The following is a 110,932-nucleotide window of genomic DNA, read 5'->3' as shown; positions in this document are numbered from 1 at the left end:
GAAGGATGCAGCCAGAAGTTTAAATACATCTAGCTGAATAATATAACAGCAGAAAAAAAAATACTGGGGAAAAAAACAGCTTTAAAATCACTGAGTCCAACCATTAACCCAAATCTACCCAGCCCAGAGGCACTGGGGAGCACCAAACCCCAGCATCAGGCAGGACTCCAGGGTCATCCAGCCCCTTTGAGGTTGTGATGTTCAATTCAGTGTTTTACACAGCCTGTGATTCTTCTGGAGCTTCAGCCATCCCAGTTAAATCATCATTTCCCAGGACATGCAAGTGAGGTGGAGAAGCATCACTGGGAGCTGGTGTGTCCCACCGGTGAGGTGACCCAGGGGATGAGCCACCCGTGGCTTCACTGAATTATTCTGACAACCCCAAGTTAAGAGAAGCACAGCAAGTGACCTGAGGAGTTGCAGCAGTGCCTGCACCCTGGTTTTGTCCTGGTGTGGGGAAATGGGGGGGTGCAAGGCCACCCAGCCCACCCCAGTCCTCATCCTCCTGTGTGCTCACCTGCTGGGTGCTCCTCGGCTGAGCCCTCTTCCCCTGTGCTGCTGGCTGTCACCTCTGCAAGAGAAAGGTGAGAGAGATTTAATGCTTCTCTTGAGGGCTCTGGATGATGTGGGAGAGAAAAAGGGAATAAACAGCAAAAGGATATGAAACTTCAAAACTAGTATTAGAAAAAAAAAAAATCAAAACGTTTATAAATTGCACTAAGGTGTTACAGGATCCCAGACTGGGCTGGGATGGAAGGGACCTTAAAGCTCACCCAGTGCCACCCCTGCCGTGGGCAGGGACACCTCCCACAGCCCAGGGTGCTCCAAGCCACATCCAACCTTCAACACTGCCAGGGATGGGGCAGCACCCCCACCCCGGGAAACCAGGGGCTCAGCACCCTCACCCCGAAGATTTTCTTCCCAAGATGTCATCTCAATCTCCCCCTTTTCCACAGAACCAGTGGAGCTGGATGGGACCTCTGGAGATCACCTAGTCCAGGGTAAACCAGGATCACCAAGAGCACATTACACAGGACTGCAGCCAGGACACCGCTGGATGTGGCCACAAGGACACAAGAGGAGCTCAGAGTTCATTTATTGCCTATCAGGAGTCCAAGATCCTCCTCCTCTGGGCTGCTTTCCATCTGCCTTTGTTGAACCTCATTAGGTTCCTCCCTGCCCAACTTTCCAGCTTTTCCAGGTCATGCTGGATGGCAGCACATCCTCCTGGTGTGACAGCCACTCCTCTCAGGCTTGTACCATCAGTGAAATCACTTTGGAAACTGTTCCCCCTTGTCCTACCACTCCCTGCCCTTGTAAAAAAACCTCTCCCAGCTTTATAGAATCACAGAATAATTTGGGTTGGAAGGGACCTCTCAGGGCCATCCAGTCCAACCCTCCTGCAGTATCAGGGACACCCTCACCCAGATCAGGGTGCTCAGAGCATCCTCAAACCTCACCTTGAATATTTCCAGGGATGAGACCTCAACCACCTCCCTGGGCAACCTCTGCCATGGTCCCACCACCCTCATGGTACAGAATTTATTCCTGGCACCCAACCCAACAGATTTGTCCTGTGGGTGCCCAGCAGTCATAAAATGGTCATTTCCATGCTGAAGGATGGGCATTTCTCTTAACAAATCCCCCTTCCTCCCATGACCATACCTTTTTCATCTGAAGAAAGGGACTCTGCTCCGCTGGAAAACAAAAGGAAAATTCCATGAGTGGATCCAGCAGCCTTTCCCTGTGCCCCCACCACCCTGCACCCTGCTGCCATCACCCCCTGCCTTTGGGAGGTCCCCAGGTAACTTAAGGGGGGAAGCTGAGGGTTAAAAATATGCTTTTTGACAGCCCTGGTGTTCACCCTTGACGTGCCAGGGATTCCTGGGTCCTTGGCTCTGGGGTTTGTGTGCCAGACACTCACTGGGTTTGGTGGTGATCCAACCCATGCAGGAGCAGATAAACAGTGGCAGATAAACACAGGGGCTCAGATGACTCCAAACTGAGTCCAGCACCAGTTTGTGGCCCGTGGCAAATCCAAACCAACCTTCAGCCTCCATTGAAAAAGGGAAATGGGCTGGTTTTATCAGGTAGAGATAAAGATCAAGGCTTGAAAGCATCCTGGGGAGCTCCAGAATCATCTCCCTGCAGCACCACCACACACAAAAAAAGGACAAAAAAAAAAAAACCACCACAAAAGGTGCTGCCAAGGAAGGGACTCACCAGTCACCACAAACCAGCAGGTGACATCCAGCTCTCCATCACTTTGGTGGCACAAGGAAAAATATCCCAGGCCCTCTGTGCCCTGGGAGTGTGGAGACATCATCCCAGGAGCCAGAGCTGCTGCCAAGCCAGGATGGCTCAAACACAGAAATAAACAATGAAAAGGTGGTGATGGAAGAGGCTGAGAAAAGAAAACTCCCAGCACATGGCCAGGGTGAAGAGATGCTAAAAAATAAAAAATAAAATAAATAGGGGGAGCTGGGTGAAGCCTGGGAAGGTGGGGGACACCCCCAGGCAGTAAGAATTTGCTGGCCAAGGGCAGGCAGGAGTTGGGTGAGGGTTTCACCCTGGGCACGAGTTACACAACGGGCTTTGAGCTGCCAAACTGTATCTTAAAAAAAAAAAAAAAAAAAAAAAAAAAAAAGATTTGGATGAAGCTGCCTGGATATACCCCCGAGACAGTGCCTGAGCCAAGCACCGTTTGTGCAACCAAGTGCTGGCTTGCTAAATAGGGTTTGCCTGCAGCAGGCTTGGCCCCTTGCAGCTGCATTTCCCTCATCCTAAATTTAAAAAAAAAAAAAATTAAAAAAAAAATAAATAATACGCTGGAGAGGAGAAAAACAAGGAGGGAAAAAAAAAATCCAACAAGCCCTGTTCGGTGTAAGGAATTACTGCCCACGATGAACTAAAAAGGGGAGAAAAGGCACTGCCAGCCCCGATCCCCCCAAAAAAAACAGAGCTGGGGGGGTGCGATCTTGCTTTCCAACCCCCAAAAACCAAAGCGGGGCGGGGAGGGGTGGGGAAGGGGGAAAGAGAGAAAGAAGGTTCGGTTCTAAAGAGCTGTCAGGTGCCCCCCCCGGGGAACCAACAACACCGGAGGGACTGCGCGGAGCGGAGCCGCGGGGGGAAGCGGAGCCGCAGCGGAGCCCGGGAGGGGGGGAAGCGGAGCGGGGCAGAGGGGTGGGGGAAGCGGAGCGGGAGCGGAGCCAGAGCGGAGTCGGGGGGGGGAGGGGGAAGCGGAGCGAGAGCAGGAGCGGAGCGGGGCCGAGGGGGGGGGAAGAGGAGCGGGAGCGGATCCAGGGAGGGGGGGGACGCGGAGCGGGAGCGGATCCAGGGAGGGGGGGACGCGGAGCGGGAGCGGAGCCGGGGGGGAAAGCGGAGTGGCAGCGGAGCGGGGCCGAGGGGGGGGAAGCGGAGCGGGAGCGGAGCCGGAGCGGAGCCCGGGGGGCGGGGAAGCGGAGCGGAGCTGGCGGGGAGCGGAGCCGCGGATGGAAGCGGAGCGGGAACGCGCGGAGCGGAGCCGCGGATGGAAGCGGAGCGGGAACGCGCGGAGCGGGGCCGTGGGGAGGGAGGTAGCGGAGCCGCCGGGGCAGCGGAGCCGTGGATGAAGGCAGAGCGGGAACGCGCGGAGCGGAGCCGCGGAGGGAGGCGGAGCGGGAACGGAGCGGGCCGGGCCGGAGCGGAGCCCCGGGCGGAGCGGGGGGCCGTCGGGGCGGGAAAGCTGCTGGCTCGGCCTCGGCTTTGTTTGGCGTCGGGGAGGATGCGGAGCAGAGCCCTGGCCGGGGTTTAGGGAGCGGGGGGAAAGTCCCTGCTGCAGGTGCAAACCCAGCCCCCCGCCCCCAAAGCGCTGCGGGTGTTGCTGGGGAGGGAGGAATGGGGTGTGGGTTGGGATCCTTCGCTGGGGGCCAGGGATGAGGGGTAATGGCGATTGGAAGGGGGGAGGTGGAAATAAGGGGGGATGGAGGAGACAGGAGGATGCTGGGGGATGAGGAGGGGGGATGGGGCGAGGCTGGAAGAATGCGGGGGGGAAGGGGACAGAGCTGGAAGGATGGGGGGAGTGATGGGGAGGATGCTGGGGGGGGCAGGTGGGCATCGAGAGGGGCTGGGGGGCATCGAGAAGGGTTGGGGGGAGGATGCAGGGAAAGGGATTATAGGGGTGGGAGTGGCCGGGGGATGGCGGGCAGGCCCCGGGGATGCTGGGGAGGGTCCCGGGAGGTGGAGGGGGGGGTCAGGCGGTACCCCCAGTGCCCCCCAGCCCCGCTCACCTGTCGGGTTCCAGCCCGCGGCCCGACATCGCGGCGGGATCGGCGTGACCCGGCGGGAAGCACCGCCCCGAAAGAGAAGGGGGGGGAAACCATGAGAGGGGGAGGTTCCGATGGAGCTCCCGCCCCTGCTGCCGGTTCCACCCCCACCAAGCCCCGTGTAGAACCAACCGGGTTCCCTTGCTCAGCTGGGGGGGGTCAGCGATAGAGCGATATCCGCGATATGTCCCCTGGGGGTGTCTGGGTGTTAGGGACACTGCTAAAACCCCTCCTAGGGATTTACTCCATAGATACGTGTGTGTAGGGGTAGCACATACACCCTAAAAAGACTGCCTATAGGTAGGTGTTGTTATATACACTAAACAAAACAACACAAAAAAACCCAAAAAAACAACAACAACAAAAAAAAAAACCACCAAAAAAAAAGGGTTTCCTGGCTACTGTCTTATGGGAGTAATTTTTAAAAAATAAAATAAAATAAAAGGAAATGGAAGCTTCTCCAGGGCAGGGAAAGGTCCCTGGCAGAGCTTGGCCAGAGCTGCCCTGGGGATTTCCAGACTTCCAGCCAAGACAAACTCTTGCAGAGCTTTGCACACCTCAGCCCAGCATCATCCTCCTCCCCTTGTGCCAACCCTAAAGCATCTCCTGGGAACAGGCAGGGTCCAGACTCTCCCTTTGCCTCTCTGCCTGCCCAGGCAGCAGGAAAAAACCTAAAAACCAGATAAGCTCTGTAAACAAAGCCAAGTCTGTAAGTAAACACAGCCTCTACCTGCTGCTCCAGGTGCTTTTGGAGTCTTTGGCACCCACCTCCTGGTATGACCCAGCTGGAGGTGGCACTTGGGTGCTGCTCCTCACCCAGCACAGCCCCCAGCAGCCAAACAACTCCAGAAAAATCCATTTCCCCAGGAAAATCAATGCACAGAGCTGGCAGGAATAAGGCATGGGGCTCAGGCTGGAAAAGGTGTTGGTAAAACTGGGATTGAAAGCTGACTAAGTGGGAAAAAAAATAAATCTGTTAATGGGAGAGGCTGGAAAAGTGACATAAAGGGTCCTCTTGGATAAAGAGAAGAGAAGAGAAGAGAAGAGAAGAGAAGAGAAGAGAAGAGAAGAGAAGAGAAGAGAAGAGAAGAGAAGAGAAGAGAAGAGAAGAGAAGAGAAGAGAGAGAAGAGAAGAGAAGAGAAGAGAAGAGAAGAGAAGAGAAGGGGAAAGGAAAAGGGGAAAGGAAAAGGGGAAAGGAAAAGGGGAAAGGAAAAGGGAAAGGAAAAGGGGAAAGGAAAAGGGGAAAGGAAAGGGAAAAGAAAAGGAAAGAGGAAAGGAAAGGAAAAGGGGAAAGGAAAGGGAAAGAGAAAAGGGAAGCGGGAAAGGGAAAAGGAAAAGGGAAAAAGAAATACAAGGAAAAAATCATGGAACAACAACAGGAGCTTGAAAGTGAAAGTAAGGACCCACAGCAGGGCACTCTGGAGAGTGAATAAGGAAAAAATAGAACAAAAGGAAAGAGAAATATGAAACAGAGGTTGGGGGTGTGACACAGAGGGCTTGGGCTGGTGGTTTTGTCTGTCCCAGCCCCAGCCCTGACCTAAAGGTCCTGAACCATTCTTTTTTCCTGTTTTTTTGTGGTGTTTTGTTTTGGTTTTTTTCCCAGCTCACCTGACACTGCAATATAAAAATATTCCTGTGCAATAAACATCCTGAGAGTGGCACCAACACAAAGGTTACAGAAATTATCCCTGGGCTGACCCAGCCCCAGGGCATTCTGTTTGCAGAGTCAACAGCTTTATCACTTGGTCCAAAACCCTCAAATTTAGTCTTTTTCCTGATCCAGCTCCCAGCAAATACTGGTCCAGTGTTGCACCAGCCACCCCCCACCAGTTTAAACTTGAGAAGTGCTGGAGCAAAGCTTGAATTTTGTCACCCAAAGGCAAAAACATCTCTGAAGGAGAGGGACAGACCCCAGAGAGGGATAAACCCCAGAGAGGGACAGACCCCAGAGAGGGATTCCCAGGTGGCTTTGGCAGCAGGCAGGTGAATTCCCCATCCCCTGGGGAGGGGGATGTTGATGGTTTGGACACCTTGGACCCATCTTCTGGGTGGTGCCATTCCCTGTGGCAGCCCTGCCAGCCCAGTGTCCCACAGAGAACCAAGAGGAAAGGGCCTCAAGCTGCCCAGGTGAGCCCTTAGGTTGAAAACTGGGAAAAAATCCTTCCTGGAAAGAGTTGTCAGGTTGGATCTGATGGTCTGAAAGGTTTTTTCAACCCGATTTCCAATTCTCTAAGAGGAGGAGGCTCCCTGAGGGGTGGTTCGGGCAGGAGGTCCTGGGGCTGGTGGGTTTGTCCTCAAGGCCCAGCAGCATCCCAGAGGTGAATCCCAGCCCTGACTTCCAGCCATGAATCCCATCCCTGCCTCCCATCCCTGACTCCCACCCCTGACTCCTAGCCATGAATCCCATCCCTGACTCCCATCCCTGACTCCCATTCCTATCTCCCAACCCTGTCTCCCATCCCTGCCTCCTATCACTGAATCCTAGCCATGAATCCCATCCCTGACTCCCATTCGCGAATCCCATTCCCGAATCCCATCCCTGCCGGCAGGGAGCAGAACCCGCCTGCAGATGGCAGCAGCTCCTCGGTTTCGGGATGCTCCGCGATCCCCGCTCCTTGGGAAGGGGGAGAAAAGGTTCTGCTCCTAAAAATGAAATCAAAAGATTAATTTAAGGTTTCCTTGCGGGGGCTGCAGCTAAATCAAGAAGGGGGATTTTAATCACATCCCAAAGACACCAAAATCTCGGTGGAAATTCCTCGGATTTCCTCCTGCATCGCTCCGGGCCGTTCCCAACCCGCTCCGGGGAAGCAGAAAGCTCCAAGTGCAGCTTTTATTCCCTTCCCGACACCTGGGTTCCCATTCCAGATCCTCTCCAGGCACCCAAACCCTCCAGCCCCAAACACCCCGGCATTTGACAAACCCATCTCACACTCCTGGCTTGGTTTGGGGTTTTTTTTTTTGGCTGCTTGACTTTCATATTTTGCCTCAGTTAAAAATATTTAAATTAAAACCCCACAATTTTTCTTTTTTTCTTCTCTCTTGGCACATTTCCCACCTTTTTATCCCGACTTTCAGACCTGTCACATCCCTCAGATACAACCAACACCTCCACATCCCCCTCCCCAAATCCTCAGCATCCCCAGCCCTCCTCTTGCCCTTCTCCCAGGAGCTGCTGCATCACTGCAGGATGAGTCCCTGCATGCTTCCCTCCTCCCAGGAAAACAACCAGAAGGTTTTGGGGTTTTTTTTCCCCTTTATTTTTATTTTTTTTTTATCAAGATACCACCCTGCTGCTCCAGCAATGTCCTGGTTTGGGGTGGCTCTTGGCTTTCTCCCCAGAAAAAAAAAAATCCTCCATGGAAAAAAAAATCTGCATTGGGCACCCTGGAAAACTCAGGCTGGTGCTGAGAAAACTGGGAGGGGGGAAATATGGAATTTAATAAAATTAAATAAATAAAATTAAAGTGTCTTCAGAGAGAGATGGGAAGAGAAGAAGGTTTTCAGCAGAGAGCTGCTGCCCCCTCCCCTTGCCTGGGGTGTTACCTGCTCTTAGTGATTAGGATGGGCTGCCCAAAACCTGGGACCACCTGAAACTGGGTAATTAAACAGGGAAAACTGTCTGAAAACTGGGATCACCTGAAACTGGGTAATTAAACACTGGCCCAGGCTGCCCAGCAACTGGGACCACCTGAAACTGGGTAATTCAAGAGTGCCCAGGGAGGGGGTGGAATCCCCACCCTCAGCACAGGTGGGCAAATGGTTGGACTTGGGGATTTTCAAGGATTTTGGGGTTTTTTCCCAGCCTAGAAAATCCCACAGTCCTCTGAAATTCCCCCCTAGGGTGGCAGCAAAGCAGCTGGGATGTGGTCAGGATGCCCTGAGCTGGGATGTGGGATGAACACCCTGGGCTGCCCCTTGGTTCCAAGCTGAGGGATGTGGTTTCACCTCCTGATGCTCAGGATGCTCCAAAGCATGCAGGAAAGGTCTGGAACATCTCCTTTGTGTGCCTCCTGATCCATGTGAGGTGTGTGGGTGGCAGGGAAAAAAAGAAAAAGAGAGAGAAAAAGGAGTGGGAAAGAATCCCTTGCTATATTTAACCCCAAATAATAGGGAGAGGCTGAGTTTTGGGGCTAAGTTGTAAATAAGAGTGAGATAAAATCATGTCAGAAATGGGTGGCAGCCTCTCAAGAGGTGCTGTGACTAACCAGGGCCATGGCCTGGAAAATGTTGCCCCCTGTAAAGAAATAATAATAAAAAAATACATTAAAAATAGATTTTTTTTTTGGTTGCTCCAGCAGATTGTCCTTTATTGCCTTTTTATTTTGTTAATACATTTTGGTTGCTGGGACACCCAGATCAGTCACTTTCCCAGGGGTCTCACTGCCATCAAGGGAGCTTGGAATAAACCAGGAGCTGAGGGATGCTGTGGGATCAAGGTGATCATCCTGGCATCATTCTTTATCAATTCCTATCAGAAAAAAAAGAGCCATTTTAATAATTTATATTTATATTTAAAAGAACCTCGTTATCCAAGGTTATCCCTGTATCCAGGGTCCTGTTGGATGGAGATCCAGACATTATTTGCCCTAAAAACCTCAGCCCAAACTCAGGGGCTGAATTTTCCTTTCCCCAAAGGCAAAGCTTTCAAGTCCTCCTTTGCAAGGGGAGAACTCTCACCCTCTCCACTCTTCCTAATGCTGATTTTTAAGAAAAGGACTAAAAATCAGATATTTTAACAGTAATTTTAACATCTCTGTTTAAAAAACATATTTTTAAACAGGATTTTAACTTCCCCACAGAGCCTGGGAAGCTGGCAGCAGAGATGACACCCAGCTCGTGGCCCTGCAGCCTTTCCACCTCTTTATTTATTGACTTATTTTTATTTATTCAGTGGAAGAGCATCCCAAAGTGTTAACAAAAGACCTGACCCAGCTTGGGAAGGACCCAGCTCCATTCAGGCTGCCTCAGCCTCTCTCCCTTTCTCTGCTTTTTAAGAGTGGAACAGCAAAGCTTTGCTGGCAGGGGACATTTCTGAGCCATGAGGTAATGGCTTTTGGGGTGGGTTTTTTTCCATTATGGATTTGTTTGGGGTTTTTTATTTGTTTGTTTGTTGTTGGGTTTGGGTTTTGGGGTTTTTTTGGGTTTTTTTTTACACATGCAGAGTCCTCTTCTGATTTCTGAAGCATTCCTGGAGTTACAGATGTGCTCAAAAAACCATGGGGCAATTGATCTCAGCTCCCTGTGTTTGACCCAAGCTCTCCCCCAGCATCTTTGTTATGGTTTTTCTTACAGAAATACCTATTTTTCACTCTTTATACAGCTGCCACTCCAACAGGAGCTTCCACCCCTTTAGATAAAAGCAAATCCCCACCTCCAGCCACAGCATCACCCACCCAAACCATCCCCCTCCTCCCAGATCCTCAGCCACATCTCTCCCCATCCAAATCCCTCCATCTCTTCACCCAGATTCCCTCCACCAACCCCTGGGATTCTTCCTGCTACAAAAAGAAATTACTTAAAGGAATTATTCCCAATTAATTTTCCCATATTTGAAGTGGCAAAACCCCCCAAAAAAAGCCATATAAGAGGAAAGAAAAAGCAGCTGTGAGGAGTCATGGTGCAGGGAGCATTTCAGGTAGCAGGGATCCATGCCTGGGGTTACACAAATGCCAATGACACTATAAAAATATTATATATATATATATATATTTTTATTTATTTATTGCCAGGTCAGCACTTTGGCACCGTTTGGAAGATCTGGAAGTCAAACATTTAATGCTCTCCTGTTCCAAGGGGATCGATGGATTTCTGCAGAGGTCATTTGCAGGATCAATAATTGTCCATCCCCAACAAAACTGGGGAAAAAAAAATAATAATCAACTTCTAAAGCTCCTTCCCAGAAACTGCTCAATGGCCCCAGAGTTTGCCTGAGGCCAGGCAGCCCAAATGGTGAAAAAGAGGAGATTTTTGGGATGGGGGAGGAGGATACAGAGGCTAAAGATGAATTATTCACCCTGGTGCTGCCCCAGGGCTCTGGGGACAGAAAAAACACAGAATTTTTGAGGTTGGAAGAAACCTCCAAGCTCACCCAGCTTTGAGCAACACCACAACCAACTCCTAAGCCCTGTCCTTATGGACCATGCTCCTCACAAGCTTGGGGACAGCACTGGGACCAAACTGGGCCACCAGAAAGGTCCTGATGGAAACAGAGCCGTTTGGGTGGGATCTTCCCATCTTCTGTGTTTGGGTTGGCTGCAGGGGGGAAAAGCTTCTCCTTTACTCATAGTCTGCTTTAGCATTCAAAAATATAAATTAATCAATATTTTTATGCATTGATTAAAATGTTAGCTGTAAATTAATATGTATTTTAATGACAGAAAACTCCTCCAGGTGTCCAACCAACTAACCCACCCGCTCCTTTCCTGCCTGGGACACTCAGCCCTGGCTTTTCCTCTCCCACTTTCAAGGTTTTTTCCTAGAAAAATGTTTCTTTTCTTCCCCCTCTTTGTCCCTGAGGTTTTTCCCCCAGCTGGGACCTTTCCCTGCTCCACCTGAGAGCTGGGATTGGGGTAGGAAGGAGCTGAGGAGATGCTTTGCCCTGGGCTGGAGGTCACCAGGGGCTTAGGGGGGGGGTTGAGATCTCAGGAGGCCTCAGCTGCAAAAGCTCAGGTGATGGGGGCATGATGGACATCAAATTAAAAAAAAAAATCGTGGATGTGACCTGATGATTTTCCAGGCTGCTCCTAACAAAGACCTGGGAGCAGCTCCTCCTGAATTTCATTTCTCTCCCAGCAAGGAGAGAGGTTGTGGAGCTGCAGAAAACATCTCAGTGCTGCTCCTAGAAACAACCCTTTGCTCCACTGCTGCACTCCCAGCAAAACCACCAAGGCTGGAATCCCAGGAGCCAGTCACCTGGGAAAGGAAAAGCTTTGGGTTCTCTGGAGGAAACCTCCAGGAGCAGCTCAGGGCTGCCTGGGAGGGGGGGGGATGGACATTTGCCACACTCCAGCAGCTGATGGCACCAATTTGCCAGAAGCTTTTGGTGCTCTGGATGGGTACTCGAGGCTCAAAGTGTTGAATTTGAGCTTAAATAGAGATTTGAGATTAAACAGAGCCACTTAAACTGGCTGCAGGATTCCTGGGGACAACCACGAGGCAGACTGGGGAGGTTTGAAGCCCAAATTCCCCTTTCTGCTTTGCTGTGCCAAGCCTGAGCATCAGCTCTGAAACACAGAACCTTCCCAGCAGGCAGAGGCTGTTCTGGGGACTCCCTGGGGACCCCAGCACATCCCCCCAGTGTGTATCCCCCTCCCCAGCACTGCCTGGCCCCCAGCAGCTCTTTCCCAGTTGGGGGAAATCTGCTCCCTCCACTCTGAGCATCCCACGGGAGCCTCCACCCCCTTCATCCTCACCTCCAGGGAGTCAGAAACCTCCTCACCCTCCCTGCTGGATCACAGCTGGGTGTTGATCACCTTGTTGGGGGGAGGAGTGAGGGCTGCTCCCCCCCCTGGGGGCTTTGCTGGATCCTGGTTGTTGCTGCATCCCCAGCCAGGCCAGCCCAGTGGGATAGGACCCTTTGGGGGGAGTCCAACCATCCCAAGGAGCCAGCAGGCATTCCTATCCTCCCCCTAGCCTTCAGAACAGGGGTCACACTCCCCAAAACTCCCCCTCCCTCATCCCCATCACTGGCTGCAGCTGCCCAGGGCCTCATTGCTCCCATGGCTGACACCAATTACTCCTGCTCAACCAATTAACCCTGCCTGCCCACCCCATCCCACACCCCACCCCAGACTCTCCACACATTCCCACAAACCCAACCAGCAGCTGGTCCAGCTCCACTGACACCCCCTGAACCCCCCAACGCCCCAGAGGATGCAGCATCTCCTCCTGCAGCTGCCCCAGGATGGCCACAAGCATCCCCGCCCCCCAAACCCCTCACCCCTTGAATCCATCACTCCTGCATTATCCCAAGCCAGAGATGTGGCTGGAAGAGCTGAGGCTGCTGGAGTGAGTGGAGCTGCATCCCAGGATTTAAATCCTTATTTCTCCTTGGTGTGGCAGCTCCTGCTCCCCTCCTCCAGCTGGGCTCTTCCTGGGCAGTGCCCATCCTGCAGCCAGGATGTTTCCTCTAATGAGCTATCAACAGGCTTTAATATTTCATAGAGCTCTGCTGGAGGAGCTGCAGCTTATCAGAAATGTTGTTAAAACTCAGAGCTTTATTACTGGAGGCTTGGCCTTCTCCCTGCTCTCTGCTCTTCTTTCACCATCCAAAAAAAAAACCCATCACCTGGGTTATTTATTACCAAAAAGCTGGAGGAATCCCACAGGCACAGGGTGCTCAGCACCCCTGATCCTATGGGCTGGGACACATCCCTAAGGGCCAGGACCAGGGTCCCCAGAGCCACCTCTGTGTGGGGTGCCTGAATCCAGGCAGGTGGCTCCTAAAAATACCAGAGCCTGATGCTGTGCCCCTCTTCTCCCCCCTCCTGCCTGAAGCTCTTCTTTCCCCCTCTTCCAGTGTCCATCCAGTGAGGAAGCACACACAGAATAAACCCCTGGAGAGAAAAGAAGTGCTGCTTCCCCTTGTTCACCCACTCCCTCCTTCCCTTCAGGTGTCTGACTCCCCCCAAATGCTGCCAGGAATCTTTTCTGTCCCATCTTTGCTCCTGAGCACCCCAAAACCTGGACCAGGCAGGAGTGCATCACCCAAACGTTGGGATGGCAGCAAGAGCACCATCAAGATCAGCAACCAACCCACCAGAGATGGAGTAAACAGGAGCCATGGTGGGTTAGTGCTGCATAGCAGATTTGCCATGGGGACCTCACAGGAAGCCAAGACAAAAAGGACTCACTGGTCAGGATTTTTTTTTTTTTGCCAGGTTTTATATTAATAAGTTTTTCCATGACTTTGTGAGACCTTCTGCTCCTCTCCCCCCCTGCCTGAGAGGTTTTGTAATCAGCAAAGAACACAGCCAAGTGTGGGGGGTGAGTTAAAGGGTCCCCAGAGTGCTGGCAGTGGTCACTGCTGGGTGACACAGAGACCCCTGGCCTGGCCAACAGGTGACAAGCTGTGAAACCTTAATGGTATGAATGGAAACCAACAAAACAAGAGCTCACCTTCACTTGTGCCTTGCAGGGAGCCAGCCTGTCCCTGGCTGCTCTGAGTTTCTCCTTTTTAAAAGGAAAAATCAGTGGTAAGCTCTGTGCCTGGCATTTGCCCTCCCACAGGTGAGTCAGGGCTCCAGTGTCACTTGTCCCCACGGCCTGCTCATCACCACAGCCTTAGGTTCATCCCCCTGGCCTTGGGTACCACGCATCCTGCATCCTCAGGTAACATCCTACATCCTTGGGTACCACTCATCCTGCATCCTCGGGTAACACTCATCCTGCATCCTCAGCTCCATCCCCATCTCCTCGGGTACCGATAACCCCTTCCCAGGGATCCTGTCCCCACCTAGGGGACGATCCATTTCCGTTCAGCTCCCGGCTGGGGTGACAGTGACACCCGCTGGGGTGACAGGGACACCCGGTGGGGTGACAGGGACAACCGGTGGGGTGGCTGCCTGGCCGGCTGCCCCGTCCCGCCCCATCAGCCCCTGAACCTCCGCCAAACAACCCCATCAATTTTTCATCAGGGCTAAAACTCGGCCCGACGGGGATAAAAACCGCCTCGGGGAGCTCCGCCGGCTCCGCGGAAGGTGCGCAGGGAGGCGCGGGAGGGACGGGCGCGGGGGTTCCGCGGAGGATGGCTGGGGGGGGGGCTGGGACCGTCGTCCTGCGGGCGGGATGGTTGCGGGGGGAGCGGGATGGGGCCGGGGACCCTGGGAGGGATAAGGGGGGGGGCAGCGGGACGCCCTTGGCTTCCGCGGGCGCGGTGGCTGGCGCGGAGGCTGGCGGCTCTCTTCGTCCTCCTGGCGCTGGTGGCCGCGGGATGCGCCCTCCGACGCCGGGCTTGGTCCCCACCCCGACGGGGACCCCCGACCCCCCGGCGACCCCTGAACCCCCGGGGACCCCCGACCCCCCGCCGCTGCCCCCCGCTGGCCCCCGGCCCCATCGCCCCCCCCGGGGCCGCGCTGCTGGAAGCGGGGGGTTCGAGGGGCTCCCACCCACCCCCCCCGGAACTGCCGCCGCTGCCTCGCTACGAGGAGGTGAAGCATCTGCCCAGCTACGAGGAGGCACAAGGAGAACCCCCCCGGGCCCCCGGGAATGGGCCTGGGGACCGGGGGGTCTGAGGGTGAGAGCCTGGCCCGCTGAGCACCCACGGATGGGGAGAAAGGGAGGGGGGCAGCGGGCAGGGGGGACCTGGGGGGACACGGAGGTCACCAGAGGGAAGGGATGCTGGGGACATCGGGGGAGGGACAAAGAGGTGACAGCTGGATGCTTGGGGACATCGGGGATGCTGAGGACACCAAGGGAGGGACACAGTGGTCACGAGTGGACAGGATGCTGGGGACACCAGGGGGGACACACAGTGGTCACGAGTGGACAGTGTGCTGGGGACAATAGGAGGTGGGACACTGGGGACACCAGGGAGGGACACAGAGGTGACAACTGGATGCTTGGGGACACCAGGGAGGTGGGATGGTGGGGACACCAGGGGAGGGACACAGTGACCACCAGTGGACAGGATGCTGGGGACAATAGGAGGTGGGACACTGGGGACACCAGTGGACAGGATGCTGGGGACACCAAGGGAGGGACACAGAGGTGACAGCTGGATGGGATGCTTGGGGACATTGGGAAGGTGGGGTGCTGCGACCCACAGGGATGGGATATTAGGGACACCAGGGAAGGGCCCCAACTGTCACCACTGGATGAGATGCCAGGGACAGCAGGGAAATGGGATGCTGGGGACAGCAGAGGGACAATCAGTGGTTCCCAGGAGGGATGTGATGCCAAGCACAGAGGTCTCTGGGAGGGACAAACCTGGAGGGACATTGTGGACACACCTGGGGTAACACTGTCCCCCCCTCAGGGCCCCGGGGGGGGGATGGTGTGCTGGACACCAGGCTCTGTGGAAGGGAGGTGCAGGGTCCCCAAAGCTTACTAATAAAACATTAGCAGAGTTTTTCTCCCTCAGAGGTGACCTGGGATCAGTTCTGAGCTGGGAAATTAATTCATGGCCCAATCCTGCAGCCCTTGGTGCCATCCCACTGCCAGGTCTTCTGCCCACCAAGCCCTCCAGAAAAAGGGGTCCTTGGCTCTGGGAGTGGTAGGTGAAGGGCTCCCAACCAGAGGGAGTGGGAGATACCTCCCCTTCCTGTCAAGAGTTTTAGGTGCCAGAGAACAATTCCTCAGGCTGGGGCTTTGGCTGGAGAAGGTATCAATAGGGGCATCTGAATCTTGGAATATTCCTTGCTGGGGCTTGTGACCATTGTTACATCACATCTATCTAAAAACGTGAAGATGTTCCCAGCAAATCCTTGTATCCAGCTGAAGGGGCAATTCTGGTTTTCCTGGAATTGAGATCAGGCCTTTTTTGTACACTGCAGGGGCCAGGGGTTGCTGGAGAAGGAGGAGGAAGAGGAGGAAGAGGAGGAAGAAGAGCCTGAGACTGTGGTAACCCAAAAAACCAGACCCCATCCTGCCATCTTTTCTCACCTGGGATTTCTTGGGTTACATCCACAGGAATCCTGGTGCAAAGCTGGATTAGGGCCATGGGCAGGAGACTTCACCTGGTAATAATCAACAACAACACTGCCCACAACTTTTATCAATGTTTATTGGGGTCTGCAAACCTTGGGAGAGAGAGAATTCAGCTGCCCTGAGTGCATCCTGGATTTCAACCTTCCAGAATCCCAAACCCCAGCTCTGCAGTGCCACCAAATCCCTCACCTGGAGCTGGAGAAGCCCCAAACAGAATCCAAACTCCCAAGCAAACTCCAACCTCACCTCTCACCTCCCTCAAAGATGCTTCCAGGATCCAACTTCTGGCCTCCTGCACATCCACTGCTGGGCTGGGAAGCTTGGAGAGGGGGACACTGGTTTTCCTCCAGTATAAAATGGTTCTGGATAAACTGGGAACTGAGGTTTTCCCATCAGCTGATCCAAAGCTTCAATCCTGTTCCAGTTTCCAAGGAGAAAACCTGACCAACTCTCTTCAGGACCAGAAGGCAAAAGCTGTTTTTTCCTTTTTTTTCCTCCCCACTACTAAAAACATAAAGCTAGGGGTAAAAATGAAGAAGGTTTCTTGAACAATCTGCATTACCTGGAATCATTGGGAGCCAAAATGGGAAGTTAAAATAGGATGGAAAGCAAGATGACAGCAGTACTTCCAAATATTATTTTTTTTGGCCAAATATTATTTTTTTTTTGGTCAATGCACAAAGACTGGGCTGGGAAAACAGCTGTGGCCAAAGGCAGGGCAGGCACTGACTGACCCCAACACTTTATTTAGGTTTTTCCCCCATTACACTGCTAGAAGGGGGGGAAACCTTCATATTTTGATGCCATTTCCAAGCCTATTTCCAAGCAGAGCCCAGAGCAATGTTTGGAAGTTTAAAAGCCAAAGTTGCTACCTAATGCACACAAGATTTTTTCAGTTTATTGCTTTTCTAGCTCAATTACAGCTTTGAAACACTTGCCTCAGCTTTTGCCTCACTTAAAAACACCTTTTCCACATATCCAGTTGAATCTCCCTTCTTAAAACCAGAGAGAACCTCCTGTGGTCAAGGGCATGAACATCCCTGGGACAGCTCTATCCTTCTGGTATTTCTTTATTCCTGAACAGATGTCACTAAATGTCCTTTCAAAAACAATTGGAAAAGGGTCCAGGCAAATGCAATGTAAAACTTTAAAACCCCCCTGACAAATTAGTTCAAAAATATCTTGGATTTTTTCCCCTGAAACTGCAGATGTGGTATGTAAAAACCCTGCAACAAGTAAGCCATGGGAGAATGTTTTCTTCTGAGAATATTCAAGAATATCTCCAAGGTAGGAACTCTACCAGGTTACCTGATAAAAATAAACATAACTTTTCCTAAACCTGGGGTTTTTTTATTCTTTCTTTCTCTATTTAACATGAACAAACTCAGCACAGCTCAGGACTGGAGGCAAGTGAGAAAAAAAAATAGATCTGATCATCTTTGTGCTGCCACTAAGACTGGTCCTCAAAACTTGCTTACACTGCATGGCAGGTCTGAGCCAGGCTTCATAAATTTCACATGAAACACTTGCCATTAGGGGTATTTTTGAGTTCATTCTGGAACTAGCAAGTGCTTTCTGCAAGGGAAGGGAAGGGGAAGGTGTTCAATGCACAAGGAGACTGTGGAGTTTCCAAATGAGCTCCATCAAAAATGTTTTATTGAGCAGCCAGGTAAAAGCAATGGAAATCACCCAGTGCATCAGCTTTAGATACATCCTTGTTTGGTTTTAGGAAGAAATTTATGAACTTTGGAAAAAAAAAAAAAAGTGCCCTGGAATGATTTACAAATCTGAGGAATATTGAATGTTTTGATGGGAACATGTGAAAGATATGAACCAAATAATTATTCAATGCCAATTTTTTTTTTTTTTCATAGAATGGGCTGGGTTGGAAGGGACCTCAGAGCTCATCAAGTCCAACCCTTGATCCACTCCCCCCGTGGTTCCCAGCCCATGGCACTCAGTGCCACATCCAGGCTCTTTGGAAAGATCTCCAGACACGGAGAATCCACTACTTCCCTGGGCAGCCCATTCCAATGCCTTATCACCCTCTCCAGAAAGAAATTCTTTCTCAGCTCCAACCTAAACCTCCCCTGGCACAACTTGAGACCCTTTGTGCCCTCTTGTCTTGCTGAGAGTTGCCTGGGAAGAGCCCAACCCCCCCCTGGCTCCAACCTCCTTTCAGGGAGTTGGAGAGAGTGATGAGGTCTCCCCTGAGCCTCCTCTTCTCTAGCCTCAACACCCCCAGCTCCCTCAGCCCTTCCTCACAGCAATTCTGCTGGATCCCTTCACAGCCTCCTTGCTCTTCTCTGCACCTGCTCCAGCACCTCAAGCTCCTTCCTGAACTTCCTGAGGGGCCCAGAACTGGACACAGGACTCAAGCTGTGGCCTCACCAGGGCTGAGCACAGGGGCAGAATCCCTTCCCTGGACCTGCTGGCCACGCTCTTCCTGAGCCAGCCCAGGATGCCATTGGCCTTCTTGGCCACCTGGGCACACTGCTGCCTCCTCTTCAGCTTCCTGGCAATCCAGACTCTCAGCTCCCTTTCTGCCACTCTGTGCCCAGCCTGGAGCTCCCCATGGGGTTGTTGTGTTGAACCTCATCCCATTGGGATCATCCTAACTCTCCAGTCTGTCCAGGTCCCTCTGCAGAGCCCTCCTGCCTTCCAGCTGATCCACACTCCCCCCCAGCTTGGTGTCATCTGTGAATTTGCTGATGATGGACTCAATCCCCTCATCTAAATCATCACTGAAGATATTGAACAGCACTGGGCCCAACACTGATCCCTGGGGGACACCACTAGTGACCGGCCGCCATTTTGATGCAGCCCCGTTCAGCACCACTCTCTGGGCCCATTCCAGCCAGTTCCTAACCCAGCACAGGGTGCTCCTGTCCAAGCTGGGGGCTGACAGCTTCTTCAGGAGGATGCTGTGGGAGACGGTGTCAAACGTCAATTATGAATTAACCTTCTGCACAGAACTCCCAACATCTGCAGCCACAAAGATATGAATCAAATAATTATTCAATGCCAATGATGAATTAATCTTCTGCACAGAACTCCCAACATCTGCAGCCACTTTCAGCTGTAAGACAAAGCAAAACAGATCCTGATGAAACCCATGTCAAAAAAATATTTTCAGCTCAAGTGCTTGAGGCAGAAGAAGCTCTTCCAAAATGATTTTGCAACTCTAACCTTAAGGAGGGTCTCAATATTGATGTCAGTTCCAATGTTAGATGCTACCAAACCCACTGGTTGTTAATTCAGCTTCCAAAGCCCATTCCACACAATGTATATTGTCTCAGAAAATACTTTTATTGCTGCAGTTTGTTACAGTGGCAATCCTGAATGGCTGAAGTAATCTGAAATAATCTATTCAAGAACTTGCAGGTACATACACACTGGCAGGAAAAGGTCTTGGCTTCACTGTGAGTGAAAGGGTCTTTTGCTCCTTATGGGTGTAAGCTCCTTTTTTAAGTTTTCAGCACTCACATTTTGATAAATTTGGTTTAGGGCAATTTAAATACAACTTTTCAGAGGTCTCTGAGGCTGCAGAAATACCCAAACTACTCAACTAGGTGCTCAAACAGGGCAATGGGTACTTAATTACAAGCCAGCCAAAGTTAAGTGATTTTAATGGCAATGAAAATGTAAAAAAGAGTAATAGAAAGGCAGCTGATTTCCCTCTTTTCTCACATGTGTATTATGGACTACAATGTGTTTACTCACTGGAGTCAGAACATAAACCCCAGATGAGAAGAGAAGTCTCAAAATGAGACTGTAGTAAAGAAATAATTCTGCCTGTCAGCCAGCAGTAAACAAGAACAACAGTTCTCACTCCTGAGGCTTTTTTATTTATGCTTGTCAAAAAAAACCCCAAAAAACCACAGTATAAAATGTTCAAGAAGCACTTTTTAAGATGCCCAAAAGGACAGTTACTGCTGCACAGTCACACTGGCTCTCACTGAGGGACCAGATGCTCCTCGTTCTCTTTCTTGAGCAATTTCCAGCTCTGTTTTGGCTTTGATTTTATTCCAATCAATTTCCATCTGTAAGAATAGAAAAAGAAGTGCACAGAAATCAACAAACATTATATGGAGAGGTTTAACAGATAGCTGCTCATTAACAGGGCAATTCCAAGTTACAAAGTGGCCACATCACTTATTATTAATCAATGTAAGATCATTAATGATAATAATTATAGTTATAATAAGTAATCAATGTAAGATCATTAGTTGTAATAATAAATCAATATTTTTAATTACTGACAACTTGCAATAACTGAATGCATGAAGGCACAGCTGGGTTCTACCAAACTGAGCTTTCCACCTTTAACATAAAGCAGGTTATATTTCATATAAAAGAATATAAATGTATATATATTACATAGTATATGTTATATTATATAAATGCTTACTTTATATTGCACTATATTACATTTTATTATATTTCATTTCATACTAGAAAATATTTTTATATACTTTAATACTAATACTCCACATCTGGCAACACAAAAACCCAACACTAAACCACAAAAATTATATGGATCAATTTGCATCTCATTTTAATGAAATGGCATCTGTATCCCATTACCAAGAACACAGCCCTTTACCAGCAGGACACGTGCTGATGGCTTTTTACTGCACCTAAAGCCCCCCAGGGAAACTGGCAGCATGTTATCAGTAGTTATCTGATATCACAGAAATCAGATTTCTGCCTGAAATTCATCTCCTGCATCAAGAAATGTTTTAGCCTTTTCCTGGCATCTCTCCAGCCACAGAAAATTGTCATTTTCTGGCTGTGTTCTTTCAGGACAACTTCAGACAGGAGATAAGAGTGGTACAGGGGGGCACAATCATTGCCTTTCTTCCCCAGATAAATGCTTGCTAAGAAAGAATGGATCATGGTGCATGGGATGACTCCAAAGACACATCCAAAAATTGAGTTTCACTGCTGGAGAAGTCAGAATGTCAAAGTTGGGATAGGGAAAAGAAAAAAAATAAATCTGAAGTGCTGCAGAGGGAATTTTCAGAGGAGCTGTTACTCTGTTCACTGAATCCTGAAGGGAAGATGCTGGGGGAGGCAAGATGTAAGCACAGTGCCCTCACATCCTGTGAAAAGGTTAATTCCCCAGTTCAGGATGCATGGACTGGCTCCAGGTGCTTTGGATCTGATGACTGAATTATTGTTATTATTATTATTATTATTATTATTATTATTATTATTATTATTATTATTATTATTATATTGTTTTAGGTTATTATTATTTTAGATTAATATTATTATTTTAGATTATTACACATTATTTAGATTCCTTATCTGATTACAGAGTAATGTTCTCAGCTTTGAGAAAAGAGATTAAAAGCTCCTTAATTAAACCTGAAGGAGTTTGGTTGGGGAGAGGGAAACTGAGGCCCATTTTTTCCCCTGAGAAGGGAACAGCAGCCCAAAATCTTCCTTTTTCTCTGTGATTCCCTTAACATTTCCTTCTGACTTTGCTATACGAGTCCTAGAGGCTGCATTAAGAATTTAATTACTACTGTAGCCAACAATTAAAATCTTCTTCATCAACCAGGACCCCTCCTATCTGCAGATCAAGACCTTCAGGAGGTGGATGCAGAAAAGGACTTCTTTACCCCAGGAACCTTCTGTTTTTAGCCCAGGAACCTTCTGGGGAATCCAGCACATCAACTTCTAGCTCAGGAACTGTAGAAGTTGCTTTCAGTCTTTTCAGTTCTATGAAAATCTAATAAATGCAAACAGGCTCCTGATGATGGGGAGGGTTTCCAGAAGTTTGGTGAAACTGTCTATTTAGCTGTTTGGCAGAATGAGTTGTAGTTCACCCTCTACATAAATCTGGATCCCTTTGATGTTTGTTATTGTTGCCATCCATAAAATCACCTTGAAGACATTTAGGAATGTCTTCATTCCTAAAATGAAGGCATTTTGAAGGAAGGAAGGATGTTGAAGACATTTAGGAAGTACACATTCAATCATACTGAGGTCTGGCTCCCTGTTCAGGGAAAACAACTGTGCCTCCAGTTGTATAACCCCTGGCAGCTGCTAAATGTATAGATTCTATATCTGTGCCTTACATCAAAACCTCACAGGCCAAGCAGCCCCACATCAAGCTATCAATTTGTCCTTTGGTGCCCAACCTCAAGATTTGTGTCCACATTTGAAGCAAAGAAGGAAAATGTAAGAGCAATTCCCCAGCTGGTTACAAAGAGCAGGCTGACCTAAAGCTGTAGATTATTTCTAAGGAATACTTACACCTTCTGCATACTGCAAAAAACTTTTGTTGGTTTCCTTTTTACTAAAATCTTCTAGGAACTTCTGTCTGTAAGCCAGGACTGTGTCAACGTGGGTCTTGTGCTTTACTGCTAGCTCTAGGGCCCTGGAATAAAAGAGAAATGGGCTTTATAAAATGCTAGGGCATGATAATCACCATGGTTTTTGCAAAACTAGACACTGGGAAGTGTTTGAGCTGCAGGCAAAATCCCTCATCTATAGAGCCAGGAGGTTTTACCCCAGTATCAGTCACAGGAGATCCAAGAGAGCCAGAGAAGGAGACCATCTGCTTTGTGATGCTTGGTGTGAAGAATATCCAACATTATTTCTGTTGACAACCTCTGGAGTTTGATAATAGGGTGTATTTATTTGAAGGAAATAAACCAGAATGGAGAGTTAAGAAAAAAGTAAAGGGACAAAATAATTAAAAAATAAAAAAAAAATAAAAGTAACAATTTTAAGTAACTTCACTATAGTCAGGAGTTGCTTCTGAACAGTGTGATAATCCTGTGATGTTATCCATATGGTGATTTATGAATATTCTGTAGATGGGAAAGATGGATCACTGGATTAGTTTGACTTATTACTCTCACATCTGTTTTCTTCTTAATAACAAAAGCAACACTGGTGTTTTGTAGATGCAGTTTTTAGCTGATACATCTTAGGCAACATAATAAAAAACCCACAGATAAGCAGAGAGGAAAAACCAACTTTTTGCCCACAGTGACACAAATAGAACAGGAGGGGAATTAGTAGTAAATGGCCTCAGAAGGTTCTGTCAGAAAACGTGGGTTGTGTTTAAAGGAGAAATTCCTGCTTTGTTTTCTCAGGCCTAATTCATATGTCATCCACCTACACAGTGCTGGGAGCCTGAATGGCCACGTGTCTATTTTTAGCTGCAAGACATTTCAAAACAGCTTTGAGTTCTTTGAGGGTCACAGAGAGTTTGAGGTATTGCTGAGGACAATTCTGCCTTAGCAATAATGAAAAAGCAGAATGTTATTTCAAAATTATTCCAAGCATGTTTTTTTGGACTTTTATCACAGAATACATGTGTCTTCTAAAAATGAGAGGGGAAAAAAAAACAACCCGAAAGTTGCTTCATCGGTTGCTGTCAGGATGTGATTAACTTCATCTTTTTATAGCTCAGGGCAACTCCAGATATGAAATTAGTCAGCTAAATGTCTGCAATAAAACAACTAATCTAAATTTAGAGGCTACCTCAGTGAGACTGCTCATAAACAGAATGTGCTTAAAGCAATCAGAGAATCACAGAGCATCAGGTTGGGTGGGAGCTCAGGGATCATCTGCTCCAACCCTTCTGATATTATTGTTTATCTGAGATGTCTCCAAGCACCCCAAGCTGAGACTTCAGACTTTCCAAAATGGGGGAATCCACCCCTGCCCCTTTCCCAATCCTACCTTTCCCAATTGAAGAGGTTAATGTTGATTTGGATGGCTTGATAAACCAGGCCTGTTTGAAGGAGCAGCGTTTCAGCTTCTTGGGTGTTCCCATTGAACAGCAGGATCTGAGCCATCCTGGACTCTTTTGATGGAAGCTCTTTGATGGAATTGATAAACTGAACCTTGTCAATCTGCTCAGGAGATGGTAGAATGGTTTATATAGAGGCAAATGAATGAATAAAATCAGTTTTGTTACGATTTAACTGGAAAGGAAAAGCATTTTCTCACCTCACCAATGGAGGCGTAGGCGATTTCTGCTGTGGCCATGTCTCTGTTGGCAACAGCCATGGCAGCCAAACATGCCCACAGAGTTTGATCCTGAAATTTAAAGCAGAATAAAACTCCTTAAACCTCATTAGCAGGCTACAGGTGACTTCCCAAAGGAAGCACCCCAAGTCCTGAAATGTTGTTAAGATAACACATTTCTCAGGATGCCATTCGTGGCCTGCATCTCTTACCAGAAAGGCACAACTACTTCTACTTAATTATTTCTCTGAACTCCTTAATTATTTCTCTGAACTCCTTAATTATCAAAATGTTGAGGTTGTGACCAGCAGAGACTGACAGTGTGGCTGATCATTAGTTTGCAGTGTCTCAGTCAGTAATGAACTCTGGCCATCACTTTATCAGCATCTCAGCAGTCTCCCTGTCACTGCTTGTGGAACTCTGCTGGAAACCAAAGCACTGGTTGGGGTTAAAAAAAAAAACAAAAAAACATAAAACCAAACTATTTTAATCTGGATCATCTCCACCTGGCTCCAGAAATAACTGTACTGGAACCATGATGCTGACATTCACACTGATTACACAGTCAGCACAAGCCTACCACAAATGAAAGAGAAAAGGGAAAAAGAAATCACTGGAGAACATAAGCCTGCTGAAATATAAATATATACATTAGAGCTCAGAAGTTCTGACTCCTTTGTGGTCATTTCAGGACATTTTATCTTTAGAATTAAGAATTAGAAAAACTTAGTAGCAATAATAACACCACCACTAATAATAATAACAGCACCAATTATTATTCTTGTTATTACAACATCCTTGTTTTCTTTTTCATGGCTTTTGTATTATTTTCACCCAACCTTAAAGGAACCCCCAAACTCAGAAAAACATTTAGGAAAATCCTGATTATTTTGATATCTTCCCTGTTCAACTTTGATTGCATTAGTGACACAGTTTCACTACTAAAGCCTGACAGTCATATGAAAGCACTGATGTCTTTTTTTAGCAGTAAGCAAGGGAAAGGAAGGAGGGTTTGGGGGAGATTTTTTTTTTTGGGTTCTGTTTTGGGTTTTTTGGGTGTCTGTTCTAAAGGCTGCCAGACTCACCTTATCAGTTGATGTTGCCTAAATACATACAAAAGCAAGCAAAGGAAAAAAACAAGACACAAACAAAACAAGTGAAATAAAATATGAAAAATATCTGCATGTGGACATGTAGATAATCTTATCAGTTTTATTAGAGGCCCAGCCCTGAAAACTTCAGCTTATTAATAACTTCTGTGAGTACCTGTGTTCAGTTTGGACTTTTGTGTGAGTAAAAAGGATTTTTATTAGGTATAATAAAACCCCAAATTATGTATTTCATATAATTACCAAAAAATGACTAATTTTTCAAGACCAGCCCCCAAATCCTCAGCAACAAAACAGAGCCAAAAAGAGTTGTAACATCTGATGTGCCACTGTAATTATTAACTTAAGGCTTGAAAAGATAAATATTAGGGTGAAAGTATAGCTGAATATTCCAAATATTTAGCACTTACCTTGACAAAGCGACACAATCTGACAGCATCTTCCCATTTGGAACTACCAACATACTCATGGAGAATCCCAGGATAAGGTGAAATATTGAGGTGAATAAGTGAACCATCTGCTCTTCTAATTGTTATTTGATTTCCTACAAAATGTACAATCTGGGGATTTTTGCTAAATTCACTGGGTAGAGAAAGAAAGGTTAAGTTAATACTCACTTCTTCCTTAGTGAAAAGGAGATTTAGGATGTAAAGAAATCTTTGTTTCAGGATTACAACACAATTACACTTCATTTTCAGAGCATGTAAAAAGCTAAGCACCCAGTTAATCAGGGGTTATACCTAACAGAGAGCAGCCATGGCCTCTAAAAATAAAACTGGAGTTATGCACATTCACTGGTTGTGAGGCAAAGGCAAACTGCCTATTCCTGACTAAAATTTCCAATAATTTTTTCAGTAGAAAATATTTGGGTTCTGATAATTCTGTAATTGATGAGCTCAGGTATTCCTTAGGAAGAATTTCACAGCACAAAGCACACAGGCTGAAGTAAACCTGCAAAGCAAACATGCTAAGCTAAAAAATAATGTTATTTGTGACCTTGGATCTCCATATTTTAAATTTCCAGAAGTTACTTGAAACAGATCTTGGTTGGCTGCTTTTTTTTTTTAACAAACTAAGGCAATATTTCAGGAGATAGGAATAAAATCTTCCTTTTGGATCAAGATATTATTCTGCTTGTACACTGTGCATTGTCATTTCCACCTCCAACTTTATGCTAAACCTTCTAAAACAATTTTTCCTCATTTCCAAATCAAGAAGTAGGAACTTGAAAGGAATTTTCCAAGCTGCCACCCTGGCTTCTACTTTGACCAAATGAAGAGAATTCTTTCAGGAATGAGTAAACTGGTTAAAATACACAATAACACCTTTTTTGATCAAAAAGGATCTATTACCTGGCATCTTTTTCATACAGAGTTTTTGGCAAAAGATCTTTATCTACATAGACTGTGTTGGGGTAGTACCAGACAGTAAACTGGGTATCTTGAATCCCACAGAGAATGTTGGATGTGTCATTCCAAGCCAAAGTTTGAACCATTGTCCCTTGATTTAAAGAGAAGAAAATAAATGTAAAGAGAACAGAATAATGGGCATTTCCACTAGAAATTGCAAAAGAAATGGACACTTGTACAAACATCAGTTCCTTCTGTAAGGATGGGTTTTAACCCCTTCAGTTTGCAAGGTTTACATCCTACATATTTTCAGCCAGATTCAGTTCTCTCTTTCTGGAAGTTCTTTTCAGAATAATGTTTTTATCAGAATTTAGACCAAATGTACCAAAATTATTTCTACCACTATCTCAGGAAAGCCATAGGACTATTTCTAATGGTTTTTTTTTTCAAGTCCAATTTCATTGGTAACTAAAAAGCCCAATTTTGTCTCTTGTACAAGCTCAAAATCTATTTGCATGCTAGCATGGGAACTGATCTGGAGTTTTTCTTACCTAACTTGACAATCTTCTGTTCTTTTCCAAACCGTTTCACTGAAGTGATGTAAAGATCTCTGTTCTTATCAATAAAAGCTATTTTTCTCTCACTTGTAAGTCCTTTCTGGTCCAATGCAATCTCCACTATTTCTGCCTGAAAAGGAAAAAAGATCTGATTTTTTTATTTTGGAGATCCCTATCACAGCAAGCATGTGATACCCAAATGAATGCTTTACTTCAAGCAAGGCACAAACCCCATGAAAAACTCAACTGTGAAGACACTTTATCTGTGTCTTCTCTGTTGAATGAAGCATTATATAAATGGAATTTCATGCAGATTCAAACAAAACTGCAACAGAGAAGACTTTAGGAATTTACCAGAAAACTGCAGAAACACCAGTGGCAGTCCCAAAGCCAAAGCTGAATCTCTCTGATCAGTTTTGCTGCCCTTTACCTGTAGTTTCACACACTTGATGTGCACAAGAAACAGTAACTGCACAGACCCTACCCCTTTGTACATCAAAACTGCATTAAAAAATCTGATTTTTGGTATTTTTTTGAGTCAGGTAGAACAGTCAAGCTCTTTTCTGTTAAGACTGTAAAGCTTTAATAGATTATTAGACACGTTATTGAGGAAACCCATTAATGGTTCTTGATTTCAAAGTATAAGAAAAAAGAGGACTCCCTTACCTTATGGGTTAGAGGCTTCCCATCACCTAAAGGCTTTCCAGATAAAGCTTCAAAAATGTAGATAACTGGAGGAAAAAAAGAACAAAAACCCCAATATGGTTTATAAGTTAAAAGCAAGAGTTCTTCATAGGCTTTGCAAGCAAGTTTGTACCTTGCATTTTAAATAAATTAATGTTACCAAGGCTGATATCCATATCTTAACCTATTAATGAATATGAAAGTGATACCCATGGAAATATATTTTCCTAGAGGAATTAGTGCCAGATATTTAAAACACTTTCCTTTGAACTATTGGGTAAAACATCCTGCAGAAGCATTCTCTGGTTTGAATTCTTAACACAGTGGTCCCTCAGCTTGGTGTTTTTTCAGGACACTTTAGGGTTTCTGTCTGACATAGTGACAAGAACTGGCTTCCTCAAAAAGGATCTGTTTTATCTTGAATGTTACATATAATGCTTGTAATCTTTACCAAAAATCCACCTGTTCAACTCTTTCCCTGTTTCACCCTCAAAAAATAAAAAAGAAACAAAAAAACCTTCCAACCCCCCAACCAACTTCACCTCTCTTTCTGCCATATCCAGTGAAGACTCGATTTGCAACCTGCCTAAAAATGAAGTTCCTCTTTCTTTCTGCCTTTTTCTCTCTCTTTACACATCTGTGTATGTGAGGCAGAGAGATCCATAAGCATTAAAAACCCATTTATGCCTCCTTTATGTACAGCCTGTGAGTACACACTTGAATTCAGAGAGATGCTGGCATTCCAACCTAGAGAATCATAGAACTGGCTGGGTTGGAAGGGACCTCAGAGCTCATCAAGTCCAACCCTTGATCCACTCCCCCCGTGGTTCCCAGCCCATGGCACTCAGTGCCACATCCAGGCTCTTTGGAAATAGCTCCAGACACCAGGTGCAGGAAGTTTCCTCTGTTTCCCTCTGCATTACCAGCAGCTCCTCTGCACAGTTGTTCCCATTGGGAATCCCCTTCTTGGCCACATTTTAGGGAAATTCAGCTACAGAGAGCACCCCAGCTCTCTGGGAGATCTGTACTGCCTGGAAATGGCACAGTTCTGAAGTCCAAACTTCCATACATGGGTTTTCCAGCAAAAAAAAATAAATTAAAATTTCACTTGTTGCCCAGGCAAACTTGAATGAAGAGACAGAACAAAGCTGACTGACAAAAACAAATCTCCCTACAACTCATTTATGCAAAAACTTTACCTAATGCTCATCTGGCCATGTTGTGGTTTAGAATGATGGTGCTTTTGATGCCAAAACCCAAAATTTAAGAGTCTAAAAATCTCCAAGAACAAAAGGGAGATCATCACCCACCTCCTGACTGTGGTTCTATCAGCTGCATGTAGAATTACACCAAAATAAACTAATGCAAAGAACACCTGAGCACTAAAATGAATCAAAGCCAAAATCCTGGTAGCTTTTAAGAGCAGCAGAAAAAGTTGCTCAGGTAGCTTAGAAAATTTGATGTCAGAGAGGGAAAACCTACAGTTCAGCTATTTCCTGCAAATATTCCATGATTCTCTGAAGCATTTCACACAACTGGAAGGTCAGAGACACATAATCCTCTAAGTTTTGCCACCAAATTAACTCCTCTTTATAATAAATATTATCTTTAATAAGATAATAAGATATGTAAGATAATAAGATGTTTTTATAATCAATATTATCTTACAGAGAAATTGTTTATGCTTTCTTTTTTACCATAAGGGAAAGATAAATGCAAAGAGGTTGAATAATAAATAATTAGCAAACAAGGAATAAAACTCACCCTTTTCATCAGCTTTGTCTTTTACTGCTAATGTATCATTGCTCAGAGATACTGTCTGGGCATTTAAAATGTCTGTTCTCATCCCTGGAAACTTTGGAGAGGAAATGAATCTTCCTTCATATGAATATAAATAGAGCCCTCCACCATCTACAAGAAGAAAATGCCTACAAAAACAAACCAAAACCTAAATCACTAAATAATACAGAAAAACATGGTGACAGTTTCAACAGTTTTAAGGTAACCTGCACATTTTTTGCAGTTAAACTACATAATTTCTAGCAATTCATTCCTGGCAATTCATTTCAGCAAGGGGAAAAAGCTGACTGATAAAAAGAAATTCCTGAAATTACATTTGGAAATGGAGAATGAAATAGGAATTTCTTGTAAACATCACACAAATATGTAAGTAAAACCCAACTCTTTATTTGGCATACCTGGCAATGTTTTTAATAAAAACTGGAGAGAAAAGGTAATTTTAATAAAATTAATTCCAGTTGAAAAACACAACAGAAAACAGAAAGCCCTCAGATGTTAGTGTGATGTCAGAAGATCTACTTTCTGTCATAAATAAAAGTATATAACATCTGAAAAGATTGATTACCACCATCACAGACCTATGGCAAATACCCCCAAGTCAAGCCTTTACATGCTGCTTACCAACAGAGTCACCTTTTTCTCTAATTCTCTCATTTCAATCCATGCTTATTTTACATAACAAGGTTTTAGGAAATAAATGCTCACATCTAAGAGTGAGATAAGCACTGGGTTACCTTTCTGCTTGTAGAATCAAACTAACTGTTCCTTCCTTCAGGTCAAAGATCAGAGGTGTATTCCAGTTCTTTGTACTGAAACAAAAATAAAAAGGTTCACTGAACCTTCTCATCTTCAGGTATCATTGCAAATGCTTTTCATCATTTCACATTCCTAAAAAGGGAGGCTTTGAATAAGAAAACAGCATTTAGGAAGCCAAATAACACTGATCCCCATGCAGGATGATCCAAAGACACTGCTGCCTTCATTTTTGCATCCCCTCACCCTAGCAGCAGCTGAGCCAGGAATTCTGGCAAACAGCAAAATCATGGGTTTTATGGAAAAAAAAATTATTTAAATATTTCTGAACTACATTTTAACTGTTTTACAGTGGTGCAGAGGTAGTACAGAGTCCCCTTCTTGTCCCTCTGCATGATTGTTCAGCATTAGTCATCTCAAGGGACAGACAAGGGACTTTAGGAGTGAACTTTAAATTTCAGCATATGAAAGAGAATATCATGTTCTCAAAACATGACACAGCACTGAGTCACTCCTATCCTATTCCAAAACAATGTCATGCCAGAAGTAGCATCCAAAAAACCAGGAGTCCCTAGATGGAGACAGGAATAGAGTTGCCTCCAGCCACCATTCCTGCTGCCTGGATGGGAAAAAAAAAGAAAAAGAAGAAAGCCTGACAAATTTTTGTAGCAAAATGAAGAGGGAGTGATGGCACCAGCAGGAAGCTGCAGACAGGAGGATGCTGGAGGGCAACAATATTCCCAGAATATTTTGTTGTAGATGATAATAAAGAATCACAGAATAGTTTTGGTTGGAAGGCACCTTAAAGACCATCTTTAAATGATCATCTTTTAGGATCTTTTAGGTCCTTTCCATCCTTACCCATTCTATGATTCTATAATCCAGTTTCAACCCCCCTGCCATGAGCAGGGACCTCTCCCACCAGCCCAGCTTGCTCAAGGTCCCATCCAACCTGGCCTTCAACACTTCCACAACCTCCTTGGGCAACCTGTTCCATCATCTCACCAACTTCAGAGGAAAGAATTTTTTTCCTAAAGCCAAGTTTGAAACCATTTCCCCTTCTCCATGATCCTTGGTTCCATAAAATATTCCCATTAGTTAAACCCAACCCAACCCAAAGACCTGGAAACAACCAGAACACTAAAAAAAAACAAATAAAAAAAGACCTCTTGTACTTTATATGAAATTTCTGTTATGGTTTTACAGCTGTTGGGTAAACAGAGGGAAGCTCCATGAGTTTGTTGAAGTCCTGGCCTTCAACACTTCCACAACCTCTTAGGGCAACCTGTTCCATCATCTCACCAACCCCAGAGGAATTTTTTCCTAAAGCCAAGTTTGAAACCATTTCCCCTTCTCCATGATCCTTGGTCCATAAAATATTCCCATTAGTTAAACCCAACCCAACCCAAAGACCTGGAAACAACCAGAACACTAAAAAAACCAACCAAAGACCTCCAGTACTTTAAATGAAATTTCTGTTATGGTTTTACAGCTGTTGGGTAAACAGAGGGAAGCTCCATGAGTTTGTGGGACTCACGAGAAGACGTAGCACTGGAGAGAAGTGGAAACAACCAAATGTCCATAGTTCAAGGAGGCTTTGATCACCCTGTCACGGAATTCCAGCAGATCCACTGCATCATTGAGCACGTTGTGCACCTGAGCAAAGGGAAATTCTGGTTGAATGAGACAGCAACAATCATTGGAATTCAACTTAAGGAGTGAAATAGTAGATTATTCCTTGTAATAAATACCTGCTGGTGCATTGGCAGAATGTCTCTACCTGGGAACAGGCCCTGGTGAAAACTGAAAGGTTCTATAAACTCTGAATAAACAGTATATATAATTATAAATAATATTATAACAAGCTGGGTGGAGCTCTTTAAAGGGAAGGAGTCACTAATGCACACATAAGGGATAAGCACAATATTATCCAGAAGGCTGAAAGATCATCTGAGATCAAGGATGGCTGAAAGCTCCCACTTTCAGACTCAGTTGCTGATTATTTAAGCATTTTAAATACAGTACAATCTCATCCTAATCCCATCAAAACAATTCAGCAAGATCCAAGATTTGGATAAGGATCTGTTGTCTAGGTGTTGAATAATTCTAGCATCTATTTTAATGCCAAAATGAGGAATTTAGGAGAGGGCCTGGGTGAGGGGGCTGTGCTTCTCCTGGGAAATCTGGCTCAAGTGACTTCTTGCTTCAAGAAAATCCCACTTTGCCTGGAATCACCAGAGATTTTGGGTAGAAATAGAAGATTTCTGATGATGGGGGTGGTTGTTTGGTTGTTTGTTTTTTAAGATGTCACCATTCTGAGGGTGGTAATGGTTCTCTCTGATTTTCTCCCATTATGCAACCAAGTGCAAAACAAGGACTGAACTCAGTTATTATGAAAGCCTAAAAACCATTTCCATATTAATTGCTTTGTCTACCCCAGTGATATGTCCATAATTGACTGAGGAAAAAAAGAATGCATCTAGAACTTCTTTGTAAGTAAATAATAAATAAATAAAATTAATAAAGCAGATAAATAAATAAAATAATAAAGCAGAAAAGAATATCACTGTAGTAAAGAGACTTTCAAAATTAAAATAACATGAGAACCACTGTAATAAGAAGAAATACAAAATAATTAACAAACACAAAAGTGAAATAATCAAGGAAAAAATAAAAAAACAGTCCTAAGGGTTAGCTATACTTCCCCAGTTGTTCACATATTCAAACACTCTGGAGATTATTCCCAGAGCCCATCTGTTCCCAGTCGATGTCTGGGAATGAAAGAAGAAATGTGAAGTTTTACCTGCTAATGGGTCTTTTGTGTTCCCAGACACTGACTCATGTTATCCCACCCACTGGACCAAATGGTAAGACAGCATTTCTGTTGTTACAACTTTTCCCAATTACACAGGCAATGTTAAAAGAATCAAGAGGAAAAAAAAAAAAAAAAAAAAAAGACATTTAAGAGAGCTAATTAGGAATTTAGGAACCTGACTTCGATATTGAAAATATTGGCTTGGTGTCCATAACCAAATGTGTAATTTGGAAAATCTGTAAGAATGGAAATCTTATATTATCCCACTGTTCAGAGAGTGGATGCTGTGAGTCAGTGTCTGGGAACACACAGGGCAAATCAGAAGGCAAAAATTCATATTTCTGCATTAATTCCCAGATATTTGGTAACCTAAAGGTGGATTCAGACCAAGATTTTTTATTTTTATTTCAAAAGGATCCTAAACTGAAGCTCCAGAAACCACATGTAGGGGCTCTGCTTCATTTCCAGCAGTGCAGAGACCTGGCAGCTCCCACTGAGGTCAATGCTTGGTGCTTGGTCCTCAGCTGGAAGGACCAGGCAGGTCCCTGCTACCTGACAAATTTCTGTAGCTTTGGAGGAGCTGAATGTAAGCTGCAATTCCACATGGTGCAGAAAAGCATATTATGACTTTTTAATTCATCTGGAAATGCCCCAAGACAGCAACATTCATGACAGCTTCATTACCAGCAAGGACACAGTAAAGCTCCAACAACTCATGGATGCAGGGAAGGTGAAGAAGATTCCTCTAAAATAACTCTTCCAATTTTTTTTCTGGAGGATAAAGTATTTCTGAGTGATGTAGTTCTGGTCCATCTGGTGGTATGGGTTGGTTTACATGGATCTAATAATCCAGTTGAGTGGTGAGAACCACAGAATGGTGAGAGTTGGAAGAAACCTTCAAGATCATCAAGCTCCAACCCCCCAGCATGGCCAGGGACACCTCCCACTAGACCAGGGCAGCTGAAAAAGTGACACTGAAATTTTTCCTCTACAACCAAATCCCTATTTTGACCTTCACCTGTGTTTAAAAGCTTTTTATTCTTACACCCTCAAAATAACATCTAGGAAATGAGTTTGTACTGACACACCCAGCTCTAGGTGCAAACCAACCATTTGTAGCCAGATACCTTCTATATAACTAGTAATTATTTACACCATTTGCTAACTCATTTGCTTTATGACCTTAAATGTTTTCAGTCATATATACACAAGAAAATAATTGGGATCATCACAGATTCACAGCATGGTTTGAGTTGGAAGAAACCTTCAACATCCCCCAGTTCCAACCCCCCTGCATGGCTATATTTTGTTGAGGACTTCATTTTCCCATTTTACATCCAAAAATCAAGCCTTAGAAAGCTAGTGAGCAGAAAGCAGAGCTCTAAACTCTTGACAGTTACCTCCATGGTTCTCCTTTTAATCAAGGTTATTTCAAAGTTCTTCCACTCCCAGCGTTGCTCCACGACGTGGGCAAAAATGACGTGTCCATTTCCACACGCTCCAGCCAGCTGAGTGCCATCAATAGACCAGGCAATATTAAATATACTGCCAGTGTTTGGCTTCTCCAAAGCATAAGACCACTTTAGAGGGAAAAAAAAAATATTTAAAATGTTGGTGAGCTTTCTGGATATGTTTTCTTGTAGTAGATTCTCTCACGTTTGTCATTTTTGAAGGAATCTCACTTTTTTGTTATAGGTTGGGAAAGCAGAGAGTAAAAACATCACATGTCTTCAGTCAGATTGCTGCAAAAAAAGGGACTGAAGAAGGTAAACCAGCAGGAACAGCAAAAAATAAACAATGTCACAATGCCTGAAGTGGAGTCAGTCAAAGGTAGCTCATTAACACATTATTGTAAAAAACCTAGGAGAATTTTCAGACCCAGACACTTGCTTTCTCTCTCTAATCACATAAATACAGTTCATACAAATCCTCCCAAAGCTCCCAACAAAAGTGTCCATGAAACTGGATGACCTTTTTTCTAGACTTTTAGGAAGCCATTAAACCAGGTTTTAAAATGAGAAACTCCCTCAGAATTGTGTGATAGAATATTAAAAAAAAAAACCACCCCCACCACCAAACCATTTAGCAACTGAAGAACTACCTGAATATTCAAATACATGTGAAACCTTAGGAATCCAATCAGTAAGAAAAAACCATGTGAAGTTAACTGTAGACATTGGATTCTCATTACTTTAGGATACATGATATTGTACAAAGGGGAGACAGCTGGAAGAAAAGGCTCACCTAATGCTTCTAACACACTTCAAATTCTAATTTCTTTTGCAGCACATGTAAAATGCAAGAAATACTAAAGCCCTGCACACAAAGTCTTCATGAGAAGTCACAAAAATGTCAGTAAAACCAAGGCAGCAGGCTTCAACCTTCAAGAACAAGGAAACACAGAGGGTGAAACCCAACCTCTTGGTTGTGCAAATGATTTGCAGACTGAGGGTGTAAGATGGTGACCTCCCCACTTAAGGTTATTTTTCCTCCCTGGTCACAGAAGGGGGAATTTCCAATTTCAAGCACTCAGTTTTAAGGTTTCCCTGGCTCTTGGCTCACAGAGATATTGGTCACTGCTTACAGGAGATGAAGGTGGGGAAGGGAATTGCTGTTTTTGGAGAAAAGTCCCTAACCAACTCTTCTGTCTCAAGAGGATGAGTTCTGTGTGGAACACTCCAGAGGAATTAAGAGCATAGGATTTAACTTTTATTATTTAATATTTATTTTTAATATTTTAACTTTTTTTAAAAATTTATTTAACTAACAGACTTCTATGGCAAATAAATAAGTACCTAAGGTTGTAGGACAAATGATGGGGTAACAAGCACACCTGGAGAATGCTCCACATGTCCCTGTTTTTCCCAGCTGGCCAGCTGTGGTCTGAGAACAGTTTGAAGAAGTCCTAATTCAACCCAGAATATTGGGATCCTCCCAAGCAGACAAGGCTGTTTCCAAGGGTATTTCTCTTCAGATCAACAATCTACCCATCACTGAGAATTAATAATACCAATTTTATCAGCTCAGAATCAGTTAAAGGAGCTTGAAGAATGTTGCTTGGGTGCTACTTCTTTTACTGCACCTCTGAGAGGATACTTCTCAAAAGTCCTTTTTTGGGTTTTTTTGAACCAGAAGTCTTTATTTGCATGCAGTTGAAATATACAGTAAAATATTTCCAGCTTACAGCCTAATTTAAAAAAATATATATATATAAAGCAATGACAAAGTTTTATTACCCAGTTATTTTTGAAAGCTCTCAGTATAATTCAAACCACTCCAGTGATTCATACTCCCTGCAGATGTCTGGTACATTTATCATGTACACAAAATGTTATAATAAAAATCATTTAGCTCTCCATTTGTAAGATGAGAGCAATTTCTGAAAACCCAAAGAGCTGTTATGTCTTTCTTAGATAAACTGAGCTTAAAAATAATAAAAAAAAAAGGGTATCAATCTGACTGTATGAACACTGTTCCAACATCAGATGCAATATTATACATTGGCTGCTCAGCTTTTCCTGGGTCATTTTTTCATTTGATGCAACAAACTCTCTCAAGAACAAAAAAAAGTTTCATTCCATCAAATAAATGCAATAACTCAAACTTCCCTTTTCTGACTGCACAAAGAAAAGGGTGAAGCACTACAGCCACTGAATGCTGACTTCATAGAATCACAGAATCACAGAATGGGCTGGGTTGGAAGGGACCTCAGAGATCATCAAGTCCAACCCTTGATCCACTCCCCCCGTGGTTCCCAGCCCATGGCACTCAGTGCCACATCCAGGCTCTTTGGAAAGATCTCCAGACACGGAGAATCCACTACTTCCCTGGGCAGCCCATTCCAATGCCTGATCACCCTCTCCAGAAAGAAATTCTTTCTCATCTCCAACCTAAACCTCCCCTGGCACAACTTGAGACCCTTTGTGCCCTCTTGTCTTGCTGAGAGTTGCCTGGGAAAAGAGCCCAACCCCCCCCTGGCTCCAACCTCCTTTCAGGGAGTTGCAGAGAGTGATGAGGTCTCCCCTGAGCCTCCTCTTCTCCAGCCTCAACACCCCCAGCTCCCTCAGCCCTTCCTCACAGCAATTCTGCTGGATCCCTTCACAGCCTCCTTGCTCTTCTCTGCACCTGCTCCAGCACCTCAAGCTCCTTCCTGAACTTCCTGAGGGGCCCAGAACTGGACACAGGACTCAAGCTGTGGCCTCCCCAGGGCTGAGCACAGGGGCAGAATCCCTTCCCTGGACCTGCTGGCCACGCTCTTCCTGAGCCAGCCCAGGATGCCATTGGCCTTCTTGGCCACCTGGGCACACTGCTGCCTCCTCTTCAGCTTCCTGGCAATCCAGACTCCCAGCTCCCTTTCTGCCACTCTGTGCCCAGCCTGGAGCTCCCCATGGGCTTGTTGTGTTGAACCTCATCCCCTTGGGATCATCCCAACTCTCCAGTCTGTCCAGGTCCCTCTGCAGAGCCCTCCTGCCTTCCAGCTGATCCACACTCCCCCCCAGCTTGGTGTCATCTGTGAATTTGCTGATGATGGACTCAATCCCCTCATCTAAATCATCACTGAAGATATTGAACAGCACTGGGCCCAACACTGATCCCTGGGGGACACCACTAGTGACCGGCCGCCATTTTGATGCAGCCCCGTTCAGCACCACTCTCTGGGCCCGGCCCTCCAGCCAGTTCCTAACCCAGCACAGGGTGCTCCTGTCCAAGCTGGGGGCTGACAGCTTCTTCAGGAGGATGCTGTGAGAGACGGTGTCAAAGGTTTCCATAAATGTAAAGAAAAGGCTCTTGATGTTGCTGAAACTATTTCAGTGAGCACATTCAGAGACCTCTGAGTCCCAGGCAGGAGGACAATCTCCCATCTCCAATATTGCTGCTTTAAGACTCATAGAAAAAAATCTCAATTAAGTATTTTTTTGAGACTCAATTAATTAAGGATGTTTCTCCATGCAGCACCACAGCAGGAAGGTTTTGAAAAATTAAAAATATGAAGATAGACTGGTTTTTTGTATTTTAAGTTTTAAGAGGAATAGTGATGTCAGTCCCAGGGACACTTGGCTGCTCTCCTGTTCTCTTCAGCAGCATGGGGAGTTCTGAGCTGCTGACATCAGCTGAACTCCAGCTGACACTGCTGACCCTCCCCATGATGTCAGCATCTACCCAGGACACCTAAGCCACTGACTTTAACAGTACTCTTTGCACATTTTCTTTTCATCAATCAAAGGCAAAATAATTGGCAATCTCCTCCTCAAGCCATTCCAGGAATGAGAGAGCAGAATGAACTAACAGCATATAAACCATGATGTGTTAGTGTGCTAGAACCAGCCTTACACCCTGAAAGTTTCAGGTCCTCTGAAAATGAAGACTTTATTTTATTTTATTTTTACTTTCTATTTCATTTTTCTACTTTACATTTATTTTCTATTTTACTTTCTATTTTACTTTCTATTTTACTTTCTATTTTCTATCTTACTTCATAATTTCTATTTTATTTTACATTTCATTTTTATTTTAAATGAGAGCTCAGTTTTCCTCTTGCCCCACAGGGCATTCCTCCTTGCTGCAGAGGCAGCTGACATCTGAAAACACACTTGAGTCTGAATGTCTATTAAAAGCTGGCGATCAGCTCTCACTCCTCTGAGTGATGAGCTGACACTTAAGTGCAAACTGCCCAGAAGTAATGGAAGGCAAATTGGATCTTATAAGATTATTAAAAAATCCATTACCCAAAGCAAATTCATATTCAGGTGCATTAAACACACCTGAATATGCACACACACATGGGATTAGCTCATGGAAAATATTAATATATGGATGTCTAGGTGGGCCCCTCCAAAATGCTCTGCTCAGTATAAAAAATGATATTTTACAATATAAGATGAATTATTAGGCTTTTAATTCCTACCATCCAGGAATCCACAAAAGATTCCACAAAGCAAAGACAAGGGGTGTGACTGGAGGTCAGGAAATGCAGTGATCCATGGGAATATTGGGGAATTTTGAATATTGGGAGAAACCATCTGTGCCAGGACTCCTGAAATCCAGAACCATGAAGATTCCTGTTGCCACCTTCAGTATTTGTTGGACTTGACCCGAGTAATTAATGTGAATTATCAAGAACTAAGCCATGACCTCCAGGTGAGGCATTAAGCCAAGCAGAGGATACCTTAAAATTCTCCTGAAATCAAGCACATTCTCAAAATGAGACCCAAGGACTAAAAATAAGATGACAAACTGTGCCCCATGTAAATTCTTAACCTCAGAAAATGAAACACTGATGTAGTGCTTTAAAAAACTTAATTCCATAGATGATGCACACGTTTTCCTTTTCTTCCAGAAGTTACATGAGCCAATTCTAATAAATTAAAACTCTGTCAACTTGGAAAGAATTGGTCAACATAACTTCATGGACAACCTATCTAATATTTTTTTCTTTTGCTGACCTACAAAGAATTCAGGATCATGGCTGTTAATAAAGGTAGATGAAATAAGAGACAGCACAGAAAAACACCCTGATTTTTGTTACCCTGCCAAATGCATATTCCTGTGAAACAAGATTAAAAACTACATGTAATGGGATCAAAGCTCATTGTAACTCTATAGAAAACAGATTTGCTTGGATTTTCTTGGTGCTAAACTATCAGTTTAGGACAATTCATCACTATCAGAATAATATGAAAACATCTGGGCTGTATACATTAATTTCCTCTTTTTTATTTCTCTTATTTTTGATATTAATTTTAAGGATAAGTTGTGTTAATTTTACAATAGTCACACAATATTAAAATTGTGGCTTTAATGCTGAACACTTAAACATTAACACCTAATTTATTTTCTAACTTCTCTCTTCATACCTGCTACAATGTAGTTTGAACATTCTTAGATGGTTTGGGCTTTTTTCCTCATTTGTTGATAGTTTAAAAAAATAAAGAAAAAAGGACAAACACTGCCAACTATGAGACCTATGACCAATCCTGGACATCAGATGAACATAACCAACTTTTATTAAGTTCAAGTCTGCATCTTCTTGAGGAAAAGCTGAATAGAAACACATTATGAAAGAAGTAAAAAAGTATTAATATACTTTTTAGCTATAGCATGGTACTCACACTTGCATTAAACAAGATGGCAGGTGAGGAGGCTGCACTTGCAGAATGTTTTCCTTTGTTTTCTCTTGATATCAGACAATATTCCCTAAATTTTATTAGGTTTTCCAAGTATTTACTATAGAAATTCTAGCAAAATTAGACAATTCATTGAGCAAGCCAGGAAAACATTAAAAACCACATGGAATAGATTCAGTCAAATATGCAAACTACAAGTCTAGCAAAATGGCCACAGTTTGTGCTGCCATAAAAGAGAAAGTTTGTCAAATGTTCCTAATGATGAAAGCCATGAAACAGATTTACAGAGAATTGCTTTCATGAAGAGCACTTGCTCTTGGTGATCATCTTGGTGATGAAATCAAGATAAAAGGAAATCAAAGGGCAAGGTTTAGCAGCCAAATAAACACCAATTTATTTATGAAAACAGATTAAACAGCCCCAGAAGAAATGTTTCCCAAGAAGAGCACAACCAGGTTGGCAAGTGACAACCACCAGAAATCAAATCAGTGATTAATCCCTGTAATAGGTAAATAACTCATCAGTGGAAGAAAATGTGGAAGGCCTCTCCCAAACAAATGCATGAATAAATTCAGCATTATTTAAAATATCCATCTCACCTCCACCTTTGCTAACTTTTGGTGGCAACATGGAAAAGATTAATTTGACCACACTGCTCCACTTTGAAGCTTTTTCTCAGTTATCCCTCTACACTCCTCAAGGCACTGGGAAAGCAACCTGCCTTTGGAGCTGATGGGCATGGTCCTTATGTGGGAGTGGAGTGGGGAAGGAGGAAATCAGTGAATTTCAGTCATTCTTACCATCTCTTACTGTGTAAATATTTTGACCTGATCAGAAGAGTCAAGGGAAGCATGCAGAGGCACAGGAAATTGCTCACATAAATGAGCTTTTTAAGCACTGTCCTGCATCCAAGTGATGAGATTCTGAAAAGCTGTGAACACCAGGAAGGCTGAAGCCTTTCCATCACACTTCAATATAGACTTTAAAATTAATCTTGGTGCTCTCTGGGGGATTAATGATCACAGAGAGGAAAGCAGACAACAAATTTCCACCTTAAATATACTTTGTTTGGTATTCTGTAGGACAGGCCTCATCATTTCTTTTAGGTAGAAGATGCAGAGCACAAGTGATAAGAAAAGGAAGGAACAAAACTTCCCAAAGTTACCATTAGTTTTGGAGGTTTTTTTTTTAATACAGAGCTGCTGGAACAAAGTACCTCACTAGAAAGAAAAGGAGAAAAGCACATCCACCAACAGAATTGAATTTAATTATGTCCCCAAACTGAACACATATGCTAGAGAAGAGTTAATGATATATATATAGCCTGATGGCTCCCCGAGGAGTAATTTGCCAATACAGCTCCATTACATCAGACATAATAAAAATGTCTGTGTTGACCAGTAAAAGCCAGGTCTGGTTCTCTTCAAACTCTATCTGGTGATATGTGAATCATTCTTCCTCTTCCCTCACTACTAGCAAAGCTAGTTCTTCAGTAACTATTTACACTTCATGTCAGGAAAGAAACTTGCCTGAAAAAATCATGACTTCTGAAGATAATAAATTATCATTTATTATCTAAGAAGACAAAAGCATCTGGCACCAGCTACTGTGTCTTTGTTTCTTTAAGAGTTAAGTAATAAAACAGGTAAAAGAGCCCTTAATGTTCTGAAAAAAAATAAACCTATCTGCATTAAAGTTTCAAACCAAGTCCACGAGCCTGTTCTGGTCAATATTAAAAGCTGATTTAAAAAAAATGACTGGTTTCCAGCTGGTAGGAGTTGGAACCATACTTACAGTAAATAATGTTATGCAAGAAAACCAGTAAGGCTCTGGGGATTAGAAACAAAAGCTATATGCTACAAAACCAGCATGCATGACAGCAGAAAAAGAAATGTAGGGTTTTTCTTCCCTTTCACTATAGAAAGTGAAATATGAACTCAAAGATCTTATCCTGCATGCCTCTCCTCATCATTTTCAAAGGCTCATCTTCACAAAGGTAAAAACAAAGTCCAAGTTCATGGAGGAGAAAACCATGAAGATGCCAAAAACACCACAGCAAAGGCTGCTTCCCCAATCTGAGCAAAAAAAGCAACAATAAAAGAGGTAAGGACTGGGACAATCCATGTCCTAAACAAGCAAGGTTTGGTGCAACGTGAGTCTGAACAAAAAGTTGCAGAACCCCAGGAAATCCCCAGAGAAAATCAGGTCAGTGTGTGCCCTGAGCTTACACCACCAATGAAGGCAAATGAAATTGCATTAAAACAGTTTTAATTAGAGACCAAGGTGAAAAAAAAATCCCTAGGTCAACATCAACAAACTGGGAGTAAAGCCTCAGGTTAAAAGATAAATAAACAATAAAAATAGGAGAAATAATAGTGTTTAGGAGAGTTTGTTCTCTCACAAGAGGTAGGAAGTAATAGGGATGCTCCAATGAGAGGACTGAAGTGTGTCTTGAGCTGGAAAACCTGTGTTCTGTCTCTCCATCAGAAACATAAACGTTCTCTTAGTTCCTCATCTATTACTGCTTTAGGTGTATCACTTCTGATGCCTGACAGTCCCATTCTGTGATCTCCTCCTGACCTGTGCTTCTCATCTCCTAATATCTTTTAAGAAAAAAAGCTAAATAATAAAGACAGGACACTGTTCTTTTACCTCCTTTTTTAAGGGAGGTTATTGTTATACACTCCTTGCTTTTGATAATTAATAACTGTACTGATGATTGCCTTCCAAGAACTGCTTGCAAACTCTTGATGTTTTTAAGGGGCCAAGATAAAAAATCCACAAAGAAAAATTAATATCCTAAAAGGCAAAATATTAATAAGAAAACCACCCAACCTCAAAGATATTTAGAAATGCAGCTAAGAAGCTCTAAAAGGCAATATCTCAGCCAGCTGCACCCAGCAGAAAGGTGCTGGAGGTCACGACTGGTTTTCCTAATAAAAATACCCACCTGTACATGTATATCCTCAGGAATATTTAATGTATATACCACTAAATCTGTATAATTCCACACCAGCAGTCCTCAGAGCTGGTACTCACCCCAGTTTTATCACAGAGACGCAAAGTGTGGAAAGATCCCACAGCAAAGAATTCTCCATCCCCAGCCCAGGCAACAGATGTTATGGGGTACTCATGGGGCTGGGAGCTGTACAGCAAGCGTCCATAACTGTCCCAAACCTTCAAAAAAATTCAATATATATCAGTATGTAGACAGTCTGGGTGTAGCTTTATCTAATCTGATCTTGTATGATGCAGAAATACATCCTGCAAGTGGCTTTTGTTCTCTCTAGAAAAATCACACCTCTCACAGTTATCACTAAAAGCTGTTCCTAATCAATATTGGTTTGCTGAAGCTATGGCAAATGTTATATTATTCTGTATAAAATATTTTGTACTGAATTTTGTTTTCTGCAAGTCTGTAAAACCACCACAGGCTTTATTCTACTTGCAACTCAGTTCCCAACCACGTGAAGCAGCTCTGCAAACTTCCAGACCAAAGAGATTTTCTCACCTATTGAAGCCAACAGAATACCAGTTCACAGGGTGAAGCCCTTTGTTTTTAATATATATACATATATATACATTAATATATATGTATTTTAATATATATGTATTTAATTTCTTAATTGTGTAGGGTTTTATCACAGCCACTTAGAGAATAAAACCAACATATGACACAATTAAAGATAAGTTAGTAATTAAGGGAATAAACATACTAAATGCTTTTTATTATTATTCTTTTGTAGAATTTTCTAACTATAAAAATTTCTACAGGACTCACTAGAACAATAGCTTTAACTCCTCTAATGTTGCATGTAATTATCTTTTTAAGTACATGTCCTAGCTTATGCAATTTCAAGTAAATCTTTCTATATTTCTATATATTTTCCATTCAAAGCTTGTTTTACTCACATTTTATCCATATTTATTCTGTCCTATTCTAAAAATATATTCTAATTTAATGCTACTAGACAAAGGAAGATGTATTTACAAATACCACAGATCAGGGTAAAAGACTTTTCATTGAAAACTGAAAGAATCTCCTTTAAATTTGAGCTTCTAAGTATTATTAAATTAGAAAACAATAGAGTGCCTAATCTCTTTTTTTGGTCATTTATAGTTTCCCTTAAAAAGTGAACCAGTACTCACCTTATATTTACAGTCTTCACCTGCAGAAAGAATAAGATTATTAACTGAGTTCCAGTCAGTTTTTAAAATAAGTCCATCATGAGCTTTCCACTGAAATACAAAAAAAATAAATGAAATATAGATGAAACAAGTCTGGCAACTTCTTTTTTTAAGTATTTATTCACTCATCTTTTACTAGCAGTGCTACACTCAATGTGGATGAGGGTTTCTAACAGTTAAATGCACAGCTGCCACCTCTTCTGAATGAAACCATAACAATCTGCACTAAAAGCATGTTCTGTGTTCTCATCTTCTGCTTCTCTCTCTTTCTGCCTTTTTGTAACAAATAAAAGGAAAAGACTTGTTGATCTTTTCACTTTTTCTTTATTTACCAAAATATTCTTTATTTATTTATTCACCAAAATATTCTTTGCTTACCTAATCACATACCTAAAGAATATCCACAACAGAAATGATTTTTTAAAAGAAATGAACAATCTCCTTACTCTCAAAAAACATGAAGAGTGGGGGAAATGAGTGTTAAATGTTACATGGGAAATTTTAGCTCAATCATTTTATGTCCTGCAAAACTCCAGATAACTGCAAGAAGTGGAAGTGTGAGAAAACTTGGATGTATTGATGATACCTGCAGAACTTTGGCATTGGGCTGAAGAGGTTTAATAGTCAGATGCTTCCCTGAAGTGTAGAGAACTTTTTCAGAATCAGGTCCCCATGCTACTGAGTACACTGGTGTTCCTGGAGACAGAAAGAGAGAACAAAAACATTTCTTATGGTTTAATTGCTTAAATTATGGAGAAACTGCTGCAGCCATTTCAAACTGGTTACTGGAAACCACACATCAGAAGTTCAGGAGTGGCAGAAAGCCAAACTAGGGGCAACCAATTGTCCTCCACTCTTGCCTGACTGCACTCAGAGCTGTGATTGTGGGTTCACATCATGGTTTAGATGGCCAGAGGAACAGCAGCAACAGAAATAATGAATTGATGGCTTGTCCAACACCACATCTTGGTTACTGAAAACCTGTGTGACTTCACTGCTGCTACAGAGACCTCCTGATCTCATATGGTACCTATCAACTTCTTCAAATCATAACTCAACTTCTCACAGTTTTGTCTTGTCCCAGAAAGCTCTGACTGCATTGAGCACTTGCTTCTTCATTTCATGCTCTCTCTAAAACCACCTCTGGAAGAATGGAAACTACCAAATTTCTTCTTCTGTTATTTCTTCTTCAGTCAAATCATCTTCATAACTAGGAAGTTTTGTCTCTCCAACTTCACTGCACCCCATGCACCTCCCAATTGTTTTTCTTTAACCACTCATGAAATAAAAATATGACCAATTTATTCCAAGATATAGTTGAGCAAAATAAAGATGAGATTGTCCACCTCACTTTTGAGTCATCTTTCATCTTTAAGGTGTTTCTCTCTCACCTTGATGTACTGATCCCCTGGCTCATGGTTAACTGCCATGCTGCAAAGATTTCTATTGCCCTTCCATTTGTCCAATTTTCTGTTCTATCAAGCAAAGCCTTTCAAAGTTACTTATAAGGTCTATCTGCCTTGTGGTACCTTTCATTTAGTATTCAAAGTGTTAAATTCACAGTTGATCAGTCCACAAAGTCAACTGTCAAATCTTCAGATCTTCTCTCTTGCCAACTCTTTAGTCTGTGGACACTTCCTATAAATCCCTACAAAAGCATTTCATGTTATCTGGGAAAAAAACCCCCAGACTTATTTGCCAAAATACCTACAAGACAATTAAATCTAATGCTGAGCCCACTGAGCAATGTCTCATTTAAAACCAATAAATATTTCTATTAAAAGTAAGCCCCAGAAGTCAGGTAGATGATCCATCACATCACCTCCTATCTTTTTGATACTGTTTTTAACATTGCCTCTTTCTCAAACCTCATTATCTCTTGCCACTTACCATGCTATTCATTTGCAGAACTTTTTAATAGTGAACAGTTTTACACAATGCCAGAAAACAAACTATTTTATTTTACATTTAATCTTGTATACTCTGATGCCATTTTATTGACAGCTGTCACTCCAAAGATAGAGAAAATAAACAGGACAACAACCATGCTAATACTTAGCAACAGAAACCAGAAAATAGCTCTTTTCAACTAAAGTGGTGAGACTGGACACAAATGTGGGTAAAAAAAAAAGCTCTGTATTGCACTTCAATTATTCTTTGTAGGATGTTTAGGCTCTTAGTTAAACCTCTAACAAAAACCCAACATCCCTTACAGAACAAGTGGCAAGGAAAACTAGAAAAGTGGGCCACAGACTTCATGGATTTTTCCCAACTCATTGAAAACCCTTTTTTTTTTTTCAGTTTGAAAACCCCACGATGAGTTTAGTTTAGATGTATCTACAATGAAGCTGACTGTTCCATTTTAAAACCATGTTACATGGCAGTTTTCAAATGACTTTTTTTTTGAAAACAGAAGAAAGTAAAAAATTACATGGAAAAAGCATCCAGGAAAGAAAAAAAAAAATCAGACTTGCCAACTATGCAAATATTTTCCATAGTACTTGAGGATTAGTCTCTCCTGAAGAAGAAGAATCAAAGGATCGTGCTACTCTATTCCTTGCAAATAAAACTAGGGAAATGAAGTCAGGACTAAACTTCTGTTCCAGCAAAAGCCCTGTATGCAACTAAAACAAAGAAAATGAAGTCAAGAGTAGGATTCTGTCCCAGCAAAAGCCCTGCAGCAAAGTACAGCAAGCTTCAGCACAGCCTCAGGGTTACAGGTCGACGCGTATACAACTGCAAAGGGGGAGACTGTTCAACAAGTCCCTGTCAAACCATTCTTTTTACTTCTGTAAAAACTTGCTTCCTTATCTCCTGAGATGGGAAAGAAAGGCTCACCTCAGCCTGGGTTTCTCCAACAGGTTTATTATAGCAGAAATGAGGCCTCTGAGGAGAGGATTCAGTGGTCTAAACACCAGCTTGGCAGCGATGCGATGAGTCCAGGGTGCTCTGAGATACCCTGGGGACCTTACAGACACAACCTGGGACCCGAAGGAGATCATCTCCTTCTGGAATGGGTGTGGAGGTCAGGCAGAACATCCCCAAAAAACTCCAAAGGCACTAAGGACACGCTTCCATTAACCCAACTAGATTTGTACCCCAAAAAGTTCTGCCCAAGAAATAAGAAAGCTCAGAAAGAGCAATTGCTACAAGCCAAATGTTGGCATTTGGCAAGTTCAAGTTTAAAAGCAGAAAAAAAAGAAAAATTCTCCTTAATTTAGATTGGATAGTAGGAAAAAATTCTTCAGAGTGGCCAGGTATTGGAACAGGATGCCCAGGGCAATGGTGGACTCACCATCCCTGGAGGTGTTCAGAAAACGTGGAGGTGGCACTTAAGGACGTGGTTCCCTTGGCATGGTGATGGTTGGACTTGATGATCTAAGGGGTCTTTTCCAACCTTAATGGTTCTGTGATTCTAGGATAAATTCTCAGAAATACTTCTCAAGGAATCATGCGTAATTCAGGTGATCACCAAGTATCACATTGCTCAAATTAATTAAAACAGAGCAAATAAATAATTTTTTGTATGTGTTTCCCTTATGGCAATTAAAAAAAACACAACTGAAGGCTTAAGAAATGCTCCCACAAGGTAAAATCTTCAAAGACACTTCAGTTCCCTCTCAAAAATGACTCAGGAATATCTTTTTATGGGAATATTTCTATGAGATTTGGATATTAAACTGCTCAACTGTCCTAACATCAGTTAACTACTTCAGCCTTCCAGTTTTCTCTCTGAATAAAACACTGATTTTAGGATGGCCACTAAATTGGATTTAAGATCCCAAACACCCAGCCTCTAAACTGAGAGCTGCTCTCATGGCTCTTGAAACTTTTTGCACTTCCACCTCTTTTCTTTTCAGAAGGCATTTATTTTCTACTACTTAAAAACCCAAGAATGATGCAATTTTTCTTTAAACTCGTCAGCCATTACAGAAGACAACTCACAGAAACATCCAACATATATTAAGTAAAACTGGCACTAGCTCTTTTCCAACTGGCAGCAATTTCTGTTGAAAATGACATAAATTCTGTCACCAGCTGTAGAGAAATTCTAAATAAACTAATTTTTGTCCCGCTCTAATGCTGATTTAACAATCAGAAGACTTTTATATTTAAACCAAATGTTTAACTTTTTTATGATGGCTGACTACTTAACCACAATTTCCAGGGCTTAGCAGCAGGAGCTAAGTTAACTCATTTCCTTCTGCACTTAACAAGAACTTGGTTGGGAAAAGACTGCCAGCAGCACACTGCATGGCTGTGGGAAGGGAAATCCAGCAGAAGAGACAAACTGCAGTGAATTCTGCACTGGTGCTGAGCAGTTTCAAGGTGAAAAAAAAAAACAAAGCAAAAAATCCTCCCTGAGACAAGGAGAAAGGTGAAGGGAGGGATCTGCAGAGGGAATTCAGCATTTCAGGGTGGGCTTTCCACATCTCAGATGTTAATGCCCAGTGAATCATCCCTGTGGCCAATGAGCAAAGAAAGAGCCAGGGGTGAGTGCAGGGGTGAGAGAGCTGTGACAGAGCTGCCACTGCCACTTCCAGCAGCTGCTTCAGCAATTCATAGAATCATAGAATGGGCTGGGTTGGAAGGGACCTCAGAGATCATCAAGTCCAACCCTTGATCCACTCCCCCCGTGGTTCCCAGCTCATGGCACTCAGTGCCACATCCAGGCTCTTTGGAAATAGCTCCAGACACGGAGAATCCACTACTTCCCTGGGCAGCCCATTCCAATGCCTGATCACCCTCTCCAGAAAGAAATTCTTTCTCATCTCCAACCTAAACCTCCCCTGGCACAACTTGAGACCCTTTGTGCCCTCTTGTCTTGCTGAGAGTTGCCTGGGAAAAGAGCCCAACCCCCCCCTGGCTCCAACCTCCTTTCAGGGAGTTGCAGAGAGTGATGAGGTCTCCCCTGAGCCTCCTCTTCTCCAGCCTCAACACCCCCAGCTCCCTCAGCCCTTCCTCACAGCAATTCTGCTGGATCCCTTCACAGCCTCCTTGCTCTTCTCTGCACCTGCTCCAGCACCTCAAGCTCCTTCCTGAACTTCCTGAGGGGCCCAGAACTGGACACAGGACTCAAGCTGTGGCCTCCCCAGGGCTGAGCACAGGGGCAGAATCCCTTCCCTGGACCTGCTGGCCACGCTGTTCCTGAGCCAGCCCAGGATGCCATTGGCCTTCTTGGCCACCTGGGCACACTGCTGCCTCCTCTTCAGCTTCCTGGCAATCCCAGGTCCCTTTCTGCCACTCTGTGCCCAGCCTGGAGCTCCCCATGGGCTTGTTGTGTTGAACCTCATCCCGTTGGGATCATCCCAACTCTCCAGTCTGTCCAGGTCCCTCTGCAGAGCCCTCCTGCAATTATAACACTAAATCTGGGTGAAACTTCTTCCTTTCAAGGCAGCAGAACCATTAATTCAAATAATTTGATGTCCCTCTGTGACAGCACAGAGCTGCACTTGGAACACGACTGCCCCTTAAGTTCCACTTCACATCCCATGTGTTTAATTAAACTTACATTGCATCTATTGTGATTTTACTTCCATTAAGGACAAAAAAAATTAACCTGTACTCCAGTTATTCATATTATTCATGCTTAAGACACAATATTGGCCACTGCAAGTCCAGCAGAAAGTCAGCAGGGCCAAAAGACAAGGACTCAGGAAGATCTGGTCTTGGGAGAACCAGATGATAAATCAAATTTGAAAGAAAAGTGGGGAAAATCACCCAAAGAAGTAGAAATCCATCTGAGGTAAAGTGGTAGAATGTGGGGCAGAGAAACAACAGGTCTGAGGATAATGAGATTTAAATTATAATTAAATGTCATGTTCTGTGATAACAGGAGGCTACACTGAGACTCAAAAAGGACATGGAGAGAGCAACGAAGCAGCAGTGAAAATGTGCTCTTCAAATTATTCTGTTCAAAAATTACACTTCAGTTGGCTCCTCTTTTTACACTGCAAGCATGAAAAAAACCCATTACATCTAAATATGAACTTCCTTAACAGAACTGAAACACATTTTACATTCACTCCTGTGGTTAAAATGCCTCCAACGGGTTGAGAAAATGGAGATAATTTGTTTTAGAAAGAGATAAGGGTCTGACATTTAACCCAAGCCCAGGTGCATGTGGTTTCTTAAAAAATGTCAAAAGGGCACATGATCTCAATGTATGAAGCCTGCAAAACAAAACCTAACACAGTATCTTCACCAAAATAGTCAAAAAAATAGAGTTATTATTATTAGAAATTAGCATGTTAAAACCATTGTTTGTATAAATATGTTTTTGCAGCTTACACTGTTGCACTTCACAGTGATGTGATTTTAAATGGACTTAAAAAGAACTGGAATGTTCTAGTGTGCAAAAAGCTGGAGTTAGAAAGGGAAGATCAAGGTTAGGTCTCCACAGCCCCACTTCAACAAAGAACTTCAGCACAGGGATCATTTCACTTCAGTGTTTGCAAACCCTGAATTAGTCACTGGGTTAAACAGATCAACCAAGTATTTAAAAGTTCAGAGGAACTAACCTGCACCCCTCAAGCATTCCTGCAATGCTTTTTTTTTTCAGTTTCATCATGAGTCTGTGGCTTTATATTAAAAACTGTATTATTTTTTTGTTTAATTTTCAATTCTTTAGCCTCTCCAGAATCCTTAGAGGGGAACTGAAAGTGTTGCTTTAAAACACTGCAATAAAACTTTGAATTTGAAGACTTACTTTGAAGACAATTAATTAAGCATCCAGTCCCCCCTGTATTCACCTATGATTTAGTTACATCAGGGCCTTAAGATCCTTAAGCAAACAGATTTAGGGTCTGTTATTTAAATAGATTTCAGAATACCTCAAATTTAAGAGTTTTATTAGAACTCTCAAGAAAATGAGCTTACCTTGCTGAGCTAAAGTGGATCTCAGCATTCCAGTTTTAGACCAGATTTTCACTTGGCCATCTTCACCAGCTGGAAAGTAGTTATCAGAGAAATAATCAAACTAAAGGCAACAGATGGTGTAACAAAGGCAGTACCTGTATTTATATAGGAAACACTAGAGTTAAAATAAGACCAGATCTTATTAGAGGTAACTATGATTTATGTGCTTTTCCTACCATGCAAACAGACAGTATATGAAGAAAAAAACTATTTAAGCTGCTATTCTGCTCTTATCAACAAGTCTCTTCCTCTCCTGAAAATCCCTGTAGTCTTCTTATCTGAAGCTGCCCCTGGGAAGGGAACATCCATCACTATTTAAGTATCCCAAGTTCTGGATTTTCAGTTCAGCATTGCTGGTACTTCTCATCTCTTTACAGTTCAGCAGCCCAGAGACTGATTTAATGAGGCCCTGAGGAATTCCAAGAGACCAGGAGCAGATTTTATGTATTAAGCTGGAGGCTTCACAGTTGATAAATGGTGAAACTGAAGATAAACTGAAGGCTCCACTTGGAAGGCTGAAATTTTATAACATAACTGTGTGTTACCAAGAAACTTACTCATCATGTTCTTATACAGAGTTCTGTACACATGGAGAGCCCAGATTTCCTACTCTGCTATCATATTAAAAACATCCAGTTCTGGCCCTTCATTTAGGCCTCCCAGACTCAATTAATGAGGAAAAAGGTCCATTTGGACACTTCATGACATTTTTCCATTCAAAAGTGATTTGCTTACCAGCTTTCTGGGTTTTCTATCTGGCCAATGTAGCTCTGAAGTGTTTAAAAAGTGTCACAAAATATTTTTAAAATATGATTATTTTGTTTTAACATGTCTGATCCTGTTAAAACAGAGCCATGAAGAATATTTTAAGTGATATAGTATCACCAATGATTCCCCCTTCCTCAAAACAGAGATGTGGTACAGGGGTAATTGATGTTCTCAGAGTACACTGTTTGGATGTGGTGAGGAATTCCCACACTGCCCATAAATGTCATGCAGTCTTTCAAAAAGAAATTAAAGAAAAAAAAAAATAAATTGAAAAGGCAATTTTGACTTTTTTTCTTTGGAGAAGTTCCTGAGGTCCATCTGTCTTTAAAAAAAGAACAATATTTCTATCCCTCTGGGATTTCAGAGGAAGATGCCAGACAGAGTTCCTTGAAGCAGCACTTTAGAGTCAGCCTGAGTCTGGAAACAAGCAGATCCAAAATGATCTTCAGTACTTCTGGACTCAGTTGGGATTTTTCCAAAGAAATCAGCTGTGCTAGATCAACAGGAGGCTGCAGAGAATTCTGACACCACCAGCAATCCCATAAAGGAGAAATCTAGCACAGGATATTTAGTTAGCTTTCCCCTTAACATCAAGCTAGAAGTTTTTGACAAAAATGCCAAAAGCAACTAACTATCAAAAGATTTAGAACAAAAAGCCATGTTGAGATGCAGATGGAGAGTTGGGCTGTAGCTGGGTTTACACCACTCCTCATCCTTAAGGAAAAGAAACACAGGAACAGTCAAGATGCTCATGAGGCCTCAGGAAACTTTGCTGGCTAAAAAACCCCAAATGTCCTAAATTTATTGATTTAGCAATCTTTTTATTTGTAACAGAGAAGGAAAAAAAAATTTCAAATCTTCTCCTCTATGAAGTACAGAACATCCACAAAAAACCCTAAGCACTCTGATATTAAAAATATTTACTTTCAAGTAAATAGGGTAACTTCTAATAAATAGGATCACTAAAAAAAAAGAGAAGTGCTTTTACTAGATCTTCTGTTAATAGACAACTTTCTTCTAAAGCAGCATTAATTGAAGAGAGCAAAATTAACTTTTCTCCCACAAGGTGGGATATAATAACCCCAGTGATAATGAAGATATAATGAAGATATTGCTATAGATAACTTCATTTATATTGTTGATTTTCTCCCCTTCTCATTGGAATTCCAAGCTAGACCAGTGTGTGAACACTCAGGAGGCTCAGTTTAATCCATTCAAATTCAAGGTAAGCACAATACAAACCATGAAATTTGGGATGATAGCTTTTAAACACACCAAGGGCTAATACTTTTCCAAAACATTCTATTCTAGATAGCCCACAAAACAAAGTACTTAGAACTTATACATTTTATTGAAAGCACTTGTCATGAATTTTTGTTTAATACTCTGATTTTTGGACCCTTCCATTTCTTCATGGCATGGCAAATTTTTATATTAAAAAAAAAAAAAAAAAGAAAAAAGGCTTTATTTTAAAAGAGCTCTTCTGTTATTTTAGTTTTCCAAACCCTTGATTCCTTCCAGAATGCTCACCTGTAACCAGGGCTGCTCCTTCATGATTCCACCTTCCTGCAAGCACAGCTCCACAGTGTGCTTCCACACTTTTCTCCACCCTCCCTAATTTTGAAATCAAGTGGAACTTCCCTAAAGAGAGGAGAGAAACTGTCCATCAGGTTTGGGTGCCTCAGTAGTTACACAGTAACCCTGGAGTCTCCCTTTAAAAATAAACACACACATCAAACAATAAACAACCACAAAAAGAACAAATCCTGCAATTATGTTGTTCACAGCCCTGGTTACCCAAACAAATGAGCTTCTTGCAGAAGAACTACTGGCAAACTAGCTACAAGCTTCCTGTATTTTGGGTTTTTTTTTCCCCTTTTGCTATGTATAATCCTTTTTTTTCATTTTTTTTCCCCTATTAATGTCTCTGGGGGCACAGTGCCTGCTGTTATTTCATTGTCTGGAAGTTAACAAACAGAGGTACAAACACCACCACCCCTTTCCCCCAGCCCAGGAGAGTTTTCTTTTGTATTCTTTTTTTTTTTAGGATCTGAAAAATCACTCAGCACACCACAAGGCCAATGGCAAAGCTAGAACAACCTGAGGAGGGGGGAAGTATCACTGCTTGCATTCTGGAGCTGTTATGGAAATTCACAGAAGCCAAAAAACAAAGCTATTAATGATTTCAACAGAAGCATGAGGAAGTCTTTCTTTCCAAATGAGGGATGTTGCTTAAATCCAGGAAGATCAAATTTAAACTGGACCAAAGAGCAGACAAAGAGGACTTGGAAACATGTGGCAGAACAAACACATGGCTTAGAATAGCTCAGTGATTCCAATTAACTGCTTTCAAACCAAAAACCCTTTTTAAATGATTCCACCTCCTCTGCCAGGCAGTGGAGCCACCAGAGGCAATTCCCAAAAACCCTCTGAGATAGCAGCACACAGATACCTCACACTAAGCCTGTGCTCCATCACTTAAGATGGGATCATTTCCCCATTAATTGGAAGTATTAATTACAAAATAGAGCATACTAAAGGATCACTAAAGATGGGATCATTTCCCCATTAATTGGAAATAGGGATTAAAAGCAGAGCATACTTAAGGATCACTTAAAATGGGATCATTTCCCCATTAAATGGAAATATTAATTACAAAGCAGAGCATACCAAAGAACCATTTAAGATGGGATCATTTCCCCATTAATTAGAAATACTAATTACAAAGCAGAGCATACCAAAGGATCACTTAAGATGGGATCATTTCCCCATTAATTGGAAATATGGATTAAAAGCAGAGCATACCTAAGGTTCACTTAAAATGGGATTATTTCCCCATTAATTGGAAGTGTTAATTACAAAACAGAGCATACCTAAGAATCATTTAAGATGGGATTATTTCCCCATTAATTGGAAATAGGGATTAAAAGCAGAGCATACCTAAGGATCACTAAAGATGGGATCATTTCCCCATTAATTGGAAATATTAATTACAAAGCAGAGCATACCTAAGGATCACTAAAGATGGGATCATTTCCCCAATAACTGGAAATACTAATTACAAAGCAGAGCATACCTAAGGATCACTTAAGATGGGATCATTTCCCCATTAATTGGAAATATGGATTAAAAGCAGAGCATACCTAAGGATCACTTAAGATGGGATTATTTCCCCATTAATTGGAAGTGTTAATTACAAAACAGAGCATACCTAAGGATCACTTAAGATGGGATCATTTCCCCATTAGTTGGAAATATGGATTAAAAGCAGAGCATAACTAAGGATCACTTAAAATTGGATTATTTCCCCATTAATTAGAAGTGTTAATTACAAAGTAGAGTATACCTAAGGATCACTTAAGATGGGATCATTTCCCCATTAGAGATATTAATTACAAAGCATTACTTTGTTTAATTTAATTACAAATACCTAAAGATCACTTAAGACAGGATAATTTCCCCATTAATTGGAAATATTAATTACAAAGCAGAGCATACCTAAGAATCATTTAAGATGGGATTATTTCGCCATTAATTGGAAATATGGATTAAAAGCAGAGCATATCTAAGGATCACTTAAGATGGGATCATTTCCCCATTAAATGGAAGTATTAATTACAAAGCAGAGCATACCTAAGGATCACTAGAGATGGGATCATTTCCCCATTAACTGGAAGTATTAATTACAAAACAGAGCATACCTAAGAAGCCAGAACCAGAACCTAAAGACCTGAGTGTTCCAGGGAAGGACCACACTCTCAAGCCCAAGATGTGTATGCCAATGATAAAAGAATTAATTATGAAGTGTGTAGAAGATAAAGACACTCCTGCACTCCATGCACACTGAAATCACAACAGCCAAAATGCCAAAATTCTGCTGGTTTGCACTGTCAGAACCTTGAGACAATTTTTACTGTGTATTGGATTCCCAAGCTTTATTTTGCACTTCAATATAAAAAAAATGACCCAAAAACCAAAAAACCAAGGCTGGACTAAACCCAACCAAGCAAAAGCATTCTGGTAGATGTGTCAGTAAACAACAGACACAAAAACATGCAAAAAAGTGTTCAAATTAACACCACCACACCTTGCCTTCATTTTAATTCTGAGTACACAACCCAAAAGGCACAATCACCCAGCCAAATCTCTGCCAGTGCAGGATTTCCAAGCAAAAGATCTTTAACTCTGAAGAAAAAGGATGGTTTCTATAAATCTGTTTCTTAGAACCACCCATTTACACTACAATACACAACTATACATTTTTGCTTATCTTTATCACTTCTATTTGTATCTCCTAGAAGCCTCTGCACAGCTGCTTTATCCCATTTTTTCATCACAAGTAATATTATTACTAAGACCCCTTCTTCCCCCTTCAGTTAACTTCTAGTTTCCAAACATTTCCAGTAGTGGTTTTATACATTTGAGGCATTATGCTATCATGTAATTATAAAACATATTTTTATATGTTACAGTTCAGTATTTTTATGTTACAGAACATCAGGTCTGAACACTCATTGTTTCCTCTTAAAGCAGTAACTGGGTTTAAAGGAATTAACTGGCTAAATTCTGTTTTTTTCCAATTAAATGGTCAAAATGGCTTTGGAATAATACATTAAAAAGATGTTCTGTTCTCTGATCACTGTCTTTTTGGATGCACAGTGAACTTGTTCATTCTGTAGCCAGGATCTACTCCACCAGATATTCTCATGCCATCACCTATGTGATCAAAAAGTGGCTGTTAGGAACACAAGTCACTCCTTTCTCTTGGGAAAAAACCCCATAACTCTGATTTAAAGGCATCCATCAGCTTTCAGTATCATATCTGAAACATTCAGTATGACTTCTTTAAGGACACAAAGAATTCTGTGGCATTGAATGTATAGAAAATGATACTGAGCCAGGTAGAATCCATGAGACCTCAAAGCTTCTGGAAGCAAAGCCCTCAACATGTTAGAGAAAAAAATAAATTAAAACCAAAGACAGTTGCCAGGCAACTGAATGCTTCAGTTTGGGTGACACCAGCAGGAAAACTATAATTCAAGTCACAGAGTACAGGGTAAAATCCTCTTATACAGGGAAAAAATGCAACTCCTTTGCCAATCTTGTTCATCCTTTGCCACTCCAGGAGCTCTTATTTCTTTCAGAAGGCATCTTTCAGAAAGTGAAACAGCAATCTAGCAGGAAAGAACAGAGATTCAGAGAGAAGTGGGTTTTCCTTGGGCACTGAGAATTCATTTGGGGAAAAAATCTGACCATGCATTTAAAAAATGAATCCTAACACTTGTGCAGAACAGGAGCAGAACAGGTTTTCACAGGGATCATCTTCACTTCTTTACTTTTCCATCACATGGATTCACAGCTCCTGACAGTCAAGTGATGTGCCTCACTGGACACTGCTTTTTACACTGTGTTCACACAAGGAGGTTGCTCCAACAGCAATATTTGGGTGGATTTCTCTGCCTTCTGGGCTTAACACTGAGGTAGTAGAGCCTTTCAGGTTAGAACTGACTGCCTCATACACTGAGTAAGAGGGGAAATTTTAGCTGGATGCTTGGAGTGGATAGAAGTGCTTCAACTTAGCCTTACCTTATATCTCAGATTTGTAAAATAGTGTTTATTTTTATAATACTTTACTTCTGAATACTTCTGAAGCCAGAAGCTGTCCTTGATCTTAAAGTGACTCTCCAATTTAGGAGGAATTTCAAGTGGGAGATTAGCAGCCTATTCAAATCCAGAATATAAACCATGCATGTTTTGCTCATTACTTTTTAGAGGCTCTTGAATGCTGAGCTAATGTAAAATTATCAATAACACAAAAAGTTAAAAAAAAATAGGTCTATTCACTTATGATTTCTGCTTCATAAGCAGTTTAAAGTTGAACAGTTTTTTATTTTTGTAAAAAAGCAGCAATGAGATCAATGTAAGTAGGAAGCAGAAGAACAATATCCCACAGGAGATGGAACTCAGAAGAAAACCCCAGAGGATTAAATTTACATTGAGTCTAATTTCACAAACATCTGGAGCTCAACCAGGGATGAATGCAAGCCTGTAAAGACATTATACTCCATTTCCATTGGATTCAGCAGATTTCCAGGAATCCTTATCACAGAGATGAATTAGCTGTTGCAGGAAAACTGCAGGCTTGACACGTAAGGCATGCTAGATAAGGAGGAGTCACACTGAGCTGGAAGTGTAAGGTATTTAGAAAATAGCAATTAAGCAACAGAATTTATTCATCTACTTCTCCACAGTAGTAATTCCCTTGCATATGCAACAACAGCAACAAAAAATCTTTGCAAGAGGAATTCTTTTTACTCAAGGTGATGAGCTACAGAAGAAGAACTTGGAATTTTTTGCATTTTTATCTCTATTTATTCTTACACAAATTAGGTAAGCAGTGTTTTGTATTTCAGTTTCACTGACAACAAAACAAAACACCAAAACCCTATGAATTTTTTTGGCAAATACATCTCATGCAGAGTTTTCCAGGCACTGAATCTTCAGGATGAGTTTACTGATCAATGCTAAGAGCTTATCCCTAACTGTTAACTATGGAAAAAGTCCCTCAGAAAGAGAAGATAAAGTACTAGCTTGTTTTGTGAGCTCTGAACTGATCATGGCAAATAGAAATCATTCTGTAAGAACAAACCAAACCAACTGGTGTTGCCCAAGGACTCACAAATTCCACATTTTGCCATCAAACCCAGCATGTAGTAATCTTTTTTAAAACATTTTTTACTGATATAGAAGAGACAGAATATTTCCTGATCTTCCTCTATCTTGTACCTGAAATTTTGGTAAAGTGCTTCCATGTGAGCTAAGTGATAACTTTAGGCTAGATTAAAAAATAAATTGGTACAAGTTATAAGTAAATGGACACTAAAGTCTTATTGAGGAAAATGCAGATCAGCACTAAGGGACTGACTGGAATTTGTTGGTCACACACAACCAAAATCTCAAGCAGCAAAAAAAAATCATCTGCTAAGCTGCAAGAAGCCCTCACTTTAAACCTCTGCCATTGATTTGTGTCACTTAGAATAATTCAGCTGCTAGGAGTTAACTGCAAAGGTCAGGATGCATCCTGGAAAACAATCTGGAGGCTACCTATGCATGGTGCTAGTAATTAATCTTTATTCTTAAATTGTTGCAATTTCACCTAACTCACTGCCAGGAGATGGACCTATTAGAGCATTTCTACCTACCAGATGTTAAACTTAAGAATTAATTACCCAAATTGTCATGGAATTCACACACAAGAGAAAGCACCTCCAAATGTCCAGCTCCTACAACATGCTAATTTTTGAACACTGCTGAAAAAAAAAAAACAACCCCAAGCTTTCAACACATCTATGAATACAATTTATATTTCCTTTCATTTCTTATATAAAAAAAGAGAAAGGAGAGAAATGTTGCATAAGAGTTTTAAAGGTCATCTTTTTCATGAAGGTTGTAGTAGTCCTCAGATATTTCTTCTGTCAAAGCATTATTGTGCCGGGTCCTGCACTTTGGCCACAACAAGCCCATGGGGAGCTCCAGGCTGGGCACAGAGTGGCAGAAAGGGAGCTGGGAGTCTGGATTGCCAGGAAGCTGAAGAGGAGGCAGCAGTGTGCCCAGGTGGCCAAGAAGGCCAATGGCATCCTGGGCTGGCTCAGGAACAGCGTGGCCAGCAGGTCCAGGGAAGGGATTCTGCCCCTGTGCTCAGCCCTGGGGAGGCCACAGCTTGAGTCCTGTGTCCAGTTCTGGGCCCCTCAGGAAGTTCAGGAAGGAGCTTGAGGTGCTGGAGCAGGTCCAGAGAAGAGCAAGGAGGCTGTGAAGGGATCCAGCAGAATTGCTGTGAGGAAGGGCTGAGGGAGCTGGGGGTGTTGAGGCTGGAGAAGAGGAGGCTCAGGGGAGACCTCATCACTCTCTGCAACTCCCTGAAAGGAGGTTGGAGCCAGGGGGGGGTTGGGCTCTTTTCCCAGGCAACTCTCAGCAAGACAAGAGGGCACAAAGGGTCTCAAGTTGTGCCAGGGGAGGTTTAGGTTGGAGATTCGAAAGAATTTCTTTCTGGAGAGGGTGATCAGGCATTGGAATGGGCTGCCCAGGGAAGTAGTGGATTCTCCGTGTCTGGAGATCTTTCCAAAGAGCCTGGATGTGGCACTGAGTGCCATGGGCTGGGAACCACGGGGGGAGTGGATCAAGGGTTGGACTTGATGATCTCTGAGCTCCCTTCCAACCCAGCCAGTTCTATGATTCAAGCAGACCATGAAATATTAGCATTATATTTTAATAACACTGGCAAACTGAATAAATTGAGAGAAGATCTGACCTACTGAAGTTGCTCCTCTGCTTGCTTTTTAAAAATTCAGTTTAGAACTTTAGAGAAACAGGTAAAAAAAAAAAAAAAAAAGAGCATGGGATGGAGAGTCCTGGCTAACCTACCAAAATGCCTCCATCTTTTTATCATTAAAAAACCACAAATCTCCCAGCCAACAGCTCAGTTAATACTGATCACTGACTGGCTTGCTGAAGAACATGTTTGTTCAGGTCAGCTCCACCCCTCCCAAAGCACAATACCAGAAGACATGCAAAAATGAACTGATAAAAATGACTCTTCCTTCAAGCTTTCACAACAGTTTCCATTCCACCTCAAGAGCTCTATCAGCAATACTTCATTAGACCCAGCTGCCTAAATTCAGAGGAAAATTCAGCACCAAGTACTGCAAAAATCACAATGCTACTTGGCCAAACCCTCCCCAGGTGTTTTTAGGGAGCTGTGGGAATCAGCCTTCAGGCACTGCCCAAAAGATGTCCTGCTTTTGCTCCAAAAAGTTCATTTCTTCCTTAGGAAGCACTGAATATCTGAGAGAAATCTGAGCCTCCACTCTGCAAACTGAACTCTCAGCCCTCCTAATTTTTAAGTGCAACTACTGCCAGCAATTGGAGAAATCACCACTAGCTCAGGTAAGGAAGGAATTCCCTCTGAATTCTTCAAACCCATCTTGCTTCTCCCCATCTCTACAGAAAGCCAAGCTAGACACTCCAGACTCCTGGTGCCCAGTAACAAACCTTCTCTTCCTAATTAAGCTGACTGCTAAGCTAGCCAAAAGCCTACAATAAGCTCCCCCCCCCAAAGAAACACAAATTCAGACCCAAAAATTCAAGGTTCTGGCCAAAAAACGAGCAGGATTTAGCTGGAAATCATCCACCAGTCCCATTAAAACTATCAATAGGTCCCTGTGAAAGCTATCAAAACAGGGTCATGGGCAGATGGCCACTATTATCCTGATGGAAACTCTCTGCAACAATTGTTCTGCCTGGAAAAGCTGTGGAGCAGCTTAATGCCTGGAGCTCAGGGCTGAGAAACTCCCATCACCACCATCTGTGTAGAAATACAGCTTTACCACCAAAAAAAAATATCCAAAAAAACCCCCTAAGTTTAGTATGGAGGGGAAAAAAAAAAAAAGAAAATCAGACCCAAGCAATCATCAAACCTTGTTCCTTCCACAAAATAGGATACAAGGTCTTGTAATATGTCCAGGAAATGGATCACACTGATATTAAATATCACAGATAAACAATTTGGGTAACTTGGTCATCAGTTTTCAAGACTCCAAGTGAGCTGGTAGGTAGGCAGGCATGCAGTACAGACATGTTTAAAGCTACTGGTTTATGAAATTGGAAAAAAAAAGATGGTAGAAATTGACCTTACATAAAAAAATCTATGTTTGGTTATGCTGTATCAAAGAAAGTTACAATAATAAAATAATTTGAAGCAATTAAAAAGAATTTGAAGCAATTACTAGCTTGACAGCAGTGCAACTGGTGTACAGGGGTTTGAGGCTGCTATACTGCTGACTGTTTAATTGCAGATTATTTCTCATGTATGTGAGTAGCAGGACCACCAAGGGGATAAGAAATTATAAATATTTTCAATTGACTCACCATCTGAACTTGTTAGAACAAAGCTCTCAGCATGGGACTGCCTCTTCCCACCTATACTTCTGGGAAACCAGTGAAGATCTATGGGATAAATCTCATCTGGAAGTTTCACTACTCGAGTAGTCTCACTAGTTAAAAGGTTCCATTTCAAAATCTGGTGATCATCACTGCAGGAATATAGCTCATCAGCTGTAGTCCATCCCACACAGCTAACTAATTCTTTATGTTTAATTATGTTAAGGAAGTTTTAATTAGTAAAAATAAGTTTACAAAATATCTCATCCAGGTTATACTCAACTGAAGGAACAGAACAAGATTTTATAAGATTCCATGGAATATCTGAGAAAGCAATAATTCCCTGGAAGAGCCTTTTCAGAATTAATATGCTGTTCCAAGGTTTGTTCTGAGACAAAGGATATGTTTTGGTTCCTTTAAAAGTGAAGTCTTCAGCCTCATTTCAGTTGCTCAGATGGAACATTCCAAAAAGGTAGACAGGAATAACTGTAATAAACCAAAACACATTTGTAAGTAGCCAAAAACTGAAGACACAAACACCAAAAGAAGAGGTTTTGAAGTAAGTAATATTATGTTAGTGCTGTGGAAAATAAAGCAGATCTGAGCTTAAAGGGAATTCTGTTTGTATAGCACCCAACTGTGTATTTATGTGGTCACTCAGTATAAACACACTGGACAATTTAAAGGAGTGATGCCAGGAACATATTTCTGAAACAATTTTTATTTTTAAGTAATTTAGTCTCTCATACTAGAATGTCTGATTTCCTTGTTTTACCCTTATCCAAAAATGCACAGGGAGTCTCCTCAGTGAGGTGTTTAAAAGGGGCCTAAATTTGCTCTAAACTCTCAAAGGACCTTCTCATCATGTCCTTGACTTCTGGGGGGTGGCTCTGCCCTTGCTCAGCACCAGCACTTACCTGGTCACCACATGCCACAACGATTTCTGCTGCCTCTGTGTCACAAATTGAATGAATCCCTAAGCAGAAAATGCAAGATTTATATAAATATATATATATACACACAGAGAAACAGCACAAGGTAACACAGCACTAAGGATTCATTCTCCACTTTAACAGAAGCATCTCTCCTGCTTACCAGGACACCTCACACCTCTCTGGATGTGTGGATCTCAGCTGCTTTTTGTTCTGTACACAACACCCCTTGCTAAACCCACCTTTTCACCTGCTTCTTGCCAGTTTTTAATTATTTGTGGCTCAGGCAGAGAGTTTCAGCCCTTACCATCAGCTTCCAGCTTGCACTCCCTTCCTGCTCCCACTACAGGGAGTCAGTCCCGTTCTTCTCCTTCCACAGGCAAGAGCAGAACTTTATTATCATTCCTAAAAAAGCCTTTTTTACACCCCATCCCTGCACCCCCACCCTGCAGGATGTCACCAACAGAGACATCCCAGACCACCCTCAATCTGCCCAATCCGGCAGCAGGTGAGCTGAAAAGATTTAATCGGAGTTGTTTTGGGTTGGTTTTTTTTTTTTTAAAGTTAAAAAACAGTGGGGTGACAGTGAGGAGTTCTTGTGGCAGGGTTGCGTCCGCCCGGGCTCCCACCGCCTCACACCGCTCCTCGCAGTCTCCCCTCAGCTTCTCCCTCCCCACCAAGGAGGTGAGGATTGGGGAAGGATTGAGGGAGAAGGGAAGAGGAGACAGAGGGAAGGAGAGGAGAGAAGAGGCGGTGATGGCGGGGCAGGAGCTCGGCTGTCCCCGCTCTGAGGGAACCGCAGCTCCTGAGGGAACCGCAGCTCCTCCCGCCCTTCCCCAAACCCGAGGGGCACCCTCGGCAAACCGCTCTCCGGTGGTGCCAACACACTCATTTCCCTCCAACTTTTCATTTTTCTAGATAACCCCTTCCCCCCTCTCCCTCCAGCACCGCCCGTTCCCCTCAGGGCCACTCGGAACCGGGACTTCACATCTCACACCCCCCCCTCGCCCGTTCCCCTCAGGGCAGCCCAGAACAGGGGGTCGGGGACTCGCCCCTCCCGTACCTCTTCACCCGACCGTCTCCCAACCTTTTCCTTCCCTTCCTCCCACATCAAACCCGGGGGTCACAGCTTCCCGACCCTGTCGCCCACCTCGGCGGTGAGTCAGACCCTCCGCAGGGGCAGCCTCCCCCGGAGAGCGAGGGGAGGGGGGGGGGGAATGGCGCCCATCCCGCCTTTACCTGCGCCGGCAGCGGGACAGAGAAACGCAGAGCGACGGGAACCGCTGCCTTCAGCCACCGGCTCCAGCTCTTCTTCCTCGCCGTCCCTCTCGGCGCCTTGGGAGCGGCAGGGAGGAGGAGGAGGAGGAGGAAAAGGAGGAGGCGGCGGCTGCTTCCCGCTCCCCCCTCGGCCAAGCGGCGCGGTCTCTATGGCGACTTCCCGCGAGAGCTCCTCGTCGCACCGCCACCTCAGGGGCCCTCCCCGCCCAGGTGACACTGCCCGGCGGCCTCAGCGCCTCGCTTAATACCGCTTGTAAAATCCCTCGTCCCACGGCAATTAATTTTTCTTTTTTTTAAAAAAATCTATATATATATTTTATATTTTTATTTTTAATTCAATAACCACAGCGCCCGCTCGGGCCCCGGCCACCTCCTCGCCGCCCGTTGCCGAGCAACCCGAGCGCTCCCGCCCACTGACCTACTTCTAACATTAAAATAAATCCTGCCCGCTCCCAACCGCCCATCTCTGCCTTTCCCCCCCTCCTCAGCCGACACTTCTCCTACTAAACAAACAAAAAAAAAACCACGCAAAAAAAAAAAAAACCAAAACCCAACCAACAAACCAAACCCACACCGCCCCCAGAAGCCGAGGGGGGGGGGTTTAATTTTTATTTTATTTTTTAATTACTGTTTTCACTTCACCTCGCCCGTCCGCGCAGTAACGGCAAACAAGATGGCGCTGGAGGGGGGATTTTTTTTTTATTACTTTTTTTTTTTTAGTTCTTTTTTTTTTTTTTTTTTTTTCTTTTCAAACCCGCGGGAGGCCGTCCCCCTCCCTTCCCAGCCTGCCCCGCGCTTTTCTAACGAATTTCGGTTCGAGTTCGCCGTTTGGGCGCCATTTTCGAGTGTGGAAGCCGCCTCAGCCGCTGCGGGAGAGCCGGAGCCCTCCGCTTCCCCGCAACACGCAGCCTTCGCTGAGGGCGGGCATCGTCGCACTTGGAAGGTACCGGTTCGGCGGGCAGGGTTCGGGGCAGCGGGACCGGCAGTTCGCCTGAGGGCAAGGGGAGCTGGGGGGCTTCTCCCGTTACCAGCGGGGACGTCCTCGGGGCGCTCCTCTGGGTCAGGGGGTGCTGAGGTGGAAGGAAAGGGAGCAACGGGCTCAGCCCCGCGCCTTGTTTTTCCTCTTTATTTCCTCTTTTTTTCCTTTTTTTTTTCCTTTTTTAAAATCTTTTTCTCTTTTTTCTCTTCTTTTTCCTCTCTTTTCTTTCCTCTTTTCTCTTTTCCTCCTCTTTTTTCTTTTCCTCTTCTTTTCTCTTTTCTTTTCCTCCCCTTTTCCTCCCTTTCCTCCCCTTTCCTCCCCTTTTCCTCCCCTTTTCCTCCCCTTTTCCTCCCCTTTTCCTCCCCTTTTCCTCCCCTTTTCCTCCCCTTTTCCTCCCCTTTTCCTCCCCGTCCAGAGGGGGTTAAGTTCGGCGACCTCCCCTCTCTCCGGACCGGGCCGGTCGGCCGGGGACTTGCCCGCTCCGAGGTCCCTTCCCGAGGGGTTGGTGCTGCTCGGTCCCGGTGCAGAGTGGGCAGAGCGTTCGGCTTTTCCGCCCTGGTGTCGGCAGATTGATTGGTTTGAGGAAAATTGGGGTTGTGGGGGGAGGTAAGAGAGGGTCTTGCCCCAGAGAGAAAGCCCCAGGTTTCCCGCTGTGCCCTTACGGACCTCGGGGGACCGTGAATCAGAGACCCAAGTGGGACGGGGAAGTGCAGCAAGGACGTTTCGGTAGCACTGAAGTTGGAGTTAAGCTTGCTTAGAAGGCAGAGATCCTTCACTTACCAGCTCCTGCCTGCTCCTTTTATGCTTGGAAGCATGAGACACAAATCCCAAGAAAGTCCGTAACGCCTTGGGAGGAGTGTGACAAGGCTGCAGCTGCACTCCTTAATTTAACGGATGGATTTAAAAAAAAAAAACACCAAAAAAACCGACAAACCCAGACCCCGAAACTTTTCACTTATCGCTATCGGATTTAATAGGTTGTTGGTAAGGTTTTCTGTCCGTCTCTGACTCTTTTTTTCGCCGTAACAAAAACGGCACTTGGCAAGAGATCGTCCAGACATGCTTTTAACAAACACCTTTGAGCTGGCCCGGGGGAGGGGCTGGGCACGAATTTGTTAAATTTGTTAGAGAGTATGTGGCAGCTGATTTATCGCGATTGAAAAGCTGAGGTCAAGTAGTTAATGCTTGTTTCATACTGTTGAAGTATCTCGGGGGGGGGGGGGTTGGTAAGGTAAATAGGTCTATATTGCACAATTCTGTTGGAGTGGAGCAGTTTGGGGAAAAAAAAAAAAATCTTGTACTTGAGAGGCTGTAATTGTCTGAGACAGCCATTGCGGAAAACTTCTTAACAGGGGCATAGACTCAAATTGCCTTAAAATGAGTTCTTTCTCTCATTTCCCCCCTCCCCCATTGTCCCAAATGAAGGACTCTCATGAGAGTGTGGGTTGGGGGTAGGTCTGAAAACGTCAAATGATTGGCACCAATTGTAAGATGACTTTCTAACCACGTCAGTTTTTTTTATCTTGTGAGAAGTAAACTTTCTCATGTCTGTTTTTCTGCGAACTGACTTCGCCACTTGCTGCAATTTCAGCTCTATGGAGGGAGTTTTTACTCCTACAAGTCCTCTTTCTTCTCATCCGTTGCTTTCTATTTATACTTTTTTGGGAGCTGTGCTTGAGTGCCAGCTGATGGACTTTTGTAATTTTTCGTTCTTGATCAGTTAGCTTTACCATCCCAGCTAGATGAAGGTATTTTGTTTTGCTTTCTCTCGTTGAATGTTGAATGATGGCAGTAGTGGTTGTGCTGTATTTTGTGAAATGAGTGTGTTGATTTCAAGTGGTTAAGACTCAAGTCTTTGCTGTAATTATGCAGGTCTTTTTGTTTATCTGTCTATCTATGTAAAATCTACAGTCAGCATGGACTGTTGAAAGGAAAATGAGTGCCAGGTCTGAAACGTGTATTTGAACAGGGCTTCCAGAAGACTATAGACATATGGTTACTCGGTCTGTTATTTCAAATGTGTCTTTAACTCTTTTGCCTCCAGCATCAGAGTTGCTTTCTCTGAGCATAGTGGCTGCACTGAACATGGCTGTAGGAGTTCTCAGTAGGAAGATTCATGTAGCTTCTAAAGATTAGGCTTGGTTCGTTGGTTTGGTTTGGTTTTGGTTTTTTTTTTGGGGGGGGGGAATGATATATCTTGATATATATAATTATGAGGCTAATCTTGAGGTTTTGCTTCAAATTTGTATTTTTCTCTTCAAAGATACCTCTAGTCTTTAGTTTCTAAATTAGTCAAACATCTGGGCAAACATGTAGGTATATTCCTCAGGGGATTGTAGTTCAATGCTTAGATCACACGGGGTTTTCTTGTTTATGTTAGCAAAGGAGACAGATCCCTTCAGTAGTTTGATTGCTTGGAGTGGAAGGGGAACAGCCAACTGAGATCATGCCAGGCAAGAGCACCAAAACCTCTACAGCAGCCCATCGGAGAGGCACAGAGCCCTCAGAGGAGGCCACCAGTGACATGGAAGTGGAAAAGGATGGTGCCAGGCAGCTTGGTGAAGCACCTCCAGCAGGTAGGTGGGCTTGTGGTGGTGTAGCAACTCGCTGATAGTGCCTGTTTAGCAGCAATTTAAGTTACCAACTGTTCCAGATAGGATTTGCTCTTTTCTCTTCTAGAAAGGAATATTGAATCTCCTGGCAAGTTTAAGCTTCTTTTGAAATGGTAAAGAGGGCTTGCAAAGAGTTAAAGTGTTTGGACCAGAGATTTAGTACAAGTGCAAAAGCAATTTGTAGAATTTCTCCTAATAAAGTCTTATTTCATGTTTTTGATCTGTAACATTGTACTTAAGATTGTTGTACAACAGCAGGGTTTCTCAAATTTATATGCAGCCAATGGTATGGGATTTCTTGGAATGGAATAAATGTCAAGTTTATTTACTTAACTCTTAAAATGATTTGACTTTCTTTTTCGTGAAGCAGTGTATTTTCTTGGGTTTCTTGAGTTGAGATTTTGCTGAAAACATCTGGAAAAACAGCAGTGTGCCTCGTCTTAGGTAGTTAGCCACGCAATTCCTGAAGCAAGGTATTTGACAACTCGATGGATATGTTGAAATTGGTGGCAAAAACTACTGTCTATTGGAAGAAAAAGTTGCTAGTAACTGTTGAAAAGCTGCTTTGCTTACAACTAGCTGATATCCAGGGGGCCAGTTTGTTTTCGTAACAAACTTCCTGTCTTTGCAGAGTAGTTGTGCTGTCATTACAGCTTTCAGAGCATTGTGCAGCGATCCCCAAATCTTGGAGAGTGACTTGTGAGCACGCTTGAAATGTGGCTTTACACTTATTAATTAGAAAGACTTTGCCTGGTTCAGATTTGGAGGCTTATTGTGAGGGTTGTAGCTATTGTAATTGCAGAGTGCCTTTTAAAGTGTGTTGGAATAAGAATTACATAATGAAAGAACAAACCCACTCGTGGATCGATGGGACATCTTCACTATCTCTTTTTTTAAAGATTCACCTCATGAAAAGAATTTGAATTCCCCTTGGCTCATTTTGAGAATTCCAGGCAAAAGTCTAGGCTGGGTTGATATAGAAATGATATTTGCTTTTCCAGTTGAACTTTTTCAAAGGTGTCTGGTTACTGAGAGCTTATAGCCTCTTTTTTTCTTTCTGTTTGTTTTGGATGGCTCGTAGCAGACTCGGATGAGGTGCTTGATAATCGAAGTTTAGAGGAGATTTTGGGTAGCATCTCTCCTCCCCCCCCTCCAGCAATGACCAATGAACCTGGTGCTCCTCGGCTCATGATAACTCATATTGTAAACCAAAACTTCAAATCCTATGCAGGGGAGAGAACTTTGGGACCTTTTCATAAGGTATCTTTCTTTTACCTTAAAACATATTTTAAAAATGAAGGTAAGACTTCACTGTCTGCTAGGATTACTTCCTGTATTTTTGTGTAAGCTCACCTCAAAACAACTGAAAACTATTTCAGTTTTAGAATTAACTTTTAGAGTGATATTCTAAATTTTCTTTATTGGGCAGTAGAGAAAACAGTTAAGTGCAACTCTCTGATGCTGTATAATTTTAATTTCTCAGTAAGCCTTAAAAAAACCCACACTTCTCTCTTTATTTCGTTTGCTGGATAACACTTAGGGGTGTGTTTGAAGAATGAGAATATTTCTTAGTGCCCACAAGAGACTTACGTGGCTAATCAAGAAACTTTCCTTCCAAGCATGCTTGCTGCATGCAGTATCACTTTGAGTTAACAAGTTAAAATTTAGAAAGCTGAGGTGTGTTGTTTTTTCCCTTAAATAAGTCCTTCTGCTTTACCCTGGGCAGTAAAAATTAAGCTATCAAGCAGTCTGCACTTTCAGAGAAATCACTGTGTTTAACTGCTCTCACATGAAGTGGGTGATGTACAGTGACTAGCATCTATTTCCTTGTGGATATCACTTTTTTTTTCCTTCTGTTATGCAGCGTTTTTCATGTATTATTGGGCCAAATGGCAGTGGGAAATCCAATGTCATTGATTCCATGCTTTTTGTGTTTGGGTATCGAGCACAAAAAATCAGATCCAAAAAACTCTCAGTGCTGATCCATTATTCTGACGAGCACACAGACATCCAGAGCTGCACTGTGGAAGTCCACTTCCAAAAGATCATTGACAAGGTATGTATGCTTCTGTTCAGAACAGGGGAGGCTTTTTGCTTCCAGTATTTGAAAGTTTTTTAATAGTTGTTTTAGCCTGAGCTGGGGAAAACTCCATAGCATGCTTAGTTTACCTTTAGGATGTGAAACATCAGCTCGAAGTTAATTAGCTTGAAAAGTTTCTTTATTGAATAGTGCAGTTCTTAAAATATTAGTAGGGATTCTTTTTTATTTTCTCAGAGACAACTGTCTGGTTCATACCCATTTAAAAACTTTTTAGAAATATGTAGCAATCATTTTAAGAAGTTGTTTTAGAGTTATCAGCTCTATTACCTCAAATAAATAAAACTTATTTCTGAAATTAACAAGACCCCTAAAATTTGGAAGTCTACATTTAGATATGTTACAGCTCCTTAAATTTATACTATGAACATATAGATTATGAAATAAAACACATTTCAGCAAGACTTTTTAAACCAATTAGAAACTATTTTAGTTGATCTAAATTTATAGAAAAATATAGAATGAATCTGAAACTTTTTATTTAGACTTTATAAACTGTAAAGATGTCTGCAATTTTGAAACAGATTTTTCATAGAAAATTCAGGCCCTTACATCCTACCACTAAATATTTTTCAACCTGATATTTTGTTTGAGTGAAATAAAAAGTGTAGGCAAATGAAAGAAATGTTTATTTTGCTTGATGTATTGATTAAAACTTATGGAACATTTTTGTTGATATATTTCAGTTACAGTGCAAAAAATTTATTTCTCCTGCTCACCAATTGTTGAATTTGGGCTCAGTCAAAATAGTGTGAACTATACATTGAAATTTCAGAAATTGTGTTGTTCCTGTGGCAGTATAAACAGCCTTTAAAGGAACTGTTCTAAGAGACAGATTTTTTTTTCCTTTGATTTGATTTACACCCACACATACCTTTTGCCTATATTTATAATAACTAGATTTAAAAATTACTGGTTTTGTTTTGTTTTGTTTTTCACTTAGCTCCTAGATGTTAACACAAAGTCAAGTTCATGATCTCTAATCATTTCTGCATGTACCAGATACCAATTTGATTATGCTCTGGGGTTAATCTGGGAAAGTGGTAGGCCAGATAAACTCTTTCCCAGATGCAGGCATTAATATTACATTTTTAAGTATAGAACCAGCTTTATTTTAGTTGCTGCTTTGTAGGGAAATCCAAGATATCTTTGGAAACTGAGGAGGTCGTATTTGTCACATCTTTAATGTTTTGCCTTTTTATCTTCTCCAGTTTCTCTTTAGAAGTGTTCAGCTAAAAGCAACTCCTTTTCCTAGCACTATAAAAGAGGAGTTTCAAATGCAAACAGGAGTTCAGTCATTCAGAACTCCCTAATCTGAAATTTAAAGGGTGGACAAGCACAGCCACTTTAAATTTGCAGTAGGCCTTTTCCTTTGTGATTTGAAACAGTGCTAAGAAAAAATTTTTTTTTCAAAGCAGCAGCTTGAATTAGAGGTGGGAAAGGCATCATATGAAGGACATGCAGTTTAAATTACTAGGGTTTTTTTTTAATTATTTTTAATCTTTTTTATTTTTGTTTTTTTTTAATTATTTTGAGATATGCAGCTTTAAGACAGTTCCCTCTTTTTCTAGACCCCTGAGTACAATTAATTGACTTAAAACCTGAGCATGATAAAACCTCTGTGCTTACTTAATAAATCTGAGGTAAACCTGTGATATAATAATTGCTTTTCTGGCTTTGTTTTTCCTCAAAACAGGAAGGAGATGATTACGAAGTCATTCCTAACAGCAACTTTTATGTATCTAGAACTGCTTATAGAGATAATTCTTCTGTCTACCACATCAATGGAAAGAAATCAACCTTCAAAGATGTTGGTATTCTTCTTCGAAGCCATGGAATTGATCTGGACCATAACAGGTTCTTAATTTTACAGGTTGGTGTATGAAAAAAAACCAATTTTAAGTAGAGCTGCATTTCCAGTCCTAGCTATAAAAAAAAAAATCTAGATTTTAACTCTTCTATTGGAGGCCTTAAAGTCCTTTAGCAGCACATCATGGTTTGCATGCTCTCAGAAAGATGCGAATCATTATTTGCTGCTTTAGAAATTTAAGGAAGATAAACAGTGGAAGATACTGATATAATTTTATTTTTTTTTCCTGTTAACAAATTTGTTTTCCTGACATGTGGATGACTAGAAGAGTTGTCATACTTGTTCCGCCCTAGCAGCACGTAAATATTGGTGTAGTAAAATAAACCTTAAACCCCAATATTATTGTGCTGCTTAAGCGTGGCAGAGATTCAGCAACTTGTTTATCCTTTAGGTAAAAATGCATCAATATTAACTTAAATCTTAATGATTCTCCTCTTATCTCCCCCTCTGATATACAGATATGGTTTTACTGGAGAAGTATGTATATAAAAATTAAATGTGCATAAAAAGTGAGTGCAAGAAAAAAAAAAGCAACACGTGAAGTGTACTTTTTATTTACACTTGTTTAACAACTGTAGAGGACACCAAGAATGGCAGGTTTAGAGCCAAGTCAAGCTATGGTTTTTAAAGCTACAGTTAAAAACCCATATTGTAAAAATTAATCATAGAAATTGCCAATATAAGAACCTTTTTATTCATGTTTCCCCTAATATTATAAGGCTTGCTGGCATGTTTGCTGTTTTAAACACAGGCTGAAGAGAACCACACTTATTTTTTCCTAATTTTTACATAATGAGAATTTTGCTGTGTGCTAAATTATTTAACACATAAATGAAATTAAACTCCTTGATGGAAGTACTTAAATATTAATTCAATTGAGTAACTATATCTCCCACTACCTGTAATTATTTTGCTACTATTACTACCAGGTCCCAAATCTACTCTGAAGGATCATGACCTAGAAAATCAGTGTACAGTGGGTGCCTCCCAAGGTCTGAAAGTTTTGGTGGAGTTTATTTGAGGCCTGGTTCTGTCAAAGAAGCTTCCAGTTCCCCTCTAAAAAAAAAAATATTCTAGATAGGTCACTGTGCTTGCTTCACTTCCTCAAGCCTTTTCGTGCAGCCCTTTTTTACAGTTACACCCACAAAAAGAGGATATATCTGTTTTGTAGTCTCCATGCCAGTTGATTATTCCCTCCAACACTTTATTCCTGCATTTTCTGTTTCAAGATGGAGTTAGATGTACCCCTAACAGAACAGCTGTGTTAAACAGCCTCTTTTTTCTAGACAGTTGTTCTGAAATGTCACTTTAGCAGAATTTCTAAAAGGGTGAGAATGCAGAGTCAAAGAGGGAGAAATGATGGTGCAGAAATACCTGTTAGCATGTTCTTTCACCACTGGGAAGGAGTATTGCTAAGATTTTAAAATTTATTTCATTTTCTACCCCCTAAATGTGATTTGTTTCCTTCTCCCATTAATTGTTTCCCTTGATGTTTTCACCAAGGAGCACACACACCTTTTCCTAAAAGCTTGAGTTTCATGCTTTCCACTTACACAGTGGGGAAAAAAAAGGGGTAATAACCAATATTAAGGCATAAACAGGGATTCCCCCTCTTATTTTTTTAATTTCATTCCACTGGACTCTTTGTGGGTCATGTATTATGAACAGCAGAGGAAACTACTGAGATTTTCTGTGTTTCTTTAGTCTTTCTGACTGAGGCAAGGTCCTTTCTCTTTGCATGTAAGGTTTTGCCTCTTTTTAAAGTGAAATTTACTTGATTTGGTGAGTCAAAGCTGAGTACATCTAGCAATATTTTCTACAAAATGACAGCAACACTTCAGAATCCTAATCCTAAAAATTAGGAAGTAAAGGAGACCATGTCAGAAAGTTAAGGCTGTGAACTGCTGTCACCAGGCTTGCCCTTTTTCCTCCAGTATTTTTCAAAGTAAGTTATTTAAAATTTGAGACAAGTGAGAGGTTTATTTAGCTTTTTACTCTTGTTGCAGCTACACAAATACCACCTTCAGTTTACCTTATCAAGTCAGAGTAATTTCTCATTTAAAATAAGGTATAAATATCTCATTTTTTCCTATGTCAGTAGGGTGTAATTAAAATATTTCACTTGGAATATAGATTTTTGGGTAAAAATATTAAGAATTATCAAATTCTGGTATTCAATAGTTAGTACTAAAGTGGTAACAGGAGATGTTACTACTACATGTAGTAACAAAACCTTTAGATATTTGCTTGTATCTTGCTAGCATATTTAGCATTACTCAGTGGAAAAGAGTTGCTTTTTAGGAGATTGATTTTTTTTAAATAAGTTTCCTATCCTCACTTAACCCTCTGTTTTGCACTCTTTCTGGCATTGCAGATTTTGGTGCCTTTGAGGATAAAATTTAAAAGCTTTTTAGAACATTTGAATTTTGTCAAAGTTAAGTAGGGAATGGTCCAGGTAATTCTGCTGATTCCATACTGAAAATATGAAGCTCAAATTACTGGGAGTAACATTACAAAAAAGACCTCAGGAAAACCAGAATATATAAGACTTAATTGAGTAGTTGTAGAAGTATTACACATTTTGTGCCTGAACCAGCTAATTGGAAAAAAAAATCTTGTTTAAAACTGGGTTTGGTTACAAGGGGATATTGCCAGCACTTAACAGGAGGGGTTTGTCATTTTTGTGATCCTGAAGTTCTAACACTGCATATTTCATGTTTTTAATAAATTGCTAAATGGTTTTAATACTTCAGGAAGAAGCAGCTGTTTAGTACATTTTGAATTTTTAATGGTTCAGGTCACAGCCTGAAACTGCAACAGGGAAAAAATGCAGCTTGTCACTTAAAAATTAAATAAATATGCTGAGCACTGGGGTAAAACCTAGCTGTTATTTTTTTGTCCTTCATACCTAAAGCCCCAGCTTCAGGAACTGATATATCTGGCAAGAGCAACAATTAAAATTATTTAGGTTTTGGGTTTTATTTTTTCTTAAAGATTTATTTGGACCATCAGTGTATGTAGAGAGAAAAATTGTGTGGGTTCTGGGCAAAAGTCTGAAGGTGAGTATGTTTGCTGTTGCTCAACAGTGACTCTTGTGAACAGGGTAACCTTGAGGCCAGAGAAAAAAATCAGCCTCTTTATCCTGGCTGGTTTGCTCTGAGGAATTGTTAAATAAATGGGGAGAACTTGAAGGAATGTCAGTTCTGGTCATCTCTGGGGAGCAAAGCGCACTGGCTGTGGACAGCAACCACTCACTGCCTGCTGGAATTGGCTGGGGCAGCCTTGCAAGGTAAGAAGTGTAGCTCCCACCCAGTGACTTTGGGAATGAATATTACAGAAAAAAATGGCACAAGAGTTTGAATGGATTTGGTGCTAAAAGACTGTGTTGTGTCTTGGTGTGTGAGCTGATTTTAATTCACTTTAGGAGCTGCTTTCTTTCAAACAAATTGGAACTGTTTTAAGCAAATTTTGTACTAATTGCAGTAATATTTCACTTAAATGTATTTTAAACACATAATTAAAATATTCTCATGTATGTAATCCTGAGCAAGTATAAACAGCTACGGTGATTTATTTATTTTTTTTTTGTAACTGATAGGAACAGCACTTTGGAATGTACTAAATCTTATCCTATGGCAAGATTATGTTGCCAGAAAGGAAGTTTAGTCAAGTTTTTCACCTGCTGCTTTGTGGAAATAGTGTAGGAGCCTCTGGTTCAGTGTATTGGAGAGGAAATGAGGGAGAGCAGATTTTCTCCTCACTTTGAGATAAGCCCCAAGTTCTCAATTGTTGAGGTTGCTTTCCTGATGGAGACACAGCAAGCTCTGAGCTAAAGCAGCTTGTGGTGCTGAGGAGAGGTTTGTTCTGGAAAGGTCAAGGACAGCTGAGCTGAAGTGGCAGGCAAAATTAAAGCAAGTGTGATAATGTAATTAAGTAAAACCAGACTCTCTGAATAAAATATTAAGTAAGAATAAAGCCTGAGTGATTTATAGAGTGCAGAATCAATTTCAGTGCTCAGACATGAGGGATGCTCATGGGTCCATGTGCAGTTTCAAACTGAATTCTCCTCCATGATCAGAAAAGTCTCCCTGGGTGATTCATGGGCTTTGTATTTTGCACATTGCAACACAACGTTGTAACCACTGGGTATGAAGCTTTCTTCAGCAAATAGGAAAAGTGGAGAAAAATCCTTTTTCTAGGGCCAGTGATTAATTGAGGGTGATCAATTAAATAGGTTAATTAGAACTTACCAATAATCTTGAAGTCAGACATTGGAGGTTGGACAATAACTGACTTAGAGTCCAACGTGACTCTAGATTTGCACTCAATTTGTATTCTTGTATTAAATACAAGAATGTCCTTAAGAAATCTTCTAAAATTAGACAGATGTGCAAACAGCTTGACAAAGGCTACTTTTAAATTATTTCCAGAGTGCAGAATAGTAGTTTTGTGCAAACAACTGAATGTTGTATAACAAGCTAATTCTAATTTTCCCCTCCTCTTTGCACAGTAGTGGCCTTGTAGGTTTGTGTGTGTGTATTTATGATTTATTTGACTCTCTTGATTTCCCACCTACCTTATAACACTTCTCTTGGAAGGCAGAGCATGAAGTTGAGTATTTAATACTTTCTCCCCTCCTGTGGATTTGCCATCTGGTAAAAAGGAAGGGTAAAAATGAGATAAAGTGGCTGCAAGCATTAAGTAATAGTAGCAAATAATATGGAATTGAAAGAAACCCAACAAACTGCTCTGGTTTACAGCAAGAGCTGAGTTCCAGGCAGATTTCCAGGAGAGGAAGAATAAGGTTACAGGAATATTGGTCATCTGTGTACTTAGCTTCCAAGGTCCATGGCCATAGAATTCCTCATCAGCACTACCTGGAGAGGGGGAAATGGGCACATTCACAAAGTCACATTGAAATTATCATATAGAAAATGGAAGAAACACAAAACTGGCACTTATTTTAGCTATTCCCTATATTTTAATATATCATTTTGAGAAAATAAAAATAAAATCAGGAAAAAGTGAAGTGCCAGCACTGTTTGATAGTGTAGTGTAAGAGAAATTAGTAATAGTAAAGGGTTGAAACCAGTATAGATAATATATAGGGAAATATAAAGAATCACCTCACATTGCTACCTCTTATACATGATAAAACCACAGTTTGGGTGCCTTCCTATTATCAAGAATTACACAGAATATCCAGGAAAAATAATTTTGTGCACTTGCAACTCTGGCAGGTGGCTGGTGAAGTTACTTATCCACAGCCCCTTTGCTCTGAGAGAACTATTTCACCATTTAAAACATACTGACACATTGCTCTTTTCTATAAAATAAGATGAAATTCTAAACTTGACTATTATTTGATGAAGAGAACTCTGCCTTGTGCTGGGTCAGTTCTCTCCAGCCTTCCATATAAAGTCAGGAAGAATTCTGGATGTGGTGGCTACAGCAAAGCTCTTCAGGTCACTGCTTAAAGGAGAAGTTCTGGTGATCACCTGCTGCCTGACAAGAGAACCCTCTTGTTTCAGAGCTCCCTGTGCTATGAATTTAATTAAGAAGTCACATAGTCCTTTTTTGGGGAACAAAGATTCCTGCTTAAACCATTTGAATGTAAAATCCAACGTGCTGAAATATTTATTTTTTTTATACATAGATATAAAACATCTTGAGACCATCTTGTGATGCTTGACAAGCTGTAGGATATTCTGACAGCTGTCTGCATTTGCACATCACTTAATGAAATGGGATTCTGTCATTCTGTAAAGTTGCAAACTAATTCATTTAACCAGTTAATTTAGTAAGCAATTTGAATATGCATATCAGCAGTATCCAGAAGTTATAAGATTATTGTAGCTGTGCTGTAACAAGTGTTGTGCTCTGGATTAAGTGCAGCCTGCTGCTTCCCATCCATCCAGAGATTTTGGACTCATTGACAAAACTTCCTTTTATGTGTGTTCAAAAAGCTTTAAAAGCTTGCCTGGTATCAAAAGTATGCTACCATTACAGTGCAACTAATAAAACATTGTGAATTTTAAAATAAAAGCTGTGGTTGCCTTAAAAATACCAAATATCACAGCCACAGTCATCAGATCTAAAAGTTTGTGTTAGTGTCATGTAATCCTGAAACAAAGTTCTCTCTTTTGACCATAACCCCAGCCCACAGCTTTCTCTCCAAGTACTGAAAAACATCTGTTAGAAGGCAGGAATTAGAAAGTGGAGAGATTGTAGGAGTTTGGCTTATTTTACTGCTCTTTACTGCAGATGCTGGTAGGAGCAACATTCTGAAATGAAGCTCTCATCTTGGTTCCATGCAGAACCCCAGCTAGGGAGATTTGCCATCAAGATATGAGGGGGTGAACCTAAAATGCTGAAACTTCAACTTTTTTTCTAAGAGGAAAAGATCCAGGCTGTTGTGGAGGTGTTCCCTCTTTGCAGTTGGCTTCCTTTGTACAACTTTGAGAAGTAAGAAGGCTTTCTTCCTGCCCAGAACCTGAGGTTCTGGGAGAAAATGTAACCAAAAGGAAAGGATTTGTACAAGAAAGGATTTGTCTGATTTGCCAGTATTGAAAAAAAATTGCCAAAAATTGCAAGACAACAACTGGAACAGAAAATTCCCCTCAGAAAACACCCAAACTACTCCCACCCACCCCAGTGTGCTCCACAGTTCCATCTTCTGGCTTCCAAGCTACAAAATTCCCTTGTAACAATCCATGTTTTAATGTGTTTAATGTACCAATCTATGTTTTAATGTGTCTCTGCTTTGCTTAAAAACATCCTTGATGTGTGGGTTTTACCTCAAAAATGAGTTCAGTCTGTTGGATTGTATGGGATTGTGCTAATCTAGCCCAAGGTTTTCAGCACTTTATTTTGACATTAGAAATCAAATAATCAGCCAACATCCTGGAAAATTGTTTTTACATCTTTGCTGCCCTAATTATTCCGTGGAAGGCCAAGAAAATGGCTCTGCAGATGTTGGAGTAAGAGTTGAGCTGACAAAACTTAGTGTTTTAGGTGTTTGCCCCCACATTTTCAGGGGTGAGAAGTCTGAGAGCTCCAGGAACATCTGGTCAGAACATGGGGAAGTTTTCCCAACCAGAGAAATAAGTATCACTTCTTCATCAAGAGTTTTAAGGTTGCTGTCAGTAACTTTGCAGTGTCAGAGGATTTTTGCTAACCCTGTCTTGTTTCATACCTAAATTTTAAGATTCTAACCTGCTGGTTTTGTTCTGAAACTCCCATCATTCCCATTCCAGCACCACAAGGAGGTCAGAACTGGCCCACACCAAGCAGTTTGATAACCTGGTTGAAAATTCAGATTGTTCTGTGCCTTAAGACATGTGGTAAACTCAGATTAAAAGCTTTCTGTTCTGACAGGATTTGTTTCAAGAAATGACTGTGGAATCTGGAGAAAGTAAGAGTTCTAAGAAATGAGGTAATAGAGAGTTTAGGGCATTGTATGAATGCAGAAGAGTGGGTGGACCACATATGAAGTGAAATTAGATGAATTCCATCTATAATAGGTGTCTTAAATGGCCAGCATTCCTAAAATACTGCTAGGATGCAAGTATCACTTCTACCAAAATGCATGGGCTCAAACTACCTAGACCTGCCAGCCTCTGCCCATGAAAACAGTGACAGAACAAACTTGTCCCAGTTTGTCAGATGCCTTTCTGGGCACCCACCCCACAGCATCCTCAGTGTTTGGACACAGAAGCCCAGGCACTCCTGGTTGGTGTATTTAATGCTGCTGCTGACCCTCTCATAATCATTGATTTTCAAATGGGTAATTGTATGATAAGCAATTTTTACTCTGGTTTTTGAGAGCTTTTCTGATTTATTTCCCCTTTTTTGCTTTTCTGCACCATAAATTTGGAAAGCACCTTGAACATCATAGCAGTGAAACCATTCACCTCCTCAAGAGTCCAGCCATGCAAGGGAAAGCAGAATCTCCCTGTTCCAGAATCTCCCTTTCCCAAGTTCCTTGAAGTTATTCCTCATGTTTTTCACTAGAAAAGTGGTTTTCCAATGAGAATGGTTCTTGCCCTTTGTTTCTAACTTTGCAGTCTGCTGGCAAGGTTTCTCATGATTTGCCAGAGCTCTGAGTTAATTTTATTGCTTAGAAAGTTCTCCACAGATAAACTTGGGTTCTCTTGTGTTCTGCTGCCAGGGATGTGCCAGCATCCACTGATAACTTCACTCTGACGTGGGCACACAAAGCAGAAACTGAAATTAGGGTTGGAATTCCATTTAGAGTCCTTGCTCTGAATGTTGAACCATCCCTAAATGCTCAGTGGATCCCTGAGGCTTTTCCATAGGGTGATCCCTTCCCTTCAGGGATGTTTGATTCTTGGTTAGCTGTCTGCCAGTGCCACCAGTGTCTTTCTGGTGACATCCATTTTGACTGTCTTCTCATCTAAACAGGATTTTTGTAGTATTATTATTTTTCATTTGCACATTGCTCTCTCTCCTCTCAGGAATTTATGCTTGTGAGCTAGAGGAAGTGAATTCACTGAGGCAGTGAATTAAAAGCCTTTCCTGATGGTCTCTTCTGAGCCTTTTAAAGTCAGGTGTACCAGCTTTGCTGAGCATGCCCAAGCTTGTTTGCAACAAATGTCTGCTGCTTGGTTTCACTTTCAGTAAAGCTGTCCGTGTTTTGAAAGATCTTGTATTAGATAAGTGAGCAAGGGTGCTTTCTGTGGCTTTTATTGTTGTTTTGTTGTAATTCAAATAATGGGATCAAACAATAAGCACGACTGAAAAGCTAGGAAACAGTTAAATTGACTGCCAGGTTTTACCAGAAGGCAGAGTTCTAAACTGTGGGTTTTTTTCCCCTATTAATCCTTGTCATGGCTAATTGCAAGAAGAGCAGGTACAACTTTTTCTGTCTCCTTTACCCATTAAAATAGCTGGAAGCTTTTTTATTTCATAATGTTTTAACTGTAGGAGTGGGCTAAGCAGATCTCTTAATATATCAACTTGATAAATAATCATAAACAATACTCTGACTACTCAATAATTTATGTATTCTATATTATATATTTTAATTATATATTTATACACTCTTATTACTCAATAATTTATATATTCTAAATGTTTCCATTTTTACCCTTGCTAAGCAAAGAGTCCAGGAATGTCAGTAGCTCCATCTGCATCTCTCCCCATGACATGAAGGATGTGTAATTCTGAACTTCTTTGGTGCCTTGAGGATTGTTACTGGGCAGCCTGATGTGTCCAGTTCCCCTGCTTTACCTCCTCAGGGCTCATTTCACCTTTGCCAGTTTCTCCCTTGAGCTTTTCAAGATTTTATTGTAGGTCTGGCCTCAGCTGAAGTCACCAGAAATTCCTGCTCATATGAAATGGATTTATTTACCAGAGAGACAAACAACCCCCTGATTTCTTGATTTATGAGGTTCTAGAGTTAGATACAACTGGATTACACTTGATTACTTATTTACTATTTCATTAAACATGGTAGTTATCCCACATGACATAGCTGAGGTGTGGAGAACTCTCACAACAACATTACCATCTTTCTTGGATGGACTTCAAGATGGATAATTATATTTAAAAAGTGACTGGCATTCCTTGCTTGCCCATAATTCCTGTCCTGGGGTTAAATGTAGGGTAGAACACCTAACCCCAGTGATACATATGCTATAAAATCTACATTTAAAACAACTATACATATAAATATAAATTGTTAGACTTGATGCTCAGCACCTGAATTCAGTGTCTTTTCTGTGATTGCTTTCTCTTGGGTGTGAAGAGAGGAAATACCTCAATGCAGGAAGAAACAAAGAATGAGCAGTGTCACTGGCACTGGATTTTAGCAGGGAAATCCTGTTTAACCTGGCAAGGGGGCATTGGACTGGCAGATTTCACTGGAATACAGCTGCAGTTATTAGGACACTAATTCTTGGGCTTTTTGATCTCTGCAAGAAATAAAAATAAAGGTTGGGGGTTGTTTTTGGTTTTGTTTGGGTTGGGTTTTTTTTTTTTTTCCTTGTCTAACCTGCTGATACTTTTTAGGAACAGCAGTTACCAGAAAATAAAAGCTTATTTGCATTTAACTTCTAGAAATTAAAATTAAAAAACAAACAAACAAAAAAAAACCCACCAACAAATAAAACAACGAACAATCCCACCCTCAAGAAAACCACCCCTGACCTCTGCCTGCTTTACTCTAACAAAGGAATTCTGTGCAAGAAAGACTTAATAAATACCAGTTCTTATTTTACAAACCTTGCAGAACTTTGCTTTTTCCCTTCTCCTCAGCCCAGTGCTATTCAGTGATGTGACTGAGGGGCAAAAAAAGGCCAGGAAGTTGTAGCTGAAGTTCAGGAATATTTTATCCTCACTTGCAGGTCTGACACTGCTCACCTAGAGATCTGCCCTTTGGCTTCTGTGTCTCCTTTCTGCTTCTCCCTAAATCTCCACCTTTCTGTTCTGGTAAAGTTCCTCCTCATCCCTCTGATAGAGCCTCAGCTCAAGGAGCAGCCAGCAATGACAACTGAATTTTTAACTTTATTTTCACTCTTTTTTTTTTTTTTCCATGCATGGCTCAGACACTGGAATAGAAATTTTACTTTGTTTTGGTTTAAAATTTTGTCAGTTCTAAAATGAAATGAAAAGCTTTAATCCAGTTTGTTATTCCATGGGTTTAACACTTGGTCACCAAGGCCAGCACTGGTATTCTGCACTACTTCATACTTACAACTAAGACCTCTCTTGTCATGTTCCTAACTACCCAGTTTTTTCAAGGGTGAGTAGTTTTTCCTCAGCATTCTCTTTATTTAATTTTTGCAGTTTGTGTCACATCTGTTCTTGATCCTGATCCCATTTTATTATGGGATAATCAACCTCATGTCTGCACCTGCTGATAGATGAGCAGGGAGTTTACAAACTAGAATCTCTATTTTGAAATATGTCCTAAGCATAAAACATTGATATTGGGGGGGGTTTGTTGTATGATGAAGAGTAACTAAAAATGAACAGTGCTTGTTCTTGTCATAGTTGAATCTTTCCCATTTCTTATTTTAAAAAGTAAATAAATAATTGTTCTTCTTCAGCTTCATAATTTAAAGTAAATGCTATACATAAAGGAAAATTAATTGAAGGAAGCCTGATCCTTAAAGAGAGTTTTTCTTTTCCCAACAAGGAGTCTCAGTTGTATGAATTATAAGTCCAGTTCATCCATCAGACATGTTTTTATGGACCTTCTGTTTTCTAAAGAGAACCCTCAGGGACTTCAATCCTGATTAAGCCACCTGAAGACTATTGGGTGTTATATTCTACATATCATAGAATCATAGAACTGGCTGGGTTGGAAGGGACCTCAGAGATCATCAAGTCCAAGCCTTGATCCACTCCCCCCGTGGTTCCCAGCCCATGGCACTCAGTGCCACATCCAGGCTCTTTGGAAAGATCTCCAGACACGGAGAATCCACTACTTCCCTGGGCAGCCCATTCCAATGCCTGATCACCCTCTCCAGAAAGAAATTCTTTCTCATCTCCAACCTAAACCTCCCCTGGCACAACTTGAGACCCTTTGTGCCCTCTTGTCTTGCTGAGAGTTGCCTGGGAAAAGAGCCCAACCCCCCCCTGGCTCCAACCTCCTTTCAGGGAGTTGCAGAGAGTGATGAGGTCTCCCCTGAGCCTCCTCTTCTCCAGCCTCAACACCCCCAGCTCCCTCAGCCCTTCCTCACAGCAATTCTGCTGGATCCCTTCACAGCCTCCTTGCTCTTCTCTGCACCTGCTCCAGCACCTCAAGCTCCTTCCTGAACTTCCTGAGGGGCCCAGAACTGGACACAGGACTCAAGCTGTGGCCTCCCCAGGGCTGAGCAGAGGGGCAGAATCCCTTCCCTGGACCTGCTGGCCACGCTGTTCCTGAGCCAGCCCAGGATGCCATTGGCCTTCTTGGCCACCTGGGCACACTGCTGGCTCATGTTCAGCTTCCTGGCAATCTTGAAGACTACTGGCCTAGAGGGCATGCTTTATTCTCCTCTTCTTTTTTTAGGATGGGGAAATAGATTTTGAATGAGTAGAGCAATGAGGGAATTTGTAGACCTGAATGTTGCCTTCAGAAGATGGTTTTTATTCCCATCACTACCATGCACTCCTTGGAGGAAATTGTTATTTATTTTGAGCTTTATTATCTCAAATCTATTGCTACAGTTTGATTACTGCATTGCTTTGTTCTTATCATGCTAGAATATGGTCACATCCCTGCATTCCAGAAATGCATTTTTTTTCAGAATTAAAGAAGGGGGGGAAAAAAAAAATTAAGAAAAGAAAACATCCAACTTTTCTTTTCCAAGGGGGAAGTTGAGCAGATTTCAATGATGAAGCCAAAAGGCCAGACTGAACATGATGAAGGCATGCTGGAATATTTGGAAGATTTAATAGGATCTGCAAGGCTCAAAGATCCTATCAAAACTCTGTGTCGCAGAGTAGAGGTTTTAAATGAGCAGAGAGGAGAGAAGGTGAGTCTCACAAGTTCTGAGTGACTTCTAAATGAAAATTAAAAAGATAAAAAGTCAGCTTTGACTCTTTCTGATCCAGCTAAACAGAGTTAAATTGGTGGAAAAAGAAAAGGATGCCTTGGAAGCAGACAAGAATAAAGCCATTGAATTTCTTAGCCTGGAAAACAAAATGTTTAAAGAGAAGAATCGGATCTGTCAGTACTATGTGTAAGTACTTCTCTAAGGTTTTGCCTTTAATGTGGTGTTAATCTCTGCTTCTGTGTCTCTGGACTAGAAATATTTTGCATTTCTTAGCAGCTGTGTCAGTCCTTCACAATTAGTTGAATAGCATGTGGAAAATAAGAGACCATTTTCATAAAAGTCTTTAAAAAACCAACCTCAAAACACTACCAATAAAAAAATGAAACCAAAAACCTGCTTGTCAGCTTTTTACAAAGGAAAGTAGTCTGGCAAAATCATCTCTTGCAGCTTTATACTTCATTTGAGAATCTAGATTGCTTAAAGAGTATTTTTCATCTGAAGTGTTTAAGTTATTTTTCCTTACTGGTTCTGTATGCTTGGCAAGGTCACTCAAAACTGGACGTTAGGACTTAGTTACAGATAAGATTGGAAGTAAATATTCATTGAGAATCTCAGTTTTATGGAATAAAGTGGAGTTCCTTGGTTTGGTTTGGTTTTTTTTTCCTAGCTATGACCTGAAGAAACGAATCAATAAAATGGAAATGCAGAAAGAAGAAGTTAACAAAGAAACAAAAGACATTAATGAGAAGAGCAGTCAGCTTGCAGATCAGATGAGAACCAAGAATAAAGCTTTGAAAGAACTTGAAAAGTAAGTAATCCAGGTACAGGTTCTTAGCCTGAGTGTCCTGAGTTTTGTACATTCTGCAGGAGGGAGCAGGATTTGCAGAAAAAGGGGGAGGAATCACTGTTGCTTGGGGAGATGATCAAACCCAGGCAGCAGGGCTGGGTTTTTCAGTAGTTTTTCCACCCAAAACTTGTGGTATATCTCAACATTCCCTGGCTGGTGGGGACTAAATTTTTATTTATTTTTTTTTAATACTCCTTGGTTTGATTTGGTTCTGCAGGTTTCTTCTATGGAAGAAATCTTGATAATATTCACAGTTACAAGAAGGTCTAATTTCTGTTAAAGTAAATACATTTTAATATCAATTTAAAGAAAAAATTGGGGGATTGTTTTAGGTTTCTAGATCCACAGCCATAATGCTTAGGTACATGGATGTCAGGTATTCTTCCCTATTTCCTTAGGGATCTTTGATGGATAAATTGGTTTCCTAAAATGGATTTATCTGGGTGCAATATCACCCTTCTCATCCTCTGAAATCTTGGTATTTGTCAGAGGTGTGAATAACAAACTTCTCTCAAATTAAAAAAAATCTGAACATGTGTTTAATGTTGCTTTGTTAGCTTATTTTTTTCTGATGAAACATTGAAGTACTGTGAATGAAGTAGGTGTTGCATGTTGTTATTCAGAAGAACTGAGTAACACAGGTTTAAATTCTATATTCTTAGTTATTAAGCTAAGTTCTACCAGCATGGTTTTATAGGGGATGGAGTAGGTGACTTTTTCTTTATTTCCCTTTAGGAAACTCAACAAAATTACAGCATTCATAGAGGAAAACAAAGAAAAATTTACTCAGTTGGATTTGGAGGATGTGAAAGTAAGGGAAAAGCTAAAACATGCCAAAAGTAAGGCTAAAAAACTGGAGAAGCAACTTCAAAAGGACAAAGAAAAGGTAGTGTGAACTGCACTTGGGTTTTCTTACACAAATGGAATTGCTCCAGATGGAAACACCTTTGTGCAGCTGGGATAAAACACCACAGGACACCATTTTGTGCAACAGAATTTTGTGTAATTTGTTTCTTTGATCAGATATTTAATGTTGTTTAAATCAGCTGGGAATTTCCACTGCAAATCACTTACTGAAGTGATGCAGGGGAGGCTGTGGCCAGTGGGACCAGGCTGCTTGCTGTCCAAACTCAGAAACTTTGCTCCTACTTCTAAGCTCTGGTTGGAGGTCTCAAGGCTTTCCCAGCATCTTTTTATGATGTTTGTTGAGATAACAGGAATGCTGCCTGTTTTCACAGTTCCTACCTTGTCAAAACTTTTATTTCCCCCCCTTTTCCTAGTTAATGTAGTGGAGATATTTTACCAGGTTGGTTGTGGCCAGCTGCTACAGACTGTAAATCACTCTTTGGATCTAGAGTGGCCTTCTGAAAGCAGTTATTTAAGAATTAAGGCTCACTGTGGTTCAGATTCTTGTGTTTAAAGCTGTTTTACTGCCATGGCTTTTCTCTGCACAGAGCTGAGCAAGTCAAATCCTGGCTTCCTACTGGAGTCTCTCCTGCAAAAAACCACATGAGGGCTTAAGCTGCCTCTGACTTCCATGTGGCACTGGAAAGGCAGGGCTTAAAGATAAGGGAAAAGTTGTTACTTCCAGTGGGAGAGGAGGTTTAAAGGCTTTTCCTTTTGCAGGTAGAAGAATTTAAAAATGTCCCTTCCAATAGTGAAAAAGCAATCAGTGAAGCAAGGGCTAAGAAAGAGCTGCTTGAAAAGGCAAAGGAGAAGGAAGAACTAAAACTCAAGCAGGTTATGGACAGCCTTAAGGAAGAGACACGAGGACTTCAGAAAGAAAAAGAGGTTTGGAGTGTTTTGACTTAGCACCCTGTGTACAGCTTTTACACTTAGGAGTGAAGGGATCACAAGGTAGTTGTGAAATACTATTTTATATGATAAATACACTGATTCATGTGCTACTTCAGTGGAGCCTAATGGGAAATAATTTGAATTTATAATCAGAGCTAAATCATTAAGTTGTCTGCTTACAGTGATCAGGTGTCATGTGTATATAGTGAATCATGTATCTATATGAAATAATTCTACACTTGCAGTATTTTAACACACTCTGGTTTTCTCTCTTGGATTCCTGACCCTTTCCCATAGCTGTCACCTGTCTGAGTGAATAAGTAACTACAACAACACCTGGTTATTGTTGGGTATATTTAGCTGTTCAGTCACTAAACACCTGGAGGCTGGAAATTTGTCCTGTAAATTGGGGGGGGATTATTTTCTGCACTCTGAAAACACAGTTTCTCCACTTGATCAGTAATTTAGCAGGATGAGGAAGGGCTCCTCCCAACCTGAAGTTGAGAAGTTGATACAAAGCTTGTATGCAAATGTTCCATGGTAATTCCCTTATGTTCTTTTTAATTATGCAGAGTGTCTTGTCTCATTTCCATACAGAATATGTTAATCAATTAAGAAACACTTGTACTTCGAGATAACAAGAGTTTTCTGCTGGCAGCAGAGCTAGTAAAAAAAAAAAAACCAAAAAAACCTTAGTTTCCTCTCTTTCTTTCATAGAGTGTGATTGCTGGAGTGAATCCCCTGGGGCTCTGTGGCTGTAACACTGTCCTTTTTTGCAGAGCAAAGAGAAAGAGCTGCTGGAGTTCAGTAAAGAGGTGAACGAGGCTCGTTCCAAGATGGATGTGGCTCAGTCAGAGCTGGAGCTCTACCTCAGCCACCACAACGCTGCTGTGGCTCAGCTAAATCGTGCCAAGGAGGCTCTGACATCCACTTCAGAAACCCTTAAGGAAAGAAAAGCTGCTATCAAAGATATAGATGTAAAATTACCCCGAGCTGAACAGGAATTGAAGGAGGTGAGACTTCCACCTGTAATTTCTTTGAGCTCCTCTCCAAACCAAAGCTCCTCTCCTTAGCAATAATCGTGGTGAAAACAAACCAAAAAGTGGCTCCACTAAAATAAGATTAAAAACCATACTCTGATACTCAGTATTTGGTTTCAAACCTATTTTGGACGATGCAAATAAGAACATTAAGCACTGAAATTAAATTCTAACATATCCTTGCAAGGGAATCAGTGCAAATATCATAACGAGCCACATCAAAATAAATAAATGGCTGTTTCTGAGCCTTCTTTCAATTTCACTTCTTGCTCCTTTCTCATTCCCTTAAGAAAAAAATCCTAGTACCTTATCCAAAGCCTGATTCAGGAATCCATCAGCTGTTGTATTTGTATCCAAGTTCACTAAATACCCACCAAAGTGTATACAAATAGCAGCCCTTCCTCCCATAAGTGTTGCTACTTCTTTTCACTGGCTGGTTGTGTTGCCTACCTGATGAGGAATCTAAGACTCCCCGAATTCAGCAGCTTTCCTGAGGCTAAGAGAATCTCTTTTGTTTACCCACTAGAAAGAGAAGAGGCTGGAGGAGCTGGGAAGGCAAGAATCAGGAGTGAAAAGTCTTGTTCGAGATCTACGTCAAAAAGTAGAAGAAGCCAAAAGTTCCTTAGCACAAAGTCGCAGTCAAGGAAAAGTGCTGGAGGCTCTGCTTCAGCAGAAGAAAGCTGGAAATATTCCTGGAATATATGGAAGATTGGTAAATTTTTGAAGCCTATTTATTAAGCTTTTAGTCTTAAAATGTATAGGAACAGAGCAATGGGTTTGTCACCGAGTGAAAGGGAGAATTCCTCACTTCTCCAGGGCTCTGGATTCAGACAGCAGAGTTGCAAATCCTGTGGACTTCCTATAAATTAGAAAAAGATGATTTTTGAGGTTCCTAGAGGAAAGGCAACAGCTATGAGAGAGGTTTATATTTTATATTTTGCTAGGCTGCTCTTTAATCCAGACCAGTCAGCTGCAGCCTCTGTGGGAATGTGCTCTACCAGAAGCACCACGTTTGAAGTAAAATAATTATGACTGAATTTGTTTTCATCTCATTTCATTTGATGCAAAGTCTTATCACTTCTTAATACCAAGAGACAAGAAAGAGTTCCTCAGTGTACTTCTGCCCCTCCAATCCTTAGGGAGACTTGGGAGCCATCAGTGAGAAGTATGATGTGGCCATTTCATCCTGTTGTGGTGCCTTGGACAACATTGTTGTGGACACCATTGACACTGCCCAGCAATGTGTGAACTTCCTAAAGGCCACAGGAATTGGAGCTGCCACATTTATAGGCCTGGACAAAGTAAGTACAAGAGCTAAGAACAACCTGTTATGTGCACAGAACTAATGGTGTCTGTGTGCAGTGTGCTAATCTGCATGTGTATAAATATTTTATATATGAATATATTATGCTGTGTATGTGTTAATGCAGGAAAAGATAGAATATAAAATGGTGCCTTAGGGTATTCTGCTATTAAATTATAATGTTTACTTACAGACAACTAAAAGGGTTTTTTAGATACTTGTATGTATACAACAAATGTTTGTGTCTTTTTTTTTTGTATTTATTTTTTATTTAATTTTTTGGGTTTGTGTTTATTTTTGTTTGTGTGTATATTTAGATTTTTTTTTACAAATTAGGAACCTAATAATAAACCAAGTAATCTACTAACTATAAACTATAAAAGACTTATCAGTGAGGTTTTAATTATACTGGAATTAAGCAGAGATCCCCAAGGAAAAAAAGCTCTGCTGTTAAATGCATTTACTCTAAAGCCTTAACATCCCTTTAGAATAACAAAACAACCTCAGCAATTATCTTGCCTTATAAGAATCATTATTAAGGAACCTCTCCTTCCTTCCTTTACTTTTTGGATGTAGATGACTCAGTGGGAAAAAAACATCCAAAAGATCCCAACTCCTGCAAACACTCCCAGGCTGTTTGACCTGGTGCAGGTCAATGACCCCAACGTCCGCCTGGCTTTCTACTTCGCCTTACGGGACACCCTGGTGGTCAACAACTTGGAAGAAGCCACCAGGATAGCATTCCAAGAAGACAAAAGATGGAGGGTGGTCACCCTGGAAGGACAAGTCATTGAGCAGTCAGGTATTTAAGTGCCAACTTAGCCTTCTGTTGGAGTTGCTGCATGGGTGATGTCTGAGCACAATGAGCTTGCTGGGTTTTCATCTCTATTTTAGGAACGATGACTGGTGGTGGGGGGAAAGTAATGAAGGGCAGAATGGGCTCCTCAGTCAGGATGGATGTTTCAGAAGAAGAGGTGAGTACATAATCTTAATTAAAAGTGGGGTTTTGTCAGAGCTCCTTTGGTTTTGGCAGCTCACACACGTGTTATTTCCTTTAAAATCATGAGGAGTTAAAATCAGGGAGGCAAGATACATCAATAATGATTTATAAAGTACCACAAAACCCAGCAACCTTCAGTTAATTACAATTAAAGTTACAATAAAAATTGCTCCTAGCTCCTGCATGCCTGTTTTTTGGTTTCTGCCTTCACCACTCTGACTGAAATCTTTGGAGTTTAATCTTTTATTTTCTTAAAACAATTCTCCATTATGAGCTATTTTGACACAATTCTTCAGCTCAGTTCTTCTTGTGCTTGCTCCTCACTCTTAGAATTGATCTCCTCAGCAGTCAGCATCCATATTCTGCCCTGCTACAACTGATTTTCATGTTTTTACTCCACTTTCTCCTTGTGTCATAAGAAATCACAGCCAGTGTGGAGGGCATGAAGAAGATTCTGCTTTGTTTTGTAGGAGACACTGAGCAAATCCCCATGTTTTTTGTAGGTCAGTGAAATGGAATCTCAGCTACAGAAGGACTGCAAAAGAGCAGCACAGTATGAGGAGGAGATGTCACAGCTTGAAGAAGCTATAACAAAACTGCACCAAGATATTAGAGAAATGAGAAATACCTCAGAGAAGTACACAGCGAGTATCCAGGTGAACCTGAGGCAATCCCTGGCTTCCCATGAGTGTGCAGGGGGAAAATTTCCAGCTTTAGCTTAACAGAGTCCTTGTTAGCATCAGGAATCTTTTTAATGGAGAGGATTCTAACCCAGGTGTGTTTTCTGTAGGGGTTAGCTGAACAAGAAATGAATCTAAAGAGTCAAGTTAAGGAACTTGAAGCAAATGTAATTGCTGCTGCTCCAGATGAAATCAAACAGAAGGAATTGGAAAACGTCCTTAATAGTTACAAAAAAGGTAATTGCTCAGCTTTATGTTTCAGTCAAGCTAAAGCAAACATTGATTTTAGTATTTGTTGGTTATTTGGTTAGATTTTTATGGCTGTATTACATACAGATTCATAGGGAAGCTTTAAGACTTGTTAATGTGGAGATGAATGATCCTGAAGTCAGGTAAAGGCTTTTGCCAGGCTCTAACTTTCCCTTTTTGCCAGGGTAAGAAAAAATCCTCAACGTTTTTCACAGTATGAACACAGCAGAGCTTTTTGTGACTTCAATCATTGTAGCTCTTGGGTGTCCTGAGGGGCAGCATAATGACCTGAACTTGCTTTTGTTTTACTGACAGATTACAGTGGCATTGCAGAGAAAGCTGGTAAGATAGAAAAGGAAGTGAAACGGTTACACGACCTCATACTTGAGATCAATAATAAAAAACTTAAAGCACAGCAAGACAAACTTGATAAGATCAACAAAGAAATGGATGAATGTGCTTCAGCCATAACAAAAGCCCAGGTGGCAGCCAAGACTGCAGACAGGTATGGTGGACATCAGCGTGCTCAGGGCTGGAGCTTTGGGCTGTGACTGCATTTTTCTGCAATTCCAGTTTAATCTCTGCCTTCCCAGAGGGCTGGGATTGCTTTTCACCTCTTCATTGCTAGAGAAAAACTGGAGGGAGAAGGCCCTAACCTTTTCTCTGAACTGATGGACTGCAAAGTAACCAATTAAGACCCCCAACCTTCCTTCATGTTTCACAGGAAAAGGTCAGAGCACTGACAGTGAAAGGTGACCAGGGAGTCACCTCAGCTCTGTCTTTGGCCCTGCTGCCACCAGTCCCCATACTTAGAAATCCCCTTATCTTAAAATCTGCATTTTCAGTTCATGTCTCATGTTGCTTGTGTCGAGGAGATAAAGGGAAATAAAATTCCAAAGTTCCTAACAGGCAGTTTAAAAGTCATCTTTAATCAGTGTTTTCCTGCTGATGTTTTGCCTATCACCAAAATGCAGGATTTCAGGATGAAGACTCAAATTAGCACTTAATTACTGTGCAGGGGAGCAGCTCAAATCTGAAGGGACTAATTTGATTATGAGACATGTCAGGGAATAAAATGTGATATATATATTTTTTTATGTTATCTTAGCAATGCATAATGAATCCTTGGAACAAATGTCAGAACTGAGGGAAGAAATTAAGTCATTTGGTGAGGGCTGTCTGTGCTATATGTTGAAGGAAGACAACTTTGTTTTACTTGGGAAAGCCCTTCCATAAATCAGCACTTCCTAGCTGGTTGCCAGTAGCTATTGAGCAATCTTCAAGGTTGTGTTAATAGATAATTTTATGTCATATTTGCACTCCTGTGAGGTATAAAAACATCTCTGTGTCCACTCAGAAACCTGAAAAAATCTGAAGACTCACTTCTTCGGACAGAGAAGGAAATTAAGGAGAATGAGAAGGAAATTAAAGACTTAACACAAGAACTGACTACACTGGAAGACAAAGCTACTGAGGTTATAAACAACTGCAAGCAAGCTGAAGTAAGCCTCATGTTCATGGAGTTCCTACACAGCAGCCTGTGAAGGACATTTTAGATAATAGTTTGTCCTTTAGAGATTGGGTGCTGGGGGAAAAAATTAGGCTAAAAATGTTCCTCAGGTTAAAGCAGGATGAGGGGTTTCACCTCATTATTATATCCTAGTTACAGCTGTCTCTTCTGCACATTTTGTTGTGACATTACATGATGGCAAAAGGAATGGTGTAATTTTTTTTTTATACTTACCTGAAGTGAAGCAAAAAACTTTTGAGTTTCCCCAAATAAATGATTGGTTTTAAAATCCTTGTTTAAAAATAGGTTTTATCCAGTTATGTGGGACTTTAGTTTCTTCTCCTAGATTTATGTATGAGAGAGTGAAAACAACCAGGACAGCTGAAATTCTTCCAAATAAAGCTGTTTCTTCAAAACTATCTATCTCTAAAACTGCCTTTTAGCTAAAAGCATCCGAGTGTGGGACTCATTTAATCCAGAGCTGGAATGAAAATATAAACTGCAGCATATTTTCAGTCATTCCAGACTTCAGGGACCAGGTTAAGCTCAATAAAATAACATAAATATATTTGTTCACATTGTGGAGAGTAAGATCTGCAAATAATAGAGTGAAAACAAATCTATACCTCAAAAACCTGGCAGCATTTTTGTAGGCAACTGATTAATGCACTTTTTTTGGTCATTTCTCTTTAGGAAACGTTGCCAGAAGTTCAGGAGGAGCATCGTGGTTTACTCCAAGAGATTCAAACTATTCAGGATGATGAACATGCACTTCAAAAGGAAGCTCTTAATATTAAGCTGAAAATTGAACAAATTGATAGTCACATCTCTGCACACCAGTCAAAGATTAAATACTGGCAGAAAGAGGTAGGGAAGGAGTTTGGTTCCTAAAAGTTGAACTGTGAGATCTCAAAATATGCTGACATGGAGTTAGGAAACAGGGAAGTCTGGGAGGAAATTCATATTTGTGTTTGTGCTGTAAAAAAATGACCAAAAAATGGCCTTTCAGAGTCTTAACTTTCTGTGTACACACAAGGTTATGGATGAGTAATGAATTAAATTATTTAGCTTCTACCTTTTCAAGGAAGATCTCCTGGAAAGCACTTCACCCAGAACTCTGTAGTCCCTTTGGTACCTCAAAGTGCCTTTCTATGTATGTAATTTTCAGGAACAGAATAGCAGGTGAAAAGGTAAAAGGATATTTGTTGTCTTTTTCACATCTTATTTTTAAAGGGAGTTCTGTGCAGAATCCTTGAGATGAAAGCTTCAGTGTGTACCAATACAGAAAAGATGTTTTAGAAACATCTCCATGTGGTAACTAAGGTGATCTTTAAGGATTTCTAACAAGTGGTTTTGCATTCCAGGTATCAAAAATCACCCTGCACCCCATAGATGATAAACCAGCTGAAGAATTTCCAGTACTGAGTGAGGAAGAGCTTGAAGCCATCAAGGATCCCAATGTTATCACTAACCAGATTGCTCTCCTGGAAGCCCAGTGTCACGAGATGAAACCCAACCTGGGCTCCATTGCAGAATACAAGAAGAAGGTCAGTGTCAGCAGCCTTGGGGGTGCCAGGGGTTTGTGTGGCTGCTCCTGTGGGGGCAGGGACAGGGAACACCCCTTCCCCTCAGCCTCTGGGCACATCTGGCTTCAGGGCTTGGGTCTGTAGGGTCCATGTTGTGCCTCTGAAGGAGGGAGGCCACCTGCTTGTTGTCCTTCAGGTGATGGCTTCAATGCTCCTGGAATGGTCCTGTTCTTCACTTCCCTCCTCTTGGAAACTCAGACTCTTGAGTTTTCTCCTCTCCAGGCCAGGCTGTTGCCTCCTGACTATTAATTAGCTTGGAAAGGTAATTAATGCCTAGGAGCTTCCCTATACCTTTTATAGTTGGTACCATCCATAGCAGGTGAGGACAGCTTTCTGCTGTGAAGCTGTTTTTATTTAGTCAGCTATTCTAGACATACACAACAACACCAGGATTTCTTTCTCCTCATTGTATTCCCTTCAGTAATATTGGATTAGTCAATCAATTCAATTTTAATTTTTTTTTTAATACAAGTTTTCTAGTATAGAGAGATCAGCAACACAGAGCATAAAGATGAGAAAAAAGATGGTTTTCTTTTATTCTTCTCTTTCAAGGCTCTTAGCCAGCTTGGGAAAAACAATTTTTCAAATAGCAGGGGAAATGGTTTAAAACCTAAATTAAGGAGGCAGCTCATTTAACTGCACTGGGTTTGGTTGTTTTTTTTATTCAACAGGAAGAGCTATACTTGAAACGTGTGACTGAACTGGATGAAATTACCACTGAGAGAGACAACTTCAGAAGAGCTTTTGAAGATCTTAGGAAACAAAGGCTAAATGAATTTATGGCAGGATTCAATGTAATAACAAATAAACTGAAGGAAAACTACCAGATGCTGACCTTGGGAGGGGATGCTGAACTAGAACTCGTGGACAGTCTGGATCCCTTCTCTGAAGGAATCGTGTTTAGGTTTGTCAAAATACTTTGTATTATTGCTTAATTGTTGTGTCCTTTTTTCCAGCCTGCTTTTTAAGTACATTTTAATGGATCAGGAGCTAACCAAGACACTCCTTCCCCTTGGCAAGTGTTGGCAAGATTCTGACAGAAGCCACAAGTTTTTAGCATTGGGTAACGAAGAGATTCATTTCTCCTGGAGAAATGGAGTCACTAACAGCAGCAAGAAAGCTTGGACTTTGCTGAAGTTCATTTCTCAGGGTTTTTTCCTTCCAAATGATTTCATTCTGCCCAGGGAGTCACGTCAATCACTCTGGTAACTGGAGATTGCTCTGTCAGAAATGCTCTTAAGAGTGTATCAGTTACTGAGGAGTAGGATATAGTGTGAAGAGCTGAGTGTTACAGTATCTTGAGTTCAGGCAGAGCTCAGCTACTCCTCAGGCAACAGAAATAATTCCCTTCCCTACCTCCCCACTCTGCAGATCTAAGAGTATCAAGCAGCTCATCTGTGGCCTCAGCCAAGCTGCTTTGTGTCTTCCAAGAATTCCCTCCTGTCTTGTGCCTTTCACCAGGACATACTGCCCCTAATCCCCCACAGAAATAAGACACCAACTCTCATTTCTTTCAGTGTTCGGCCCCCAAAGAAAAGCTGGAAGAAGATCTTTAACTTGTCAGGAGGAGAGAAGACACTTAGTTCCCTGGCATTAGTTTTTGCTCTTCATCATTACAAACCAACACCACTTTATTTTATGGATGAGATTGATGCAGCACTTGACTTCAAAAATGTGTCTATTGTAGCCTACTACATCTATGTAAGTATTTCATGGTAACTACTATAGTATTTTTCTAACATATTTTTCTTTTAATCCAGAAAAGACTAAGTACTAATGCAATTATGGCCTGATTTAACAATCTGGAATGAGAGTATTTTCAAATAACTGAGTGGAAAGTATGTACTAAGCAGATTTCCAGAAAGGTGCTTAGAATGCTGCATTCTGCAGTTTTTTTCTAAGCTGCTGAGTTTGATGCTTTCCTGAAATGAGGCAACTAATAGAATTGACAAGGTTTTTTCTCCAAATCTTAGTCCTACAGTTTCAAAAGCTAAAGGGGTTGCCAAAGGTGCCACCTTTCCATGGATCTGCTACTGCTGCTTCCTCTTCATGGATACTTTCCCCAGAATAATCAGATGCATTGACCTGAGATACAGTAACTTAATTAACTCTTGTTTTTATGTGTCCAAGCTCACTGTTTTATTCTCTGGTGGGGCCATGGTTCCTTGGTTTCTTACTTCCATCTCATTACCATGAGCTGTTGCCCACAGGCTGCTCTGATCTGTCTTTATTAGTGGTTTTCTTCATGCCTTTAAATATTCTGTCATCACCAGATTGAAGTTATGCAAACATTTACATTGCTGCAGTTCAAGTTTTCAGAATTATTTGCAGTATACTCACCAGTTTGGGGAACAAAAATTATGATTAACTACTTAGTACTTTTAACACTTTGAAGACACCTGCCTGCAAAAGCAGTTTGAAGCTTTGCTTCAGTGATGCCTCTCTTTTCACCAGGTGTGGGTCCACAACACCCCAGGGGGGATTTGGTAGAGCAAAGAGTTTGATTTCAACTTCAGGGTAGACCAAACACATTTAAAACTCAATGTATTGAGCTCTTAAATGCAACTCCTAGCTCTTCTAGCACTCTTCTTTTGCACTGGGGCTCTGAAGTGCCACCAGCCCTGCTGTGTTCCTCACCCTGCCAGGTGTTTTGGGTTTAAAGCTTATACAAGGACCAAGTGTTGTTGGGATTCTGAGCTAATAATTGTCACTTCTGTTTCAGGAGCAAACCAAAAATGCACAATTCATCATCATCTCCTTACGAAACAACATGTTTGAGATTGCAGACAGATTAATTGGGATTTTTAAGACTCACAATGTCACCAAATGTGTGGCAACAAACCCCAAAATTATTGCAGCTAAAGGACTGGCTGAACTTGGCACTCTAGGGTGTGGTGAAACTCAGAATAGGGTGGAATAAGCTTCCATTCTCAATGCTGCTGTTTACTGTTATTTTGTATTTGTTCTGTATTTGGGATTATAATTATTATTATTTGAGCCTTTTAATAAAACCAATCAATTGTTTTGTTGTTTTTAATTCTGTCTATAGATCTTAATTATATGTACTGCATTTAAAAAAAAACAACTCTCAGATTGTGTTACTGCATTTGAACATTCCCTGGGTAAGCTCAGTATCAGTGCTGGGGTTCTGCCTTTAGTTTTAAAAGCCTGGTTTTTTTACTGTATATAATAAAGTCAGCAAATTGCATTTAAGTGCCATCAGTGTCCTGTAACACTTCATTATATGAGTTCCAGCAAGTCAAGTCAGGATACAAAATAATTGACACGTATGTTAGGAGGCTGTGTAACTCAGCAGAGTCTGGGAATGAGATGTTTGTGGCCATTTTGTAATGAATTGGTTCCGTTTTGGAAGCTCCTCTTCAGTTCCTTCCCTCTCAGCTCCTGCAGGGCCAGCTCTTCCCTCTCTCAAGCCCTGGCCACGTTGTACACTCAGGCTTTATTAACACACTAAATACCATCCCCTCGCTTCTACCATCAACTTAAGACCAAAAATTTTGGGGTTTACCCCAAAAATCAGGCTGAGTTGATCCTGTGTTTGTTGCCATAGTCCTAAGGTGGGCAGTGACACATCCAGCTAAATCCTGAGCCATGGATCCAGCCCCGGGCACAGCCTCACCAGGGAGCTTGGCTGGAAAGCTGAAGGGAGGGGGGACTGGAGAGATGCTTTCACTTTAACATGAAACATTTTAGAATTATTTAAAATACTGACAAGTGGAAACTTTACATACAGGGATTGAAGTGATTCTGCCTAAATTCTGGTTAGAAAGATCTCAGTGTTACATGGGGGCAGTCTGAGAACACCAGAATGCAAAGCACTGCTCAGCCCCACACAGCTTTGGTTCTCACATCTCAAGCTGAAGCTACAAAACCCATCTATGGGCACTGGATACCTGGCTATAAAACATGCTGGGATAACCTGGAAACTCCAATCTCCTCCCATTGGATCTCTGTTTTTCAACCACCCTTCCTCTCCAAAAACATGCATGCAGTGAGAATTACACACTGAGGTTTCAAAAAAGTGGTTCAGGAGAAAAACCCTTTATAGGGTTTTTATAAAACCCTATAATAAACCCTCAAATAAAATGCAGTAAGAAGATTTCATTTTCTTGAAATTCCACCTCTGTCACACAACACTTGGATCCAACACAGAGGATGGCACAGAGCAGAGCTGGAGCAGCATCTCAGCTGGGTGACTTCAGGGAGTGTTGGGCGAAGAGGAAAACGAGGACCACTGCCCAGCAAACCCCTTCACAGTCACCCTGCCAGCTCAAACACCTCTATGCACCAACCTAGAGTCACAGACCTTAAAATCATACAACTTCAGGGTTGGAAGGGAGCTTTAAGATCATCATGTTCCAACCCCCATGCAATGAGACAGAGGGACAACCTCCCATCAGATCACTTTGCTCAGAACCTTAAGGTGCTCTCAGAAAACAAAAAATTAAAAAGATAAAGGAGGCCAATGGCCTGAAATCCACATCCACCCACCTCAGGACCTTAGAGAGTCTTCCTGAAGTTCAATGGTGAAAAAAACTGGTGTGCTTGGAGGCAAATGAAGCAGCTTGAGTGAGCACTGCTGACCAGCCCTGGTCCTGCTCCAGTGAGCCTCACTTCTCCATCCTGTCAGCAGGCTTGAGGATCACAGGAGAGGTTCTGTGCAGTCAGGAAATCAGCCAATCCTACTGTAAGAATAGATTTTATTTGTATTCAAAGGTATTAAAATATACAGTGCCTTACAAGTACAAGTACTAAAGGCTGCAATCGGTGATAAATAAAGGCAGTTTATAAACTGTAGTCTTGAAAAATAAACCTGCATTATAAACTGGTAAGGTTTTTAGAAATCAGGAAAATAAAAAGGTAAGTCAAAAAAAACCCAGGCTCTTGTGGTGGTGGACAAACACTTGGCATCGGGTTGTGAGAGACTTGTGTGCCAAGAGACAGTCTTCTTAGCAGGGCTTAAGAGAAAACCAAACCCCCAGTTATACCAAGGAATGACTGCATCAGCATTTATCCACTCCCAGGACACACCTCAACACCATTTCAGAGCCTGACCAGTGGCATTCAGGGGATTTGCCTTTGTCATTCTAACAGATTACAGAAAACACACAGAGAAATTCTTCAAACCCACTCCCCCTGAGCACTGCTGCAGGGGGGGAGTGCACAGGAGCTGCCTGGCTCAGCTTGGGGGTGTAACATTACAACACCATCAGGACATCAGGATTGTTATTAGGAGTTTATTCAGGCTTGAGGAATCTCCCAGCATCACAGCTGAGGACTGGGCTCCCTCTCAGCTCTCCCTGAAGCAGCAAAGATTTTGCCCTTATGCCTGCAAAGCTGTTTTGGTTTGCACAAGGGCCAGGATATGCTGTTATTTTTCTCAAGTCATACACAAGCAGACATGGTGAATACTCATTTTTGGGTTGTAAACTCAACTGTGTGGAACTACAACACTTGCAGGGGGTCCCAACACTCCCTGCAATCAGCCTGGTCACAACCACAGGACTGCAACAGCTTTTACTGGGGATTCCACTCCTGAGCACTCCTGGAGTAGCTAAATTGTTCAGTGATAAGAACTGAACAGTGTTTGTGTGATCACTGGAGTGCAGATTAAAATTCTATCATGTCTCCTCTATGTCAAGGTCAAGATCTCCTCTTTTTGTAAGAAAAACTCAATATAAATTTACATTCATTGTCAAGCTGTTTTTAGGACACTTGACAACATCTGAAATCCCTGTACCACTAAGTTCAGAGGGAGCTCTGCCACTCACTCCAACATGTATGGATTTTCACTACATATTAAAATGATTTAGCAAAAAGTCCAGGGCTTATTTTAGTAAGCAGTGAGAGCTCCCTGCCAGACTGGACTGACACCCAACTCGTGCAGAGCTGGCACAGGATTTCACCTGACCTCCTACAGACACTGCTCTGTGGAGTGCAGAGAACCATCTGAATTGAAGACACAAAGTTATTAAACTTTGAAAAAATAAATATGAAATCATGTCATCAAACTGTAACAAAATGAAAACCAGGGCCAGGAATAGAAGCTCTAAAGCCCACTGGTGTCTGGGTTAAACTTCACTTAGAGGTCAGTAAAACACAAAATTGGAGGTTTTTTGTATACCAGAGCTAGGGACTGCCCTGTCCAGAAGCAGCCACTTTGGTTTTTTAACCTTTAATTTTGTAGTGCTTTTGTTTAAAAAAAAAAAAAAAAAAAAAAAAAAGAATTTAAAAATTATGTTACCAAAAAGAAAAAATGTATTAGATTGCTGGAGGAGTTTTTATAAATGGGACTCCAGGCAATAATTTGTAAACTGATTGTATCTTCCACTTTCTGACAAACACCTACCTACCTGCCAGATTATGTGACCAGATTCTTCTCTTGGAAATCTTCTCAGTTAACTGAGAGTTAGCTAAGAGAAAACCAACACAATACAGGAAATGGAAAGATATGTAAATTGAAAGGAAAAGTAGAAGAACTTCACCAGGCTTTTAAGTAGAACTCAAACTAAAATACCCTGGGGATTCCTACACTAACTTTTAATTGAAATGTTGTAAGAGGAAGAGAGAAACAATTCTCCCTAGAAACTCCATCAGTGAATTAACTGTATGGCACACCACATCCACTACATTCTGCAAATGGGTGCAAAAATCTTGATAAATAAGGAGCAAGAATTCTGAGATATAAGCAGGAGTAGCTTGGAGTACAACTGATGCTGCCTGTTTGTGAAATGAAATCACAGTTACCATTATTATTATAAAAAGAAGCAGGCCTGCTAAAGGATTTACAGCCTGATGGAGTTCTTTAGATTCTCTTTCTTCCTTTCTACTGCCTTTGTTGTGTAACTTCCTTTTTGCAATCAGTTTTATTTTTGGAGTGAGGATCTTGTTGATCTGCCCAATTTCAGTTTTAGACCACACATCTTTCAAGAGGTTCCCAATCCTTGGGTAAATCTCCATGGGCTTGACCTCTGGCAGTTGCTTCTGTTTCAGAGCCGTTATCCGTTGCTGCAGATCATTCACCTTCTCAAGGAAAACAAGGGGAGACTCCTCTTTTTGAACAGAAGTATTCAGTGACATTAATTCCAGCTGCTCTTCCCTGATTTTTTTCAACTTCTCAATGAGAGGCTCATATTCTTCTAAAATGTGGCTGTTAGTTTCATCCAGAGCAGTCAGCAGCGCTTGTTTTTTGTGCTCCAATGTATCAAAAAGTTTCCAAAAATACTGCACTAGTACTTTTCTATCATCCTGCACAATGCTTTCACACTGGGACTTCTGCTCTTCCAGCTTTTCAATCAGCAAACACACATCCGTCCAGTGTTTATCTGTCAGCTGCTCCAGAAGCTTTCCAGAAGTCTCCTTTTCTTTTTTGTAGGCACTTTGGAGGTCATCTATGGGGTGCCCGTTGTGTTTCCCTATGGTAAGGCAGTGGCCACACACCAACTTTCTGTCCAGCAGACAGTAAACGTTCAGGGGTTGCCTGTGGTGTTCACTGCAGGTTGCAACATCTGAGTGATCTTCCTGGTGGTATTTTTCAATGATGGCTTTCAAGGCAAAGTTGACAGGCAAAGCTTCAGGACCAGCAGCAGGGATTTCAACAAGAGTCCTGCAGTTTGGGCACTTGAGAGGAAGCCTCAAGGATCTCCAGATGGAGACGTTGATGGACACGCCAAGAACACCGTCCAGGCAATTCCTACAGAAAGTGTGGGAACAAGGCAGGACACGGGGATCTTCAAATATGCTGTAGCAAATGGAACATGTCAGCTCTTCCTCCAGGTGATGCATGTCCTACACAAGGAAAACAAAAAGAAAAAGAGGGGTTAGTATCCTTTTAAAATCAACTCAAAATAAATTTATCAGCCAGAGCACCTCGATGTGACATGTAATGAGCAGTAAGTAATCTAACCCACACTGGCAGTTTAGTGATAAAGGGGGGAGAAAAAGCCATTAAAAAAAAAAATAAAGGGTGATGCTTCAAAGATTTTGGCAAATTATGACCAGCACTTCTGATTTAAGTGACTAGATAAAGCTTACCCACATCCAACTTCTGGCTTAAAAAATAAGGAAAAGCAGAAATCTGCTACCATCTGCTTTTTTTGCAGTGGGAAAAAGTAGAAGAGAATGATAAAAGTAAGAACTGAAGTTTCTAAGTAACCTAAGAACTACAAAAACTTTCTCCTACTATGAGAAACATTTTCAATGTAAGGACAGTAAGTAGAACAACTTTTTTCCTCGACTGATTTTTTTCTTTTTACTACTTTTTTTTTACTTTTGTGATATAAATAGTCATTAATTAGAGTATTAAGCAGCCAAATTTACTACAAGCCATCTCTAGGTTCTGGCACAAATGAAAGTCTAACTCAGTGGCCCTTAAATACACCCCCACTAAGAGTAATTAAACTCGTGGTGTTATTCCTGGGTTACTTTAAGCACAAAACTACTAAAAAAACCTAACTTTCGTTTTCTATCCTTTGTCATGCTGTCTTGGTTTGCTGTGCCAGCTTACTGAAATCACACTGTAAAGGACAAACAACAGTAACTCTCATGCTGGTTTTCATAATAAATCATTATTCTGGTTTTGCTTCTGCTAAAAAAAAAAAAAAAAAAAAAAAAAAAGAGGGGGGGAATTAGGGTGAACTTTGCATCTCTGTGTCACATTTTCTTCTCCCCAGTTCTAATTAATTCTATAGATTTTGCTACACTGCAAAAAAGAAACTGGCAAAGGATTTGGTATCAAAGTCTCTGATTTTAGGGTCTAAATCTGAAAACAATAACATGCAGCTGGGCTCATACATCTGCCCGAAGTGCTGCTGAGCCTTTGGCTGGTTAAGCCAGAAAGAAAACTGGCTCTGAGGAGTGTCTGAAGAGACCATTTTGTTCAGATGTGCCCTTCTCATCTTGTTAAAGCAGTAATATAACTGCAGAGATCTATCACCTTTTCTCACTGACACTGAGATTTTTGATTGGGTCTCAAGAAAATCGACCTAAAAGGAACTAAATTGTTAATTGTCCTCTCCTTTCAAAGTAACACCACATTAAATCTCATTTAGAATCACAAAACTCACTAAGGATTAAATATTTTTTTTTTTAGTAAATAAAGAAATTAGAAAAAAATAAAATAAGCAGCATTGATCCTGCAAAAGGCACACAATTAAAGCAATGGAAGGCAGAAGTTAAGACTTCAGAATATAGTTCTTTCAGAGTTAAAACAGCTCTGAACAGAGAAACCTCTTCTGGTTGTACAGAAATAGGCATGGCTTATCTCACTTTATTGAAACAGGCTGCTACACCCAAAAGTGAAAGTCTTCAACTCTGCCAGGCAGATCAGACTCTTTTGCTTTGTAAAACTAGACTGATTAAAAAATAATAATAATAATAATAAAAAAAAATCTAATGGCCACTGTCACCCAAAACATTCAGATCAATTCCAGGAGGTACCTGTACATTACTAAATCAACTTCATACTGAAAACACACATAATTCAGCTTTTAAAAAAATTAAAAATAAAATCTATCCAACACACTCCAGGTCATTCTTTCAGCTACTTAATACAAAATGTTGGTTCAGTTATTTGAACTCTACTTTTTAAAAAGGAGTCCTCAACAACAATCAGGAGAAAATCTACTAAGGAGACATGATTCTTAAGAATTCTTCTTTTAAAGAAAAATTAGAATGTGTAAGAATTTGTAACTAACTGGTGTATTCTCCTAGTTAAAGAGAGTGTCAAGTATTGCACTCTGCAAGAGACACTTACAACACTTTTGACACTGAATCTACTTCTGTACTGCACCACTCTTCCTAAAGTGCACGAGTTATTTCTCTTTTCACTGGAAAGCCACAGACCTTTATTTTCCAGCTTCTCTAATCAGCCACTCTGGCAGGACGAGGTTCTTTACATCTAGATATTTATAAATTCACATTTTTAAGTGATGTTTCAGACACTGAAACTATAGAAATGTGTCGATAATGAAGGGAAGCTGAACAGCAAATCTACACCACTCTCTAGATAAATTAGTTTTCGAGATTTAAATTATTCTCAGAGGAAAGAAATGTGAAAGCTTACTTTATATTCACACACACACATATATAAAGCTTTTATGAATCTGGGACTATCACTTCCACTTTAAAAAATAGTTTTCACTCATAGATCAAAAAAAGAGAAACCTTAGTAGCTACCCACGGTCATTATTTTCTCTTGTATGCAGATGGAATTAATATAGTTTTTAAAAAAAGGTTTAAAATCACTTTTTTTTGTAAATCCAGGGCTGTAGTTCCCTTCAAAGGAACTGTTAACACAAAGGAAATTTTCTTTATAAAAGATTCATGTCTGATGTACTTGAACTACGTGGAGAAAATAAAATTAATCTTCAAAACCACTATTTTCACTGCAGAGTGGCTGCTTGCTACCATAAAAACAAGGGAACAACTTCACAAAATTTTTCTGGGCACTAAGAGAAATGACCTCCAGCTCTGCAGCAGTAACCCCCCCACCAGGCAGTGTGCTCCCAGCAAAGAGGCTCCTTGCCACCAGTGACAAGGCAGCCTGGAGCCTGAGCTCACTCCAGGGCTGTTTCATAACCCTCACAGCTGCTGGCCAGAGTCACTGAAATTCCCATTTCCACTGAAACGTATTGCTCTGCTTCCCAGGCAACTGAGAAATTTAAAGAGTGGCAGCAGGGCTGGAAAGTAAGGCCCAGCAGTGCCAGGGCAGAAGCTTTTTTGCTTTCAGCTCTGGGAACAGCCCAAGGGTGTGTGGGGCACCCTGCCCCAGCCCCCAGAAGAAATAGCACTTGGTGTTTTTTATTATTCACCAATTTTAAAACAGAATTTGGAATACTAATGTTAGTATTTGCTCTAAGTACCTTGTGTGTTTTTTTGTTTTGTTTTTAATTTGTTCTATGCAAATACTCTAGGAGTTGTAGAAGGGAAGGAAAAGGTATATCCAAAAAATTCAGTTTCACCTTGCACTGGCAGCAGGGAAGAGGAAATCAGCTACTCGTGAAGGGTGGAAATAAATTAGTAGATTAATCAGAGAGCCAGCACCAGCAAAAAAAAAAAAAATAAAAAAAAAAAAAGAAGAGCCAACACCACTGAGTTAACCAAAGAGAAAGAAAAAAGTTTACCAGGAAAAAAAATAAAAGGCAGCAGGAAGCTGGTAAATGCTTCCCTGCACAGACCAGATACTTTTCCTTAAATGCTCTAAACAACTGCAGTAGCAAGTATGTGTGTGTATGCACACATAGTTCTAGTAAGAGTCACTCAGTACAAACAAATCAGTACAATCTGGAAGGTATTTTATATATAGTGATTGTAATTGTGCCAGTAACACAGTGTCAAAAACTGCAGGCCTAGGTGGCTGTGATTTTATCCTCTTCTCATTAGTGATCCAGCAGAGGAGGTGAAAACGTGTAATGCAGCACACCTGTTATTGCAGCTTTTCTGCTCAAGCTTCCAGTTAGCAGCACAAAATAATGTAGTGCACTCCTTGGTAATACTGTGTTGCTCACCCAGTGCTCAGCACACTGCTCATCCAGCTAATGATGGGAGGCATTGCTCAGGAACAATTATATCTGGAACACAGTGCACATCAATTGCTGTTTGGGTAAAGAAGTAACTAACTGCTTCACAGTAAAAACCAGCTGGAACAATCTGATCCACCCCATCCTACCCTGCTGGATTCTAAATTTGGCACTGGGGAACAGTTCTGGCAGCCTAAACCTTAAGGCTGAGCTTCCTTCAGGGAGCTGCCAGGCTCCCAGCTCTTCCTTCACACCACTGACTGGAAAGAAAATGACATTTGCTCCCTCCTGAACACACTGTTACACTTCAGTTTCAATACCACACTGCACTTCACTAAATCCACCTTAAAAAATGCTGCCTTCCCAACCCATAACAGTCCGTGATGTCTTTCTGTAGCTCTGCATAGGAGCTCAAGTTTACGTTGTGCAAAAGTAAAAGGTTAAATGACATTATGGGCAATGTTTTCCATTTGTCAGTCACCTTCGTGGTAAAGGGTGACAGAACTTTTTTTTTTAAAAAAAAACAGAAAGCTGTTCTGGAGGAGGAATGGAGCCTGCTCCAGAGCTGTCAGGTTTGCTTGGCTCTAACGTGAGGCCAGGCACCAGAAGCCAAAAAGAACCTTAAACTTTTCCCTTCCAGCATGATTCAGCTGTGCTGCTTTACCCCACGCCACAAATATCCCACACCTGAATCACAGAAGTTCTCAACCAGGGATCATAGAATCATAGAAAGTGAGGGGTTGGAAAGGACCTCAAAAGATCACCAAGTCCAACCCCCCTACCAGAGCAGGGTCACCCACAGGAGATCACAAAGCAACATGTCCAGGTGGGCTCTGAATGTCTCCAGAGAAGGAGACTCCACAGCCTCCCTGAGCAGCTTGTGCCAGGGCTCTGCTACCCTCACAGAGAAAAAATTATTCCTGATATTTACATGGAACAGCCTATGCTCCAGTTTATAAACATTGCCCCTTGTCCTGCTGTTAGCGACCTCTGAAATGGATGAAAAGCATGTTCTGTCCCCAGTTCCTACACCACCATTCCATAGTGGTTATTTCACTGGTGTGAAGGGAGATGAACACAGCTGAGAAGTTTGTCTAGTTGAATTGTCAAGCTGATCTGACAGCTCCCTCCTGTATATATATTTATATATATATATTTATATATATAAAGCACCTATCACCATATTGATAAACAATCTTTGGAACCACTCCACTGGCTCCTTGCCTGGCACTGTAACAAGCTGACACAAGTTACCACAGCCAAAAAAATCTGAAGTCCACCACTCCATCCTTTCCCTGCTCCAGATTCTGTCGCCAAGACTTGCTTCCCCACCCCTTATCTCTTGAACTCTGTCAAAGTTCCTGGGTTTGAGCATTCATCATTTCTCTCTTAGCAACAGGCAGAGGAGCCAGAAGGAACAGAATGCCTTTACCTGTCACTTATAGGGTCCCCCTTCCCTTGCAGGGTCCCCCTTTCCCTGCAGGGTCCCCCTTCCCCTGCAGGGTCCCCATGCCCTGCAGGGTCCCCCTTCCCCTGCAGACCTTCTGCCAGCTCCCACAGACCATTCGGCACGTTGTAACGATGGGAACAACACCTGTACTAGCGATTAAACAAAAAAAAAAAGGAGGATCTACGCGGATCTACACCAGAAACTTGCTAAGGTAACCCTAACCGCGATGAGAGGGGCGGTCAGGTTTGTGACACCTGAGCCCTTCCAGAGGACACAGCCGAGTCCCGGGCGGTCCCCAGCACTTCCCAGCCGTGAGGAGAGCTGGAGAAGGCTGAGCAGAACGCAGGGACAGCGGTCACCCCGGCCACCCCTCCCTGGGGAGAGGGGCCTCGCCTCAGGAGGCCGCGCGAGTCCCCTCACAGATCACCTCAGGGAGAGCGGAGCGGGTGCGCACCCAGACCCCCCACACACACCCACACCATCACCTACCTGACCGCTCCACCACCACCAGGACCCTCCCCTCAATGCCCGGGGCTGCACGGCGGCAAGGAACCGGCAAAGAAGCGGCACAGCGAGGCCGCCGCCACCTTCAAACAGCCGGGGCAGGGCCGGGCAGGGCCCCGCCGCTCGCCACAGCGCCGGCCACCGCGCATGCGCAGAGGATGGGCGGGGCGGCTCAACGGCTGCGGCGTTTGAAAGTCAACGGCCAGAGGGGCGGGGCCGGCGTTCAAACAGCAGCGGCCGTTAACGGCTGCACCCCCCGCACAACCCCCCGGGTAAAGGTTGGGTGGGATCCCGCACCTGAGTGGGTTTCTGTCAGGGTGAGGAGAGGTGATCGTCAAGGTGGAGACGGCAGCAGCTAATAAAGGCATAAGGGGGGTGTTGGTGGGGTTAAAAGCCGCCCAGGACACAGCTGTGTCTGTCACAGATTATTGCCACCAGACAGACAGCAACAATTCACTGAGTGTGAGAGGAGGGAGCTCATCCCACTCTTCTCATATTATTGTTTATTTGAGGTGTCTCAGCACCCCCAGCTGAGACTTCAAACATTCCAGAGTGGGGGAATCCACCCCTTCCCCTGGGAAACCATCCCAGTGTCTGACTGTCTTCATGGGGACAAAGTTGTGATCATCCAGAACCTCCCCAGGAGCAACTTGTGCCCACTGCCCCTTGGCTTGTCCATGGGATTCCTGCTTTGTAGCCAGCAGGCAGTAATGACATGAGAGGTATTAATGACATTAAAACCACCTTGGGATGATATGAGAGGTATTATTGACATTAAAACCACCTTGGGATGATATGAGAGGTATTATTGACATTAAAACCACCTTGGGATGGTATGAGAGGTATTAATGACATTAAAACCACCTTGGGATGATATGAGAGGTATTAATGACATTAAAACCACCTTGGGATGATATGAGAGGTATTATTGACATTAAAACCACCTTGGGATGATATGAGAGGTATTATTGACATTAAAACCACCTTGGGATGGTATGAGAGGTATAAACGACATTAAAACCACCTTGGGATGATATGAGAGGTATAAACGACATTAAAACCACTTTGGGATACAGCTGTGTCTGTTAGAGCAATTATTGTAACCAATGTCTGACAAAGCCAATCAATTCTTCTTCACAATCTGGGGAGAAAAATCACCTGGAAACCAAGAGACAAATAACCTACTAACACCTGCTTCAGAAACTTCTGCCAACTACTCATCACAGAAATAAAAGAAAGTAAAAATATATGGTAACATTCAGTTTCCATTTAAGCTTGGCCACCTAACTCTGGTTGTTGAAGACAGTTTGGGTATTTTAAGTGAAGCAAAACTGCTACCACTGCATGTTAAAATTAGGCTATTATGAATATAGAGCTTACATTGCAGAGAAAAATCAGATTGCTATAGAAAGCAAATGAATTAAGACCAAAGTTACTGGCAGTGTTTTACTACACTGGTAGATCAAGATCTTACCAGCAAAGTATGTAGTGTTGTGTAAGACTTGACATAATTCAAATTATTCTCCATTTATGATTCAAATGACACTAAAAAACTCAGATGTCAATTTTACATTGGATTTTAAAAAGAAATTAAATTCGTTGCAATGTAAATCCTAACACAACATCATTCAAAAGCTACCTAAACATCTGTCTTGAAACTGGTATTTAGAAGAGTTTATACAAATATGAGAAACATTTATAAATATGTTTGGAATAATAAAACCCCTCACTCTTGAGACAAATTAACCATCACAAGTTTAGCTGACAAGCACAGCGTGTACTACAAGGTGCAACTGGCCTTTTGTTGGGGTGAAGATGTTACAATATGAGCCTTAAATTCCCATCTTTTGGTGAGGGTAACTGAGCTGTGGAGAGAGGAACATCTGGAGGTGAACTTCAAGCAGAGGAAAAGTCCAGACTTTATTTGTAAGAAAGCTGAGCTCCAAACAGCACAATGTTTTTGTCCTGAGCAAGTAGCTGAGAAACTGGGTGTAAATTTCAGCAAGTACAGCTGCTCACAAGAGACTTTGCTGAAAGCAAAACTGCAAAACAGAAAATTAACTTTATCCTGGCCCAAACCAGGACAATATCCAAGGTATTCACATATGACAGTTTCAGTGACAGCTCAGAAAACTGCTCTGGAGCACACCAAACCAGGAAAATAAACCCAGGACCCCCATGTCAAGAGATTTCCAAGCAAAAAATGGGAACTTCTTTGTGGCAATTAAGTTCCCAGTCACTTTCCAGTACCTATGGAAACAGCATTAACTCTTTCAATTACTTTTGTGTGCCTTCTGAGTTTTACTCTGGCAGTAGTTAAAACTTGCTATTAGTGAGAGTTTGTAAACTTTACACATTTTCTGCTACTATGTTTTCTTTCATGAAGTCTATTTGATCCAGATGCAGGACCTCCGTAATTGTTTCCAGCCCTGTGACCACTATTCCTGCCAGTAATTTGGTGACATGCAGAGCTGAGGAAACATTTATAGTTAAAAGTGGCACAGAGTTTAAGTCTTTATATTAAGACTTTCTTAATTATAAAGTAGCAAATCTAACTTGCTTAGTTATGCAACATACTGAAGGGTAAGATGAATTAATAACAAATACATACCCATTTCTTCACTTGCAAGCAGAAAGCAAGTCCCCACTTTTCTTTGTAGCACATCCACTGATTTCCTTCAGCTTTTGAAACCATGTCAGAGCAGGGCCCTGGTTATGCAGGGAAGAGAATTTTTATTTTACTTGAAAACTGGTTTACTGATTTCATACTGATTGCTGATTTCACTTTAGGGTGCTTGGAATCTTAAAACACACCATCCAGATATTTTCTGTTTTTTTTTAAATGCCAAGTTGTTCTGGCAGCAAACCTGAGATCCTACAACTCAAATTTGGGCCAACAACACTGCTCCTCAGGATAAAAACCTTACCTACAGTAGCTTGTACTATGAATTAACTTCCATCCTTTTAATATTTTAACTCTTTTTCTAGGTATCTGCTTCCCCAAGTTCAGCTGGAAAGCTCATCTACTTCAAAATCCTGACAGATCAGACTAACATAGAGCCTCACCTCTTTGATTATTTTTATAGAATCAAAGAACAGTACCCAAAGAGTTACCACCTAATGGTTACAATCTAATTACCAGTGTTCCACTAGAGCAAACAGCTTCAGAAGAACACTCCATCTCCCAGCTTTCATGTTAAAAGACAA

The 110,932-nt window shown here is 41.9% G+C and overlaps 3 protein-coding genes and 1 long non-coding RNA gene across 5 annotated transcripts; 1 reads left to right on the top strand and 3 right to left on the bottom strand.

The window, feature by feature from the left end:
- Positions 1–544: 544 nt before the first annotated feature.
- Positions 545–4,327, bottom strand: LOC115598786. The gene is made up of 3 exons (XR_003987917.1): positions 4,269–4,327; positions 1,666–1,697; positions 545–571 (listed from the first exon to the last, which is right to left on the bottom strand). It is a non-coding gene; the product is annotated as an uncharacterized LOC115598786 (long non-coding RNA).
- Positions 4,328–19,838: 15,511 nt separating this feature from the next.
- On the bottom strand, positions 19,839–64,299 carry IFT80 (intraflagellar transport 80). The gene is made up of 21 exons (XM_030455945.1): positions 64,119–64,299; positions 62,865–62,923; positions 62,352–62,433; positions 61,936–62,157; positions 53,542–53,652; positions 51,205–51,273; positions 44,912–45,021; positions 44,287–44,376; positions 43,177–43,314; positions 34,414–34,593; positions 31,736–31,854; positions 30,180–30,254; positions 29,410–29,573; positions 27,628–27,692; positions 26,956–27,091; positions 26,408–26,555; positions 25,466–25,637; positions 23,929–24,018; positions 23,659–23,831; positions 22,219–22,342; positions 19,839–19,994 (listed from the first exon to the last, which is right to left on the bottom strand). The coding sequence occupies exons 3-21, from the start codon at positions 62,386–62,388 to the stop codon at positions 19,881–19,883; spliced, it is 2,337 nt and encodes a 778-aa protein (XP_030311805.1). The 5' UTR covers positions 62,389–62,433; positions 62,865–62,923; positions 64,119–64,299; the 3' UTR covers positions 19,839–19,880.
- Positions 64,300–67,557: 3,258 nt separating this feature from the next.
- SMC4 (structural maintenance of chromosomes 4) lies at positions 67,558–97,182 on the top strand. Its single transcript, XM_008500262.2, has 23 exons — positions 67,558–67,712; positions 68,830–69,008; positions 69,613–69,804; positions 71,543–71,719; positions 84,037–84,201; positions 84,281–84,408; positions 84,890–85,030; positions 85,805–85,955; positions 86,696–86,860; positions 87,646–87,879; positions 88,433–88,618; positions 89,046–89,207; positions 89,786–90,011; positions 90,104–90,183; positions 90,713–90,865; positions 91,000–91,126; positions 91,454–91,643; positions 92,496–92,640; positions 93,342–93,515; positions 94,013–94,195; positions 94,906–95,138; positions 95,752–95,935; positions 96,957–97,182. Exons 1-23 carry the CDS (start codon positions 67,583–67,585, stop codon positions 97,152–97,154), a joined length of 3,903 nt encoding a protein of 1,300 aa, XP_008498484.1. The 5' UTR covers positions 67,558–67,582; the 3' UTR covers positions 97,155–97,182.
- Positions 97,183–98,932: 1,750 nt separating this feature from the next.
- Positions 98,933–110,591, bottom strand: TRIM59 (tripartite motif containing 59). Of its 2 annotated transcripts, none has more exons than XM_030455942.1 (2): positions 110,337–110,591; positions 98,933–102,040 (listed from the first exon to the last, which is right to left on the bottom strand). In XM_030455942.1, the coding sequence occupies exons 1-2, from the start codon at positions 110,418–110,420 to the stop codon at positions 100,793–100,795; spliced, it is 1,332 nt and encodes a 443-aa protein (XP_030311802.1). In that variant the 5' UTR covers positions 110,421–110,591; the 3' UTR covers positions 98,933–100,792. The 2 variants fall into 2 exon arrangements, with proteins under 2 accessions (XP_030311802.1, XP_030311803.1); XM_030455943.1 differs by lacking the exon at positions 110,337–110,591 and adding an exon at positions 107,711–107,870.
- Positions 110,592–110,932: the final 341 nt, after the last annotated feature.

The sequence above is a fragment of the Calypte anna genome, chromosome 9 (assembly GCF_003957555.1).
Source record: "Calypte anna isolate BGI_N300 chromosome 9, bCalAnn1_v1.p, whole genome shotgun sequence".
In the NCBI taxonomy this organism is placed as follows: Eukaryota; Metazoa; Chordata; class Aves; order Apodiformes; family Trochilidae; genus Calypte; species Calypte anna.
This window is presented reverse-complemented; position numbering and strand designations above follow the sequence as displayed.

Coding starts and splice junctions, on each gene's coding strand:
- SMC4 (XM_008500262.2), top strand. CDS start 67,583: ATGCCAGGCAAGAGCACCAAAACCTCTACAGCAGCCCATCGGAGAGGC. Junction 84,409..84,889: donor CGGATCTGTCAGTACTATGT/GTAAGTACTTCT, acceptor TTTTTTTCCTAG/CTATGACCTGAAGAAACGAA. Junction 90,184..90,712: donor TGGATGTTTCAGAAGAAGAG/GTGAGTACATAA, acceptor TGTTTTTTGTAG/GTCAGTGAAATGGAATCTCA.
- TRIM59 (XM_030455942.1), bottom strand. CDS start 110,420: ATGGTTTCAAAAGCTGAAGGAAATCAGTGGATGTGCTACAAAGAAAAG. Junction 102,041..110,336: donor GCTTGCAAGTGAAGAAATGG/GTATGTATTTGT, acceptor TTCCTTGTGTAG/GACATGCATCACCTGGAGGA.
- IFT80 (XM_030455945.1), bottom strand. CDS start 62,388: ATGAGGCTGAAGACTTCACTTTTAAAGGAACCAAAAC. Junction 29,574..30,179: donor TTGATTCTACAAGCAGAAAG/GTAACCCAGTGC, acceptor TTGTTTTTGTAG/GCATTTTCTTCTTGTAGATG. Junction 26,556..26,955: donor ACAGAAGATTGTCAAGTTAG/GTAAGAAAAACT, acceptor CTTTAAATCAAG/GGACAATGGTTCAAACTTTG.